The sequence below is a fragment of the Schistocerca cancellata genome, chromosome 10 (genome assembly GCF_023864275.1).
Source record: "Schistocerca cancellata isolate TAMUIC-IGC-003103 chromosome 10, iqSchCanc2.1, whole genome shotgun sequence".
In the NCBI taxonomy this organism is placed as follows: domain Eukaryota; kingdom Metazoa; phylum Arthropoda; class Insecta; order Orthoptera; family Acrididae; genus Schistocerca; species Schistocerca cancellata.
This window is the reverse complement of record NC_064635.1, coordinates 70,018,905-70,138,407: the sequence shown is the minus strand read 5'-3', so window position 1 is coordinate 70,138,407 and position 119,503 is coordinate 70,018,905. Positions and strand designations below refer to the sequence as shown.

At 42.4% G+C, this 119,503-nt stretch overlaps 1 protein-coding gene across 1 annotated transcript; it reads left to right on the top strand.

Annotated features, from left to right (window-relative positions):
- The first annotated feature begins 23,320 nt into the window (after positions 1 to 23,320).
- On the top strand, positions 23,321 to 119,192 carry LOC126106120 (serine protease ami-like). Its single transcript, XM_049912365.1, has 4 exons — positions 23,321 to 23,636; positions 69,487 to 69,694; positions 81,857 to 81,998; positions 118,863 to 119,192. The coding sequence occupies exons 1-4, from the start codon at positions 23,321 to 23,323 to the stop codon at positions 119,190 to 119,192; spliced, it is 996 nt and encodes a 331-aa protein (XP_049768322.1).
- Positions 119,193 to 119,503: the final 311 nt, after the last annotated feature.

The window sequence follows — 119,503 nt, the reverse complement described above, 5'->3', positions numbered from 1 at the left end:
AAACAGTGTGTTAAGAGTATAGCATTTTGGGTACTGCAACTCTCAAAGAATTCTTTGGTATTTTTCTGTTATTGTACACTGAATATCAGTTAACATTCCTCTGTGCAGTAACTATTCAAATAATTTGATGTTTATTTCTTCCTCTTGTTGTAATAGACCAATTCACTGCTCGGTATACAATGATTTGCCCTTGGAATTAACATCTGTCATTATAGTGGATGTTGTTGCATTGAAGGTTGTATTCACTTCACTAAAATATAGTTTTTACTTAGCTAATTGTCTTGAAGTTGGCTCCATTGTCATCTTACAGAGGTAGAACAATGCAGCAGGTCTGCTCTGTACAAAAAACGTATGCTAGGATCTGAAAGTCTGCTGCATCACTATCTACAAAATAAAAAGAAAAAAAAGCTGCACTTTCAGTATTTGTAATTCAACTCTTCAAACATCAGAATAACATAATGTGAAGTTAATTCGCTTCCATGGGCTATTGATCTCAACTACAATGTCTCCTTGCTACTGATCGTACACATGACTGGTCTCGATTACTACACAACTTCCCACCAAGTGTTCATAGAGTAGGAGTACAAATATAACACAGAAAGCAAAGCAAAGAGATTTTCATCATTGTAAAAAATGTTACCTTATAACTATTTAGCAAAATGTGTTAGACCTAAATTTAGAGATTTTTACATTAAGTCTCCTACATGTATTCCGAACATATAAGTTATAAACAGTGGTTTATGAAATAATGAATTTTAGTGAGTGTAGTTTTGTATGAATATTTAGATTTATGAAATGAAATTACTGATTCACAATAAGTAATAATATCCGCGTTCCCCAAGGAAGTCTTATAGGCCTTCTATTGTTCCTGATCTATATTAATAGCATAGGAGACAATCTGAGTATCCATCTTGTAAAGTCATCAGATGACCGAAATGAATTGCAAAATGATTTAGATAAGGTATCTCTATGGTGCTAAAAGTGTCAATTGACCCTGAATGAAGAAATGTGTGGAGTTATTCACATGAGTATTAAAAGAAATCCCCTAATATTTCGATTACATGATGACTTGCACAAATCTTAAGGCTGCAAATTCAACTAGACACTTACGGATTACAGTTTCAAACAACCTAATTTGAAATGATCACATAGATAATGTTGTGGGTAGAGCAAACCAAAGACTGCAATTCATTGGCAGAACACTTAGAAGGTGCAAGAGGTCTACTAAAGAGACTGCTTACACCACACTTGTCTGCCCTATTCCGGAGTATTGCTGTGCGATGTGGGATCCGCATCAGGTGGGACTGATGGATGACATTGAAAAAGTACAAAGAAGGGTAGCTCAGTCGGTATCATCACAAAATAGGGGAGATGGTGCCACAGACATGATACGTGAATTGGAGTGGCAATCATTAAAACAAAGGTGTTTTTCGCTGCCATGGGATCTTCTCATGAAACTCCAATTGAGGAAACATCATGTTGCCACCCACCTACATAGGGAGAAATGATCATCATGATAAGAGAAATCAGGGTTCACACAGATAAAGTTAAGTGCTCGTTTTCCCTGCACGCCATTCGAGAGTGGAATGGAACAGAGACAGCTTGAAGGTGGCACATTGAACCCTTTGCCAGGCATTTTATTGTGAATAGCAGAGTAATCAAATACATGTAGATGTTGGCCAGCCATTTCGTGAATTGCCTGGAGATACCTGGCCAAAATACAATGTGATTGCACATACATTGGGAAATACCCAGCTAAATCGAACTGCATACTGTGATAAGGCAACAATACGAGTTAGGCAGCCCTTTTCTAACATTCAGTGTTAACTGTGCCGTGCACGTGGTATAGTGCATGCAGAATATAGTGGCGGGTAAATGCGCAAACAGCAGGGCACGCTTGGGGAGAGCGGTAATGGTGGGAGCAGCGGGCAGACGCTGGAGGGGAAGTGTCGTTCTGAACTGCAAATATTATGTGGGGCTCCGTTACCCCCATACATATGTGGAGACCATTCAAATGGATCTGTCACCTCTTCTTTGGTTTGTATCTAAAAAGAATTCCACTGAAAATGCAATGGTTTATTTTGCCTGGTTTGTTAACCATTTGTAACTTTCAGAGAAGTTTCATGAGTGGGGAGTTTTGAGAAAAACCTACACATCTCTCTTGTTTTCATGTCGAAATTTGCTTTTGGCCAAAACACAGCAGAGTTTACATAGTCTCACTTCACTATCATGTTGCACAGATGCAATTGCAAGAGAATTCTGAAACAGAGGTTGATTAAGTTTATCAAATGAACAGAGGAAAAGTAAGGCCAGTATCTTATGAAAAAGCACATCCTCGGTACAAAATAAACGTGTAATGACTTCACTTACACTGTTTCAAAACCCATAGCATTTCTCATTTCACAAGCTATTGATGGCCCTTAGAAATTGTATTCCTTGATCGGAAAGGTCTGTAGTTAGTGGAATAACATGGTAGATAATGAAGTTCTGCATAATAACTGTATGGAAAGATCACCTGTTGTGTGTTACCATTTGACAAAATCTCATTTCGATATCTCAAACCGTTTATGAAATATGAAGAATCTTGCGGATATTTCACTCTGGCTTTGTCACTGGTGTGGCGTTATCGCAAATGTGTGTACTACGTCAGATCAATTTTCTCGAGAGTGGTGAAAGATACTCTATTTTTCATTAAAAACTTTTTCGAATTCCGCACAGTGTCTTACTTCCATGTAAATATCACAATAACTACGACCGTTAACGAAACGAAGGGCATGCTGTCATGAACCTGACATATAAAGCTATAAGTAAAGCAAAAATGATGATTTTTTTTTTTTTTTTTAAACTGAATGGTTTCTGTAAAATCATTTGAGAAAGACTGCAGGGCGTGCACGTCGATTCAGACATTGCCGACTGGACGAAAGGTGGCGAACGTTTGTCGGCCTCCTCTTCTGAACAAACATATGAAGTGGTCTAGCGCTTTTTACGAAAATTGGTAACTGTGCATCGCCCATCGTACCCTGTGTGACCTATAGCTGCTGCTTTGTGGAGAAGGGCCTGCCTCTTGCAGTTTGTCTTTCTTCCTGATAAATTGGATTCATTGTGAGTACTGTTACGTTTTCTGGTTTTTCTATTTGCGCATCTTTCAGATGCGATAGGGGAACGTCAGTTAATTATGAAAGCAGATTTTTTATTTATTTATTTATTTTTTTTATTTGCTCCCACTTCGTCCATAAGCTTGTCTTTCATGTGTTACATTTTTTTCTGTGAAAATGGATGAGAAAATAGCTACATTATTTTAAGGTTCATCATAACGAGTTTAATTGAGCTGATTGTTTTCACAGTTGCCATATGGCTCTTTTTGAAAATAATTTCTTCAGATAAATAAATACAAATTAGGTACTGATACCACCTTCCCTAATACCTCGCTCACTTTGTCGACATTTGTGTGCTTCCTCTACTGTAGTCCGTACAAAACACTACCAACAAACATGAGAATATACACATAAACTGAAAAGCTTTTTATTTCTTTCAAACATTGATTAAATATACTATAATAAACACGTTTTTGCAGAGGAACTGTATTAAACATATTTTAAGACGTGGAAACACCTTGCTTTAAACACACAAACCCTGAATAGGCCCTAGTATTCATGTTTATAACTGTCGAATAGATCTGAAAATGGTAGGGCCAAAAACTGAACTTTAACTGATACTAACTAATTCAACTGAACCTTACTATTAATATGAAAGATAACATTATTTGTACTGTCTTTCAAGGCTTCTCATTACGTACATTCTCAATTTCTATATTTATATCATTACTAAGGGAATCATAGTAGTAGATTAGATTAGATTAGTATTTGTTCCATAGACCATGAATACGACACTTAGTAATGATGTGGAACGTGTCAGGTTAATAAAAGATGTCTATACAAGATATTACATTACACAAAATATTAACAAAATATTACATGACACTTTTTTTTTTTTTTTTTTTTTTTTTTTTTTTTTTTTTTTTTTTTTTTTTTGCGTTGGTAAGTTTCCCACTTACTATATGGCTATCTGTCAGACTTTTGATGCTATTAGGTAAGTGACCAAAGACTTTTGTGGCAGTATAATTTACCCCCTTCTGAGCCAAAGTTATAAACCTTGAGTAGTGAAGATCATCATTTCTCCTAGTGTTGTAGCCATGTACACTGTTATTACTTTTGAATTCGTTTGGATTGTTAATAACAAATTTCATAAGTGAATATATATATTGTGAGGCTACAGTGAAGATTTCTAGCTCTTTAAATAAGTGTCTGCAGGATGATCTTGGATGAGCTCCAGCAATTATTCTGATTACACGCTTTTGTGCAATGAACACTCTGAACTTGAGGTTAGCTTCCTTTCACAGAAGATTAACCTCTCTCTGGGACGTTTGTTTCAACTTGTCAGCAGGCCAGTTAACACTCACGTTATAACAAGTTTGGTACAAATTCATTTAACACGTAACATACATTTATGAGCTGCATATTTCCACGACTCTTTCTCACCTGACATGTGTGAATTAAGGTTGGAATTAATCGGAAAATTTAAAGTGATGTAGGCCATTTCCTGACTTATGCAGTTTGAAAGTGTTCAGTCAAATCTGCTTTGCTTCTTCCTTCGGAGTTTGGTCATTCGGTCCCAGCCACTTCATGAACTGGTCGGCTAGATCCCAAAATCAGGAAAAGATCTGACATTGGTTGGCCAATTTAAAGCGACATTAGCCACTTTGTGGCTTGGGCAGCCAATTCTCGCTTTGGTTGATTTTGGGCTTTTACTGTAAAATGTCGACTACAAGAAATGATCGTAGCACTTTGCCCGCTTTTCAGGTTGTTGGCAATGGCACTTAGCTTGGCTTTTCAGGTCTAACTGAAAAAAATGTTTTTGTCTCTTAGCTCATTATTGATTTCCACTCTGCTTTTGCTGGCTAGGCAATATTGCCACTGCCTCCCATGTTCACAATATTGTGGTGCTGCTGGAAGCAACATTGCTATGCAGTGTCATTTTCAGCAGGTGTGTCTGGCAGTTATTGCCTCCAGTAATGCTTGGCTACTGCCGCCACAGAATCGTCAAATGTGGCCTCAAATTGCGTTATTAATCCAGCACATGTATCATTACTTTTTTGAGCTACACAGCTGTGTGTTGGAGTATCTGCTCATGATAGGCAGGGAAATACTAAGCAATATTTTCAACTACCTGGCCACACCACTTTTGCCACATCACTACCGACACCATTATGTACCGGCGCCCGATGAAAGTCCTATCAGATTCTATACCGAATTTGCGGCTGAGTTAGCTCTTTTTCTGACTCTAATCTATCATAGATCTCTCGAACAAAAATCCTCGCCCAGTAGTTGGAAGAAAGCACACGTAACACTCGTCTATAAGAAGAGTACTCAAAGTGATTAATAAAACTACTGTCCAATATATTTGATGTCAATTTGTTATAGAATCTTAGAACATATTCTGAGCTCGAATGTAATTATGTATCTTGAACAAAATGACCTCCTCAGTGCCAACCAGCATGGATTCTGAAAACATCGATCACGTGAAACTCAACTCGCACTTTTCTCATGACACGCTGAAACCTTTGGATCAAGTCAGTCAGACAGATGTTGTACTTCTCGATTTCTGAAAAGCATTTGACTCAGCACCACACCTTTGCTTATTGCCAAATGTACAATCATATGGGATATCAAGTGAAATTTGTGACTGGGTTGAGGAATTTTTGGCAGTGAGAACACAGCATGTTATCTAAGATGGAGAATCATCGTCAGATGTAGAAGTAACTTGTTCTAGAGAAGAATGCTGGGACCATTGCTGTTCATGTTGTATATTAATGACCTTGCAGACAATCTTAATAGTAACCTGTGACTTTTTATTGATGATGCAGTTGGCTGTAATGAAGTACTGTCTGAAGGCAGCTGCATACATGTTCAGTCAGATCTTGACAAGATTTCAAAGTAGTGCAAAGATTGGCAACTTGCTTTAAATGTTCTGAAACGTTAAATTGTGCGCTCCACGAAATGAGAAAAACCTAGTATACTGTGACTACAATATCAGTGAGTCACAGTTCGTATCGACCAACTCATACAAATACCTGGGTGTATCGCTTTTTAGGAATATGAAATGGAATTATCTCATAGGCTCTGTCATGGGCAAAGCAGGTTTATTGTAGAATACTTGGGAAGTGCAATCAGTGAACAAAGGAGGTTGCTTACAAATCACTTGTATGATCCATTCTAGATTATTGCTCAAATCTGTGGGACTCATACCAAACAGGACTAACAGCAGGTATTGAACATATACAGAGAAGAGCAGCATGAATGGTCAGAGGTTTGTCAGTTTACCTTCCATTAGGAACGTCGGTGCACTCAGCGACTGTGATATGACTTTCAAATGATAGAGCAAATCAATCAGTCGTCCTTTTCTTGCACGTTTTATTTGGCAAATCTAGATTTCGGCTATACCTACCTATTACCAATGCATCATTTCATAGACTCAATGCATGTCAGTCCCCTGTTGTTTGGGCTGCTGATAGAATCGGAGTCCTAGGGCTCAGGAGTCCATTGGTCAGTGTGCAAATACTCAAACGCTATTGGACCCCCCAAACACTAGGCCAGTGGGGAGGCAGAGAGGATCGGTCGAGGGGAATTGACAGAGTTGCTTGGACTGTTAGCAACAAATAATTCTGACTAAATAAGGAGCATCATGACAGATAGGGATTAGTGACCACAAAGTTGTTGCAGCTAGACTGAATACTGTAACATCCAAACACGACCGAAAAATGAGCGCAAAATGCATCAAAAAACAAGATAAAAATTCGCCAGACGACTTCCTAAGAGACGGTCTCCACTCCTTCCAATCTGACTATATAAGCGTGGACCAGATGTGATACACAAATTTAATTAATAAGAGATGGTACTGATCCACCCCGTGGTACATAAAACACCTCGGAACACTATATATACACGAAAAAAACATGCCAAATTTTAAAAAACCAAAAATCCCTAAACCTGCCAAAGTTCCACAGAACTTCGAAATTTAGTGCAAACTTGAATGCGAGATGGTTTTAATACTTTCCACAACGAAACTCCATCTCGAAATGTGGCAGAAAACCCAAAGAGATTCTGTAATAAAATGGACCACCTACAGCTGTCCTTATGATATTTATTATATGGCTACCCGTGTGGGTGCTTCAGCTCATAATCTTCAGGCCTTAACAGATGCCGAGGGAGTTAACTCCAATTGCATACATGATTCATCAAAGGCCGACATCTATGAATTGGTTTTCGCAGACTGCCTGCAACAAAGATGTGTCTTCAACCATCAACTACCAACTGACTGACTCAGTCGATAGTTGATGGCTGGAGACACAACCTCTGACTGAATCTAGTCAGTTGGTAGTTGATGGTCGGAGACGCAACATCGTTGTTACAGGTAGTCAGCCAAAATCAGTTCATAGATATTAGCTTCTGATGAATTGTGTATACTATTGGAGTTAACCCCATCAGCGTCCATTAAGGCCCAAAGGTGGTGCACTGAAGCACCGAAACAAGTAGCCATATAATAAATAACATCATAAGGACCATATGCAGCCAAGTCAAAACTATAGAAAACAAAGACAGAGGAATTAAAAAACGACTATACATCAGTCCAAATTGACATAAGAGAAGACTGCTAAAAACAGGCATGCGGAGAAAGGGCTAAAAAAGGTACCATACAGAAATGGAGATCCAAAACTAAAAATTAAATGGCCATCACCATATTACTTTGGCAGATAAAAAGTAAAACGTGGTCGGCAGCCCGCACTTCATTTGCTAAAGTGGCGCATAACTCAGACGGCAAACCCAAGAAGGAGCATAAACGGTTAAAAAATGGACATTGCATTAGGAAGTGGTGGACAGTTAAAACTTGGGCGCAATGTGTACATAGTGGTGGGGTAGCGCAACTTATCAAATGATGAAGGCTAAAAATGCAGTGCCCAATATGCAGCCTAGTTAAAACACCCTCCTCCTGGCCGGAGGGCCGAGAGGAGGTCGTCCGAGCCGCTGGGAGAGGCTTAATAAGCTTGAGCTTATTCCTGTGAAGGGAGGACCATTGGTGATGCCAAAGGGACACCACCTCCTGACAGACGGCAATACAGAGATCATCGGAGGGAATATAAGAACTCACGGGCTGAGTTATGGGGACTGCAGCCTTGGCAGCAGTGTCAGTCGCCTCATTTCCTGGCAGACAGACAAGACCTGGCAAACTGGCTCCACCAAGAGTGAGCAAGTGGCAGTTTTCCTGGACCTGCTGCACCAAGAAATGGGCACTGTACAGAGCACATACACTTTGAAGGGCGCTCAGTGAGTCTGAGCGGAGGACACAATTGAAAAGCCTGTGTTGCCGGATGTTCTCCATGGCCTGATACAGGGCAAAGAGCTCGGCTGTAAACCCTGAGCAGTGTGCCAGAAGAACCAAAAGACACGGGTGCGAATGATGAAGGCACACCAGACCCCACAATCAGTCCGAGAGTCATCAGTGTAGACAAAGGTACTATCGCGAAGTTCCGTACGAACTGAAGGCTATAGATCGAGGCTGGAGTAGTGTCCTTAGGAAGGGAATGGAGGTGAAGGTTAACATGGGCCATTTCATGAAGCCAAGGTAGTGAAATGTTCACACCTACCGGGAAAGTTGCAGGTAGTGTGATGTTAAGCCGCTGTAGCAAGTGCTGAAAGCGGGCTCCAGAAGGTAACAGAGAAGAGGGACGAGACCCATATTGGCGATCAAGGCATAGGATGTAAAGGGAGACAAACGGCATGCATACCTGCTGAGGAGAAAGTCACTGCAGTAGCAGCTTCAGCATACAGACTCTCAACTGGGCTAGTGTCAAAGGTGCATGTGGCCAAATGGATGCCACAATGATTGATAGTGTTGATATGGCGTAAGAAGGATGAAGATACAGACGCATAAACAAAGCACCCATAGTCAAATTTTGAATGGACAAGGGACCAGTATAAACAGAAGAGGGTGATTCGATCGGCACCCCAGGAAATACCATTGACGAAACGTAGGACATTGAGGAACCGTGTACAGTGGGCTGCCAGGTAATACACATGGGAGGACCAAGAGAGTTTCCTATCGAGCATGAGCCCGAGGAATTTCGTAGTTTCAACGAACAGAAGGGCAACAGGCCCAAGATGTAAAGATGGTGGGAGAATCCAATTGCGTCTCCAGAAATTCATACAGGCAGTTTTGCCAGTGGAAAAGTGAAAGGTATTATCGATGCTTCAGGAGTAAAGACGATCAAGACATCGCTGAAGACGACGCTCAGTAAGACAGGTCCGTGGAGAACTGCAATAGATGGCAAAATCGTCAACAAAAAGTGAGCCGGAGATGCCCAGTGGGAGACAGGCCATGATAGGGTTAATGGCGATAGCAAAGAGGACGACGCCTAGGACACAACCCTGAGGCACACTGTTTTCCTGGATAAAGATGTCTGACAAACACCTTTAAAACTCGATCTTCTAAAAATTCCTGGAGGAAACAGGGCAGGTGGCCACAGAATCCCCACACGTATAGAGTACGGAGGATACTAACTCTCCAACAGGTGTCGTAGGCCTTCTCCAAATAGAAAAACACGGCCACAGTCTGGGATTTCCGCAGAAAACCATTCATGACTTGGGTGGACAAAGTAACGAGATGGCCAATTGCAGAACGCCACGCTTGAAATTCACATTGTGCAGTGATTAGTAAATTGCGAGACTCGAGCCACCATATCAGCTAGGCATGAATCATACGTTCCATCACCTTCGAAACATAGCTGGTAACAGAGATGGAGCGGTAGCTAGAAATAAGATTTTTGTCCTTACCAGGCTTAGGTATGGGTATGACGGTGGCTCCACTCCAGCGTCCGGGAAATGTGCCCTCTGCTGAGATGCGGTTATATATGTTAAGCAGAAAGTGTTTGCCCACAATAGAAACGTGAATGTGGATGACGTCTGGCCCTGGGGTGGAGGATCAGGATGAACTGAGAGCATAATCTAGCTCCCTCATAGTAAAGGCGACATTGTAACACTCACGATTCGGAGAAGCGAAGGGTATCATCTGAGTCTCCTCCGCTCGTTTCCAGTGGATGAAGGCAGGGTGATAATGGGAAGAGCTCGAAACTTCCGCAAAATGGCGGCCCAAGGTGTTGGAGACAGCAGTAGGGTTCACGATGACATCGTTTGCTACTGTCAGGCTGGAAATTGGGGAATGGATTTTGGTTCCAGAGAGCAGTCAGAAGTTGACCCACACGATGGAGGAAGGGGTGGAACTGTTAAAAGAACTAGTGATTGAAATCCAGCTAGCTCTTTTGCTATCCTGAAGAACGCGACGACACTTTGCACTCATCTGTTTATAATGAATGCAGTTTTCCATCATAGGATGATGGTTAAAAATGTAGAGAGTGCATCTCGTGTGCAAATTGTGTCGTGGTGTCTCTCCGTCCACCAAGGGACTGGGACACGACGTGGTAAAAGGGAAGTGTGAGGAATGGAGCTTTCTACAGCAGTAAGGATACTTTTGTATTCCACCTGGTCATCATAACTGGGGAAATCTTGTTCTTTGAAGGTCGCTAGGGAGGAGCGAAGCTGCCAGTCAGCCTTAGTAGGCTGCCATTTGGGTGTGCTTGTGGATGGGGTAGGAATCAGCAAAAGGATAGCACACAGGAAATTGCCGCTCAAGTAGGTGTCAGAAAGAATGGACCACTCCAGATGATGGGCAAGCTTTGCAGTGCGGAAGGGTAGGTCCAAATGGTAATAGGTGTGTGGGGAGTTGGAAAGGAAAGTGGGTGCACCAGTGTTAAGGCAAAAGAGGTTAAACTGGTTAAGAAGGTCAGCCAAGAGGGCACCCCTCTGACAGGTCCTGGGAGAAGCCCAAAGGAAATGATGCACATTAAAGTCACCGAATAGCAAAAATTGGGGAGATAGCTGCCCAATAAGCTGTAGGAAGTCTGCACTGGTGACATTGAATGACAGAGGGACTAAATGGTACAGAGAGAAAAAGTCAGGTGGGGAAGGAAAAGGCGAACTGCAACAGCTTGAAGATGGGTAGTCAGGGAGATGGATTGACTTTGAACATCATCCCGTATGAGCAGCATGACACCCCCATGCAATGGAATGCCGACCTGAGGGGGAAGGTCAAACCGAACTGGGAAGAAATGTGAAAGCTCAAAGCGGTCGTGAGTGCGCGACTTCATGTACTGAAGGCAGAGTACAAGGGGACGTTGCAATGCCAAAATCAGTCGTAAATCCTCTGTGAGAGACCAAAGGCAGCAAACGTTCCATTGGAGGAGAGTCGTGATGAGGAAGAGATTTAGGGGTCACCTCGGCGGCTGCCGAGTGACAGTCTGTGAAGAATCGCTATTACAGGGCACAGAAGCAGGAGTATCCTGCTCCATGGGGTCCACAGAAGCATTGGCTTGCTTGTGCGGTCAGTCTTTGGAGTCAAACGCTGATAAACGGTTGGTGGTGCACATTGGCGACATGGAAGAACGCTGGGCTAAGGTAACACATCACGACACCATCGAAGAGGGTCTTCGAGTCAGCAAAGGAGAAGACCATTTGCCTTTGGTGGACTTCTTTGAGCTTTTACGGTTAGAGGAAGATTCGGGTTTTCTTTGGCTTGAGGGACAGAGTAAGTCTTCACAGGAGTACTCCTTCCATCCTTTCTGGCTTACCAGTTGTGTAGCTGGTGGCTTCGCCTCATGAGGCGACAGTTTGACAGCTTGTTGCACATCTGGATGGGGGGTTGGCGATGCTACCTTGACAGTGGGCAATTTCACAACCTCAGAGCTGAATTGGAGGTCGCATGTGTGCGTGTCCATGTCCTTCATGGAACGAGGGGTGACAAGAACAAAACTATATGTGCCTGATGGGAGGACACAGGGTTTGCAACTAACCAGTAACTTGCGAGCGACTGGGTAAGGCACTTTTTCCTTTACCCAGATCTCTTGAACAGCCCACTCATCAAGACACAAGCGACAATTCCGAGAGGAGGCGACATGGCCGCCATTGAAGTTGATACAGCAGGGAGAAGCAGGCGAACAATCGCCCTTCTGCTCATCCCTACCACAGGTTACACTTTTGGCTGGGTGTTGACAAGACGTTCTAGTGTGGTTGAAACAATGACACTGGTAGTAGCACATCAGGTTCAGAATGTACAGTCGGACTGTGATAATTTCATACCCTGCTTTGATCTTGGACAGAAGCACCATTTTTTCAAAGATGAGACAAAAGAGTGCACCTGGGCACCAAGGAGGAATCTATCTCTCTGATTACACAATGGATGGCAATGACACCCTGATCAGAGAGGTAAGACTGAGTCTTGGCCTCAGTTAGACCATCGAGCAGCCGGGTGTAAATGAACCAATGGGAATAGTTCGAAGTTCTATGGGACTCAACATGAGCAAGGTTGCTGTGGAGAAGTGAGGCAGCAATCAGTTGTTATGCTTGAGAATCAGAAGTAGTCACCAAAAGCAAACTGCCATTCCATAAACGAGGGTGGGATTTCACAGGGCTGGCAATTGCATTAACACCTTTCTGAATAATAACTGGATTTACCATAGCGCAGAACTGACAGTCTTCAGTATGTGAGACCACAGGGAACCATGGTGCAGGAAGAAGGGACTTTGAATCATTAGCCTCATTACGTTTACTTTTCGTAGACGTTGATATTGTGGATGATTGATTCGTTGTGAGAAAATCCCCCACGACTGCCAGCATCTCCGATGGTTTGCTCCTTCCAATTGGGGTTCCCTTCACAAGGGGGCGCACCTGCCTTAGGTGATTGTTCTCACCTCTGGTCACACCTCCTAAACACCTGACAGAGGAACCAGTCGGCAATTTGGGAAGGTTGCAGGTCAGGCAGTCACCCCTCCCTGAGCCCGGCCTGTACCAGGGGGTACGGTCAAACCCTACCTGTCGACCTGGAGCTGGAAATTACACATTACCCAGTCACCTGTTATGCATCAGATGTGTGGGCATTCCTTCAGGAGCGCACAGGGAGGAAGAAGGAAAAAGAGGATCATCAAACGCAGGAGCGGAGGAACGAGAGGAGAAGGGAAACATAGAAAGAAGAAGGGAGCGAAAAACAAAGATGACACTGTTCTTAAATCAGCGACACACAATGCAGAACATTCCCTACAGCACCACAGATACGTTCCCCAATGGAGGGGAAAAATAATAGCAAGGGGATAGACATGAAACACAAAAGGCAAAAAAATGCTGCAGAGGATGGGGCCCTGTGGTAGCCTAGCACGAACCCGCTAAAAAGTGGCGAGCCGCCTGGAGGGCTGTAAATCAATGATAATGCGCCTTTGGACGACACAAAATCGTCCCTTTTCCGCATTATGACAACGACTGCGCATTTTTTCGTGTGCTCCAACAAGGTTTATACACCCTCCATTGTTAGTGCTGCCACCTACCGTCTGTGAGTGGTTATTACAATTTGTCGTCGAACATTAATGTGACTGGACCATGTGATAATAAAACCTTAGTGCGATGTAATATATGCGGTTTACAGTAACTGACTTGTAATAGTATCATCTAAAATCATTTAAGACGAGAAATGATTGTCATTTGACGTGTTGATGTTCAAAAGCAACTGATCGAGTATACCTGCATGTTTGCCACTAGCACTCTGATGCTTTGAGCCGATTGTAGTTCGTTTCGCGAATTTCTTTGCGGGTTTCAAACTCATTATAGTACATTCAAAACTAGGCACGAGTATTACATTCATGGGCATTAACCGCTATTTATTCTTATAAAAGAACTTTTGTCCTTTTCATTGATTTTATGCATTGCGTGTACATATCAGGTTTATCTATCCTGCTTGCCAGATATCAAAATGTACAGATCGCATCTGGAGTCTCTTCACCGGCTATTATATTTAGTCCTGCAGCATGTCCACCTGTGACGCTTTCTTATTTATCTGCATATCATAACCTAAAGTCACCACAGGCTCCGTTACATTTAGTACAGAAACCATTTTCTTTCGGCTACTACTGCTGCATCACCAATGAACCGTATTGTGCTAATTTTCAGTTTTTGACAAACAATAACAGTTTTTTTATTTGCTCATTCCATTTTCAAAGAACAAATAACCGTCAGTATTGACAATAAACTTGCCTTACACTTTCCTTTTTTTGACTTTTAATACAAATCTGTCAATGCAGATTATTCTAATTCGCTTTGAAGAAAGAAAGCGGGTTCCCATCTCTCTCTCTGTTAACGATATCACACTGTCTTAAAAACAAATAACATTTTATTATACCCAATAGTATACACTGAAGAGCCAAAGAAACTGGTACACTTGCCTAGTATCATATAGGGCCCCAGCGAGCATGTGCGACATCGCATGGACTCTACTAATATCTGAAGTAGTGCTGGAGGGAACTTCAACACAACGAATTCTGCCGGGCTGCCCATAAATCCGTGAGAGGACGAGGGGGTGGAGTTCTTTTCTGAACATCACGTTACAAGGCATCCCAGATATGCGCAATAATGTTCATGTCTGTGGAGTTTGATGGCCAGCAGAAGTGTTCAAACTCTAGAGGAGTGTTGCTGGACCCACTCTGTAACAATTCTGGACGTGTGGGCTGTCGTATTGTCCTGCTGGAATTGCCCAAGTCCGTTGGAATGCATTATGGACATGAATGGATGCAGGTGATCAGACAGTATGATTATGTACGTGTCACCTGTCAGACTCGGATCTAGGCGTATGAGGGGTCTCATATCACTCCAACTACACATGCTCCACACCATTACATAGCCTCCATCAACTTGGACAGTCCCATGCTGACATGCAGGCTACACATACATTCGCTCGATGCAATTTGAAATGGGACCACATGTTTTCAGTCATCGACAGTCCAATGTCGGTATCGACAGACCAAGGCACGGCTTAAAGCTTTGTGTCGTGCACTCATCAAGGGTACACGAGTGGGCCTTTGTTGAATGGCCTTCTTGAGCGGTTCGCAAGGACACTTGTTGATGGCCCAGCATTGAGATCTGCAGCAATTTACGGAAGGGTTGCACTTGTGCCATGTTAAACGATTCTCTTCAGTCATCGTTGGTCCCGTTCTTGCAGGATCTTTTTCCGGTCGCAGCGGTGTCGGAGATTCAATGGTTTACCGGATTCCTGATATTCACGGTACACTCGTGAAACGGTCGTACATGTCATCTCTACCTCGGAGCTCCTGTGTCGTATCGCCCGTGCGCCGTCTATAACACTACGTTCAAACTCACTTAAATCCTGATAACCTGCCATTGTAGCTGCAGTAACCGATCTAACAACTGCGTCAGACACTTGTCTCATATAGGCGTTGCTGACCGCAGCGCCGTATTCTGCTTGTTTACATAAATCTTTATATTTGAATACGCGTGCCTATACCAGTTTCTTTGGCGCTTCAGTGTAATACGCCTATCTACATTTCTAGCGCCACAATAAGCTACGAAACACGATCTCATTTTCATTTTGAATGTGCTTCTCCACCCCATATTCACATTATACAATCGTTTCGCAGTGTGTTTTTTCTTGCTAGTCGCTTGGCGGTGCTGCAGTGGCGAAGTTGCGCAACAACTGTAAACGCCCCCACAGACGGTCAAACGTGCCTGACAAAATCGCTCTTATCTAGCCACAGAGTTGCCAAGCAAGCTCGTACATGTTCAAACAATGTTTGTCAGTTTAACCTCTCTTTGAAGCAGCTGCTGTTCGTGTTCGTGAGTGGGTATTTCACCAGTAGTGAGAACGGTCACAAATGCAAAGCAGTCCTGCATTGACTTTAGTATTGTGTTTGGAGAGGAAGAAGAAGAAAACGAGAGTTTGGTCTAGGGAATTACTTAAAATGAGAGATTTGCTCATAAAAATCTGCCAAGCGAAATATTACTCACAAACCCGACGATTACATCAACGTTGTTCGAATGGACAATGAAACTTTTTAAAACCTTTTATGACCCTCCTGAAAGAGCAAACTCATCTGTCAAGTTCGCTGTTATCTAGCCAGGGATGTGTCAAACAAGTCCGTACTTGTTCCAAGAAAGCTTATCAATTTAATGTTCCTTTTGAAGCAGACGCTATTCGTGTATGCTTTTTTCTGCACTAGTAGGAATGACTACTGATGCAGATAAGGCATTTCTAGTAGCGTGGACAGCTACATAAATCCAGTCTGTGCACTGAAAGCCACAACAACAACAACAGTGACTCTGGCACTGTGTTAAAATATGAAGCAGGGAATGGTTTAAAATGAGATAGAGAACTATGCAACTGAAAACCTATTAATGGAATTTTACACTCATATTTTGATGATTACATCAGCTTTCTGTTGACGGATAGTGAAACTTTGTTAACTTGTTTACAGTTTAGAAAAAGAAGACACAAGTATGCGAAAATTTATTCTCTTCTACTTGGCCCTCTAACGAAAGTTCGTTAAAATACCACAGCTTGTAAATGTCCGCAGAAGAACCGGAGAACTTCGATTCCTTTTATTTCATTCAACTTCCGCTTGAATGTGACTGTATGCGTAAAATATTGATTTTGTTCATAATCTCTTCATACGTAATATATCGCTGGGAAAGATGCATCAACCCGGTTCCCAGGACTCCTGAAGATAGACGTTGACTGTGGATATTGTATCACAGACACAGTCCCTTTGACTGTTCAGAGTCCAACCATGCATGAGCAGCGCCTTTTAGACGGAAGGGGTCCACAGCCGATCAGTGCCAGTCATTCCACCAGAAAGGAGGTACATGGCTCGTGTTGTCTGTAGTTCAACCATGCTTAGACGGTCAATACCGCGGTTCGATCGCGTCCGCATTGTTACTTTGTGCAAGGAAGGGCTCTCAACAAGGGAAATGTCAAGACGTCTCGGAGTGAAACAAAGCGATGTTGTTCGGACATGGAGGAGATACAGAGAGACAGGAACTGTCGATTACATGCCTCGCTCAGGGCGCCCAAGGGCTACTACTGCAGTGGATGACCGTACCCACGGATTATGGCTCGGAGGAACCTTGACAGCAACGCCACCACGTTAAATAATGCTTTTCGTGCAGCCACAGGACGTTGTGTAACGACTCAAATGGTGCACAATAGGCTGCATGATGCACAACTTCACTCCCGACGTCCATAATGAGGTCCATTTTTCCAACCATGATACTATGCATCGCGGTACAGATAGGCCCAACAACATGCCGAACGGAAAGATTGGCGTCACGTTCTCCTCACCGATGAGTGTCGCATATGCCTTCACCCAGACTATCGTCGGAGATGTGTTTGGAGGCAACCCGATCAGGCTGAACGCCTTAGACACACTGTCCAGCGAGTGCAGCAAGGTGGAGGTTCCCTGCTGTTTTGGGATGGCATTATGTGGGGCCGATGTACGCCGCTGGTGGTCATGGAAGGCGCTGTAACGGCTGTACGATACGTGAATGCCGTCCTCCGACCGATAGTGCAACCATATCGGCAGCATATTGGCGAGGCATTCTTCTTCATGGACGACAATTCGCTCCCCCATCGTGCACGTCTTGTGAATGACTTCCTTCAGGATAACGACATCGCTCGACTAGAGTGGCCAGCGTGTTCTCCAGACATGAACCCTATCGAACATACCTGGGATACATTGAAAAGGGCTGTTTATGGACGACATGACCCACCAACCACTCTGAGGTATCTACGCCGAATCGCCATTGAGGAGTGGCACACTCTGGACCAACAGATCCTTGATGAACTTGTGGATAGCATGCCACGACGAATACAGGCATGCATCAGTGCAAGAGGACGTGCTACTGGGTATTAGAGGTACCAGTGTGTACAGCAATCTGGACCACCACTTGTGAAGGTCTCGCTGTATGGTGGTACAACATGCAATGTGTGGTTTTCATGAGCAATAAAAAGGGCTGAAATAATGTTTATGTTGATCTCTATTCCAATTTTCTGTACAGGTTCTGGAACTCTTGGAACCATGGTGATGCAAAACTGTTTTTGATGTTTGTACAATTAGTGCATACGCACCATCCTGGACTCAGAAGATGATAAAAGGAAGAGCTCTATAGCCAACTGGATCGACTCTTATCAACAGCCTCGATCAGATGAAATTATTCCACTAGGTGATTTCAATGCACGAGTTGGCAGAGACTATGCCCTATGGAAAGGTATCGTTGGTAAGAGGTTATAGGCGACAGCAACTCCAATGGAACCGTTCTTCTGACTAAATGCTCAGAACACGATCTCGTCACTACACACATTCTCTTTCGACAGAAAAATAAGCTTAAAATCATATGGCAACACCACAGATCAAAACACTCGCATCTCACAGATTATGTGATTGTGCGATCTAGAGATCGACGTGATGTGTGGATCACAAGAACTGTAGCTCAGTCTGATGACTGCTGGACAAATCATCAAATAGTCCGTTCAGTAATGGCTCTACAAGTGTCACCCAAACGGTGGAAGCAAAAGAAACAAGTAAAAAATCTGCTAAATATTAAATAACTAAAAGAAATTCCAGAACATTGTGAAGTAAAAGTTACCTGCTGAGTGTCCTGACAACGATGAAGAACACTGGTCGATACTGAAAACCTTCATGCTTTCGGTTTGCCAAGAATCAACTGGATTCATCGAAATAAAACTCGAGACTGGGCTGACGAAAATGATGATAAACTTCAAAGTATGTTATATAAAGGAAATGCCTACAATCCTGGCAAAATGACCCAAAATCAGTCCACAAGTAACGAGCTTATCTCCATGCCATAGCTGATGTTCGAAGGAAATCCAGAGCTCTCAAAAACCAGTGGTGGACTATAAAATCAACCCTAAATGGAAAATTTAGCAGAAACCAACAGCTCCAGAGACTTCGTCACTGCCACAAACGCGATCTATGGCCCCTCCAGAAAAAGCCCTAAACCTCCTTAGGTCTAAAGACGGTACACAACTTTTTAATGACTCGGCATCTATCGGCTCTAACAAGGGAACCTTCCCATCACACCCCCCTCAGATTAGTTATAAGTTGGCACAGTGGATAGGCCTTGAAAAACTGAACACAGATCAATCGAGAAAACAGGAAGAAGTTGTGTGGAACTATGAAAAAATAAGCAAAATATACAAACTGAGTAATCCATGTACAACATAGGCAACATCAAGGATAATGTGAGATCAGGAATGCCGTGGTCCTGTGGTTAGCGTGAGCAGCTGCGGAATGAGTGGTCCTTGGTTCAAGTCTTCTCTTGAGTGAAAAGTATAATTTTTTATTTTCAGTTTATGTTACAGACTCTTATGTTTTCATCACTTTTTTGGGAGTGATTATCACATCCACAAGAAAACCTAAATCGGGCAAGGTAGAAGAATCCTTTTACCCATTCGCGAAGTGTACAAGTTAGGTTGGTCGACAACATATTCCTGTCATGTGACGCACATGCCGTCACCAGTGTCGTATAGAATATATCAGACGTGTTTTCCTGTGAGGAATCGGTTGACCTATGACCTTGCGATCAAATGTTTTCTGTTCCCATTGGAGTGGCACGTCCTTTCGTCTACTAATCGCACGGTTTTTCGGTGCGGTCGCAAAACACAGACACTAAACTTATTACAGTGAACAGAGACGTCAATGAACGAATGGACAGATCATAACTATGCGAAAATAAAGAAAGTAAACTTTTCACTCGAGGGAAGACTTGAACCAAGGACCTCTCGTTCCGCAACTGGTCACGCTAACTACGAGACCACGGCACTCTTGAACTCACATTATCCATTATGTTGCCTGTCATGCACATGGACTACTCAGTTTGTATATTTTGCTTTTTTTCATAGTTTCACACAACTTCTTCCTGTTTTCTCGATTGATCTGTGTTCAGTTTTTCAATGCCTATCCACTGTGCCAACTTATAACTAAATCTGAGGGGGTGCGATGGGGAGGTTCCCTTGTAAGTGGAAGAAGCACTTTGAAGAACTTCTGAACAGAGATTCAGAGGTATACGAGGACGTTTTTACAAAAATACCACAAAAACCCATTCAGTACCATACGAGTAATGCTCCTGCCCTTCAAGAGATTGAAGAAGCTATCCACCAGCTGAGGAATGACAAAGCCCGTGGACTGGATGAAATCTCGTCTGAACTTTTTAAAAATGGCAGTACCGAATTAAGCAAAAACTTTCACATCCTTATTTCCAAGATATGGGACACTGAGACAATACCTGCAGATCTGCGTGACACCACTATTATAACTATATTCAATAAGGGTGGTAAGACCCATTGTGGAAACTACCGCGGAATATCACTACTCCCAACAGCTGGAAAGATCCTTGCTAGGATTCTCTCCAACTGAATAATTCCTCTGGCTGCAAAAACCCTACCTGAAACTCAGGGCGGCATTAGACCTAATCGAGGCACACTGGATATGATTTTCAGTGCAAGGTAAATGCAAGAAAAATGTAGAGAACAGAAACAACCCCTGCACAAGGTACTCATAGACCTTTTTAAAGGCTTTGGCTCTGTTAATCGAGAAGCACTCTGGAAAAATGGATGTCCTGGAAAATTCATCAAAATACTTCAGCTTCTACATGACAACATAAATGCCGCTGTCCTTGCCAGCAATGGACCCGGAGAAACGTTTCAGGTTACACCACCAGTAAGCAGGGATGTGTTATTACACCTAGCCTATTCTCAATGTTTGTTGGAACCATACATCACCTTGTTAAGGAAAACCTACCGTTGGGTGTTGAAATAGCTTATAGGACTGATGGTAAGCTGTTCAACCTCAGCAGCCTCCGAGATGAAAGCAAAAGAACCACAACAGCTGTCATCGAACTTTCCTTTCATATTCTCCTTAGTTGTACACCAACTTCGTTGGGCTCATCATATCATCTGCATGCCAAACTCCCGTCTCCCTAAGCAAATCATGTTCTCCCAATTGAAGAATGGCCAACGCAATCAGGGAGGGCAAACAAAACGATATAAAGATGTCCTCAAGTCAAATACGACAAAATTCTGTGACTCTAGAATTGGACTATTTAGCCACCAAAGAATTCACAGATAGCGCTACCAAAAAACATTTCATTCTTGTCAACGAGTAAATGCCTATGATGATGAATATCGGCGATCGATCCGGCAGACGCCATATTTATATTCGAATATTTAACTGTTTCGTATTATTACTTGCAGTATGCCATTTCATGGCAACAGCGCATTGATAATGTATAACAAACACGTCACCCTTCTTATTAAATGTTAATAAATAACGCCCAACGGAACAGGGTTTCGAGAGATATCATGATAACAAAGACTTAAGACAAATTTCATATAAATAGACTTAAGCTTGTGGGTCATGGAGACAATAAAAGACATAAGTCTGTATCTCACAATGTGCTAATATTTTTGTATCTTAGATCAGTTAACACATTCTGGGGCTTTCTTATGAATTAATACCAATATTTCTGCAATATTCGCCGTTATTTAATGTTTCCGTTTGATTACAGAATGAAAAATGAAATAAATATTTGGCTGTTTGTTTTCTGAATATGCGACGATTTCAGAGAGTGTTGTTAGACAGGAACCTAAGAGAACAGTTTAAACTGCTGTGAGTGACACGAGGAGCAATAACGTGCATCTTCTTCCTTCCGACAGATATATGGCTCTTTATTTCCGAATGTTTGGCGATTTCCTACACTCGTAGCAATAAAATTCACTTCTTCCTTCTGACAAATATCTGACTGTTTAATTTCCAAATATCTGTCAATTTCTGAGTGTGTGGTTTCTTCCTTCTGGCAGAGGAGGTGGAGATGGAGACAATGAATGCATCAATGCAAAATTGCAAATGTAAACAGGAGGATGCTAAGTTCACCGGACTTGGATACGATGTGACGTCATTATGACGTTTACACGCTACATCGAAAACGATAGAAACCGTATATCGACTATTCGACTTTTGTGAACTTTCGAGAGGTTGTGACAGGGTAGCGCTGTGCTCTGCGCCATTCGTTTAAATGCGTTTTGCGTTCAAATCGTGTATTGTACTGTGTGTGTGTGTCCCCTGTGCATTGTTTTTCGTTGCTCGTCTGTAATTATGTGTTCAGCATTCGAGAGACTAATGAGAGAAAAGCTGGAAAGAGTTCAGCATCGATGACGACGGGCAATTGCGTGGTTATTGTGAATCTCAAGCAGAAATTGATGTACTTCTGACCCAGCTGAAGTGCGTCGGTTATTCGTACTCGGTGAGAAGAAGCACTCAGCAGCCAAAATCTTTAGATGCGTCAAGACACTAACCTTTGGTTAAGATTACATTGAGAAATCCACTTCCCCTCGTATTTCATCTCCGGTCGACGATTTTTCTTCAACAATGCCTCATATTTTTCTTTTTAAGTTCGAAATTCAATCATTCTACACACCAGTCATTACTGGACACTAAGGTACCTGTCTCTGCGGTCCGAGTGTAAAATTACTTGGAATTATGGTTGATAAAAGACTATCTTGGGATGGACATATAAATTACTTAGCTAACAAACTTGCAAGAGTTCTCTTTCAGCTATATAAATTAAGAAAAAAAAGTCAGCAAGAGTATGCTGCTACAATCTAATATGCTGACAAGACCAATTCGATGAAACCATACTAAAATATTGATAGTAAATAAATATTATTTTCGGCGTAAGCATTCAATACAACAATCACACAATCTAATCTGGTTGGGACATAAGAAGACTTCACTTTTTTACGTAACGTGTTGTCCGTGGTGTTTTCAAGGCCACGGTCAGGAATATTTCTATTAATATCCAGCTCTTTTACTTTGGCGAAATACATATACGCTGCCACACTGAGCTGTTATCAGAATCGAACATGTCAAAACAAACCACTAGCTGACGACAGTTTAGAATCTCGAACGTTCGTAAAACTCGATAGAAGTGTTAATCGACTAAAGCGCATATACGTCATAATGACGTCACATCATATCCAGGTTGGGTGAACTTAGCATCCTCCATGTAAACACGCCAGAGGCTCTGATAGATGCAGAGAGGCTATTGAGTAGCATCAGAGACGTCACATAACGATCGATAAACAGCTGACAGTATTTAACGCTGTCGCTTTGTTTTGTAAACAAAATTTGGTGTAATGCTGCTGATGACATTATCAGATTTCATACTGTAGTGTGATTCCTATACTGTCAGTAATCGATTGAAATGTACCATACGTTCAGTTCTCCCTGGCTGTTTTCAACGCTCAAATGATAGAAAGGAGGATCCAAGGCGACAATTGCCTGCCGTCCTTGGACTACTGCGTCATGGTGGTGGTGTGCCGCATCGCCGCTTGGGGCGCGCTGATCGCAGCGGCGCGCTGTAGCCTCAACACTGCCGACGAGATCCGGCTAGGGAGGCAGGCTGTGGAATCGTGGCGTCGCACGGCCGACATGAGTGACATGGGCTGGTCGCCACACGTCAGGGTGTTCGGCGGCTTCGTCACCCACGTCGGCCTCTACCCGTTCGCCGCGTACATCTTCATCCTGAAGCAGATCACGACACTGTCGTGCAGCGTCACGATCGTGGCACCCAAGTGGGTGCTGACTGCGGCCCACTGTGTCAGGGGCATGAACTGGCAAGGTAAGTCAACACCTCGAGTGAGTCACACATCAACAACTTTACTCCACAAACGACCTGACGATGAGTAGTGGTGTGTATTTTTGGTGACACTAGCTGATCCACCACACCTGTTCAGTCGCTAATAACTCGTGGGAAGAATGACCATTGATAAAGGTCCCTATTAGCTCTAATTTCCATAGTTTTCGCATTGTGTCATTTCATGAGACCTAATCGAGGCAGGCTAGATATGATTTTCAGTGCATGGTAAATGCAAGAAAAATGTGAAGAACAGAACCAACCCCTGCACAAGGTACTCATAGACCTTTTTAAAGGCTTTGACTCTCTTAATCGAGAAGCTCTCTGGAAATATCAGGCATCAAATGGATGTCCTGGAAAATACATCAAAATACTCCAGCTTCTACACGATAACATGAATGCCGCTGTCCTTGCCAGCAATGGACCTGGAGAAATGTTTCAGGTTATGCCAGCAGAAAGCAGGGATATGTTATTACACATAGCCTATTCTCTATATTTGTGGGAATCTTACTTCATCTTGTTCAGGAAAACTTACTGTTGGGTGTTGAAGTAGCTTATAGAACTGAAGGTAAGCTATTCAACCATAGCAGACTCAGAGCTAAAAGCAACAGAACCACAACAGCTGTCATCAAACTTCAGTAAGCTGATGATAACATTATCTTGGCAAACACAGAGGTAGCTATACAAACTACCCCAAATGCATTCAGTCTGGATGTTGTTGTTGTGGTCTCCAGTCCTGAGACTGGTTTGATGCAGCTCTCCATGCTACTCTATCCTGTGCAAGCCACTTCATCTCCCAGTACCTACTGCAGCCTACATCCTTCTGAATCTGCTTAGTGTATTCATCTCTTGTTCTCCCTCTACGATTTTTACCCTCCATTCTGCTCTCCAGTACTAAATTGGTGATCCCTTGATGCCTCAGAACATGTCCTGTAAACCGATCCCTTCTTCTAGTCAAGTTGTGCCACAAACTCCTCTTCCCCCCAATTATATTCAATACCTCCTCATTAGTTATGTGATCTACCCATCTAATCTTCAGCATTCTTCTGTAGCTCCACATTTCGAAAGTTTCTATTCTCTTCTTGTCCAAACTATTTATCGTCCATGTTTCACTTCCATACATTGCTACACTCCATACAAATACTTTCAGAAGCGACTTCCTGACACTTAAGTCAATACTCGATGTTAACAAATTTCTTTTCTTCAGAAACGCTTTCCTTGCCATTGCCAGTCTACATTTTATATCCTCTCTACTTCGACCATCATCAGTTATTTTGTTTCCCAAATAGCAAAACTCATTTACTACTTTAAGTGTCTCATTTCCTAATCTAATTCCCTGAACATCACCCCACTTAATTGGACTACATTCCATTATCCTCGTTTTGCTTTTGTTGATGTTCATCTTATACCGTCCTTTGAAGACACTATCCATTCCATTTAACTGCTCTTCCAAGTCCTTTGCTGTCTGTGACATAATTACAATGTCATCGGCGAACCTCTTCTCCATGGATTTTAATACCTTCTCCAAACTTTTCTTTCGTTTCCTTTACTGCTTGCTCAATATACAGATTGAATAGCATCGGGGAGAGGCTACAACCCTGTCTCACTCCCTTCCCAACTACTGCTTCCCTTTCATATCCCTCGACTCTTATAACTGCCATTTGCTTTCTGTGCAAATTGTAAATCGCCATTCGCTCCCTGTATTTTACCCCTGCCACCTTTAGAATTTGAAAGAGAGTATTCCAGTCAACATTGTCAAAAGCTTTCTCTAAGTCTACAAATGCTAGAAACGTAGGTTTGCCTTTCCTTATTCTTCCTTCTAAGATAAGTCGTATGGCCAGTATTGCCTCACGTGTTCCATCATTTCTACGGAATCCAAACTGATCTTCCCCGAGGTCAGCTTCTACCAGTTTTTCCATTCGTATGTAAAGAATTCGCGTTAGTATTTTGCTTTTATTTTAATTTTTGCAAATATCTTCGAGATTATTACTTATGTGCAATAGCAAAAAATTTTAAATATTAACTCGGTACTTCACCGAATAGCTTTATTATCCAGTATATGGATTTAATTAATGAGAACCTGTATATGTAATTAATTTACCTAAAAACTATGCTTGTCACAAGTACCAGTAATTACTAACTTCGTTATCATTGTTCATATGTAAATATGTATCTCGTTACTGACCTTCAGATAAAGTAAATAAAAAGTACGTATTAATAAACGAAGTATCTCTTCAGTTAATGTTGGAAATATGCTAACTTTTGGACACATTAAGTCTCAGGGTAATTAGCATTTCTAGTTAAAGCATTGTTATTGAAATATAATGGCGTATTTTGGAAAACCTGTCTATATACTTGAAAGGACAGTCTAATTAGGAAAAGTCTTGATGATTAACTTGCCACTCGAAAACTTTCGGGTCACTTCAGAGATAGGCTACTGCACTCCAACAGTGATGTATGGCATCTATCAAGTGTAGTATGTGGCTAGCTGTTTATCTGAGCATAAATTATAGTGAATGAGACTCAATATGGTCATAAAATGTATCTTGTTCCACAACAAAGTGCAGTTGGACCGAAAACCTGGTATAGACCATATTATTTAAAATAGCTTATTTTAGACAACCAATTTTCAGCTACATTCGACAGAAGTGCAGCTACCAGAGGCATATTTGCACAGGTAAATATGACTGCACTTTACTCTCTCAGAATTTTGATAATAAGCCTCCCCATGATGCACACCTTTCTTGTAACGTCTGCCACTGGAATTTGTTGAGCATCTCCATAACACTCTCGCGCTGATTAAACGATCCAGTGACGAAATGCGCCGCTCTTCTTTGGATCTTTTCTATCTTCTATTAATCCAACCTGGTAATGGGCCTAGATGGAGTAGTAATACTCAAGAATCTGTCGAACAAACGCCTTCTAAGGTACTTCTTTTGTGGATGAATTACAACTCCTTGAGATTATTCTTGTGAATCTCCATCTGGCACCTACTTTTCGTGTTGTTTGTTTTATGTGGTCATTCCACTTAATGTCGCTCTGCAGAGGTACTCCTAGGCATATCATGGATGTTACTGTGCCTGGCAATTTGCCATCAATAGTGTAGTTGTGCAGTAGTGGATTTCGTTTCCTACATATGCGCAGTATGTTTCGTTTATTTACATTCATGGTCAACTGCCGGTCATCAGACCTCACTCTGAAAATAGTTACTCTCTTTTAGTGTTGCTACTGTCTTTTGGGCAACTGCATCATCTGCAAACAGTCTTAAAGACCTTCCAACACATTCAACTAGATCATTAACATACATTGTAAACAGTAACGGTTCTGTCACATCCTTGGGGCCCTGTTGAAATTACGTTTACATCTATCGTTTTCGGTCCTTTAAGAGCGACGTGTTGAGTTCTGACACCAAGGAAGTCTTGAATCCAGTCGCCAACCTGATCCGATATCGCTAAGTTGGTATGTTTTTAACTAAAGGACAATGTGGGACAGTACCACACGCTTCCCCAAGTCAAGATACACGTCATCAACTTGAGCGCCGATGTCTATAGCACTGTGGATCTCATGGAGGAATGGAGCGAGCTTTCACCAAATTTCAGTGCGTCTCGTCTTATTTTAACACAGGAGATTTTCATTCTTCAAAAACGTCATAATGGGTGACCTTAAAACATGTTCAATAACTCTACAACAGATTGACATCAACGATGTAACTCCATAATGTTGTGCATCTTCCCTATGATCTTTCTTGTACCTTTAGTTGCTGCAGCGACTTACGATAAACTGCTGCTGGAAAGGGAGCAAGTTCATTCTCATAATCTCTGTAGAAGCTTACGGGTATCTCAGCTGGTCCAGATACCTTCCCACTAACGTGTGAGTGTAGTTGTATTTCTCTTCTGCGACCACTTATCTCAGTATTAGACATTTTGGCGTTGGTGACTGAAATGAGGGTTTCTATTACGGTCTTCCATTGCGAAACAGTATCAGGATACAAACGATCGGTAAAACTAGGGCTAATCATCAGTGGTGATCCGAAAGACAGAAAAGTTAGCAGCCATGAACAAAGGATGTAGCACGACTTCTTCCTGATAATACACACACACAGGTCGTTGAGGATTCATTCCGTCGTATGGACGAAACATTTGTACAGCTGTCGCTGAAGAATCAACATGAAAAAAAAGAAAGAAAAACAAGTAGACCTGACGAACTTGCAGCATGCTGCACATGAAAAATAGGTTCTCAACTTGTTTTATAATTGAAATAAATGGTTTTAGCTTCCTCGTAAGATGCACTGAGAAGTCTATTTTTTCATTTCTTGATGATGATTAGTTTAGGACACCTGTGTCCATTTCGGAACCATCTGTGTTGTAAGTGTGACAAACACAGGCGATAGCCTATGTACAAAAACTGCAGCTGCAGCGATGATCAAAGTGGCACTATGGCCGACTTAACAACAGTAAATAGCAACAACAGCAAATGTCCAGTCTATGTGGTCTATTTACTGTTGTTAAGTCAGCCGATAGTACCCCTTCAATCATCGCTGCAGGGGCAATTTTTGTACATAGGCTTTCGCCTGTATTTGTCACACTTACCACACAGATGGTTTCAAACTGGACACAACTGTCTGAAACTAGTCACCAACAAGAAATAAAAAGGATAGGTCTACTTCTCAATGCAACTAATGACAGAGTTACAACCATTTATTTCATGTAGACCTGAATATGAACAACATATAGCAAAGATTTGATGATGCAAGCTGTAGTTTGCCGCCAAACAAAGGAACAGGCAATGTTACAGACATCACAAAACCTTCACTTCTTATGCAACGGTCCCAAGTTGTCCAAGGCTGTATTTGAAGTTTGAGAGGACATTCAGTATTGGAAAGTAAACAAAAACTGTGTGTGACTTTAAAAAAACCATCATAAGGATGGTACTCACGACGGACAGTCTCTCTCCCTTCCACGCACACATTGCAGACACAATAGCGCAACTGTGCTAGAAGTTAACTAGTGTGTATGACCAGAACCACGTGACCGGGAGTGCCGCCATCTTGGATCTTTAGGGTACAAAAGAAGGCCTGAGAGCCGCAACTGATCAGTCCTCCGTGATAGTTGAAAGTGTCAACATGGATTCCTCCAATGTGCTAAACATCCCCCAGCAGGAGCAAGATAAGACCAACAGACGAACGCTTCTGTTTGTGATTACTACAGCAGAACCTGGATAATCTGGTTACTGCCATTGGCAACATACATTATACAGAAAATGGTATACTACTTAGCAAGAAGAATGTAAATGTGCTTATACCTACTACAGAGCCGTTTTGCGATAATATATTCATAGTTAAAATCTGTGATCAAGTGGACTGTCAAGAACAATTAGGAAGAGGACGTTCTAAAATTTCAAAGAAGGTAATGTGTGGTCCATTTAACTATTATCTATGTAGTAGATTCTCCAATATCGTCACTGCGAGACATGGCGCCAAGGCGAAGCTGCCTTTTCTCTTACACGGGAAGGACAGTGTGATGGCAAGAGGGGTACGTGAAAAAATCGGCAAGGAAGCACTGGAAACTATTTCGAGGAAATATAAAAATCCTGTGGTTATACCAAATGAAGTAGAATTATCTGATGTTGAAATAGATGTTCTAATGAAAGAGGTGCCTGGAATATTGGAGCAGGTACAGGTAGACAACTGTTATCTTTTGGATTTGGACATAACACAAGACTTTGCCGGAATTTTTAACAAAATGTAAATGTACGACTATTTAATATCAATCCTAGACTTCTGCATGGAAAGAGATCGCCAGGTAAATACCAATGTTGTTCTGGAAAACGATATGACAGTTGGAATAGACTATCTAACGCGATTAAGTTCCAACTGTAGAGTAAAGATATATAACAAATTTATATGTCAAATCACAAGTCTGGGAGTGAACAAAGATATTAATAACCACATTTTATAAAGTGTCCAAACATGCGACTATGAGAAACTTTTAGGCCTTCCTTGGCTAAGCAGCATGGCATTACCAGGTTGGAGGCTACAATATGCAACTACAGAATGGATCGTGTATTCGACCTTATGCAAGAGTGCTTACGTGTACTAGATGTTAACAAACAGTATTTACAATATGCTCCACTTTACTCTCTTTCACTTGCTTCCATGTGGCGTCAGTTAACGGATAACGTACAGAATGACTGGTGTGGTGTCTTTAATAACGTTCTTCGGTTTGTGTACTGGGGTAATCAGATCACCCGAAAATTCACAGATGTACAGGTAAGTCTTCCAGATACTGCAGATCGAGAAAAGCTCATCAGCTATGTTCTGTCTGCATAGAGTTTTAACTATCTACCTATAAACTAAGTGGAGATCCTTAACTCTGACCCCAATAAAGATGATGTAACTATTATACACAAGTGTTACGTTAAAGCAGGAGGAACTTATTTTTCTCTGTCAGGAACGCTGTTCTCCACAATACCGTCCGATATAGATATTGTAAAATCAGGGTTGGCTGTCACAGATAACGTCATATCGTAAAACCTAATAAAAAGAACCAATGGGTCAAACAGACTGAAACCATTCCCTATTAAAGAAAGTGCACCTTTAAGTGCAGTTAATGTGTTATGTGAACAGAAAAGGAGTCTGGAAATGGAGAACATCAAAGTAGAGACAACTACTGTAAAGGAAGAATATAAGATGCAGATGGAAAAGGAAGAACCTACTGTGTATGTGCAGTCCAGGTTTACATATGGCTTTAAACAACTTATGGAGAAATCTAGCTACAACTGGGGAATACTGTAAAGACCAGTGGTAAGTGGCCATATGTTGCAGCACTGGCCGAAAACGGCGGATTGGAGCACGTTTACTATGTTGAAGGGCACACGAAAAATCTAGTTATCAAACTTCATTCTTCCTTGGATCTGCTTGAAAAGGATAGTTACATTATATCGAAATGTGGTGGGCTTGATGTCATATTCTTAGCAACAGAACAACCGTTTGCAGAGTTTAAAACCGGCGGAGTAACAAACTTTAATGGCAGTTTGTTTGCAAAAGTTGTAAACGTAAAGTTCTACACCGAAATTCCACAAGAATGTGCAGCAGAAGAACCGCAGCCTACACACAGGAAACTGAAAAGTGTTATAACAACAGCATTATGTAGGAAATAACAGGAAAAATAAAAATACCGAATGCTCTCGTCTAGAAGAACTGCTGGAAGAAACAGAACTAATTATTAAAGCCATAAAAGAGATTACAGGATAAAAATTAGATACATACTGGAATTCGAGAACATACCTTCTCTGTATTTGTCAAATTACTGGTTGGAGAAAAAAAATAGATGATTCACATGTGGATTTAAATTTTAAGTTAAAAATTAAATTGGACATTATTAAAACTAGACCTAACAAAAATAAGGAAAGAGTTGTTTTCTGTATGTAAATATATTCGTAAAAGTTAATAATGATTTTGTACTAGAATATTTACTTGCCTTATTCGCTACTCTACCAAAACTCCTAAGGTATTTCATATATCATTGATCCATGTACAAGTATTTCGGATAGTGAAAGTGTGGACTCATGTAAACTTGAAAACTAGTTGAAACTAGGTAGTTGAATGTATAGTAACCCCCTTTCCTTACCTATATGATTTGCATAATGTTTGTGTGTGATACTCAAACGTTGAAAATATGTTTTATTATGAGGAAGGATCACGTTAAGGTGGAAGTGAGTGTTTTAAATAATCTGTTTGACTCCTGTAAATCGTTAAACAATTAATTTTGAAGGGTAGTGCAAATGGATTATTTCACTCTATTTTTAATATCGAAATTGAGTCAGCTTTACCTTTGTCATCAGCATTAGCCAATAAGAACATAGTATTCTGAGGAGAGGTGAAAATCTCCAACTTCGTGTTTGGAGATGTTGGTTCACGCAGACACGCATGGAGTGGCCTCTTGAGAGCGACAGAGACAGGAAGCGAGCCTGGGATTTGCTGATCAACAGGATGCCACCACTTGATGCTTTGTTTGGGGGCAGTGAGATCAAAGGAGGCCAATATCCAGTCCGAGGCCAGTGGTATTTAGTAACATGATCTGTAATTAGACCTTCGGCTGTTTTAACCTTAGTGGTGGCGCCCTGACGATAGACACACGTGAGAGACCTCAAACAGTGGCTACTATACAGCACTTCATTCCATTCCCTGGTGATTACATGTATTATGTCATGGGAAGCAAGATTGTGGGGGGGGGGGGCAGTCATAATGTCTACCCAAGTGGGGGAAACCTGTCTCCTGCATACTAATTAAATAAGGAATATGTATCAATATATTATTGGCTGATTTTAATTTCGTGTCATGAGATCCTTTCTCTCCAGCATAGAGCGAGTCTTTTGATAACCATTTTTTTCTGGATTGGGTGGGGTGGGAGGGGGCGAGGGGTAGGGGGATGAGACGTGCGCTAGTGGTGGGACTGCACCCTGGCTCAGTCGATCCCTGCATGTCAAGGTGAGCGCACACAAGAAAATTTTCCAGTAAAATGATGCCTCCAATCTGCAGCAGTGTAATTATATAATTAGGACATGTAGTTGCTAGATGTGTGTTTTTCCCACCAAATAAAAGTGAGGTCCAGGCCCTGGGAACTGAATTTTATAAATAAATGATATATTGTATGCTATATAATTGAATTTCCTGTGATCCTTCCTCTCCAGCATAGATGGCAGCATACAGCCTATGGTGGAATCAACTCTTAGTCAGCCAGTTGCCTTGTAAGGAGTTCCATGTGCATCAGTATTGTGCAGGAGTTTACCTGGCAAAGACAGCTTTCTTTGCAGTTTGGTCCGACCACGACTGACATTACATGCAGATCCAGCAGTGGTACGCTACAGCACCAAAGAGTGAGGGGAGAGAGAGAGAGAGAGAGCGAGAGAGAGAGAGAGAGAGAGAGAGAGAGCATGTGTTTCGACAGGAATTTCTCAGCTGACTCTGGTCTGTCAGTCCCAAGGCCTGTGCAGACACCTCTTGCACACTGGTGCATGGCGCAGCCACTGACAGACACATCACTTTGCGAGATCCCAAGCGACATGCACATAGTGTGGTGTGAGCTGGCACTGGGTGCAGGACAGTGGACGGTACATGCTTCGCAATAGAAAGATTTTTAACAGTGTAATTATGTGTGATGGGTGTTTCATGATGGTATTCCTTGTGCAATTGGAATGAAAAAGCATCGCAATTGTTTCAATATTCCATTTATCAACTCTAACCCATAAATTGTTTAAATGAACAATATCCTACACATTGTCCAAATTGTTTAAACAATATTCCATACACCGCAATCGATTTCCCGCCAACCACCAAATTCTTTACATAAATAAATAAACTATATTTCATACATGCTCTTGTATCCAAATAATGTTTAAATAAACAATATTCCACATATTGTCTAAATTGTTTAAACAATATTTCCTACACTGCAATCTATTTCTCTCCAAATGGCTCATCAACTGAGTCTTTTTTCCGGTAATTTCCGGGAGTGGGAGGTCTAGGGGGTTCCCAGAGGGTGGATTTAATTAATTGATCGATTTAATTAATTACTTAATCAAACTGATATCAAAAGTGTGTTTGTATCAAGGATGGGGAAGGAGAAAGTGGAAGAGGACAAGAAGGAAAAGGAGGTGTGGGGAAACATTAGGTTAAGGACCTGGCAATGAAAAGCAAGGATTATTCCCAGGGGGGTCATAACCTGTCAATCAAAGGAATCGATTATCCCCAGGGGCTCTTAATCCTCTTAGCAGAACAATAGGTTAAGGAACTGTCAATCAAGAGAGAACAATATGTTTGCCACTGAATGTAGGCAACCAGCAATAAATAATTGTGCTGACACCACTACTATCAGTGACCACGAGGCAGCTGAAGCAACAGTGATAACCAAAGTACAAACTGTAAATAAAACGAATACAAGGATTTATGTTATAAGTAAACTAGATGAAGTTGTAATGTCATATCTCAGTACGAAATTCAAAACTTTTAGCTGTGGATAGGAGCATGTAGAAGAACTTTGGCACTGGTTTAAAGGAATATTGATCGTGAACTTGACAGATGTATGCCTAGTGGAATGGTTCATGGTGGGAGAAACCCTCTGTGGTATACAGTCACTGTAAAGAAACTTGTTAAGTAACAGAGACTACTGTGTGATAGGTGGAAAACAAAGCATAGGGCTAGAGGTGGGGGGATTCTGTATGAAACACCTTTGGCTGTCGAGAGAGGAATGCATGCAGAGGAATATTGTCCAAGGACCTCTCACAAAACTCAAAGAAATTCTCGTCATATGTAGAGACTGTTAGTGGCACCAAAATAGTGTCCAGCGACTCAAGGAAGCAATGGTGACTGAAATTGAGGGTAGCAAAGCAAAAACAGAAATTCTCAAATCCATTTTCAAATGTTGCTTTATACAGCAAAACCCAGGAGAACTGCTCCAACTTAATCCTCACATGTCTACAAAGATGAATCAATTAGAACTAGTGTCAGTAAAACAGCATTGACAAACAGCAGAAATCGCTAAAATTGAACAAAGTCTCAATGCCTGATGAAATTCCAGTCAGATTCTAGCTGAATTTGAGGCTAAGTTAGTCCAAGTGTTAACTATAATATATCGTAGATATCTAGAACATAAAACCCAGTCCAGCAGTTGGAAGAAAGCACAGATCGCACCTGTCTACAAGAAGGGTAGTAGATGTGATCTACGAAAATACCGTTGAATATCCTTGATATCAGTTTGATGTAGATTCTTAGACATATTCTGAGCTCAAACGTGATGAGATTCTTGAAAAGAATGACCCCCTCCATGCTGACCAGCGTGGATTCTGAAAACACAGAGCATGTGAAAACCAACTCGCACTCTTCCCACACGATCTTCTGAACGCCGTGGATCAAGGCATTCGGGTGATCATTTCGCTTCCGAAAAGCATTTGACTCAATACCACATTTACGTTTATTATCAAAAGTATGATCGCGTGGGGGGGGGGGGGGGGGCGTGAAGCGATATTTATGACTGGATTAAGGATTTCTTGGTAAGGATTACACAGTGGAGAGCCATTGACAGATGTAGAACTAACTTTGTGTGTGCCCCAGGGAAGTGTGTTGTGACCCTTCCATTTCATACTGTATATTAATGACATTGCAGACAATATTAATAGGAGCCCCAGATTTTCGTAAATGGCGAAGTTATCTATGACGGAATACTGTCAGAAAAAGCTATACAAATGTTCAATTAGATCTTGACAAGATTTTGAAGTGGTGCAAAAATTGGCTGCTTGCTTTAAATGTTTAGACATTTAAATTTGTGCACTTCAGAGCAGTAAAAAACGTCGTATATTATAACTGTAATGACAGTGGGTCACCGCTCGAATCTGTAAATACATAGGAAACTCTGGGCATAACACTTTGTGGGGACAGGAAATGAAACGATCATATGGCATTAGTCAAAGGTGAAACAGAGAGCACATTTCGGTTTTGTTGGTAGAGTAATAGAGAAATGCAATCACCCTACAATGGAGACTGCTTGCAAATCACACATATGATCCATCCTAGAATATTACTCAAGTGTGTGGGACCTGTACCAAATAGGACTAGCAGGGGATAGTGAATGTTTACAGAGATGGCAGCACGATTTGTCACATGTCTGTTTGACCCATGAGAGAGTGACACAGAGATGTTGAAAGAACTGATCTGCCACTCTTGAAGACACAGTGAAACTATTTCGAGAAAGTCTGCTAACAAAGCTTCAAGTACCGGATTTAAATGACTAGCAATATACTACAATCCCCTACATATCAGTCCCATAAGTTAATGCGGGCAAGTTTGGATTATTTGCAGTGCGAACAGAAACGTTTAAACAGCCATTCTTTCCCCACTCCATACATGAATTGGAAGGAAATAAGTCCTAATAATGGGTACAGTGGGATGTACCCTCTACCATGCATTTCACATTGGTTTGCAGAGTGCAGATGTATGTAATTTTTGGTTCTGTAATTATGTCTTCATTTATTCTTATCATGCAACAACACCAAATTAATCCATATTCCTTTTGTCATCGTATCATCTCACATAATCCGTACTATCACTGATAACTTGAATCAACTGAGTAGAATAAGAATTAAAGAAAATTAGTTGGGCAGTACTCTCTGTCAAATTTGTTCATGGAAGTTATCTCCCACAAAACCTATTACATCAATGCGAATAACAGGTGGTTCTAATCTATGTATATAAATAAAAATCTGTTGCCACATGTATAAAAGATCATAACCTGAGAACGGCTTGACGTATCTGGTTAATTTTTTTTGCTCTGTTAGTTATTGTCAAGACTAGGTTTTTATAAAAGAAAATTTTTGGAAAATCGAGCGAAAAAATGTGAAATACCATCAATTAGGAACGTCTCGAGAGATTTGGTTGATTTTTGAATTTGCTGTGTTCATAATTATCAGGACAAGCGTTGAGTAAAGAAAATTTTTGAGAAATCCACTGGAAAAGTCCGAAATTGAAATCAGTTATGAAGATCATCACTTGAGAACGGCTGGACCGACTTGGTTTGATTTTTTTGTGTTGTGTTCATAATTGTGGATGGTAATGGCAGTTTGGGTATGGAAGAAAATAAAATCAATGCGTTCAGTTTGATAGTTCTGCTGTCACACGTTTCCATACAAACAAAATCTGTTTGACAGTTATATATATTTTGAAGTAAACAATTGTTCATTTATAATGAAAATCGTTTCAAGTATTAGGTTATGAGACGAAAATAAAGTGATGAAATGTGGTGAACAATACTTGACACAAATTACAGATTTCTTATTAATTACTAAATAACCTTTTTTACTAAAATAAATTGGAGAACTTTACAGAGTGTGGAATAAGACACAAGCTTCACATTTTATATACAAAAGGTTTGTTTTGTCAGAATCTGTTTATATCGAAATTTCTAGAAGGTGCAGTTACAAAATTACATTTTGAGTCTGGCATCTTTAGTAACATGTTTCCATAAGGTCTTATGTTAGTTCAATTTCATTTCATCTCATGAAACATTTAGAATTTTTAATTTGCTTTACATGTAATAATAGAATTTTAGTGCTAAATTTGTAATTTATTGGAACTGGATGGTAATATTATTATGACATCGTAACTTATTGTTTCTGATAATTACGTAATTAGTTTCCCCATAACCGTTATCAAACTGTTGATTCCGAAATAATGCTTTACTACTAATTACAGATTCTGTATAATTAGCCTACTTTTGTCTTGTAGGCTGGTAAGCTAATTAGTTATACTACATCGTGTACAATGTACATAATGTATGCTTTGGCATCTAATCATAAATTATGGAGCAATACTTTGTTCTGAGTAATGTGGATCAGGTGGTATACCGAAAAGCTATCTTGGGCACTATCGAGCAGTTCATGTGTCCCTCACTAAATCCTGATTTGCGGACAGGATGCAGCATTCAATACCTGTACTAACAAGGAGAAGGCCTCAGTCTTGGGCAAATGATATTTGGAAGGTCGCTTGTATCCAACCTAATACGAAAGACTATGATGTTTTGGGTGTGTTTGAGAAAACTATCCCTAACGGTCATGACGCTCAGTCGACTCGGAATTGACGGGATCGATAGATAATTGAAAAATGAGCATTTTTCATCATCATGTACAAAGTCCGCAAACGCACATTTTCTAAAGATCGAGGTAAGAAAATTGTTTGACTTTGCTGATGTACCCATAAACTAACGCTCTTGAACTGGTGTAGCGACCAAGACATATGGCTGCGGAGTGGAGACCTTGTGTTCTGTTCCCAGTTGTATTCTGTAAGTCTTCGTTTTTTTTCTGTTCCGAAGTTGGTAGGCGTAAGAGCTTTAACCCTGCTAGACCTAGTATGGTATGTAAAGGATATGATGATTATAAAGGTTAAAAATTTTATAATTTTATATTTAGGTTCATTTGTTACAAAACAAACAAAATTATACTATATTACATGCCAACAATCTCAACAATGATGTAAGTTCTGGCCCTCAATGAGATGTTGCACAATGTTGTTGTTGTGGTCTTCAGTCCTGGGACTGGTTTGATGCAGCTCTCCATGCTACTCTATCCTGTGCAAGCTTCTTCATTTCCTGATGACGACGTCCTCTTGAGTAGTCCCCGCCCGGAGATCCGAATGGGGGACTATTTTACCTCCGGAATATTTTTACCCAAGAGGGACGCCATCATCATTTATCCATACAGTAAAGCTGCATGCCCTCGGGAAAAATTACGGCCGTAGTTTCCCCTTGCTTTCAACCGTTCATAGTATCAGCACAGCAAGGCCGTTTTGGTTAATGTTGCAAGGCCAGGTCAGTCAATCATCCAGACTGTTGCCCTGCAACTACTGAAAAGGCTGCTGCCCCTCTTCAGGAACCACACGTTTGTCTGGCCTCTCAACAGATACCCCTCCATTGTGGGTTGCACCTATGGTACGACTATCTATATCACTGAGGCACGCAAGCCTCCCCATTCAATGGCAAGGTCCATGGTTCATGGGGAAGATGCTGCACAATAGAGTTTTACTTACCGTATAAACTGACGGACCATGGGAAAATTAGAAGTTTACTCAGGAATTCCACAGTTTGGGCAATGTTTTTACAATTTGAACATGTCATTGGTGTCTGGGTGTCACTACTTGATGGGCAGAATTTTGCATTTTTGCAGTTTGGTCGCCACCACTGGATCTTGGTGCGATGGATTCCCTCTTTGTAGTCTTCTAACAGTGGCAGGCTGACTGTTCATTTTGGTGGCCGTGTAAGGCGTAACTAGGAGTCTTCCCAATTCATCGGCAAATATTCTTCTTTCGTAAAGAACACACCATGTATTTATTTCTCCCCAGAACAAAATCACCTGACGGCACAAGTATGAATAATATTGTAGAAGATGATCATTGGCCAGTAGTTTGTCTTCCTCTTGTGTGTATAGGTAAGAATTGAGCTGATCCAATGTGTCACCTACTCGCTTACTTGCATTGTAAACCAATACATTTTTTGGTTTATTGTCTTCTCTGTTGCTTATTTGCCCACTGTTGTCCATTGAGTCATCAGGACAACCTGTGGTTCTTCCTTGGAACATAAGCTACGACTGTGTAATCCCTAGTAAAAAGAACTTTGAAATGTGAAACTCGTCCTTGCTTGACATATCATCAGGGAGATCAGATTTATTTTTTCTCACCTTCCCAGCATTGTATGATGTTCTTTCCGAAAAGCCCTTGGCCTAATACTCATGGTGTGAAGGAATGCCCCATGAGACATTTTGTCCTTTTAGCTCATGTGTCAGATCTGTGATAACACTCATACTTCGATTTTTTTGGGTGCTTGTCCAGGTAATTTTCCTGTATGGATATGTATCTTCAAAAAGTGTTCACACAATGTCCATATAGCGTATCTTTTTGCACTAGGAGTCATTTTTCTAATGCTCTTACAGTTTGTGGGAAAGATTCTAAGTTCCATGTGATTCTTTTTTTTTTGTGTGTGTGTGTTTAGACTAAACCAGATGAAGATCTTGCACATTGTCATTTGAGGTATCAATATTTGAAATGTTTTCTAAATCAGATGAAGGGTGAATGTTGTACTGACTGATGTGATTTTCTTCTTCAAAAATATTCTCTTCGCTGTCAGATGCGTTTGCTAATGCTTCCAATTTCTCATCGGAAATGATAGCCACACAGAAATTACTGCCATAGATACATGAATGCGCTTTAATAATTTGAAAACGATCAGCGACTTGCATTGCTGTATAACTTTCACACAATTCGACAATAAACAATCAGATATTTACTCCACAAGCAGAAATAAAATTTGACTGTGACATTTGCACATTCTGTTAATTTTTAAAAAGTGTAACAATGGGGAAAAAGTAATTTTAATAACTTGAATATTCAGTATCAATGTTTCTCAATTATTTGTCTAATAGTTCGACATGAACTGACTTTTTGCTTCATAAGCCCTCCTCTGATAACTTAATACTTTTAACCTTCACACATCACACTTTGTTTGCACCTCAAAGAAGGGTTAACTGGATGCCAGTAAAATATTATCATACATCAAGTATTATAAGCTAATTGATATGGCCAATGGACTTTCTTATGTATATGGGAAGCTGTACAAAATGTGCATAGTATTATTTATAAATAATGTTTTGTATTTTTTTAATGTTCAGCTTTCTTGCATTTGAATGTATATAATGTAGTAGAATGCCTCCCTTGACTTTGTTTATTTATTATAATGAGTAACATAGGATGTTTACGAATGTAATACATGTCACAGTTCAACACCATAATGAAAATTAGTTTTTATATTTGTTTTATTACATGTATACAGGGTGGTCCATTGATAGCCACTGGACCAAATATCTCACGATATATGCATCAAACGAAAGAACAACAAAGAACGAAACTCGTCTAGCTTGAAGGGGGAAACCAGATGGCGCTATGGTTGGCCCGCTAGATGGCGCTGCCATAGGTCAAACGGATATCAACTGAATTTTTTTTTAATAGGAAAACCCATTTTTTATTACTATTCGTGTAGTACGTAAAGAAATATGAATGTTTTAGTTGGACCACTTTTTCGCTTGTGATAGATGGCGCTGTAATAATCACAAACGTATAAGTATGTAGTATCACGTGACACTCCGCCAGTGCGGACGGTATTTGCTTCGTGATACATTATCTGTGCTAAAATGGACCGTTTACCAATTGCGGGAAAGGTCGATATCGTGTTGATGTATGGCTATTGCGATCGAAATGCCCAACGAGCGTGTGCTTTGTACGCTGCTCAGTATCCTGCACGACATCATCCGAGTGTCCGGACAATTCGCCGGAAACTTAAGTTATTTAAGGAAACAAGAAGTGTTCAGCCACATATGTGAAACGTCAACCACGACCTGCAACAAACGCTGATGCCGAAGTAGGTGTTTTACCTGCTGTCGCGGCTAATCCTCATATCAGTAGCAGACAAATTGCGCGAGAATCGGGAATCTCAAAAACGTCGGTGTTGAGAATGCTACATCAATATCGATTTCACCATTACCATATTTCTGTGCACCAGGAATTGCATGGCGATGACTTTCAACGTCGTGTACAGTTCTGCCACTTGGCACAAGAGAAATTACAGGACGATGACAGATTTTTTGCACACGTTCTATTTAGCGACGAAGCGTCATTCACCAACAGCGGTAACAAAAACCGGCATAATATGCACTATTGGGCAACGGAAAATCCACGATGGCTGCGACAAGTGGAACATCAGCGACCTTGGCGGTTTAATACACTCCTGGAAATGGAAAAAAGAACACATTGACACCGGTGTGTCAGACCCACCATACTTGCTCCGGACACTGCGAGAGGGCTGTACAAGCAATGATCACACGCACGGCACAGCGGACACACCAGGAACCGCGGTGTTGGCCGTCGAATGGCGCTAGCTGCGCAGCATTTGTGCACCGCCGCCGTCAGTGTCAGCCAGTTTGCCGTGGCATACGGAGCTCCATCGCAGTCTTTAACACTGGTAGCATGCCGCGACAACGTGGACGTGAACCGTATGTAAAGTTGACGGACTTTGAGCGAGGGCGTATAGTGGGCATGCGGGAGGCCGGGTGGATGTACCGCCGAATTGCTCAACACGTGGGGCGTGAGGTCTCCACAGTACATCGATGTTGTCGCCAGTGGTCGGCGGAAGGTGCACGTGCCCGTCGATCTGGGACCGGACCGCAGCGACGAACGGATGCACGCCAAGACCGTAGGATCCTACGCAGTGCCGTAGGGGACCGCACCGCCACTTCCCAGCAAATTAGGGACACTGTTGCTCCTGGGGTATCGGCGAGGACCATTCGCAACCGTCTCCATGAAGCTGGGCTACGGTCCCGCACACCGTTAGGCCGTCTTCCGCTCACGCCCCAACATCGTGCAGCCCGCCTCCAGTGGTGTCGCGACAGGCGTGAATGGAGGGACGAATGGAGACGTGTCGTCTTCAGCGATATGAGAGTCGCTTCTGCCTTGGTGCCAATGATGGTCGTATGCGTGTTTGGCGCCGTGCAGGTGAGCGCCACAATCAGGACTGCATACGACCGAGGCACACAGGGCCAACACCCGGCATCATGGTGTGGGGAGCGATCTCCTACACTGGCCGTACACCACTGGTGATCGTCGAGGGGACACTGAATAGTGCACGGTACATCCAAAGCGTTATCGAACCTATCGTTCTACCATTCCTAGACCGGCAAGGGAACTTGCTGTTCCAACAGGACAATGCACGTCCGCATGTATCCCATGCCACCCAACGTGCTCTAGAAGGTGTAAGTCAACTACCCTGGCCAGCAAGATCTCCGGATCTGTCCCCCATTGAGCATGTTTGGGACTGGCTGAAGCGTCGTCTCACGCGGTCTGCACGTCCAGCACGAACGCTGGTCCAACTGAGGCGCCAGGTGGAAATGGCATGGCAAGCCGTTCCACAGGACTACATCCAGCATCTCTACGATCGTCTCCATGGGAGAATAGCAGCCTGCATTGCTGCGAAAGGTGGATATACACTGTACTAGTGCCGACATTGTGCATGCTCTGTTGCCTGTGTCTATGTGCCTGTGGTTCTGTCAGTGTGATCATGTGATGTATCTGACCCCAGGAATGTGTCAATAAAGTGTCCCCTTCCTGGGACAATGAATTCACGGTGTTCTTATTTCAATTTCCAGGAGTGTTTATGTGCAGCATTATGGGAGGAAGGATAATTGGCCCCCATTTTATCGATGGCAATCTCAATGGTGCAATGTATGCTGATTTCCTATCTAATGTTCTACTGATGTTACTACAAGATGTTTCACTGTATGACAGAATGGCGATGTACTTCCAACATGATGGATGTCCGGCACATAGCTCGCATTTGGTTGAAGCAGTATTGAATAGCATATTTCATGACAGGTGGATTGGTCGTCGAAGCACCATACCATGGCCCGCACGTTCACCCATTCAGACGTCCCCGGATTTATTTCTGTGGGGAAAGCAGAAGGATATTTGCTATCGTGATCCACCGACAACGCCTGACAACATGCGTCAGGGCATTGTCAATGCATGTGCGAACATTACGGAAGGCGAACAATGTCGTTACACGTATTGCCAAATGCATTGAGGTTGAGGGACATCATTTTGAGCATTTATTCTATTAATGTGGTATTTACAGGTAATTACGCTGTAACAACATGCGTTCTCAGAAATGATAAGTTCACAAAGGTACATGTATCACATTGGAACAACCCAAATAAAATGTTCAAACGTACTTACGTTCTGTGTTTTAATTTAACTAACGTACCTGTTACTAACTGTTCGTCTAAATTGTGAGCCATATGCTTGTGACTATTACAGCGCCATCTATCACAAAGGGAAAAAAGTGATCCAACTAAAACATACATATTTCTTTACGTACTACACGAATAAATAATAAAAAATGGGGGTTCCTATTTAAAAAAAAAACGCAATTGATGTCCGTTTGACCTATGGCAGCGCCATCTAGCGGGCCAACCATAGCGCCATCTGGTTTCCTCTTTCAAGATAGACAAGTTTCGTTCTTTGTAGTTTTTTCGTTTGACGCTTATTTCGTGAGATATTTGGCCTGGTCACGATCAATGGACCTGTATACTCGACATGTATCTGAACTCGAATGTATAAAGTAATATAACGTAATTATTATTATTATTATTATTATTATTATTATTATTATTATTATTATTTTCGATTATTCCCATTTAAGAGAGCGTTTGAACTATAATTCCTTTATGATGATTGTTTATGTTTTTTCTGAGCCCAATTTTCTTCATGTGTTCACTGTGTTGTTTCTTTCGCTCTGCTGTCCATTTGCGTTCTGGTTTCTTCTGTGTTGTGGTGTCAAATTTATGTTTTTTGATGATGTTCCTGAATTCAGTTCTATTTTCTGCATCGTTTTCTGTTATGTGTGCTTGTCTGAGGTCCTCTTCTACTTCTTTTATCCATTTTGTTTTTCCCCTGCCTTATTTGATGACTTTAAGAATTCGCTTTGAAATTCTGTTTTCATTCATCCTGTGGATATGTCCGTAGAACTGCATTCTTCTTTTCCTTACTGTATCCGTAATCTTGTCTGTGTATTTATATAATTCTGATGTTGGTCTCTTCTTCCAGATTCCTTGCTCTTGTATCAGGCCAAAAATTTTCCTGGGAATTTTCCTTTCTTGTTTCTCTATTTCTTTGATTTTAGTTTGCCCACCTATTTGTGTTGTTTCAGATGCATACAGTGCCTCCAGAAGTACAACAGTGTTGTAGTGCCTCAATTTTGCGTTAGTGGATATGGATTTTTTGTTATAATAGTTCCACGTGAGTTTATATGCTTTCTGTAGTTTTTTTATTCTTTCCACATTATCCCTTAGGTTGATCCCTGATGGCTGGATTATTTCTCCCAGGTACTTAAAATGTGGTACTTGTACGATTTTCCCATGGGTTGTCACAATAGGCAATTTGTCTTGTGGCACTCTTTCTATGTACTGGGTTTTCTCATATGAGATTTGCAGGCCGGTTCTTTATGCAATTTCGTGTAACTTCTCTATGGCGTTAGTGGCTTCTTTTCTATTATTTGTGAGGATTGCAAAGTCATCCGCAAAAGCTAAACACTTCACATTGAATCTATTGTCTTTTCTAATGCCAATTTGGATTCCTTTGACTTCTTTTTCCCATGTCCTGATAATTTTTTCAAGAATGATATTAAAGAGTAATGGTGAAAGTCCGTCACCCTGTCGAACTCCAGTTTGGATTTCAAATGATTCCGAGATATCCCCCATAAATTTAACCTTGGAGACTGTGTCAGTTAATGTTTCCCGAATGATTGCTCTTGTCTTTCTGTCAATGCTGAATTCTTCCAGCGTCTTGCAGAGCGCTACTCTGTGTATTGAGTCGTAGGCCTTTTTAAAATCTACAAAAGTGACCACTGTGTTTCGGGTGTTTCTCATCTGGAGAATCATTTTCAGATTCCAGATCTGCTCTATGCATGATCGTTCCTTGCGAAAACCAGCCTGGTATTCTCCTATTTGTGGGTCAGCTTGTTCTTCTAATCTATTCATGAGAACTTTTGATAGGATTTTATTTGTGACCAGTACGAGAGAGATACCCCTGTAATTATTTGGTTTAGTTTTATCCCCTTTTTTGTGGAGTAATATAACGTAATATAATATGATGGATTTTTTTATTTTTACAGGATGTTTTTACATGTGGTGTTTACAAAATTAGTTACTATTATGGTTTATTTGTGCAAAAATGCGTAAAAAAAGATGAAGCCAATGTATACTAGAATGAAGTGAAAATCTGTGATTACTATCAGTCGCTATTTGTATAGGCAATGAGCAGACTTGGTATAACTAGTCCTTGGTGTTCATCACAGATCGCTCTTTTACAATGCTGGCAACACATTTTTCTTTTTCTTTTTCTTGAACATCTCACTTTGCGTACGAACATAGTGAACATCTCACTTTCTTGAACTTAGTGAACCTCTCACTTTGTTAGAGCTTCTGGTCTGTCTGTAACGACAGTGTGTATTATTTCTTCTAGAGTTGTCTTCAAATTCCTTTGTAGTATAGGTGTGTTCAGTCTAACCCTCAGGTATAGCACAACTTAGTTCTATACCAGTTAGTGAAGAAATTTTCTTCATGGGCTGTTTACTTTGGTATTGGAAAGGGTAAACAGAACCAAGGCGTTTATCCCACATTGATCCAAACAGCCATAAAAAAACCCATAGGATATCTTCTCGCTGCACATACATTGGTGTAAGTTGATCAAAAGTATCAATACCACTTTTTGTTTTCGTGTATGAAATTATCATTTCACTTTTTCCTGTTTCATCGATGTCGTTTGAATAGTGCACGGTAGACAACAAGAATACAACGTTATTCCTCTTTGGGGCATATGACAGTGGCGCCTTACTCACATCAACAGCAAATCGTGTTTTCCCGACATTCGAGAACTTGAAAATGACTGTGGTATTTCAGGCATATTTTCTCTTACAGTTCCCAACATTGTCAAACCTAAGCTCTCAATCATTGTCTGATAAAGAGGAGCTGACGAAAGGCAGCTGTCAAAAGTCGGGTTCCTATTAGTAGTAAAAATGTGTTCTGATTAATTTCTTACAAAATGAGGAGTGAGTGTTCATTTTTTCTCTGTTACTACCTTGCCAGTATTTGGAATAGCGTTTAGCTAGTAATAAGTCTTGGAATCATTCAACATCAAAATCTCAGTTACATATTTGTCCAGCTTTGAAAACAAAAATATTCTGAGAGGGCAGTTGCCACAGAAAGCCATTAACTGCTCGTCTGTTGTACAGCATTCGAAACGAGTGTGTAGGGATATCCAGTTATCAATAAATTAGTCCAGACGCCCCGAGTGAGTGCAAATCGGTCTTCTCGGTTTCTTTGCATGTGGTAGACAACTAGTCAAGAACTCAAATCGCCTCTGTGACATTGTACGTGAAACAGAGCACTGGCAAATTTAGGAGCCGAAAGTTCTTTTAAATTTGTTTGAAAACCTTATTTACTCTACAGAGATACAAGAGACCAATGACAACTCTTGTTTTTACAGTATTTGTAGGACTCAAGTAACTCAGCAGGTTTCTGACTGAAGAACATTCGGGAGTAATTTCTTCGTTCGTGTCAGTGACAATCATGTCAAGTATTGCCATGCTTCAACTGAACAAGAAATAGGCCTCGCTTGTCCTTTTGGCCTTGGAGGTGAGAAATTAAATTTGTGGATTTAGTTCTTCCCCTCTTAGATAGTATTGTTGAAGACCACGTATAGCCATTCTTACCTAGAAGGATATTTGAGATCGAAGGACTACCATGACACTCGTCATCATCTTCTCCACTCTCTTCCACACCTGATGGTTTCTGTATTTCGACAAAATCAGAACACGGACTTGCAAGTGAATCGTCTTCCTGGTCCATCTCGTCCATAAGTGCATTACATATATTTTCATCTGTTCTGATTCTTTTACTCATTGTAGCTGAAAAATAAAATGAAATATATGGGGCTACATCGAGAAGAAACAGTTATAATTTACAAGCAATATATATTCCAATATTATATACTTACCAAATAATAAATTTTCCAATCTGCACAAATCAGCAATATGGACTTCACATTGGGCTACGACACTAAAGCACGTTTTATCAGAAAAATATAGTTTACAACAGAGTTATTACGCATAAATTAGAAAGAAATAGCACGTCATGTAATGCAATGTATCTAATGCACAAAGTGTGTATGTATTCCATTGTTGCTCTTCTTAGTAAATTATACATTTTCAGTCTGCATAAATGAGCTACATGGAACTGACAATGGGAATCTCAAGACCCTTAAGACGTTCGACAATCTTTATGACTTGACACTACCACAACACGATACAAATGTTTGAGGTAACATAGCATATATGTAAGCACTATCAGTAATATAATATAGACTAAGTTTCAATAAATTCTAGTGGTTGTAATACACAATAAAAAGTACGTCAGGTTTACTAGGACCTCGGTGTGAGGTGCGAGGATTAAGTTATCTGGTGATGGCCTAAGCAGCCGAAAGCTGGTTCATAAGGGACTATTAAATAATTAATTATGGAGAATTAATTCTGAGTATTCAAAATGCCTGTGTTTCTCCAAGAACTGACGAAATATTCCATAAATGCTATCAAAAGTATTTTCTTTTTTAATTTGAGCTCTATGCTATTTAGAATGTTTAGAAAGACAAAATCATCAAGTTTGGAGCAATACCAATTAAATATTAAAAATGTTAAGGAAGAACTATGGGAGCACAAATTCCTTTTTGGGTCATATTGACCTGAAGATAACAGAATGGTTAATAAGGTAACTAAATAAACAGGAAATAACAGGAAGGTAGGCAAATAAATTTCTGGAGCGACTTGGATTAGTAAAGAATTAAAAATTTAGTCCTGGTCGGTTTACAATGTCTCTTTCTCTCACTCTGTTACATGACCTCAATTTCCTTCGAACATCTAGATGAATGGAACTTGTTATATCAATACTCGAGGCAAATATACTTACGACATCGAGAACATCTAACGAATGCAATCTTCGCACTACTATTAAGTTGGTGCATAAGTTCGTTGCGTTTCGATTTGCATGTTGGTATTCCGGTTGCTATGGGTTTATTTATCGATCAACATTTTGTTATTTGTAGTTCACTGTTGGTATTTGAGTTTACATATACTCATTTTGTCATTTGGAGATAGTGCGTGTAGCTGTGAACGCAGGATAATGCAGTGCCAAATTGAGAAATCGAAACATTTTTGACGTACTTTTCTGTTTGAGTTCAAAAGAGCGGTGACGGCAGGGGAGGCCGCCAAAAACATTTGCGCCGTGTATGGGGATAATGCCGTTGGACGGGGCATGGCAAGAAAATGGTTTTCTCGTATTAAGGAGCATCGTTTTGACATTAGTGAACCTCCACATTCAGGAAGAGCTTCAGGGCTTGAAAAAGATCGTTTAAACATATTAATCATCCATGATCCATCTCAGTGTACTCGAGAACTGGCAAATATTATGAACTGTGATCACTCAACCAGCGTGTGACATTTGAACCCAACGTGGAAGTTTCAAAAATAGGGTGTATGGGGACCTCATGCTCCAAGCCAAAATCATAAAAATTATCATGAGCATCTCTGCTTGCTCGCCATCAGCTGCCTCATGAACAACACTGACAATTCCTATCCTGTATGGTTACTGGTGACGAGAAATGGTGTCTTTATGCTAACATAAAAGCAAAAGAAATGAATGATTGAGCCCAAACAAAGTAGCAATCCCCCATGCAAAGGCACCCACCCATCCACAAGAGATAATGTTATGCATCTGGTGGAACAGCGACGGTGTGGTATACTACGAAATTCTTCCCTGAGGTGAAACCATCACAGCTGACATTTATTGGAAAGAACTGAGACGTCTTGCAGATGCAGTCCAAGACCAACGACCAGGAAAACTGCGTGAAGTGATGCTACTTCATGATAAAGCCCGCCTGCATTCTGTTAGACTGACAGAACGTGATATACAGGGGTTGGGCTGGGAAGTCATTCTGCACCCACTTTACTCGCCTGATCTTGCACCCTCAAATTTTCACCTTTTCCGTTCTCTGTCGCACAACCATCAGGAACTTCCTATCCGGATGAAAATGCGCTCCAAACGTAGCTCGATGGGTTCTTCGTCTCAAAACCACATGGTTTCTACAACGTGAAATGGAAAGATTACCCCAGCATTGCAGATTCTTGAAAACAGAGAAGGAGAATATACACTCCTGGAAATTGAAATAAGAACACCGTGAATTCATTGTCCCAGGAAGGGGACACTTTATTGACACATTCCTGGGGTCAGATACATCACATGATCACACTGACAGAACCACAGGCACATAGACACAGGCAACAGAGCATGCACAATGTCGGCACTAGTACAGTGTATATCCACCTTTCGCAGCAATGCAGGCTGCTATTCTCCCATGGAGACGATCGTAGAGATGCTGGATGTAGTCCTGTGGAACGGCTTGCCATGCCATTTCCACCTGGCGCCTCAGTTGGACCAGCGTTCGTGCTGGACGTGCAGACCGCGTGAGACGACGCTTCAGCCAGTCCCAAACATGCTCAATGGGGGACAGATCCGGAGATCTTGCTGGCCAGGGTAGTTGGCTTACACCTTCTAGAGCACGTTGGGTGGCACGGGATACATGCGGACGTGCATTGTCCTGCTGGAACAGCAAGTTCCCTTGCCGGTCTAGGAATGGTAGAACGATGGGTTCGATGACGGTTTGGATGTACCGTGCACTATTCAGTGTCCCCTCGACGATCACCAGTGGTGTACGGCCAGTGTAGGAGATCGCTCCCCACACCATGATGCCGGGTGTTGGCCCTGTGTGCCTCGGTGGTATGCAGTCCTGATTGTGGCGCTCACCTGCACGGCGCCAAACACGCATACGACCATCATTGGCACCAAGGCAGAAGCGACTCTCATCGCTGAAGACGACACGTCTCCATTCGTCCCTCCATTCACGCCTGTCGCGACACCACTGGAGGCGGGCTGCACGATGTTGGGGCGTGAGCGGAAGACGGCCTAACGGTGTGCGGGACTGTAGCCCAGCTTCATGGAGACGGTTGCGAATGTTCCTCGCCGATACCCCAGGAGCAACAGTGTCCCTAATTTGCTGGGAAGTGGCGGTGCGGTCCCCTACGGCACTGCGTAGGATCCTACGGTCTTGGCGTGCATCCGTGCGTCGCTGCGGTCCGGTCCCAGGTCGACGGGCACGTGCACCTTCCGCCGACCACTGGCGACAACATCGATGTACTGTGGAGACCTCACGCCCCACGTGTTGAGCAATTCGGCGGTACGTCCACCCGGCCTCCCGCATGCCCACTATACGCCCTCGCTCAAAGTCCGTCAACTTTACATACGGTTCACGTCCACGCTGTCGCGGCATGCTACCAGTGTTAAAGACTGCGATGGAGCTCCGTATGCCACGGCAAACTGGCTGACACTGACGGCGGCGGTGCACAAATGCTGCGCAGCTAGCGCCATTCGATGGCCAACACCGCGGTTCCTGGTGTGTCCGCTGTGCCGTGCGTGTGATCATTGCTTGTACAGCCCTCTCGCAGTGTCCGGAGCATGTATGGTGGGTCTGACACACCGGTGTCAATGTGTTCTTTTTTCCATTTCCAGGAGTGTATTATTGATGATGACTAGAGAGTCTGATACGTGCATCTCTTGCGTATATTAGCAGCATTCCGACTTCAGGCCACAAGTGCCCCATCGGGACCATCCGACCGCCGCGTCATCCTCAGATGAGGATGCAGATAGGAGGGGTGTGTGGTCAGCACACCGCTCTCCTGGTCGTTATGATGGTTTTCTGTGACCGAAGCCGCTATTATTCGGCCGAGTAGCTCCTCGATTGGCATCAAGAGGCTGAGTGCACCCCGAAAAATGGCAACACCGCATGGCGGCCCGGATGGTCACCCATCCAAGTGCCGGCCACGTCCGACAGCGCTTAACTTCAGTGATCTGAATCCACTGCGGCAAGGCCGTTGCCCTTGCGTATGTAAGACTTATGGAAAACCACTAAGAACTTACTCATCAACGCAGTACATCATTCCTCCCCAAGATTCGGATAAAACAGACACGGTTTACACTTAACTAAATTTCCGTGAAATAAAGAACATCTGCCTTCATTCACTCAATTCACTTTAGAGACTCAGGGCGGTTGCTTATTTTACGAAAGTAATGCTGTGGCGGCAGAAGCACCTTTAACCTAGTAAAAATATTTCTTTTTTAGGACTAATCCTGATGCATACCACACATACGACAAAACTGTCTGAAAAATGTGTGCTGAAAGTTGATTGTGAATTATACTGCGAATCGTTGTTGGGTTCGATCGGTTGTGCAATTGCATCTGTGTTTCCAGAAGCAGACTGTAATTTTAAAGCCATGAAATAAGGTTTTTAACTTGGTGATAAGATTAAACCTCAAGTGGCTGGCACACAGGAGTGAATTTTGGCGGTAAAAATGGATATGCTGTGTGGCTAGGGCCGCCCGTCGGGTAGACCGTTCGTTTGCTGCAAGTCTTTCGAGTTGACGCCATTTCGGCGATATGCGTGTCGATGGAGATGAAATGTTGATGATAAGAACAACACAACACCCAGTCCCTGAGCGGAGAAAATCTCCGACCCAACTGGGAATCGAACCCGGGCCGTTAGGTATGACATTCCGTCGCACTGACTGCTCAGGTACCAGAGGTGGACATTTTGGTGGTATTACTTTTGAAGTGCAAGTCGATTGTCCCTCGTCATCTAAGAACATGCTACGGCACATGACGGTGTTTGTCCGCCCAGGAATGCAATATCAGTTAAAACCTGTTATTAGCAACATGTGGTATTAAAATACTCTCAAGATATGTTTTGTAAGGTGAATTCTTCTATTTCTCGGATTGGGAGCAAGTGAAGTAAACATTTTTAACGAGCTGGTTAAGCCATTGAGCTCTTCCGTACCCCAAGCATCAAGTTAATCAGTAGTTTCTTATAAGCATGTGTACAATTTAGGCAACAATTTACAGACACTGATGGCGTATTGCGCCATGTACGAATACGTTATTTTGTCAGGCTTGTAAAGCATGACTCGCGACACATTCGCCTCCAACGAATGTTTCCCCTTCAACTTGACTCGTAGCAAAACTTCGATTTTTATTTCTCTCATATTCTTGTACTTTCATTAATGGGATATTAAAAGATTTATTATATTCGTAAGTTTCGTCACATTATGGACACCGTTCTGTCAGTTCTCATACATAGTTAAACTACTAATTCAGTTTTTTTTCTTTATTGTCATTTTGAAACCTGTATACAGGCAGGCCTGCAGCAGCATACTACGCCGCTCTTTGGCCGCAGAGAAACACAAAGATACAATGAAGACAATTAGAGAAAAAAGATGGTGGACATATAAACGGAGACAAACACTTTTTAAAATACAAGGTGCCGTTCACGGGCGTAGAGTCCAAGATAAAATTGTTCAGACACTTGGACACAGACAGAAACGAAAATTGTCACACGTGAACGTAGGTGCACAAAACGAATAACACTGAACCACTTAAGCACAAAACGACGGCACACACAGAACTCAAGGCGTTGATCTCCAGCGCGCGAATGTTCACTAACCGTGTACGAGTCCGGGAACCTGCCAAGAGAGAAGGAGGGGGGGGGAGAGGGAGAGGGGAGAGCAGATGCCATGGGCAGGGGAGACAAGGGGAAGGGAGGAAGGGGGAGGGGAAGCCCGGGGGAAGAGGGGTGGAGGGAGGGGACGGGGGAGAAGGAAAAGGAAGGGAGGGAGGGTGCCTAAAGGAAAGGACACAGGGAGTGGGGGGGAGGATCAAAGTTGATAGGAGGGGTAGATGGAGGGGAGGAGGACATCGTCAGGGAGGGGGAGCTGGTGGAAGCCAACTTGGGAGAGAGTAAGGAGGGTGAAGAGATGGAAACCGGGTGGGACGTGGGAATACAGGCGTGGCAGTGGGCGGGGGTGGGAGAGGATGGGTGAGACAAGCAGGTGAGGAGGATCGAGTTTGCGGGAGGTGTACAGGATCCGTATCCTTTCAAGGAAAAGAAGGAGGTGGGGGAAGGGGATGAGATCGTACAGGATCCGCGTGGGGGATGGGAGACGGATGCGATAGGCGAGGCGGAGAGCATGGCGTTCAAGGATTTGGAGGGATTTATAAAAGGTAGGGGGGGCGGAGATGCAGGCCGGATGGGCGTAACAAAGGATAGGGCGGATGAGGGATTTATAGGTGTGGAGGATGGTGGAGGGGGTCCAGATCCCACGTACGGCTGGAAAGGAGCTTGAGGAGATGGAGTCGGGAGCGTGCCTTGGCTTGGATTGTCCGGAGATGGGGAGTCCAGGAGAGGCGACGGTCGAAGGTGACGCCAAGGTACTTAAGGGTGGGAGTGAGGGCGATAGGACGGCCATAGATGGTGAGATAGAAATCAAGGAGGCGGAAGGAAGGGGTGGTTTTGCCTACAATGATCACCTGGGTTTTGGAGGGATTGACCTTGAGCAACCACTGGTTGCACCAAGTGGTGAACCGGTCAAGATGGGATTGGAGAAGGTGTTGGGAGCGCTGCAGGGTGGGGGCAAGGGCAAGGAAGGCAGTGTCATCGGCAAACTGGAGAAGGTGGACGGGGGTGACTGCGGCGGCGTGTCCACCGTGTACAAAAGGTACAGAAGGGGGGAGAGGACGGAGCCTTGGGGCACACCAGCGGAGGGGAAAAAGGTGTAGGAATCTGTGTTATGGATGGTGACGTAGGAAGGACGGTGGGAGAGAAAGGAGCCGATCAGACGGACGTAGTTATTGGGAAGGGCGAAGGTTTGGAGCTTGAAGAGGAGACCGGAATGCCATACACGGTCATAAGCTCTTTCGAAGTCCAGGGAGAGGAAGATTGCGGAGCGACGGGAACTAAGCTGGTCGGAAAGGATATGAGTGAGGTGAAGGAGAAGGTCGTCGGAAGAGAAGGACGGCCGAAAGCCACACTGGGTAACGGGAAGGAGGCGATGCTGGCGGAGATGCTGGTGGATACGTCGGATGAGGATAGATTCCAGGACCTTGCTGAAGACCGAGGTAAGGCTGATGGGACGGTAGGAGGAGACGGCAGACGGCGGTTTGCCAGGTTTAAGGAACATCGGGATACGGGAGGTTTTCCACAGGTCGGGGTAGTAACCAGTGGACAGGACGACATTGTAGAGCCTGGCCAGAGTGGAGAGGAAAGAGACAGAATCTTCACGAAAGAGACGGTAGGTGACACGATCGTGACCAGGAGCGGTGTTGCGTTTAGTGCGGAGTGTAGCAATGAGATCCTGTGTAGTGATAGGGACATTGAGTTCTGTGTGTGCATTGTTGTCCAAGTACTGGAAACCAGGTGCGAGGGGAGGGACAGAGGTGTCAGTTCGATCGCGGACATCCGGGAAGAGGGAGTAATCGAACTGGGGATCATCGAGGATGGAAAACACATCGGGGAGATACGATGCAAAGTGATTGGCCTTACTAAGGGTGTCAGGGAAGGGATGATCATCATGGAGAAGCGGATAGTAGGGGGAGGGTTTAGTTCCGGTAAGGTGATGGAAGGCTGACCAGAACTTGGACGAGTTAATAGGTAGGGTAACATTTAAACGGGTGCATGTCTGTCACCAGTCCCGGCGTTTCTTAGCCGCGAGCAAAATACGAATGTGTCGCTGGAGTTACTGGTGGCGTCGTAGTGTGTCCGGGTCACGCGTGTGGAGGAAGGCACGGTAGAGATGGCGGGATTCACGGAGGAGGAGGACGACCCGTGGGGGTAAGGTAGGACGGTGGGGGTGGATGGCGACAGTAGGGACGTGGACCTCCACGGCCTCAGACAAGGTCTGCTGGAGAAAGGAGGCGGCATGGGTTACATCGTCAGGGTGGTGGTAGGTGAAGGGATGGCTATAGACCAGGGTGGAGAGGGTATTCCGGTAGGCATTCCAGTTGGCTCGGGAATAGTCATGGACGTACTTTGGGGGAGGGTCATTATGAGGGTCGGGGCGGGGGCGACGACTGTCTGAAACGGTGAGGAGGACTGGACTAGGGCAGAGCGGGTCCCTATATACGAAACCGGAGGGAGCGGCTATTGGCCGTTGTCTGCACGTGGCTTAGTGGTGGCGCCCTCGCTGCGCGAGAGCCGCTGCGCGGAATAGCCGCCGCGGAGGTGGAGCCCTCTGTGGGCTGACCACGTCCATTTGTTCTGCCGCGTGTTCGACTTCCGTGGCGGGAGGTACTAGAGAAAACATAATAGTTTGTCACATAAGCTGCAACAAATGAACGCAACAGTCATAATCACACGGTTTCTCTGTGCTCTGTCTAAACATATTTTCAACGTTTTTGAAGCAGAGTTCAAATGTTCAAATGTTTGTGAAATCTTATGGGACTAAACAGCTAAGGTCATCAGTCCCTAAGCGTACACACTACTTAACCTAAACTATCCTAAGGACAAACACACACACCCATGCCCAAGTGAGAACTCGAACCTCCGCCGGGACCAGCCGCACTATCCATGACTGGAAGCAGAGCTCGGCTTTGGAAGTTTCGACTCTTTAATTCCTATGTTGTAACGTAGTTCACGCCCGTTTATTTGTTGCTTTCGTTTCTGTGAGGCGTCTTTGTAGTGCAGTGGTCGTCAAACTGCGGCCCAAATCAAGATTCTCAGCCGTATTTTATAACAATATGCCTCTGACAACTAACAGCCGAATACAATACGCCAACTAACGTGAAGAGCTTTAGTTTTCCTGCTTAGTAACATAAAAATACTTACACAGCGAGTTACGAGTTTAAGATATGCTTAATTTTAATCGATGTTCGTCCATGGACTACGTAAAGTTGGCCGCTTACCTCAGAGGTACAGGGATCAAGTAGCGCGGCCACTGTTGAGTTACAGCGGGAAACGTTTATTGTTTTGTCTTCCAGTACCGATAATAACTCACGTGTGCGAGCGTCTCTTAGCGATCAGCCGCTACGGTATGAATTTTGAGACGGAAGTAACATGGATTTGTGAATGCGTGTTACAGAGACAGTCATCTTCAAATGTGATACTTACTTGCAGCGAGGAACGTTACATCAAAGATCTTATAATCCAGTGCAATGAGTAGAAGAAAACTGACATTCAAATCATATGCCATAGTTCCTCATACTGAATAATGCTTTGAAACATAACTACAGTTACTTTTATTAATAAATAAACCATCCGTTCATACAGACAACACAAGACTTAGGTAGGCAAAGCTGCGCTACGACTTTGGGGTCGATGAGGGTGCAACAATCTGAAATGGAGAACAGCTGACAGGAAGTGGTCTGAATGGTGCCGATTTTTAACGATCACTATACGGGGGCCAGCTGCCAACTTATTGCGCCCTCACCACAACTAGTCTACTCGACGCTTGCAACATACCAATTTATATATACTCCTGGAAATTGAAATAAGAACACCGTGAATTCATTGTCTCAGGAAGGGGAAACTTTATTGACACATTTCTGGGGTCAGATACATCACATGATCACACTGACAGAACCACAGACACATAGACACAGGCAACAGAGCATGCACAATGTCGGCACTAGTACAGTGTATATCCACCTTTCGCAGCAATGCAGGCTGCTATTCTCCCATGGAGACGATCGTAGAGATGCTGGATGTAGTCCTGTGGAACGGCTTGCCATGCCATTTCCACCTGGCGCCTCAGGTGGACCAGCGTTCGTGCTGGACGTGCAGACCGCGTGAGACGACGCTTCATCCAGTCCCAAACATGCTCAATGGGGGACAGATCCGGAGATCTTGCTGGCCAGGGTAGTTGCCTTACACATTCTAGAGCACGTTGGGTGGCACGGGATACATGCGGACGTGCATTGTCCTGTTGGAACAGCAAGTTCCCTTGCCGGTCTAGGAATGGTAGAACGTTGGGTTCGATGACGGTTTGGATGTACCGTGCACTATTCAGTGTCCCCTCGACGATCACCAGTGGTGTACGGCCAGTGTAGGAGATCGCTCCCCACACCATGATGCCGGGTGTTGGCCCTGTGTGCCTCGGTCGTATGCAGTCCCGATTGTGGCGCTCACCTGCACGGCGCCAAACACGCATACGACCATCATTGGCACCAAGGCAGAAGCGACTCTCATCGCTGAAGACACGTCTCCATTCGTCCCTCCATTCACGCCTGTCGCGACACCACTGGAGGCGGGCTGCACGATGTTGGGGCGTGAGCGGAAGACGGCCTAACGGTGTGCGGGACCGTAGCCCAGCTTCATGGAGACGGTCGCGAATGGTCCTCGCCGATACCCCAGGAGCAACAGTGTCCCTAATTTGCTGGGAAGTGGCGGTGCGGTCCCCTACGGCACTGCGTAGGATCCTACGGTCTTGGCGTGCATCCGTGCGTCGCTGCGGTCCGGTCCCAGGTCGACGGGCACGTGCACCTTCCGCCGACCACTGGCGACAACATCGATGTACTGTGGAGACCTCACGCCCCACGTGATGAGCAATTCGGCGGTACGTCCACCCGGCCTCCCGCATGCCCACTATACGCCCTCGCTCAAAGTCCGTCAACTGCACATACGGTTCACGTCCACGCTGTCGCAGCATTCTACCAGTGTTAAAGACTGCGATGGAGCTCCGTATGCCACGGCAAACTGGCTGACACTGACGGCGGCGGTGCACAAATGCTGCGCAGCTAGCGCCATTCGACGGCCAACACCGCGGTTCCTGGTGTGTCCGCTGTGCCGTGCGTGTGATCATTGCTTGTACAGCCCTCTCGCAGTGTCCGGAGCAAGTATGGTGGGTCTGACACACCGGTGTCAATGTGTTCTTTTTTCCATTTCCAGGAGTGTATCTTACCAGTTAGGAGGGTCAATCCAAAAGAAATGAACACTATTTTTGTAAAAATACAGTTTTCATTCTGCATGTGTGAAAGTTTTACAGTGTGAAGATACATCCTTCCCGCTTGTTTTCAAACTTAGTTCAACCTCTTCCCGTGAGTGGCGTCGTCACAGCATGTCTTCAAGGTGGCTGCTACACTTGACGTTCGTCAGAAGCAACGTGCTGTCATAGAATTCCTGTCCTGTGAAAACGAGACAGTGGGAAACATCCACAAGAGGTTGAAAAAGGTGTATGGAGATGCTGCTGTCAATCGCAGTACAGTTAGTCAGTGGGCAAGCAGGTTACATGATGAAAGGGGGCACGGCAGTATTGAGGATTGTTCTCGCATTGGCAGGCCTCGTACTACACACACTCCAGACAATGTGCAGAGAGTTAACGAATTGGTGACTGCTGACAGACCCATCACAGTGAACGAATTGCCCCGCTACATTGGGATAGAGGAAGGAAGTGTTTGCAGAATACTCAAAGTGTTGGCGTTAAAAAAGGTTTGTGCCAGGTGGGTACCCCCGATGTTGACAGTGGCTCACAAAGAAACAAGAAAAACGGTATGCAGCGAACTTTTGGAACAGTACGAGAATGGTGGAGATGAATTTCTTGGAAGACTTGTGACAGGTGATGAAACATGACCCCATCATTTTTCACCAGAGACGAAGAAGTAATCAATGGAGTGACATCATGCAAATTCACCCAAGAAAAAAAAAATTCAAAACCACACCATCTGCTGAAAAGTTATGGCTACGGTGTTTTTCGATTCTGAAGGACTCTTGCATCGTGCCAAGTGGAACCACCATAAATTCTGATGCATATGCGACGACGCTGAAGAAACTTCAAGCTCGACTGAGTCGTGTTTGACCACATCGGTAAAAGCAGGATGTTTTGCTGTTGCACGACAATGCACGGCCACATGTCAGTCAAAAAACCATGGAAGCGATCACAAAACTCGGATGGACAACACTGAAACACCCACCTTACAGTCTTGACCTTGCTCCATATGGCTACCATCTCCTTGGGAAACTGAAAGACTCTCTTAGTGGAACAAGATTTGAAGATGATGACTCCCTTGTGCACGCTGCCAAACAGTGGTTCCAACAGGTTGGTCCAGAATTTTACCGTGTGGGTATACAGACGCTGGTTCCAAGATGGCGTAAGGCAGTTGAGAGGGATGGAAATTATGTGAAGAAATGAAAATATTGTTTCTAAAGAATGTATCTACACACTGTAAAACTTTAAAACATGTAGAATAAAAGATGAATGTAAAAAAATAGTGTGCATTTATTTTGGAGTGACCCTCGTAATAATAAGATGCGGCTCCAGGTGTCGTCCCTGAATGTTAATACTGGCTCTGGAGCAAAAAGCTTTGACGATCACTGATGTAGTGTCTCGCCTGCTCTTACCATTCATCACATTTACCTGCAATGGTAACGTATTCTTACAGCATGACTCGTTTTGTGTAATCAGTTATAGTATGACAAATGCCAAGACTACAGAAAGAGAACAAACATTTAAATTACCAAACGGATAGTTCATAATATTGTGAAAAAAAAATTAAATGGCAGAAGGGAGTTTAGAACACGTCTCGTCCACCTGCTGTGCAATCCAACACCATGACCACTTACTCATCTTACGGTGTCTCTTCCAGTTCGCTTGATTTCCACTTGTTGCGGTTAGACCGTCCACGGGTTCTATTTTGTTTTTCACAGTTCAGTACACCTTCCTGTTTTCACACTTGATCCATGTCCAGCTTTTAACGGGCTGTCCATTGGACCGTCTTACCAAAAAATCTGAGGGGAGTGGGAAAGGAAGTTTCCCTTGTGAGTAAAGGAATTAAATTGAATAACTCTTCATATACTGGTGCGGCAAAAGTTGCCCATGATTAGACGAACAAAAAACAGTAGTTGACTAATACCTGTTCCATCAGCACCCTCGTCCACACACAAGGAATATTACTGACAGTTTGCCACTAAATTGTTTAGTTCTTTGTTATGCTATGTTCCACACCAAGAACTCGATTTTTTTACTGCATTGCATGACAAAGCAATTGTTTTAAAGCGCTCAGCAGCATCATGGTAATCAAATTGTAAGGGTGCGGGGGTTTGTTTTTGCTTTTTATTCTCGAATTGATAACAACTGTTTAGCACTCGCTGGACGAAAATGCGTCACTCTTTTGTTCATATCACGTTAGAATTCCGAAACGCAGTTTTCGAAAGCTGCTTCTCTGCTCTTGAGCAGATTCCCCTGCTACAGGCAGTCCTCCAGCTTGAATCACCTGGTCCATGGTCGCTGTCCTCCTTCCTGCCACCCCTTTAAGTGGTTTCCAGCGTAACGCCTGCAGTGAGGCTTCGCTACGCCATTGTGGAGCAGGCTTTTCAAAACGAAAAACGACTTGACTCGCGTTCCCTGTTCTACCTTCCGCTCAAAGACATGCATTGTATAGGAATGGTGTGTTAATTACCATCGATTGACTGTCATCCCTTTTTGAATTACATATTGAGAGGCAAATGTTGTCATAACTGTCGATTTACGTTCGGTGTCATCTTCACCTTCTCATTGCGATTTGTAAAGGTCTCATGTAAGGTGCGAATCTGACCATTTATTCTGCCACCTTACAAAATGGTTTTGCCATTTCTTCTCCACATACTTTCACGACTACGCCATCGGTAAAGCATTTTTGAGCTACATTATTAAACGTACCACATACGATGCACTTGAACTCTTTTCTTTAAGACTTGATCATTCAGGCAACTCTTGTAGGGTTGGTATCTTTCTTTAACTTCATCATTCGTCATGATAATAACATTTGTATGTTGTCATGGAGCGAAAAAAATTGTCAAGTAAGATTACAACCTTTGTTTTGACTTTAACATTTTCCACATATTAAACTCTGGGGTTTTTCGTCGGAATTGCGTGCAAAGAAGTACTTAATCTCCCACTACACATCAAAAGTATGGTTCTGAGTACTGTTAGGGTTCGACATTCCTGAGAACTCAAATGGAAGAATAGCCACAGTAATAACCACAACCAACCCCAGGGTAATGCCCGTTTTACACGATGAACGAACTTGGTAATCGATTGACAACCAGTTGCGTGAATGGCGGCCGTGTAGTGTGTGAACGGGCTCACTATTATGATCACATTAGTAGCAACGTGCGGTAATTTTAGGGATAAAGGAATAGGGCTAGTTCTAAATTTGTTAGTAGTGGCTGCACTATGCATGCACGAACTAGCAGCTGTTTGGTGTGATCACGTCTCAGCTGAGCGCCGAGTCTGCCATATTGCTTTCTGGTGCACTTACCGAATGTAGAGTTTGGAAAATGGAAATTTGTGGTGAGGACTATGGGACCAAACTGCTAAGGTCATCGGTCCCTAGGCTTACACACTAAGTAAACTAACTTAAGCTAACTTATGCTACAGACAACACAGACACACACGCCTGAGGGAGGACTCGAACTTCCGATGGGGGGGGGGGGGGGGGGGAGCCGCAAGAACCGAGGTAAGACACCCTAGACCACACGGCTACCCCGCGCGGCTATGTTGAGTTTTGTTTCTGTTTGTGGTCGTTTCGTTATCACAAGGAACTTTCTGAGCAAGTGAGTATAGTGTGCTTTCTGTAAATACGTTCGCAGACGTTTTTAAATCTTTGGAAATTTCAAAAATAATTAACAATACGCTAATGTGAAATCACGACTTTGGCACTTTTATCCTAGTAGCAGTTAGCTGTGTTTATGTTTGTCATTTAAATATGTTGTGGCAAGATCTTGTACGAGTTTGTAGTTCAAGCCTAGTACGCTTGGAGCGCTGCAGTAGACTATAATCTTTCTGGAACAGTTTCGTTAATCGTCTAAAAAGGGCTTAAGGGGACTTTGTGCATGAAATTCGTTGAAATTTGATATTTTCTGTTTTCTACTCCATAATGTACTTTGGACTTTCCTGAACATTTTGGTGTATAATACATTAAAATCAGACAATTGTGAGACCTTCAAATAATATTTTGACCGTTGAAGTGTGACTGTCAAATTTCGCAGCTACACATACACTGCGACAGTTGAACAGTCATATCTTAGGAACTACACAGTCTACAAGGCTGTGAATTGCTTTGTTTTGTGCCTACTGCTACGTCTCAGAAGTTGGCATTGCGAATAAACACATCAGTCCTTCGTTTCTGATACTGGTTTTCGTTGAAAGTAGTGTGATTATCAACTATTTTTGTAGTAATCAAACTTCTATTGCTTTTTATACGTAAATAAAATTATGGGAAGGCCATAGAGATAACTGTGACAATTTAGAGAAGATGAAAAGAGCTGTGTGGAGCACTTTCTTTTATCGAATATCAACCAATGAAAAGCCATGTCACGCTTTGTGTCCACTTCCACCAAATGCTTGGTTTAAATACAGGCAAGCTGAATTTTCTGGCACCCTGCATGAATTTACACATAAACATTCCCTTCCCTTTGCAGTAATGGAGACAATGAAACGTTTTTACAGAGATTTGGCAAATCCTGGACTACTAAAGAAGTGTCTACATGGGAAGACCCAGTCATTCATTGACATTGTGTGCTGCTGTGTGCCTAAAAATGTATTTCTTGGCCTTATGACTCTAAAGTTAGCAGTGTCTGATGCTGTAATAACTTTTAATGGTGGGAACTATGAAAGACTTAAGGTTCAAGAGAAGTTTGGGGTAAGATTTGGAGAGAACACAGCTAAAGGACTGTGAGAATTGGATGAGCTCTGTGCACATGAAGCAGAGTTAGCTGCTCAGCAAATGACAAAAGAAGCAAGAAGGAAAAGGAGGAGGCAAGCACTAGGCTGTTGTGACACTGAAGAAGACACAGACTATGGGCCAGGGCGATTCTAGTGCATAAAAGACGCAGAAATGTAAGTCAGTATAAGAATTTGTGATAAAAAAATTTTGAACCTCAATATCTCTGAACTACATTTTTTGCAATAAATGACATGTCTTCTAAAAAACTACTGATGGTAGAGACATCAAATTTTCGCAGCATGCCAAGTGTAAGATTCAACACATATGGAACTAGAATAATTAAAATATCCTGCGTTGTTTTGTTTTTATGTTCATTTATATAAAAAATTGAGTGTTTCAAAAAAAGATAACATTCCCCAAAATACAATTTAGTAATAATTCTAGTTCAGTGTATCTAGTAAGGTCCTTTCAATAATTGTAGAAAATTGTAATTTGGTGTCTTAAAAAGTTTCCAAGCTAATGGAACACAAAATTCAATAATTTAACAATGGCAGCATAGGACATACAATGTCCCCTTAAGAGAGGCTGCCGCACACGACTGCTGATTGATGAGCAAATCGTAGGTTGCGGTAAGAGAGGCCCACGAGAAAGAAAGGCCGTAGCGCGTACATCATAACATGACACTGCAGATCTTATGAGTGCCAGCTGCCATCTCCGGCGGGAAGCGAGTAACTATTTCGGATGAGCTTAATAATTCTCGACTGCTCGTTTAAATGTGTGTAAGCTCTTGATAGCACACAAGAAATTTAGGACCTTTAGTAGGTACCTTCTCAATTATGTATTGATTTCCCATTGGCCCTGCACAGAACCGAGCGTTCGCCAAGTGTGACGGACAAGCCGACTAGTGTGATGTCACAAGTTCGTTGCAGGGCCTGTATATCTCATTTTCCCCAGTGGCGAGACCGTGACGTCACTGCATCGCACAGCTGGAGCGAGAAGAATTCGCTGGAGGGAATGGCTCTCGAGCTACACTTTGCCAGGACTGTCTTATGCGCTCTACCAACTGCGACAAGGATTAGTTTTCTCCGTTACGCTATAACGTGCATCGAATGCTCACTTTCGCAGCTGTCTTACCCAGAATTGTGTCCACACAACAAGATTTAAAGTTTCAATTCTTTGCTGATCCAAGTCGTTTGATAAATTTGTTTTCCCACTTTGTTATTATTCCTTACTGATTTGCTTGCCTTATTAATCCTCCTATTCCTACCATTTTCGATGCAGAAAAAGGTACAAATAAAAATAACTGCGGAAGGCAATTAGGAATCGGTAACAGGTTCTCTGCTTTCCAGGCGAATGTTTCGGTTGCTACGCCCGCGGTGCCTTGGCACAACAGCACATAACTTCTTGGTTGTTAGGAGGCAGTCAAAAAAGTTTCTTTCCACAATTTCTATGAAAACAGGCGTTTGCCGACCCCATACATGTTGATGAAAGTACTCTGTTTTCAATTGTCTATCGATCCCGTCAATTCTGAGCCGATTCCACGTCATAAACTTTATCGGTTGTTTTCTCAAAAAACTTCTTTGAGCCGAAATTAAGAGTCTTCCAGTTTACCTTGTAAACAAGCGATCTGCCGGATATGAGCCGAATCGGTTGGCTGTGCCTGAGGCCTTCCCCTTGTACTTAGTTTTGAGAGAAATTACTTAGTATTACGTAAATTAATGGCAGAGGATGGAGAAGGGAAAAGAAAGGAAAGGAAGTTATAATGCTAGCTGCATCAGGACTTTATTTGGAGGCAGTCGCTCTGAGTGAAAACGTGTGCCCGACCAGGAACTTACCCGGGATCACCTGCTTACTAAGGTAGTTGTGTTAACAACTGAGGTAATCGGACACAGTGTTGATGTCTCCGCACATTTCCACCTAGTGCCACCTATCTGCAGTCCCCATCCGTGTCTCAATGCACGGTGCTTTGAGATTCCTGCACAAAGTCGAACGCGATTGTGAATTCACACTGAATGTGGTGGATTCATAGGCCATCAAGGCTACTCTGTTACATGAATCTCTGGTGTCACATCAACAGCATCGGGACTTTATGCAGAGTCAGCGGCGCCAAGTGAAAATATACATCTACATAGATACTCTGCAAATCACATTTAAGTGCCTGGCAGAGGGTTCATCCAACCACCTTCACAATTCTCTCGTATTCGAATCTCGTATAGCGCGTGGAAAGAATGAACACCTATGTCTTTCAGCACGAGCTCTTATTTCCCTATTTTATCGTGGTGATCGTTCCTCCCTACGTAGGTCGGTGTCAACAAAATATTTTCGCATTCGGAGGAGAAAGTTGGTGATTGGAATTTCGTGGGAAGATTCCGTCGCAACGAAAAACCGCTTTCCTTTAATGATCTCCAGCCCAAATCCTGTATCATTTCATTGCCACTCTCTCCCACATTTCGCGATAATACACAACGTGCTGCCTTTCTTTGAACTTTTTCGATGCACTCCGTCAGTCCTATCTGGTAAGGATCCCACACCGCGCAGCAGTATTCTAAAAGAGGACGGACAAGCGTAGTGTAGGCAGTCTCCTTAGTAGATCTGTTACATTTTCTAAGTGTCCTGCCAATAAAACGCAGTCTTTGGTTAGTCTTCCCCACAACATTTTCTGTGTGTTCCTTAGAATTTAAGTTGTTGGTAATTGTGATACCTAGGTATTTAGTTGAATTTATGGCTTTTAGATTAGACTGATTTATCGTGTAACCGAAATTTAACGAGTTTCTTTTAGCACTCATGTGGATGACTTCACACTTTTCGTTATTTAGAGTCAACTGCCACTTTTCGCACCATTCAGATATCTTTTCTAAATCGTTTTGAAGTTTGTTTTGATCTTCTGATGACTTTATTAGTCGATAAACGACTACGTCATCTGCAAACAACCGAAGACTGCTGCTCAGATTGTCTCCCATATCGTTTATATAGATAAGGAACAGCAAATGGCCTATATAGCTACCTTGGGGAACGCCAGAAATCACTCTGTTTTACTCGACGACTTTCCGTCAATTACTACGAACTGTGAACTCTCTGACAGGAAATCACAAAAAATCACGAATATGTGACATTACGAGTTCCTTCCCTTTCCTTTTCTTTCTCCAGCTTCCACCTTGAGTTTACATAACATGTATCACAGCTGCGATTTCCACATGGTATCTGTTCTTTCAGACATGTCCAAAAGAACAGCCACCATGCATTCGTATAATTGAGTAACAGCGATGGGCTATGAATGCACCACTTTCAGTGTGAATGCACAACCACGCTCGACTTTCTGTGGGAATCTCAGAGTAGCAAGCATGGATGACATGGACAGACACTTCAGATAAGTAGCGCTATGTGGAAATGTGAGTCAGCCGATGGCCATGTCAAGATAGTCTACACAATTGCAGTAAATGCTGTATGTGTGAGGTACAGTGGTTAATGCAACTGTCTCGTAAGTAGGAGATCCCAGGTTCGAAACCTGCACCAGCACATATTTTCACTTGGGGACGATAACTCCGCATAAATTACAGATGTAGCTGACATTATGAATTCATCCCTTTCTCCACCCTCCACCTTCAGTTTACATAATATGTGTCACAGCTGTTATTCCATGTGATGTTGTTGTTGTGGTCTTCAGTCCTGAGACTGGTTTGATGCAGCTCTCCACGCTACTCTATCCTGTGCAAGCTTCTTCATCTCCCAGTACCTACTGCAACCTACATCCTTCTGAATCTGCTTAGTGTATTCATCTCTGGGTCTCCCCCTACGATTTTTACCCTCCACGCTGCCCTCCAATACTAAATTGGTGATCCCTTGATGCCTCAGAACATGTCCTACCAACCGATCCCTTCTTCTGGTCAAGTTGTGCCACAAACTTCTCTTCTCCCCAATCCTATTCAATACTTCGTCATTAGTTATGTGATTTACCCATCTAATCTTCAGCATTCTTCTGTAGCACCACATTTCGAATTCTTCTATTCTCTTCTTGTCCAAACTATTTACCGTCCATGTTTCACTTCCATACATGGCTACACTCCATACAAATACTTTCAGAAATGACTTCCTGACACTTAAATCTATACTCGATGTTAACAAATTTCTCTTCTTCAGAAACGCTTTCCTTGCCATTGCCAGTCTACATTTTATATCCTCTGTACTTCGACCATCATCAGTTATTTTGCTCCCCAAATAGCAAAACTCCTTTACTACTTTAAGTGTCTCATTTCCTAATCTAATTCCCTCAGCATCACCCGAGTTAGCTCGACTACATTCCATTATCCTCGTTTTGCTTTTGTTGATGTTCATCTTATATCCTCCTTTCAAGACACTGTCCATTCCGTTCAACTGCTCTTCCAGGTCCTTTGCTGTCTCTGACAGAATTACAATGTCATCGGCAAACCTCAAGGTTTTTATTTCTTCTCCATGGATTTTAATACCTACTCCGAATTTTTCTTTTGTTTCCTTTACTGCTTGCTCAATATACAGATTGAATAACATCGGGGAGAGGCTACAACCCTGTCTCACTCCCTTCCCAACCACTGCTTCCCTTTCATGTCCCTCGACTCTTATAACTGCCATCTGGTTTCTTTCCATGTGATGTCTGTTTATTTTATGTGTTTGAAAGAACAGACATCATGCATTCATATAACTGAGATGCATCAGTGCACTATGAATCCTCCGCGTTCAGTGCGAATGCACAGTCACATTCGATCTCCTTTGGCAATCTCAAAGTAATGAGCACGGAGGACACGGACGAGGACTGTGGATGGGAAGCTCTAGGTGGGGAATGTCAATCTGCCGAGGGACATACCAAGATTGTCCACACAACTGCGATTAACACTGTGACCGGGTGATGCAGTGGTTAACACAACTGCGTAGACAGTGGGAGACCTCAGCTATGAATGCCAGTCCGGCACACATTTTGACTCGGGGTCCCTGACTCCGCAAAAAGTCCCAGTGCAGTTGACATCAAGAGTTTCTTCCCTTTCCTTTCCTTTCCTTTTGTCCATCGTCCAACTTCAGTTTATACAGGGTGGACCACTGATCGTGACCCGGCCAAATATCTCACGAAATAAGCGTCAAACGAAAAAACTACAAAGAACAAAACTTGTCTAGCTTGAAGGGGGAAACCAGATGGCGCTATGGTTGGCCCGCTAGATGGCGTTGCCATAGGTCAAACGGATATCAACTGCGTTTTTTAAAATAGGAACCCCATTTTTTATTACATATTCGTGTAGTACGTAAAGAAATATGAATGTTTTATTTGGACAACTTTTTTCGCTTTGTGACAGATGGCGCTGTAATAGTCACAAACATATGGCTCACAATTTTAGACGGACAGTTGGTAACAGGTAGGCTTTTTAAATTAAAATACAGAACGTAGGTACGTTGGAACATTTTATTTCGCTTGTTCCAATGTGATACATGTACCTTTGTGAACTTATCATTTCTGAGAACGCATGCTGTTGCAGCGTCATTACCTGTAAATACTACATTAATGCAATAAATGCTCAAAATGATGTCCGTCTACCTCAATGCATTTGGCAATACGTGTAACGACATTCCTCTCAACAGCGAGTAGTTCGCCTTCCGTCATGTTCCCACATGCATTGACAATGCGCTGACGCATGTTGTCAGCCGTTGTCGGTGGATCACGATGGCAAATATCTTTCAACTTTCCCCACAGAAAGAAATCCGGGGACTTCAGATCCGGTGAACGTGAGGGCCATGGTACGGTGCTTCGACGACCAATCCACCTGTCATGAAATATGTTATTCCATACCGCTTCAACCGCACTCGAGCTATGTGCCGGACATCCATCATGTTGGAAGTACGTCGCCATTCTGTCATGCAGTGAAACATCTTGTAGTAACATCGGTAGAACATTAGGTAGGAAATCAGCATACATTGCACCATTGAGATTGCCATCGATAAAATGGGGGCCAATTATCCTTCCTCCCATAATGCCGCACCGTACATTAACCCGCCAATTTCGCTGACGTTCCACTTGTAGCAGCCATCGTGGATTTTCCGTTGCCCAATAGTGCATATTATACCGGTTTGCGTTACCGCTGTTGGTGAATGACGCTTCGTCGCTAAATAGAATGCATGCAAAAAGTCTGTCATTGTCCAGTAATTTCTTTTGTGCCCAGTGGCAGAACTGTACACGACGTTCAAAGTCGTCGCCATGCAATTCCTGGTGCATAGAAATATGGTACGAGTGCAATCGCTGTTGATGTAGCATTCTCAACACCGACTGTTTTGAGATTCCCGATTCTCGCGCAATTTGTCTGCTACTGATATGAGGATTAGCCGCGACAGCAGGTAAAACACCTACTTGGGCATCATCATTTGTTGCAGGTCGTGGTTGACGTTTCACACATGTGGCTGAACACTTCTTGTTTCCTTAAATAACTTAAGTATCCGGCGAACGGTCCGGACACTTGGATGATGTCGTCCAGGATACTGAGCAGCATACATAGCACACGCCAGTTGGGCTTTTTGATCACAATAGCCATACATCAACACGATATCGACCTTTTCCGCAATTGTTAAACGGTCCATTTTAGCACGGGTAATGTATCACGAAGCAAATACCGTCCGCACTGGCGGAATGTCACGTGATACTACGTACTTATACGTTCGTGATTATTACAGCGCCATCTATCACAAGCGAAAAAATGGTCCAACTAAAACATTCATATTTCTTTACATATTACACGAATATGTAATAAAAAATGGGTGTTCCTATTTAAAAAACTCAGTTGATATCCGTTTGACCTATGGCAGCGCCATCTAGCGGGCCAACCATAGCGCCATCTGGTTTCCCCCTTCAAGCTAGTCAAGTTTCGTTCTTTGTAGTTTTTTTGTTTGATGCTTATTTCGCGAGATATTTGGCCCGGTCACGATCAAAGGACCACCCTGTACAATATGTATGACAGAGTGGATTCTGCATTGTGTACATTGTTTCGACCATGTCCAAAAGAACAGACACCACGCATTCATATACTTAGCATTGTTTTGCTGGCACTCTAGCGGCGCTGCAGGTGTCCCAGTCGACTGTTGTGTGGAGAACTCAGCGCCCCTCTCTCTCTTCAGGTATAATATTCGCTGGCGATGTGGATTTCACGACCGACAGACTCTTCACAAAATACAACATCCAGATACGAATCGTCAGAGAAACGTTCGACTACACTCCACCAAAGCCCGACGAACTGGTTCACGACATCGTGGTGGTCGAACTTTGGAGGGAACTCAGCATTGAAACGGGTTATGTCACTGCCATTCCCCTGACGGAAAACACAAGGTGAGTACCATTTCGAGCAATCCACGAACACCACGGTAAGATGCGGTGGCAAAATCTTTCTCGATTAGTTTTTGGTGGCATGTCTTCATGTAGACACACAACTGTTACACATCGGATTTGAATATGAGAACTCCTACAACGTTTTTGATTACCATATATATCATAAGCAATGAGCAGGATTTAGGGTGAGTTGCCTGCCATCAGTAGATGAGCCCCTCCCCTCCCCAAGCCCTGCACGTGTGCCACACATAGGACTTCAACTCTGGGTGTTAGTTACTTAGTTTCATGTTGCAGGTATCATTTGTACATTACTCGTAATGAATTAGAATGACTCATTTCACATTCATATTATCGATTCCTATGTAGGCATGGCTACATATTCACGATCTGCAAGGTTTTTTTCACAGACATAAAGGAGTAATTCCTGCCCACCATCTTTTACATCCGACGAAAAGCATACTGGACCAAATTCAATGACACATTCTTTACAAACTGCAGCACACAAAATGCCTTCTGATGAGCGAGCGCCATCTGACGCCAGACTAAGATGATGCGTTGACTGACATCTAACAGCGACGTTCTGAAACACCAGGCCACACCCATTCAAACAAAACACATTTCCCCAGTGTTACATTTACACTTTACATCTTTGCAGTATCTGTTTATCTTAGTATACAGTGAAGTTGCCTGCTTATAAACATAAATAGTAACAAACCTCTCGATAATATTCGCTGCATCCATAAATATAAAAGTCCAGCTAGTCTTTGACGCTGTTTAAAGTACATTTTAGTAGGTACATATACAGCTTTGTACGTGAAATTAATACATGACCAACTCTAAGTAATTTTGCCTCAGTTCAGAATTAATACAATACAGTGCAATTACTTATTCTACTCACTCATTAATTAACCAGTGAGGCTTGAAGTGATATTTATGATGTATGTAACATTAGGCATGTAAATCCTGTTATATGTGTTGGAACATTACTTAGGAGTAAGTGCAAATAACACAGGTATGTGAAACATGTCATGTACATAAAAGCATTTAAGCAAAAAAAAAAGAATCAAAAGATTTCATGTTAAACAGCAAATTTAAATTTAACATAATATAAAGAGTAGGCATACCTAGTATTTGTTAATGGTTGATGAGATACAATTACAAACGTGAGTGCACCGTGGTATTGATACATATGGCTGTAATCTTGGTTCTATAAATCTTATTTACATGTTATAGTAGTGACATCTTATTTATATGTTGTAAAGATGACATAGTAATGTTAACAACTTAATCAGCTATCACATATGAAAGCTCCAAGTTGGTTAATTCCTATTCCTTAACAACAAAGATAAATATAACATTACCGATCATAGATTACTTCTTAGAGACGTAACAAACAACTGAGAAGAAATACAAGTCTAGAATACTATGAATCATTCATTGAAGTCTATAGGCATGTAGAATGTAAGTGTAAGAGAGGGGTGTAGAAGGATGCATTGGGGGGGGGGGGGGTTAACCTCACTGGTTAATTAATGAGTGAGTAGAATAAGTAACTGCACTGTAGTGTATTAATTCTGAATTAAAGCTGTGAGGACGGGGCGTGAGTCGTGCTTGGATAGCTCAAATGGTAGAGCACTTGTCCGCCAAAGGCAAAGGTCCCAAGTTCGAGTCTCGCTCCGGCTCACAGTTTTAATCTGCCAGAAAGTTTCGTATCAGCGCACACTCCGCTGCAGAGTGTAAATTTCATTCTGGAAACATCCCCCAGGCTGTGGCTAAGCCATGTCTCTGCAGTATCCCTTCTTTCAGGAGTGCTAGTTCTGCAAGGCTCGCAGGAGAGCTCCTGTAAAGTTTGGAAGGTAGGAGATGAGGTACTGGCAGAAGTGAAGCTGTGAGGACGGGGCGTGAGTTGTGCTTGGGTAGCTCAGATGGTAGAGCACTTGCCCACGAAAGGCAAAGGTCCTGAGTTCGAGTCTCGGTCCGACACACAGTTTTAATGTGCCAGAAAGTTTCAAAATTGAACGACTTAGAGTTGGCCATGTATTAATTTCACGTACAAAGGTGTATATTTACCTACTACAATGTACTTTAAACAACGTCAATAACTAGCTGGACTTTTATATTTATGGATGCAGCAAATATTATCGAGAGGTTTGTTACTGTTTATGAGTAGGCAACTTCAATGTATACTGAGATAAACAGATACTGCAAAGATGTAAAGTGTTGGGTGACCAGACGTTCCGATTAATCCGGACATGTCCTCCTTTTTAGCTCTTTGTCCGGAGTCCGGGCAGATTTGTACAGTGTCCGGCTTTTTCAAGTTGAGCGTAATACAGTTAAATTTACAATTCGTCCCGTTCCTATACTCTTTTCTTAAAGTATCATCATTGTTAAGGAATGTATGTATGTTAGGTCTATAAATAATAAACTCATTTATTAAAATTGAACGTATGTTTGATGGGGAATACTGCAGATGAGGATACCACCCGTCAGCTTTGGATAAGTCACACGAAAGCAGCCAATCAGGAGTGACGTTTAGGCAGCCGTCTTGGTTAAATCTTAAAACTACGCGTAAATATAAAAACAATTGATGCCACACTGTCACCACAATCAATGTTTTTAATTTAAAATAAAAATATATTGCTCTGGGAACCACCACCTGACCACCAGTAACAATTAACTGCTAGTTTTACTGGTAATTCCGGGCAGTAACGTGACTTGTCCAAAGCTGACGGGTGGTATCCTCATCTGCAGCTGACCCGTTTGATGTGTCCTCTTTTTTCTTCCTTTGTCCTCCTTTTTGAAGCTGTTTGTCCTCCTTTTTAAACAATTGCATCTTGTCACCCTAGTAAAGTGTAAATGTAACACTGCAAATGAACAACATTCTAATGGCGGTACTGACTTTAAAGAAATATTTAATGACTGGTGCCCCGCATTATGAAAAAATTATCCAGTGCCTGGACGCTGCTAAACACAGCGGTTTCGTTCCGCGGTCGGAGCGCCTGACGCGGAGAGGACGGAAAACGGAGCGCCCAGCACCGTCCAGACATAAACACTGGACCCGATCCTCTCAAAGACCAGTCTCTGGGGGCTCCTGAAGAACACAGCGACTATCTCGATCGAAAAATCGTGCGCAGACGACGCGAACAACCGCCAGAAGACCTGATTATTCAACGCGTCAACATATAGTCAGAAAAGCCTGAAGAATTATATCAGAACGTATCTTGCTTGAAGAGCAAACTATTTTTCCTTTACAAATAACACCTTCGTCCTTGGAAAATAATAAAAAAATCATAGAAACATTCAGAGCGAAACTCATATCCTGTTTGAGATCATACAAAATATGTGTATACAGGTTGGTCCACTGATCGTGACCGGGCCAAATATCTCACGAAATAAGCGTCAAACGAAAACGCTACAAAGAACGAAGCGTGTCTAGCTTGAAGGGGGAACCAGATGGCGCTATGGTTGACCCACTAGATGGCGCTGCCATAGGTCAGCCCGCAGCTCGTGAGGTAGCGTTCTCGCTTCCTACGCCCGGGTTCCCGGGTTCGATTCCCGGCAGGGTCAGGGATTTTCTCTGCCTCGTGATGGCTGGGTGTTGTGTGATGTCCTTAGGTTAGTTTGGTTTAAGTAGTTCTAAGTTCTAGGGGACTGATGACCATAGATGTTAAGTCGCATAGTGCTCAGAGCCATTTGAACCATTTTTTTGCCATAGGTCAAACGGATATCAATTGCGTTTTTTTTAACAGGAACCCCTATTTTTTATTACATATTCGTGTAGTACGTAAAGAAATATGAATGTTTTAGTTGGACCACTTTTTTCGCTTTGTGACAGATGGCGCTGTAATAGTCACAAACATATGGCTCACAATTTTAGACGAACAGTTGGTAACAGGTAGGTTTTTTAAATTGAAATACAAAACGTAGGTACGTTTGAACATTTTATTTCGGTTGTTCCAATGTGATACATGTACCTTTGTGAACTTATCATTTCTGAGAATGCATGCTGTTACAGCGTGATTACCTGTAAATACAACAGTTATGCAATAAATGCTTAAAATGATGTCCGTCTACCTCAGTGCATTTGGCAATACGTGTAACGACATTCCTCTCAACAGCGAGTAGTTCGCCTTCCTTAATGTTAGCACATGCACTGACAATGCGCTGACGCATGATGTCAGGCGTTGTCGGTGGATCACGATAGCATATATCCTTCAACTTTCCCCACAGAAAGAAATCCGGGGACGTCAGATCCGGTGAACGTGCGGGCCATCGTATGATGCTTCCACGACCAATCCACCTGTCATGAAATATGCTATTCAATACCGCTTCAACCGCACGCAAGCTATGTGCCGGACATCCATCGTGTTCGAAGTACATCGCCATTCTCTCATGCAGTGAAACATCTTCTAATTACATCGGTAGAACATTACGTAGGAAATCAGCACACATTGCACCATTTAGATTGACATCGATAAAATGGGGGCCAATTATCCTTCCTCCCATAATGCCGCACCATACATCAACCCGCCAAGGTCGCTGATGTTCCACTTGTCACAGCCATCGTGGATTTTCCGTTGCCCAGTAGTGCATATTATACCGGTTTGCGTTACCGCTGTTGGTGAATGCTTCGTCGCTAAATAGAATGCGTGCAAAAAGTCTGTCATTATCCAGTAATTTCTTTTGTGCCCAGTGGCAGAACTGTACACGACGTTCAAAGTCATCGCCATGCAATTCCTGGTGCATAGAAATATGGTACGGGTGCAATCACTGTTGATGTAGCATTCTCAACACAGACTGTTTTGAGATTCCCGATTCTCGCGCAATTTGTCTGCCACTGATATGAGGATTAGCCGCGACAGCAGGTAAAACACCTACTTGGGCATCATCATTTGTTGCAGGTCGTGGTTGACGTTTCACACATGTGGCTGAACACTTCTTGTTTCCTTAAATAACTTAAGTATCCGGCGAACGGTCCGGACACTTGGATGATGTCGTCCAGGATACTGAGCAGTATACATAGCACACGCCCGTTGGGCATTTTGATCACAATAGCCATACATCAACACGATATCGACCTTTTCCGCAATTGTTAAACGATCGATTTTAGCAAGGGTAATGTATCACGAAGCAAATACCGTCCGCACTGGCGGAATGTTACGTAATACCACGTACTTATACGATTGTGACTATTACAGCTTCATCTATCACAAAGCGAAAAAAGTGGTCCAACTAGAACATTCATAATTCTTTACGTACTACACGAATATGTCATAAAAATGGGAGTTCCTATTTAAAAAAACGCAGTTGATATCTGCTTGCCCTGTGCCAGCTCCATCTAATGTACAAACCATAGCGCTGTCTGGTTTCCCCGTTCAAGCTAGACCAGTTTCGTTCTTTGTAGTTTTTTCGTTTGATGCTTATTTCGCGAGATATTTGGACCGGTCATTGTCAATGGACCACCCTGTAGAGTGAAACTTCCTGGCAGATTAAAACTGTGTACCGGACCGAGGCTAGAACTCGGGACCTTTACCTTTCGCAGGCAAGTGCTCTACCAACTGAGGTACCCAGGCACGACTCACGACCCGCCCTCACAGCTTCACTTCCGCCAGTACCTCGTCTCTTACCTAGAGTAGTTACAAGTAGAGGCCGTGCGAGATAATGTGACCCCTGCGCAGAAACACATTCTCGTCCTGGCCGTCAGATGAGTACATTCCTTTGTTCTGAAGGGGGCTCGCCTCAATCCCTTGCAGCCTCCTGAGCCCTGCGCTTCGCCCGCTCCAGCAGCAGCTGCCTCAGTTGTCAGTGGTATGTCGCCTGCCAATCCGTACACTGTGAACTTTCTCGTTGCTGTATCTGTTCTGCAAAGCATAGAATCCACACACCTCAGGTGCAAGGGAAGGGCTTTGTACCATGCAACCAATATTGTGTCCAGTCTCATGAAATGTTATGTCAGAAGAGGTGGATGAGGGAGTAAAAATTCCTTTAGAAACTGTGGTAGAGGGGCAGCCAACGAACATTTCCCACCCCTAAAGATGATAGAAGATGAGGGTAAAAATGTAGCTACAAGTACTTCCGTGGCATCTCTAATCCACGGACAATGTGGAAGAAGAAGAAGAAGAAGAAAATATACATGTAGATAACTTTGATGAGCAAGTTGTCGGATGACTAAGAGTAACTTTTGTGGTCTTCAGTCCAGAGACTGGTTTGATGCAGCTCTCCATGCGACTCTATCCTGTGTAAGTACCTACTGCAACCTACATCCTTCTGGATCTGTTTAGTGTATTCATTTCTTGGTCTCCCTCTACGATTTTTACCCTCCACGCTGCCCTCCAATACTAAATTCGTGATCCCTTGATGAATCAAAATATGTCCTACCAATCGATCCCTTCTTCTAGTCAAATTGTGCCACAAATTTCTCTTCTCTCCAATTCTATTCAACACCTCCTCATTAGTTATGTGATCTACCCATCTAATCTTCAGCATTCTTCTGTAGCACCACATTTCAAAAGCTTCTATTCTCTTCTTGTCTAAACTATTTATCGTCCACGTTTCACTTCCATACATGGCTATACTCCATACAAATACTTTCAGAAACGACTTCCTGACACTTAAATGTATACTCGATGTTAACAAATTTCTCTTCTTCAGAAACGCTTTCCTTGCCATTGCCAGTCTACATTTTATATCCTCTCTACTTCGACCATCATCAGTTGTTTTCCTCCCCAAATAGCAAAACTCATTTACTACTTTAAGTGTCTCATTTCCTAATTTAATCCCTCAGCATCACCCAAGTTAGCTCGACTACATTCCATTATCCTCGTTTTGCTTTTGTTGATGTCCATCTCATATCCTCCTTTCAAGACACTGTCCATTCCGTTCAGCTGCTCTTCCAGGTCCTTTGCTGTCTCTAACAGAATTACAATGTCATCGGCGAACCTCAAAGTTTTCATTTCTTCTCCATGAATTTTAATGCCTACTCTGAATTTTTCTTTTGTTTCCTTTACTGCTTGCTCAATATACAGATTGAATTACATCGGGGATAGGCTCCAACCCTGTCTCACTCCCTTCCCAACCACTGCTTCCCTTTCATGCCCCTCGACTCTTACAGCTGCCATCTGATTTCTGTACAAATTGTAAATAGCCTTCCGCTCCCTGTATTTTACCCCTACCACCTTCAGAATGTGAAAGAGAGTATTCCAGTCAACATTGTCAAAATGTTTCTGTAAGTCTACAAATGCTAGAAACGTAGGTTTGCCTTTTATTAATCTATTTTCTAAGATAAGTGGTAGGGTCAGTATTGCCTAATGTGTTCCATAATTTCTACGGAATCCAAACTGATCTTCCCCGAGGTCGGCTTCTACTAGTTTTTCCATTCGTCTGTAAAGAATTCGTGTTAGTGTGTTGCAGCCGTGGCTTATTAAACTGATAGTTCGGTATTTTTCACATCTGTCAACACCCGCTTTCTTTGGGATTGGAATTATTATATTCTTCTTGAAGTCTGAGGTTATTTCGCCTGCCTCATACATCTTGCTCACTAGATGGTGTTTTGTTAGGCCTGGCTTTCCCAAAGCTGTCAGTAGTTCTAATGGAATGTTGTCTACTCGCGGGGCCTTGTTTCGACTTCGGTCTAAGAGTAAGAGTAAGAACACAAAAAAATTCCAGAAGTCTGTGTAGCGACCCACCGTGTTTTCCAGTGCATCTATACAAGCCTGTGGGTACACACAAGGAACGTTGCTTAGCCTGTCAGTAAAGGTGCAGCAGTCCCATTACGAGTAGAACGTCATGTGCGCTCTGTGAGCAGAAACTATTCATTACAAAAAATTGATTTCTGTGATACATTTAGCTTTATATGTCAGCTTCATTGCAAAGCACCCATAACTACCATAATAGTCATACTTATTGCGATATTCTCATTTAAGGAAGACGCTGGACAAAATTTCAAAAGTTTACGTTCTAAATATTAGTCGCTATGATTTTGCGTTTGGTGCATATTTCACCATGTTGTTCCTGCGATTGAAATTTAACCAAGAGATTGAATTTTTCTTTAGACTTCAGAGGAGGTCTCAATCCATCTCCAGTCTCGAGAAATTGGATTTTGTGTAGCACTCACTTCGAGTTGTATGTGAGTGAGAACGAAATATTCATAACTCACCTCATATCTCCTCACCCATTCGAAATGCCAGAACGAGATTTTGGCAAATGATATGGAAGGTATTTCGCCATTTGGTCGACGTACAGAACTTTTTTATCTACATAGATGTAGTCAAAGCTGTAGTTTTTATTTAATCTTTCTTTTTTTAAATCCAGTACTGTAACTTTTAGATTCATTGATAGCTAGTAAAAAGGCAATTTTATAGTATGAAACTAAATGTGAAATTTCTTCTATTACATACTGCAATCTGTAACAGTGAGATTTTTCTTAAGGTACTGACCTCTTTGGTAGCCAATTGCTTGTTTGATAAGACACACTGTTTCAATATTCTGCCACTGGAAAGTGACTTGTGCCAGTTATACTGTGTTTTGGCAAAATAAATGTGTGAAATCTTATGGGACTTATCTGCTAAGGTTATCAGTCCCTAAGCTTACACACTACTTAACCTAAACTATCCTAAGGACAAACACACACACCCATGCCCGAGGGAGGACTCGAACCTCCGCCGGGACCAGCCGCACAGTCCGTGACTGCAGCGTCCCTAGAGCGCTCGGCTAATCCCGTGCGGCTTTGGCAAAATAAGAAAAATTAAACCTGTCATTAAGAGAAATGGAGTTATTACTCACAACTGATGATGCCTCTTCAAATGAGAAAAGATTAAAATTCAAACAGAAATAAATCGCCAATTGTGTTGCAATTTTGGCAGAATCCTGTAGCCTATTGTATTTTTAATAGAGAACGACTGGAATGGAAACTTACCAAACGATTTTCTCCCTTTTCTTTATCTCAGAAATATGAAAATATTTGTCAGCAAATAGTGTACCATATTTTTGTTTCTATCTTCATTCAGGGTGATGTGGTAAACTTTCTTACCTTAATTATCGTTTGATGTGTTAAAGATTGATTATACATATTTCCAATCAATTTTAACTTTAATGTAATCTCAAGCAGTTCGTAAAGCAATTGCTATCATGTTTTTGTAACCACATTACCCACAGTAAAACAGGCATCAAATTTGTAATTTCTAACAGAACCATGCAGCATTTTTGCTGCAGATTAGATTTCATAGCGCTGAAATTATGAACACACTGACCACTTGCAGAACCTTTCCAACTATTCGCCAAAGTCAATATCATTTTTTTAATTAAAAGATATTTAGAGTAAAAATATTCACTCGCTCACTCTCTATATGGATAGAAATGGAAAGACAGTACGTTTCTGATGTACTTTTTCATATGTTGAAGATAACTGGAGTGTACAAATAAAATCCTTTAGTCAGTCCCACCTGTTCATTGGTAAAGATACACTGGGTTGCAGGATTCTACTGGACTTATAACGAAATTGGCAATTTATTCTCATCTGAGTTGTTAAACTTTGTTTTTTCAAGCCGGCCGGAGTGGCCGTGCGGTTCTGGGCGCTTCAGTCTGGAGCCGAGCGACCGCAACGCTCGCAGGTTCGAATCCTGCCTCGGGCATGGATGTGTGTGATGTCCTTAGTTTAGTTAGGTTTAATTAGTTCTAAGTTCTAGGCGACTGATGACCTTAGAAGTTAAGTCGCATAGTGCTCAGAGCCATTTGAACCATTTTTTGTTTTTTCAAAGTATCATCAACGCCACCAATACCACTGTCCCCGCCCCTAACGAGCCATCTGCACAGATTGGGACCATGTTATTATGCGCAATCTCTACCAGTGAGACACTTAAGGCCAGGTTCTTATTCAAATGAGCAAAAAATACGCAAAGTTTCGACTTTTTATTGAGTCAATGGAAAGACATACAAAGGATCTGCTTGAGGATTATGATGTATTATACTTTGAACTTTATTTCACATGTTCAATAAAAAAAACAAAGTGGCGCCCACAATTATGGTTTGATCAAGCGCCTGTGAGTTTGAAATACGCAGACTGCGTGCAATGTAGCCCTCAGGAGTCATCTGAAATCAAAAGTGGATAACTTCAGTCGATGGTATCCTGAATTTATGGGAGCTTATACCTAAAAACAACGAAATAACCTTAAATGCAACGATATGATGCTAACTCTAACTTTACTTCGATTTTTCACTCTTTATGCCTTTACATAAAATGTAGACTGGCAATGGCAGGGAAAGCGTTTCTGAAGAAGAGAAATCTGTTAAAATCGAGTATAGATTTAAGTGTCAGGAAGTCATTTCTGAAAGTATTTGTATGGAGTGTAGCCATGTATGGAAGTGAAACATGGACGGTAAATAGTTTGGACAAGAAGAGAATAGAAGCTTTCGAAATGTGGTGCTACAGAAGAATGCTGAAGATTAGATGGGTAGATCACATAACTAATGAGGAAGTATTGAATAGGATTGGGGAGAAGAGAAGTTTGTGGCACAACTTGACCAGAAGAAGGGATCGGTTGGTAGGACATGTTCTGAGGCATCAAGGGATCACCAATTTAGTATTGGAGGGCAGCGTGGAGGGTAAAAATCGTAGGGGGAGACCAAGAGATGAATACACTAAGCAGATTCAGAAGGATGTAGGTTGCAGTAGGTACTGGGAGATGAAGAAGCTTGCACAGGATAGAGTAGCATGGAGAGCTGCATCAAACCAGTCTCATGACTGGCGACCACAACAACAACAACATGCCTTTACAAAAATAGTTAATATTAACAAAGTTCATATATTATAAGCTCCCAAGAAAAGTGTTTACTTTTTGGGGGTCGAAGGTAGATGTTAATAGGTGGACCGTTTTTATTTTATGCAGCATACAGTTTTGAAAAATCGTTTCTCGAGAAGAACCAGTCTAAAGTTGAGAGAAAACTTTTATATGTATTATTAGTTAAGTTTCCATAAAAAGTCCACGTTATTATATATTTATGTGTTACTGAACACAAATCTGAAGGTAGAATTTCAAATTTCAAATTGGCTACTTCACTATGGCTGACTAAAAATTATCTAGAATGAGATTTTCACTCTGCAGCGGAGTGTGCGCTGATATGAAACTTCCTGGCAGATTAAAACTGTGTGCCCGACCGAGACTCGAACTCGGGACCTTTGCCTTTCGCGGGCAAGTGCTCTACCAACAGAGCTACCGAAGCACGACTCACGCCCGCTACTCACAGTCTTACTTCTGCCAGTACCTCGTCTCCTACCTTCCAAACTTTACAGAAGCTCTCCTGCGAAACTTGCAGAACTAGCACTCCTGAAAGAAAGGATATTGCGGAGACATGGCTTAGCCACAGCCTTGGGGATGTTTCCAGAATGAGATTTTCACTCTGCAGCGGAGTGTGCGCTGATATGAAACTTCCTGGCAGATTAAAACTGTGTGCCCGACCGAGACTCGAACTCGGGACCTTTGGCTGTGGCTAAGCCATGTCTCCGCAATATCCTTTCTTTCAGGAGTGCTAGTTCTGCAAGTTTCGCAGGAGAGCTTCTGTAAAGTTTGGAAGGTAGGAGACGAGGTACTGGCAGAAGTAAGACTGTGAGTACCGGGCGTGAGTCGTGCTTCGGTAGCTCTGTTGGTAGAGCACTTGCCCGCGAAAGGCAAAGGTCCCGAGTTCGAGTCTCGGTCGGGCACACAGTTTTAATCTGCCAGGAAGTTTTAAAAATTATCTTTTCACCAATTTTGACAAAACTTTGGCCAAAAAACGTGTTTTCGTTACTTACGTTTTGTGTGCAATTCCACGACCGTATATTAAACCTTCTTCTAACCCTACTTGTTCCTGGAGAGCAATTCCTTCGTTCTTCCCGACGAGAGAAGCCGACCTGTCCTGTGAACGTGCGTCACGGACGGCACGACAAGTTTTCTACCTGGGCCGACCATCTCCGTCTTAGAGCGTCCCACGACGGCCGTGACACTGCTTCGAACAATGGTCTGTAGAAACTTTTGTAACGCACGGGTTAAAAAACCTTTTCGTCCCAGCATTCAGGACACGTATAGCTTTAAAAAAATGCATAAAAAATTGAATTTTCCACCATGTTGAATGAGAACCTGGCCTTAAAAATTAGGCCTTATAGATCTCTTAAAATACGACACCTTCTTCCAGGCTACCACCAAATTTCAAGGAAACATGCACCATAGTGGGCTACGGACAGCGTGGAACAAACCTGAAGCCGAATACGGGTCTCCAGCGAGCCGCCAGCTTCCTTACCGAACCAGGACCCACGTGTGGCCGGACTGATGTCAAAGTGAGTACCACAACACGCAACTTCTAGAACATAGCAAATCCGTGTCCCGTATCTGTACTGTGCCTCAAAAACGCCTGCTGAAATGTTCAGCACGGCGCTCGACTATTTTCCAAAGGTTCTACATTATTTTCGAACAACTGACACAAAGTTGAACAGAAGTCGCCTAAAACACTGCATGAAAATAATATCTGTACAATGTAAGTCGCAATGCCTACAGTATACGTTTTAGAGACCATTTTCTTCATTCTGTGCAGTACATTCCTTGAACAATATCTTTTTGTGGATACGATGGCCAAAAGGCATAAGTTCTGTCTGCAGTAGGCTAGATTCTCCTACTGACAGGAAAAAACGTCAGGACATCCACATCACAACGGTTTTTCCGTGCTATTGGTCAATGGAATATGTAACTAACTAACTGACATTGCTGTGGTGGTTGGGCTTACGTAACTAACAGTATCACACCTGTACACCCATACACACTGAGTAGTACTGTTCGTTTAACATGAAACATGCAGCTTAAGCATTGTTGTATGATTCATTTGTCATTTTTAGTCGACCACTATTAAATTATGATGCTTACAGCGCCATCTGTTGCTACATTTTGTAACTACTATTTTTCTTCTGCCGTGCGTTTTCTCCCTTCTCTGACAATATTCTGTTGCAATTTGGCGTCATTCTGATCAGTGGTGTTATTTCTACAGCGGTTTGAAAGTTTAACTTTAATTATAATCACTCTGTATATGGCGGTAGTATCTCGAAAAAAAGGTAAAAAATGGCAGTGCACTGGCGAACTGCCATTTGCAGACAGTTGATTCATGAGAAAAAGTTTCCAAAGTGATTATCGCTGTACGACAGGCATCAAGAGATTTTGAACGTGAAATGCTACCACAAATTATTTTATATTCTCGGCAATCGCAGCTGTTGAAAGGCATGTTGTTAAGAAGAACTCCGTTAACGGCTGGTAAAACTGTTTATTAAAACAACCGGTTTCACGACCTTAAGCCGTTTCATCAGGTGCAACCAACGTTACAAGACCGTAGGCGTATCCACAGCCCTAGTCAAAATTTACTATTCAGACGATATTCGCTGAACAGCAAATTTTGACTGGGAGCGATGGTGATGATGATGATGATGATGATGATGATGATGATGATGATGATGATAGGTTTGTGGGGCGCTCAACTGCGCGATCGTCAGCGCCCAGGGAGGCTATGATCTTATAAAGCTGTTGCAGCTGATGATACGGCTTTAGGCCATGAAACATATTAAGTTTTAATAAACAACTATTTTATCAGCTGTCAGTGCAACGGTAATTGGAGCTAGACGCAAGTGACATTCCATTTCGGAAATCGTTGGGAACCCAATATTGCGAGATCTATAGTGTCAAGAGTGTGCCGAGAATACCAAATTAAAGGCGTTGCCTCCTACCGCAGACAACGCAGTGGCCGACAGCCTTCACTTAACGACCGAGAGCAGCGACATTTGCATAGAGTTGTCAGCGCTAACACACAAGCAACACTGCCTGAAATAGCCCCAGAGTTCCATATCGGACGTGCGACTAACGTATGCGTTTGGACAGTGCGGCGAAATCGGAGTTAATGGGCAGCAGACGACCGAAGTGAGTGCCTTTGCTAAAAGTAAGCCATAGCTTGCTGCGCTTCTCCTAGATTTGTGACCTTACTGGTTGGACCATAGACCACTAGAAAACCGTGACCTGGTCGCTTGAGTCCAGATTTGAGTTCGTAAGAGCTGATAGTAGGGTTTGAGTGTGGTGCAGACCCCACGAAGCCATGCACCCAAATTGTCAACAAGGCACTGTGCAAGCTGGTGAGGCTACATAATAGTGTGGGCTGTGTTCACATGAAATGGACTGGGTCGTCCGGTTATGTTAGGCAACTTGGAGACGATTTGCAGCCATTCGTGAATTTAATGTTCGCAAACAACGATGTAATTTTTACGGATAAGAAGCGCCACAATTGTTCATGGTTGGTTTGAAGAGCATTCAGGACAATTCCAGCAAACAGTGTGGACCACCCAGATCACATGAATCCTGTCGAACAAAATAGAGAGGTTAGTTCCTGCACAACATCCGGCACAGCAACATTTTCCCAGTTATGGATGACTATAGAGGCAGTGTGGCTCAACATTTATGCATGGGTTCCAAAGACTTCTTGAGTCGATGCCACGTCGAGCTTCTGCACTACGCCCAGCAAAAGGAGGACCAACACGATATTAGGAGGTGTCCCATGACTTTTGTCGCCTCAGCACATACTGACACCGCCAATCAGTCATGGCTATTCTCTCAGTAAAATTATACCTTGTATTCTGCTGAAATTGCTGGCCTGTTGAACATTTTGGGTCATGGTCAATTTCTGAAGGAACTGGTGTTCCTCTCATTAGGCTGTACGAAAATTTGTGTTTTGCAAACTAACAAATTTTGCTCAATTGGGTGTGACTCAGACACAGCCATTTTGCTTAGTAATAGCTCCTCTAAATTTATCTTGTTAGTTTTTCTGTTGCTCAGCTTTGCCCATTTGGGATAAAGAAACATTTTAACGAAAACTTGTAATGTCTATGTGGATATGATTGAGACTGCTCTCTGGAGTTAGTGGACTTAAATCCTTTTAAAGGAAAGAGCAGTTGTTTTGAATTTGCTTGAGACAAGAAATTTAATGCAAATACAGATTTCACTGAAACTGTTTGTATTTCCTAGCATAAGAACTTTAACAGTAACAATTTTCTGGAATTAATAGTGTTTATGGCTTTTCTTTTGGGAAGGAAATTGACTTACGAAATACATAATCTAACATCAAACCTTTTCGTGGCACGACAATGCATTTCACCTCATTCAAGAGAAAAAAAAATACACCTGATGATGGACCCACAGGGTCCGAAATGTATCGTGTACTTAATAAACACGAAAAATTGCGACTGAAGGCGTTTTTATTCATACCTCCATTTTACTGAATAGTCACGTTTGAAGCCGCGAAATATGGATAAAATTAAGGTATCTAGTGTTTGCCTTGATGTTAAAATAAATTTTGAGAAGAGCTCAGTGGCTTATCACTCAGGGACCATGGGGTCCAAGCGAACCAGCTCCATCGTTAAGTGCCACCCATTCCCTGCCCCTTGGATGCGTCTCAAAAACGAGAAGTACAGATGCCAATAATTTGCAGTATTTATGGGGTAGCTAAGCTGAGGAGACCAGGTCAGTGCCCCACGGCTCCGATCAACAAAAGGCCTCGTAGCAATGAAAAGAAAGAACCGGAAAATGGAAACTGACAAGTGCAAAAACATAGACACTACACTCATCGACGTATGCATCCATAGCATGTCGGTCAACAGCTGTTTCCCAGGATGAGTTAATTCCACGAATCCGTCAGAAATAAAGACATGTGGATCATTTACTTCGCGTACCCAAGACGAACATCAGTCTGCAGGGGTTAGCGAAGTCAGTGATGGAGGATTCATCTTGAGTGGAGAATACAGCTGAGTACAAGCAATAATCAAGAACTCAAAATCACCATGAAATTTTTACTTGTCGCACTGTTGAAAGCCACAATTCAAATTTAGTCTTTAAAGATGCTTTAGAGACTTACCAAGAAAGTGTTTTTAAACAGTTGATAACATCTACAAGTTGATGACCACAACTGCTGAGGTGGTCAGATTTAAAAATTTGTCCAGTGAGTATCTTCAATGTAATTCTTAGGTCACTAAATCTTAGGTTACGGTCTGTGACATACGACACCACCTGTACAGTTGAAAAATGAGTCGTTGGCGTTCTTAAAGATCTGGAAAAAATTATTTTTTGAAGTAATAAATATAATGAACGCAGTGTAACATCATTCGTAATAAGAATTTCGAAACCTGAGGCTTTCTTACAATTTTAGTAATTCAGTAATAAAAATATCAGTAAAGAATCAAAGTTTTTTTTAAATCTGAGATTATAGATGCAGCAAATGCATATAACCTCTTAGAATCGGCGCCGTAAAAAAAAAGGATCATTAACAATCTGTTGACAAACTTTCAATATTGGTGAAAGGTGGACATTGTGTGTAACTTCCCTAACAAACGAATAAAAACGTATAAAACGTAAACGTATAAAAAAGTATAAAAATAGTGAAAAAGCACTTTGACGAACTTTTCTAGAAGGAGAGGCGGTCAGTAACTAGAGTCAAAGTGACTCTTTTTACTCAATAACTGACACCATTTATTCACATCTTAAAACGCCATTTCAGATAAAGATTTAAGTAATGCCGCATGAGGTTTGGAGTTACATACAAAAGGTGGATCTACCTGTTTTAGATGCATGCTATTGCTAAAGATGGACGAGTAAGTTTAAAGATGTTGAGGCGGGAACATCTGACACACTTCACGTGCCACCACAGCAGAACTTCAGAGACTGAATCTCACCACCGTTCGGAACCCTCTATACACTCCAAATTTAGCACCGTCTGACTTCCATCTGTTCCCGATAATGAAAGACGATATGCGGAGACATCATTATGCTTCTGATGAAGACATTAAGATAACTGTGAGACTGTGATTTCGGAAACAGAGTGTCGACTTCTTCCGTGACGGTTTCAGAAAACTTGTTCATCGTTGGCAGAAATTTATCCAATTGGCTGGTGATTATGTGGAAAAGAGAATATTGGTAATTAAAGATCACATTCTAAGGATTATTTCTGTGTTTGATTTATTAAAATATTCCCATCCAAACCCAATTAACGTAGGTGGAGGCATTACTTTTCATTCAACCCTTGTACTACAAAAGGTGCATAAACATTGGACTGAGGATCTTAGACTATATAATGCAAATTATTGTATCAAAATACACGTCTTAGTTCTACTTGAAATGATATCAAGGTCATTGATATATTATGACAACCCCTTCATGTATTATAACGTTCTTCCATTTACAATGAACAGCCATAGAACCTGGTACACACGCCTAATGTCGTGTAGGACCCCCGAGAGCATGGTCTCGAGGACGTGGCATGGTCTCGACTAATGTCTGAGGTAGTGCTGGAGGGAACTGACACCATGAATCCTGCAGGTCTCTCCATAAATCCGTAAGAGTACAAGCGGGTGGAGATCTCTTCTGGACAGCACGTTGCAAGGCATCTCAAATACGCTCAATAACGTTCACGTCTTGGGATATTGGTGGCCAGCGGAAGTGTTTCAACTCAGAAGAGTGTGTCCTGAGGCACTCTGTAGCAATTCTGGGCGTGTGGGGTGTCACACTGTCCTGCTGGAATTGCTCAAGGCCGTCGGAATGCACAATCAACATGAATGGATGCAGTTGATCAGACAGGATGCTTATGTACGTGTCACCTGCCAGAGTCGTATCAGGGGTACCATATCACTCCATCTGCACACGCCCCACGCCATTACAGAGCGTCCACCAGCATGACTAGTCCTCTGCTGAAGTTGCAGGGTCCATGGATTCATGAAGTTATTCCTGTACCCCTACACGTCCATCCGCTCAATACAATTTGAAACGAGACTCGTCCGACCAGGCAACATGTTTACAGTCATCGACAGTCCAATGTTGGTGTTCACGGGCCCAGGCGAGGCGTAAGGTTTTGTGTCGTGCAGTTGTCAAGGATACACGAGTGGGCCTTCGGCTCCGAAAGCCCATATCGATGATGTTTCGTTGCATGGTTCGCACGCTGACACTTGTTCATGGCCCAGCATTGAAACATGCAGCAATTTGCGGAAGGATTGCATTTCTGTCACGTTTAACGATTCTCTTCAGTCGTCGTTGGCCCCGTTCTTGCAAGACCTTTTTCCGGCCGCAGGGATGTCGGTGATTTGATGTTTTACCGGTTGCGTGATATTCATGCTTCACTCGTGAAATGGTCGTACGGAAAAATCCCGATTTCATCGTTACCTCGGAGATGCTGTGTCCCATCTCTCGTGCCCCGACTATAACACCAATTTCAAACTCTCTTAAATCTTGATAATCTGCCATTGCAGCAGCAGTAACCGATCTATCGAGTGCACCAGGCACTTGATTCTTATGTAGGCGTTGTCGACTGCAGCGCAGTATTCTACCTGTTTACATATCTCTGTATTTGAATACGCATGCCTATACGAGTTTCTTTGGAGCTTGAGTGTGTAAGTGTTATATTTTTACCTGCAGGCGTCCATGTTGTGGAAGACAGGAGTTTTGATGAATTGTTCGGTAATGACAGCCTGTAATACTCTTTATTATACTTGAAAAAAGACAATCAGGATCTATAATAGTTTGTAAGACTGTGCGCCATATGATTACCGACTTAATGTGGAAATCGATTACACGAAAACATTGATACTGGCTATTGTTTGGTAGCCGATACAATGGTGGAACTGAGAGTTTCTCCGCCGGATGACAATTTATCTTGTCTGCCCGCATTACTTCATGTAGAACCGAGACAAGGAAACTAGTTTTGCTAACGCACTTGCAGATATGGCTGGCAAAACAATTGTCTTTTCATATGTGTCACGGTTCAACTAAACAGTGCTAATATTAGTATAGAATTGTAAATAAATACCTACGATTGGTCTTTGAACCAATAATTAGTTATCACATACATATCATGTTAAGGATGTTTGCGGCATGTTAAAACAAAATAGGAGATTTGATCAACAGTCTGAGACACTTACCAGGTTGGCTTAATGGATGTAGACTATAATTATCGCAAAAAAGTACATCCATAGAATCCTACATTGCAAACAAGCCAGTGCGTACAAACGTGTAATTCTGAACAAATATGGTCATAGATTTATTATGTTTTTTTAAATGCTTATCTGAACTCTAGGTCTCTTCTTGCTTATAAGAGCATCACACAAATATGTCGTCTCTCTTCCCAATACACACACACAAACACACTTTATGCCACTCACAAAAATCAGTGCTAGAGAGAAAAATGTCTATCAATCCCTAATTTCTATGCAAAATGTATGTTGACTGCAAATGTCACTTATGAATAATGTATTTCGTGAGAAGAGTATAGTCCGTTTTTAGATCGCATAATACTAGTGTACTGGTATCAAGTCCAACATTAAGACATTGCTTTCTCAGGGAAAGGTCTTCTCGTTAGTAAGTTCTGTGTTGCAGCTACAAAAGAGTCACTGCTACGAAGTGTGGCCAGCGAGCTCATAAACTCACATTACAGGATCTGAGAATCATACTAGGTTGGCTTACTAAGTGACGAATATGATAATCACGCACCTTATCGTTAACGTATGATCCCTAAACAAAACATTCAGCAGAGTCCTATAAGAGGACTACATTACATGCAAAGATTATGAGCATTTCTCTTTCCCAGCTAGATGTTGCATTTATCGTGTTAGAAGAGAACGATAAAAATATTTAATAATATCCTTTCTAAGACGTTCTTCTCTCAAAAGCATCAGACAGTGGTTGCCACAAGTTTCCCCAAATGAAATTCCCTGATATTTCCCTGATTTCCAGATACGTTTAAGCATTTCTCCCTGACAAATTTAGAGATCTCAAGAGATTAAGTTGACAATCTGTCTTTGTAGCTATGGTACAAGAAACAATATTGCAAACGAGGAAACATAAAAAAAAGAAACTTGCAAGCCGATGGCGTTTCCTGATGTGAGCAAAAATCTTAAATACTTACATCGACATCTTTAAATTGTAATGAACTGTTTTAGATGGAGAAAGCAACCCAAATGGTACATGTGTTTCATTAACACCACTGATGCCTTTTTGTTTCAATGAAACGAAACACATTTGGTGACAAAAATATGCATTTCCTTGGAGTCGCAGAACAGATTTAAAATACCTTCACTGATTTCAGAAATAGCCTCAGAAAAAAGTAGGCCTCTAGAAAGAAGTGTATAAGGCGGGAAATTGTCTAAAACAATACTACAGGTGACCGCCTATAAAATGTTGGTTCTACTATGTTCGATATTGTCACTTATTACCTTCTGTCTTATATCTATTATTTTACAGGTATTTTGGAATTTTTCGTTCGAGAAATATATGAGTACACAGCGTACAAACCGCCAGCGACTGACACAATGTCTTCTTCTTATCGTCCATACTTTATAACATATAAACTACTTTTGAAGTGCCAGAATGTACTAGACCAAACACTACAATGTACAACGTACTTGCGGCGAGAAATCCATCGCCCATGACCTCTGGCCTGCTGAGGGGCGCCACAGTCCTGGGTCCGTGGATAAACCACGAAACTCCGCTGTACAGGGTGTCCCAAAAAGAATGACCCGATTTTAACTTGTAATAATATTGAGACAAATGTCACTAGGTAACTGAAACAGCGCTAGATGTAGTGGGTGTGGTCTAGAGTTTCAGAAAAAATCCGCTAGATGTCGCTACGAGAGCTGACTTGGAGCGTGCATCCAGTCTCGCACAATATGGCGTCCGTCCAACAGAAGGGGTATTGTGTTATTGAATTCAGTCGTACTCAATCAGTGATCGCAGTTCAGTGGGCGTTTCATATTCGATTTCGTGCTAAGCGTTCCTCCCTTACCTCATGACATTGATGAACTAAAAACCAGAATATCAGCTGCTGTAGCCTCAGTGACAGAAGACACCTTACACTCAGTTTGGGATGAATTCGTCTATCGGCTAGATGTCGTCCACGCAGCCAATGGAGGACATATTGAACATCTATGATGGATTTTTATAAACTTCTGTATTTTCTGAATAATTTAGTATGTAATTTGTTGGTGTTAAGCCCTTCTTCCTAATAAATAATTCTATTTAAAATCGGGTAATTCTTTTTGGGACACCCTGTATTACGCTGCGCACAAACAGACCTGGCCTGTGGGCAGGTCCGTGAGACTAGATCCGACGGGCAGGACCTGCACATTAGTGGGAACCGAATGGCTTCAGATCGGCAAGCTTGATCTATTACAGATACCCGCAGAAATGGCGTCTGGTTTTGGCCCATCGTGGAAATCCACTCGTGTGGCTAGCTATTCACAAGCCACAGACAGCATATTGAGGAAATGAGACCACGGTGATCAATCCATGCAACAGATAACGTTTTTAAATACTCTGAGAATCAATACTAATGAGGATAGGTGACAACTCACCATGAAGACGAACTCTGGGCTGCAGACAGACATGTAGATGAGACAATCACACTCTCATGACTAACTTTTAAGCCACAACTTTTGTCAGAAAACGAGAGCACACACACATTCACCCAATCACTCAGACATAACTTATGCACACATGACTGTCGTCTCCGGCCGGTGCGTCTACAGTCTCTGACAATCAGATCCAAACAGACCACACCTCATGTTCCCTGCCTCTCGTCGGCAGCTGCTAGGTTAGTGGCAAGAAGTGGTGGCAGCACTGGGACACCTCAGTAAACAAACCATTTCATCTACTGACACAAAAATGAGAATTTTCCAGTGTTTTTTTTTCAAATTTACCTGACATGTTTGAAATTCCCTGTTATTCCCTGATTTTCAGAACCTGTGGCAACCCTGGAGACTGAACTTGATTCCGACATTACCTAATTTCCAACTTTTCATCGACAACAATGTCGTAGAGTTCTAACAACACCAATTCTGTTCAGAAAATTCTGGTACAGTCGTAATTTCGGGCCAATGGTGTGTTGGAGCGAAATGCAGTTGGCATCCCTACATACGCTCGTGTTTGATGTGTAACTGCCGGAAGTTTCATTGTTGTATGTCTTGTTCCTTATTGTTCACTGGTATATTGAGTAGAATGTCGTGCTGCACAGTTTGCGAATTTCGAGATGGCAGGGTTCGAGGAGCAATGCACCTGCATTAAATTTTGCGTGAAACTCAAGAAAACTTTTATAGAGACACACCAAATAATGCAGGAAGCCTATGGCGATGGGTGCTTAATTCGTATTTGATGTTATGAATGGTTCACACGGTTTGAAAACGGTCTGTCGGAAGTTGAAGATGACCCTCGTTCAGGATTCCATTCGACGTCTACCGACGACACTCAGGAACGTCAACGAAATCGTGCGTGCCAAACGAAGGCTGACTGTACGGGAGAGTGCAGAAGAATGTAACATTTCAGTTGGATTATGTCACGCTGGCCGGGGTGGCCGAGCGATTCTAGGCGCTACAGTCTCGAACCGCGAGCCTGCTACGGTCGCAGATTCGAATCCTGCCTCGGGCATGGATGTGTGCGATGTCCTTAGGTTAGTTAGGTTTAAGTAGTTCTAAGTTCTAGGGGACCGATGACCTCAGAAGTTAAGTCCCATAATGCTCAGAGCCATTTGAACCATTTTTTGAATTATGTCACGAAATACTGACATAGAATCTTGAAATGCATACAGTTGCCGCCAAGTTTGCCCCACAGCTCATGAGTCAAGACCAGAAAGACCTCCTCTTCGCAGTCTGTGAAGAGCTTTCGGATCGTGTAAATGAGAAGGAGATGTTCCTTCAGAGAATCATAACTGGTGATGAGACGTGGATCTACAGTTATGATGTTGAGACCAAGGTTCAGTCTTCGTCGGGAAAGGTTCTCCAAGACCAAAAAACGCTTGTCAGCTCAGGTCGAATGTCAAAGCCAAGCTGATAGCTTTCTTTGACTTGGAGGATTAGTTCATCACGAATTCGTGCCACAGGGACAAACTGTTAATCGATGCTACTATTGGGACGTGTTGTGGCGCCTGCGAAAAAATGTGAGAAGAAAACGGCCTGAAATGTGGTGAGACAATTCATGGCTCTTGCATCACGAATAACGATCTCGCAAGTTCATCCCTGTTGGTGCGTGAGTACTGCACAAAAAAAAAAAAAAAAAAAAAAAAAAAAAAAAAAAAAAAAATTTGTATGGTGCCTCATCCTCTACGCTCTTCAAAATTGGGCCCTGTGGACGGTTTTTACTTCCAAAGTTGAAAACCCCGTTGAAAAGATGAAGACTTGAAACGATAGACGAGATAAAAGAAAATTCGCAGACGGCGCTTCGCGCAATCCAGCAAGGTGCGTACTGTGTGTAATTAGTATGTAATTTAGGGGCGACTAGACACTTCAACAAGAACAACAAACAACAGGATTAGCGTTGCCACAACTTAACAAATAGCCTCTAGTCCCCTAATGTTACATCAATGCCCGTTCCCAACTGGCCATGGTTGATTGGCAAATGGAGATGGGTGCCTTCAATAACTGCTTACACAACATTACTGATTTAGGTAATTTATTAATAACAGTTCACTGAGAAACAAGTCTTAAAACACTTCATAGAAAGGCTGGTTAAATAACTGTTCCTTTGATTAATCAGGTAATAAATTCTCAACCAATAACAGTAGCAAACAACATCACTTCCAAATAAAAACTTACAGAATCGTAATGGTAGAAAGGTACCATACAAACTTCAACAGTCACTTTCATTTAACATGCCGGTATCAAAACATATCCAAAACTCACAGTTAAGCATATTTGTCAAATTTCAGTGTTTATAACCCGCTGAACTAAGTGCAGAGCTGACAGTTTCAAATCTGTCCTGTGAGTAATCCTGATAACAGAAAATTATGTTCACAAATAAGAAACATAATAAGTTTATGGCAACGCCCATCCGAAACTGGCCACACTTTTACACAATCGTAAATTCCGTTGAAAAGTGACAGTTACTGCTCAGTCTCCACACAGTTAAGTAAACTAACACCGCAGAAGTCACTGTAGGTTAATACACTTCCCGTATTCCACTGCTTTCTTCTCCAGTATCATGACACCCTTACTGTGGGCGAACATGCTACAGCACAGCGTGTTCAGGTTGGCCCCACGCTGTTTTGTTTATCTGCTGTGGCAAAACACCCATAAACGACATTGGCCACAGCTCGCCATAAATTGCGTCCATACAATTGCAGAGCCCATGACTTATCGTTCCACAGCAGCGTTGAATTCCCAAGCGTCTCGGTTTCACCATCAGTTCATTACCAGAGTGCCAAAATTGTTAATGCACAATTCGGACCATCCGGACCCCAACACTTTGCCGTTCTTTCCTTCTCGCTCGGTGCTCTCTAACTCTCCTCTCCTCGTCGCCAGAGGGCCACCACAGTCTAACATAACAGTCACTCACTCACTAAAAACTTTGGCTACATATGCCAGGTGTGGTGGCAGTTTATGGTTCAAATGGCTCTGAGCAATATGGGACTCAACTGCTGAGGTCATTAGTCCCCTAGAACTTAGACTAGTTAAACCTACCTAACCTAAGGACATCACACACATCCATGGCCGAGGCAGGATTCGAACCTGCGACCGTAGTGGTCTCGCGGTTCCAGACTGCAGCGCCAGAACCGCGCGGCCACTTCGGCCGGCGTGGCAGTTTAAGCAGCGGAGCTGCTGTTCCTGCGGTGACCTCCTTGGGGTGCAGTGGGACCTAACAGGTTGAGCTGTCCTCACTGGGCGTCGTTCATAGTGACGCCCTTTGCTTCGACGTCGGGCTGCAAACGATGAAACATAACAGTCGCGACACTCACTGCTGTAAAAGTTGCCGTTTGACAGATGGAGCGACACTAGCGCTCAGAGTGGCAGGTAAGGTGACATGTCGTAAGCATAATGTTTGTTTGCATCCATTTCCTACGTAATTTCCGAATTATTCGAGTTAGTTTCTTGCCTCCAAGAGTTTGTGTAGTATCAGAAGGCATATATGTTTCTAAAATTGATTCTAAAATAAGCGCAAGTATGGACAAAAACCATGAATAGAGTGGCAAGCTACAACACAATCGTGAAGAAACACTTGTGACATTGGACAGAATTGCAGCTTACCATGTTGATATCAAAAGTATATAAACACACAGATTCACATGTAAGAAGCACAAACATGTACCTCTACATGCAAAAGCGATGGACAGCTCGTTTATCGTTCTGTAGGTCTACTGTGTTTGTCATTGTCACTTGTTTCCACGACCTTCATCTTTATATTATTCTAAGTGGGACAAGCAATTGACAAATAGTGGGAGAAATATGCTGAAAACATAATGAGCTGATTACATTACATTTCACGAAAAACCAAATATTTGAATAATTTTCAAACAATCTGTCTGTAGCACATTCCTTGTCCCATAATAGTTTCGTTCGAAGTCTAGCGATCTGAACATTCTGACACTTCACACGCTTTTGTAAGACACGAACAGGTGCACTTAATCTAATCACTTCATCGTCAAAGCAGGTCTTGTGTTGATGATTCTCACGAATCTGGCACTAATAAATGGAGAGTTGAACTAGCTGCTTCTGTGTCATAGGACTGTTTTACAGCTTTAGATTGACTGTCGAATCTTTGTGGCAGATTCTTCTTTATCGTCAGTTGAGGTGGCTTATTTGGAATGTCAAACAGTGTGGATACTGCATTCCACACGAGTTTGCTATTGTCTGCGTTCATGACCTGGTTTTGTTCGAAATGTAGCGAACAAAACCTAATATTATTATACAGGTAAACCGGGTCTTTCTTCATAAGGTCTTCTCGTCTGCTATTAACTAGCCATTTTTTTGCTCCTAAAACGAAACATTCATGATTTATACACATACATTTGCAAACGAATCCCGACGATACAGTTTAGTAACATGATGGTATATACCTCGCAGGAGCCTTAGGAAACCTAAAAAAGACAGCTGTGGTGTCTTCTTCCTATTGCTGCTACAATTTATTGCGCTACAAACGCTCCCGATGGTAAAAACCATTGTATAAATCAAAATAAACAATCACTATCCGCTTTCACGATCGCGCCGAACTCACAGTTCAACCTACCGGCCGCTTGGAGCACTGCTGGCGCTGAAGCCAACAAAATCGAGGCGAAGTGACGCGACTGTTATGTTAGACTGTGGGGCCACTCGCCACCAACTCGGCGGCCCAGTAACTCTGGCGAGGCCAATATCGACCTTAACACTCGCGGCCGAAACAATCGTGCTGAAAATCGGCACAGTACCAAGACTGATTTCGTAAGTGGAAACTGCGTTGGGAGTGGGTTATCGATTGTGGAGGAGAGTATTTCGAAGGAGACCATGCACAATAGGTAAAAAGTAAGTGTATAAAAATTTTGTGAACAAAGTACCGGAAATTTTGAACAGATCTCGTACATAGGAACCAGGAGAGAGGCGGATTCGTTGTCAAACCTTAACGTCCAGAACTATACATCTGATGATATTATTGTAACCAATAAGAGCAGGGTGTGCTTTTGTTGCCAACTATTGCTTTTTTTAAATAAAACTGTATGGGTAAATCCATCAGCTCACAGACAAGTAATTAAAATTTTAGAACGTCTCTCCAGATGCTTGGTGTTTCGACAGGTTGAAAGGTGGCTACACTGAGTCACAGCGCCAGAGATTGCGCCAAAGAGTATTATTCAGCCGGCTCCACTTGCAGTGCTTGTTGAGAAGTCGTCATGGAGAGTGCTTGTTGAGAAGTTGCAGTGGGCAGTAGTAGTTCTGAACTTGCCACGAATAGTTGTGAGCATGTCGTGTGCAGTTGTTCTGATGGGCTAGACAGCCGATGCTGTTCGAATGGGGATGTTGTAATGATCAGAGTGTATTTTTCGTCAATATATATGAAGGTAAAAAAATCATTTTTTTATTTCAAATTTCCTAACTAACAATGTCTCTTGGTCACAGGTTCAGTCAACAAAGCATCTGGTTTGTGTTCATGTATTAGAGTGTAATTCTGGTTTCTATGTGCAATTATAGTATTTCTGTTTTTTTTAATTACTTCAGTGTAAATGGTGCTTAAAATACCTTGTCTTATTGAGGAAGAACTGTGCCAGATGTGTACGTTGAATCACTCGTCCACACACAGAACAGTTACACTTGTGCTTTGTTGTTTCGTAGTTTTTGTTTCGTAGCTTTTATAGTTGCTGGGGACTTAATTAATTAGTTGTGTTAACGGAAGTTTTCTTTCATTCTTTGTTGTTATTCTATGCAGTCAGATTGCGGAGTAATATTAGTCAGGGCCAACCGGTTACGACACTTCGTAACCAGACAGACAGCGACTAAAATTAAAATTATTTGCATGTTATTTAATTAAGCCCCTATGCAAGGTGATAGTGATAGCATTATCAAAACGGCTTCTGCCAATTACAGACGCCGTCACTAGTGTGTGGGCACCGCTCAGACATCGTTTCTTATGGCTACAGTGTAGCCTCAGTCTTCTGGACGCCGCAACAATAGATGGAGTTGGTAACTTTCTGACCATTAACGGGACCGATCGACAGGTCGGTAATTCCCCATTTTATCAGTTAACGTGGGATGATTTTCCCACGGTAACTTGAAGCTACTAGGATGCCTCTTCCCCTGCCCTAATGGAGTGTTACTGTCGGCTCGTATTCCAGGTCTGACTTCCGCAGGAGTCACTACCGTGTCAGTAGAGTCGGCAGAGACGTACTGCATCTCGTCAAAAATATGGCGATGATTGTCCTGTTATCATATATGTATAGCCTGTTTAACCAGTGATTGTTCGTATGCTGTTCGCAATTTGAATAATGTTGGTGGTAGATTAATTGTGAGTGAGTTTTTGCAGAATCAGTATGACAAATGATGCGCGTGAACTTTGCAGCTATGTTGAATCCCCCTTTTACCAGTTTTCTTAGGCCTTTTTCCCTGCATTTTGAGGCTGTGGACTTCAGGACTAGACGTTCTATTTATGCTGAGAGTAATAGTTCGACTCCAGCTCTCAGCTGCCTGCAGCCTTTTTGGATCACGTAAATTGGGAAGAAATGGTGATGGTTTTGCTGTTATCAAGCATGAGCAGCCCGTTTTTTCCAGTAGCCATTGTGTGTTTATTGTTCGTAGTTTGAATCGCGTTGGTGATAGGTTAATTGGACTATGGAGAATATGCTTATCGACAGACAGTGCTCAATCTTTAAGGTCTCTTTTTATAGCGAGAGACATGACGTGACCTCTGTGATACGTTGACTTTGTATGTAGAAAGAGTTTATTTTTGCTGCCCTGTGACCATTGCAAAGTCTAGTTTGTGTGTAGTGAGGTCGTATATAATTCAGATTACTTCCGCATCTGTTTACGAGTCTTAAAGTCGCGTGCCACATTAATATCCCATGAGTTACATGTCTCACATGTCTCTTTACCTGCTTGGGAGTCCTGGAAGAGCTCGTCAACAGCCAGTGTTCTTGCTGGGTAGTGTTTACGAGTCCTATAGCGTCGCCACAAACTAACAATATTGCAGGGTTTATTTTGTTTACATATCGTTACATGTCTTCATTCCACCTGGGAGTGATGCCTGGCTGAAAATGGGGTCGCCAACGCAAGTTTAAAAGAGCATAGTAGTTGCGGGAGGAAGGGAATCTTGTTTCTGATTGGTCCAGAGACAAAGGGTGGAAGGGAGGAAAGTACTTATCGCTTAAACTGGTAGTAACGTTCAACGTATTCCTCTAGGGTGTATGCACTGATGATCCAAACCATTATGACCACCTGCTTAATAGCTTGTCAGCCTGTTTTTGGAAAACATTACGAATTCTGCATATCAGGGATTCGACAGTTCTTTGGTAAGTTTGTGGGGGGTATGTGGCATTAGATGTCTACGCACAGATCATGTAATTCGCGTAAATAACGGGCCACTGATCTGCGTACGAGATGATGGCTCCCGATAGCGATCCTGTTGAGTTCCATGGGATTCACATCAGCCGAATTTGGACGCCGAGACATCAACGTGACTTCACTATAATGCTCCTCAAACCACTGTAGCACGGTTCTGGCTCCGAAACATGAACAATTATACTGCTGAATCAAGCATGAAGGGATGCATGTGGTTTGCATCTGTCGGCATGTCTTTGATTACTACCTCAGGTCGCATGTAGGCATAGGAGAATGTCTCCCATAGCATAATATTGTTCCAACCAGCCTGCGTCCATGGCATGCTGCACGTTTCGAGACGTTGTTCACCTCAATGACGACGTTTGTGGAGACGGCCATAGACCTAGTGTACCAAAAATGTGATACAATTAAAGAGTCGACACGTTTCCTTTGAGCTATTGTTGAATCCCCATGGTCCCACACCCACTGATGTTATAACTGACGATGTCGTTGGGTCAACATGTGAACACGTAGGGGTGATATGCTGTAGAACACCATGTTCAACAATGGACGATGAAAGTGCTTCAAAACATATCTTCTGGTAAACTTTCCGGGATGTAAGGTCGTGGTCCATGAAACTCTTCAGCTCCTAACGTTTCGTCCAGAGCTGCGCTGGACATCTCCAGAGGGGTGTTTCTCCTCTGGTGAGTCTTGCCGACTCGGCAAGACTCACCGGAGGAGGACCACCCTTTTGAAGATGTCCAGCGCAGCTCTGGACGAAACGTTAGGAGCTGAAGAGTTTCATGGACCACGACCTTACATCCCGGAAGGTTTACCAGAAGATATGTCATCCGGTCGTGAAAGCCTTCATACTATGCTTCAAAACACTTGTAGGTGCACCAGCATTGTGCTCCTTCGACATAGATGTCACAGGTCACCATGTATCCTACGTTACGGGACAGACAAGCCTCCGAACCTCTCGTTCTGCGAAGAGTCGTGGGCGTCCAATCATTTAGCGCTTAGTGGCAGTTTCACTGTCCTACCTCTTTCCAAAGATGCTCACGACAGTACTATGTGAACATTCGACCAGCTTCGCCGTTTTAGAGATACTCATTCACAAGCCCTGTGTAGTAATAATCTGGCCTTTGTCAAAGTCGCTTATCTGAGTGGATTTTCCCATTTGCAGCCCATATCTTTGCAGGGGTGATCCCCCGTCTGTGTCTGCTCATATACTTCTGTTACCATGTTACTTGCCTGTAATGCCTCCAGACGGCATCTAATGTCACGGTGGCCAGTGGTCTCAATGTTTCGGCTATCAGGGTAAAGGTGTCCGTGAATTACGACTGGCTTGCCTAGGTAGTATGCCGCCTTTCTGAATGATTGTCTTTTCTGCCAACCACCAGTTTGGAGACTATTTTACACACTTTCTGCAAATTTCTCTATAAGGCCTGGATAGATGGTCAGATTAGTGATGGGCTGGCATCTCGCTTGGTTTGCTCAACCTGCAAATGCTAGGGTGAGTTCTTCCTAATCTAGGCGAACTGTAGCAGTCTTTGATATTTCCACTGACGTCTTGGGCTCTATTCGAAGTAAATATAGCAGGCGTGATATCTCTTGGCCAGAATTGATGTAGCAGCACTGCTAACCTCCAGGCAACTTTCTAAGCTATTGGTGTTTTGGAAGAGGGAGGGAGGCAGTGTGTGAGTCTGAGGGAAGGGCTAACCTGCAGGTGATAGGGCTGTTGCAGATACCGCTCGCCTCTCTAGAGGCGTAGTTTGTAGAGCTGTGCTACAAATACAGTACCTTTGGTTGGAAGCACCAGAATTTTACTATGACATCACACGCTCTATTAATATAGTGGCTGTTTATCTATTGCGGTGTGGTATTTCTTATACATACAGTATCTTTTGTTAGAAGTCGGTAGTCGTTACAGAATTTGCTATGACATTTATTTGGTGTGACATCATTGTTTCTACCAATGTGTTACTTTCTAACACATACAATATGACGTCACACATACGCTAGTAATGGAGTGGTGCTTAGCAATGAGAAATAAATCGGTCTATGTTGCATTATTGCTGACTGAGCATCATGGCGTCGAACCAATGCGATGCAATGCTGATTTGACGTCGTGACATGATGTGACACGACATCGTAACATTGTGGCGCGACACAACGCGATGTTGACATGACGTTGACACATAGCTCAAGTAATTGAATAAACTGTATAAAATTTTGGAAAACATGGAAAAGTATAAAAAACTGTGGAAGAATGAGATTACTTACGTATCTCCCTGGGTGTAGTGTCTGCTGGTATCTCAAATTACGAAATATTAAATTGCCGCTATTTTTTTGAAAATGGACACCTTCAGAACCTGGCTGTAATACAATAAGGTTTATAATTGAAACAGCAACCAGGCACAAGATTTTTCAGATCAAATCATGACCGGTTTCGAATTTTTTACAAAACCATTTTCAGTTAGTTGTTACACGTTTCGTTTCGTTTTCTTCCTGGGGCCTCCTTTTATTTCCGTGATTGGTTCGCTGCAATGGGGTACTTTTTTTGTTGTTTTTCGCTATATGATAAAGTTCATGATAGATCTATTTCTTCTTACCTCTATCAAGGCATTTATGAAAAGGTTTAAAGTTATTAAAATGTGAGATGTGGTGAAAACTTACTTACTGTATGCTTCTGGGTGAGTAACTCGCCTAGTGTTTTTGTTGAGAATTAGGTTGGAAATTCACAAAACTTAGACCCACTTTCATCTACACCTCCATATCTGCTCTGCAAATCACACTTAAATGCCTGCCAGAGGGTTCTTCGAACCACCTTCAAAATAATTCGCTATTATTCCACTCTCGAACAAGGCGCGGAAAAAGTGAACACCCGTATCCTTCCGTGCGAATTCAGATTTCCTTTATTTCATTATAATGATTGTTTCTCCCTATGTATGTGGCGTCGACAGAATATTTTCGCATTCAGAAGACAAAGTTGGTGATTGAAATTTCGTGAGAAGATCCCGCCGTAACGACAAATACCTTTGTTTTAATTATGTCCACCATAAATCCTGCATCATTACCGTGACGCTCTCTCCCCTATTTCTCGATAATACGAAACGTGGTGTCCTTCTTTGAACTTTCTCGATGTGTTCCGTTATACCTATCTGGTAAGAATCCCACACCGTGCGGCAGCACTCCAAAAGAGGGTGGACAACCGTAGTGTAAGCAGCCTCTCTAGTAGATCTGTTACATCTTCTACACGTTCTGCCAATAAAACGCTGTCTTTGCTTTGCCTTCCCTATAGCATTTTCTATGTGTTCTTTTCCATTTAATTTGTTCGTAATTGTAGTTGAATATACGAGCTTTAAAGTTGATTAATTTATTGCTTAGCCGAAGTTCAACGGATCTTTTTAGCAGTCAAGTGGATGAATTACACTTTTCATTATTCAGGGTCAACTGCCAATTTTCACACCACACAGGTATCTTTTCTAAATCATTTTGCAATTTGTTTTGATCTTGTGATGATTTTACTAGACGATAAACGTCTGTATCATCTACGAACAACCTAAGGCGGCTGCTCAGATTGTCTGTAAATTGTTTATATAGGTAAGAAGCAGCAGAGGGCCTATAACGCTACCTTGGGGAACGCCAGAAATCACTTCTGTTTTACACAGTGACTATCAGTAAGTTACTACGAACTGTGACCTCTCTGACAGGAAGAAACAGACGCGTAACTGAGACGATATGCCATAAACATGAAATCTGATTACAAGCTGCTTGAGTGCAATGTTGTCAAAAGCGTTCTCGAAATCTAGAAATAGAGTATCAATATGAAATCCTTTGTCGATAGCACTGAAATCTTCGTGTGAGCTAAAGAGCTAGTTGTGTTTCACAAGAACGATATTTTCTAAATCATATAATGTTTCCAGCCTATTCAAAAAGAAGAATGTTACAGTTACCTTTTACACAAATAATAAACTTCAACAGAGAGTTATAAACTCACTCCCACACATTAGTGTCCCCAAAAAAGATCAGGAAATATGAACTAAACTGCAGTAACTGTCTCAAATTCTGCATTGCCCAAACACGTAGAACATTTGAAACAAGCTTTAAGGATCACAGCTGAACATCTTGTAGAGAACAATCACAAAAAAGGCAATATAGAAAACAGCACCCATATCTTACTACTTAAGAGATAAGAGTGCACAATGAGTCTTACAGAGGAAGCTGATATTCATATACATAAGGACGCTTTTCCTGATCTCATTCTGAATAAAAAAGTCATCCAACACCTCATTCCTAAATAATTTCCGAAAGGTCTTCTCATCCTTTAAAGCAATGTAATATTCCCATAGTTCTCATAGTGCTTTAAAAGTTTACCTTTACTGTTAAATTCACATCTATATGATATGCGAAGTATGAGGTATTGAAGGATTACTATTTATAATGTAAAATGCAACCATAGATTCAGTGTTCAAACTTAACTTTATCACTATAATAGAAAACGTGTCTTATTGTGCTTATGTACTGTACACTTTGTTTGGTATTTCTAAGTATAACCTTTGTGTGTGTAATGCTATCCATTTACCATATTAGAAACCGTTCTAAATAATTTTACTTTACTTTTTGGTTTCCTAAATTAATTCCACTGCACTACGAAACATATTTTACTAATTCCACACACTCCCACAGATTCTGTAACCTACCATCTTTACGACTGCAAAATATTTTAAGACATTGTCTGTGTTACCCATGTGAAGATGGGTCACACTGTAAACGTTTATCGTGTATGCTGCCACTAAACAAGAATCGTGTGGTATACAGTGTTTTTCAAGGAACTGAACAGTACTCGTATAGTGCATGATCACAAATGTCTTAAGTTCAAAATTCACAACAAAAACGCTGGACGATTTCGTCTCCCAGAAGCACGCAGCACGTAAGTTTACACCACACTTCACGTTTTAATAACTTTAAAACCTTGACCTAAATGCCGTGATAGAGGTCATAGGAATTAAATCTATCATAAACTGTACTGAATTGTTGTTGTGGTCTTCAGTCCTGAGACTGGTTTGGTGCAGCTCTCCATGCTACTCTATCCTGTGCAAACTTCTTCGTCTCCCAGTACCTACTGCGACTTACATCCTTCTGAATCCGCTTAGTGTATTCATCTCTTGGTCTCCCTCTACTATTTTTACCCTCCACGCTGCCCTCCAATACTAAATTGTTGATCCTTTGATGCCTCAGAATATGCCTACCAACCGATCCCTTCTTCTAGTCAAGTTATGCCACAAATTTCTCTTCACTCCAATTCTATTCAATACCTCCTCTTTAGTTATGTGATCTACCCATCTAATCTTCAGCATTCTTCTCTAGCACCACATTTCGAGAGCTTCATTTCTCTTCTTCTCTAAACTATTTATCGTCCACGTTTCACTTCCATACATGGCTATACTCCATACAAATACTTTCAGAAACGACTTCTTGGCACTTAAATCTATACTCGATGTTAACAAATTTCTCTTCTTCAGAAACGCTTTCCTTGCCATTGCCAGTCTACATTTTATATCCTCCCTACTTCGACCATCATCAGTTATTTTGCTCCCCAAATAGCAAAACTCCTTTCAAGACACTGTCCATTCCGTTCAACAACTCTTCCAAGTCCTTTGCCGTCTCTGACAGAATTACAATGTCATCGGCGAACCCCAAAGTTTTTATTTCTTCTCCATGGATTTTAATTCCTACTCCGAATTTTTCTTTTGTTTCCTTTACTGCTTGCTCAATATACAGATTGAATAGCATCGGGGATAAGCTACAGCACTGTCTCACTCCCTTCCCAACCACTGCTTTCCTTTCATGCCCCTCGACTCTTATAACCGCCATCTGCTTTCTGTACAAATTGTAAATATCCTTTCGCTCCCTGTATTTTACCCCTGTCACCTTCAGAATTTGAAAGAGAATATTCCAGTCAACATTGTCAAAAGCTTTCTCTAAGTCTACAAATGCTAGAAACATAGGTTTGCCTTTCCTTAATCTAGCTTCTAAGATAAGTCGTAGGGTCAGAATTGCCTCACGTGTTCCAATATTTCTACGGATTCCAAACTGATCTTCCCCGAGGTCTGCTTCTACTAGTTTTTCCGTTCGTCTGTAAAGAATTCGCGTTAGTATATTGCAGCCGTGACTTATTAAACTGATAGTTCGGTAATTGTCACATCTGTCAATAGCTGCTTTCTTTGGGATTGGAATTATTATATTCTTCTTGAAGTCTGAGGTTATTTCGCCTGTCTCATACATCTTGCTCACCAGATGGTAGAGTTTTGCCAGGACTGGCTCTCCCAAGTCCGTCAGTAGTTCTAATGGAATGTTGTCTTCTCCTGGGGCCTTGTTTCGACGTAGGTCTTTCAGTGCTCTGTCAAACTCTTCACGCAGTATCATATCTCCCATTTCATCTTCATCAACCTCCTCTTCCATTTCCATAATATTGTCCTCAAGAACATCGTCCCTGTATATACCCTCTATATACTCCTTCCACCTTTCTGCTTTCCCTTCTTTGCTTAGAACTGTGTTCCCATCTGAGCTCTTGATATTCATACAAGTGGTTCTCTTACCTCCAAAGGTCTCTTTAATTTTCCTGTAGGCAGTATCTATCTTACCCCTAGTGAGATAAGCCTCTACATCCAGAATAGTGAACAGAAAACTTTCAGTCTGTGACAGTGCAGCAGACCCATGATGGATAAAAAACGAGGTCCCAGCAAGAAAACGAAACGAAATGTGAGACAAGCATCTGAAGACGGATTTGTAAATGATCAGAAACCAGTCATGATTTGATCCAAATAAACTTTGTGAAACCATACTTGCAGCTGGTTGCTGTTTCAAGAATAAACTTTATGTTAAATTATTATTAACAGATAGTGCCTGAGTGATCTAATTTAATTTGCTATTAACAAATAGACACAAATTATGACCCTTCCCTATGCTGCCCAACTCCAGAAGTGCCCCAGTTATAAAAGATGGCATTTGGGAGGTGTGCTTCAGTATCAACGATGACTAATACGAGCACGTATTTGATTACGATTGCCGTCGACGCGATGTCGAGAACAGTGGGATGGATGTTGCGTTATTGGAGTAAATACGTAAAACTGTGGAAAATCCAGAAAAATGCGAAAATTTGTGAAAAACACCTAAAATTGAGGAAAGTACGGTAAATATTGAAAAATACATATAATTGCGCGGAATTGATATACCTGCCTGGGGTGGTCTCTGCCGATGCCTCGAATGGTGTAATATTTAACTGGTATTAAGAAATAGAACTAAAGTGACATTACTTAATGTAATATGTTATTAAGAAAGAGATGCAACCTAAGACCTCTCCCTATGCTGCTCAGTGCCTGAGTGAAATTCACCCACTCAAGCAACCTAGTTCTAAAAGATAAAGCTGTGGAGGGAGTGCCTGCTCCTGAGCTGGTCGAAAGGGGGGAGGGGGGGGGGGAGTGGGAGGATGTAGGGACTATGGATTCCCCTGGGTGATCTTGATCAGTGTCTAGGAGAGAGGAAGCAGTGGCACCAAGGAGCACAATGTGTAACCTGTGTACCATTACCTCCTTTCTGCTTAATTGTTGTGATGTATAATTAATTTTGTTATTTTGTATAAGTCTGTGCCGATTGCTACGTGTGGTTTGAAATACGCGCGCAGGAGTCAGCCACAACCTACAGCGATGTTAATGTAACGTAGCAGTTTAAATTCTTATTATTGTTTTTGGAACGCCACGTATATTTTGAGAGCGGATAAACGCGTCTTAAATACACGTAAGGTGACTTACTCGCAACCCGCAGACAAAAAGTTATTTATTATTCATGGCAATGTTGCGCTCTCTTTCAATGAATGACAACATAACATAACCCTCAACTGAACAAGCGATAATATAGAGCATGAAATGATTTCTTTTCCCAGAAAATTAATCTAATGTTACACAGAAAGAAAGACTGGTATAAACACCTGCGTATTATTGAAATAATTGCAAAGAATTTTTTTACCTTTATCTCTTTAAGAACTAAGTTAACTTTTAATACTTTGAATTAACTGAAAATATTTTAAACCAGAGGTTAAGCCTTACCTAAGCCTTGCGGTGTTAAAGTCTGAATAAGTTTCGTAATCAAAAATATTAACTAACTTTAATATTGAAAATTGGCTGTCAAAATTCATAAAAACACTTAGAATTATTTTCCTTTTCGAGTGAAGCTCGCAAACACTGAAATATTCTTTAGTACACCTAATGGCGGCTCAGCACCACCGAAACAGTCGAAGTCAGATGGAGAATCGACAGCAATATTATTATTATCTTTAAATAAATTTCACGTGGAGGGTGTTTTTGAAAGGAAACATAATATACTTTCAACTAACAATATATTGTAAGCTTAAAGCTCAGACAGACAGCTAGTTATACATACATCGATCCTTAGGAGAGAGAGAACAAACAGATGAAAAACAGAGAACAAACTGGGGCGAGCAAGATAGCTCTTGTGTATATTTATTTCACTTGCAGTTTCATGCTTTCATGGAACGTGTTGAACTGCCGTATTCTTTATATTTGCGATTAATGGAAAATATTTACAATATTTGTCACAAAATATCATCAGACTCGACAAAATGACTCATAATATTACAGACGTTACTGTCTTATTTTGCATTACATTCATATCGGATGAAAAAATCGTGTCATACATTAGATAGGCTTAGAGGTGACGCCAGACCTGACACTGGATGTGTAACATGATGTCGGGTGTAATAACATCGTTTTCTCTCCCAGACCTCTCCTTACAGTCCTACTCGTAAATGTTCCAAAATCCTACAGCAAATTAACATCAGTGACGTGCTTCACCTCTTAGATATTTGTGTCACGTGTGCAGCTTTCCAGTCTTCAGGTAAGGATCTTTTGTCAAGTAAGCAGCTATATATGATTGCTAAGTATGGAGATATTATATCAGGATACTCTGAAAGGTAAGTAATTGGTATACTATCTCGACTGGAATGTTTGCCTTTATCGAGTGATTTAAGGTGCTTCACTACACTGAGAAAATTTGCTTTTAAGTTACTCATTTTAGGAACTATTCTTGATTTGAATTCTGGAATATTTACTTCATCTTCTTTGATGAAGTAAATTTGGGAAACTGTAAACTCTGCGTTAGTATGCACTAGCCCTTTTCCATAAATTTTTTGTGTGTTTCTTGTATGTTTGTGCAAAGGAAGATACAAATTGATATATCGACTGAGGACCAAGGAGTCCATATGACAATATTTATATAGTCTGTGCTAATTAATGAGGGTGCAGCCTTCAATTTATTTTCTTTGAGAAGATACCTGACTGTTCACTTTTATCTTTTACCATGCTGATCTTGTCATGTAAGTATTGCTGTCTGTAGCTCTAAATAATTTCTAATATATTAAGCTAATTTTCATTCAAAATTTGCTCAAATACTTTATTATAATACCAGTCCACATATTTATGTGAATAATCATTATTCAAATAGTTGGATTTTCCGCTTTTTTGTGGGAGAGACGCAATACTTCGACGTGAGGTCAATCCGCCATTGGCGTGACTTCATTACTAATTTTCAATATCTCTTTTCTTATTGTACAACTTGAACGTGAACCTGCAGTCATTCGAGGAAGTCCGAGAACTTTAACTAATCACACAGCACAGGGCAGTTATCAGTTAGCGATATGTAATTCGCATTTTCAAATATTTCGTCAGTCCACATCTTTAATTGTGCTGCTACCAAAGCCAATATGGGGCAATTACAACATGCGTTCTTAAACTACTTTGGAATTGATTTAGTGAGCAGAGATGGAAGCCAACAGACACTGGCGATCGCATCATTATTAAATAATGTCTGCTGAATGAAATTGTAATTGTTTTGATTGTCTTTCTTTCATGGTCGAGTGATTGCTCGAAACATTTTTGTGTGGACATACAAAGTAACTTGAAACTAAAACTGGGTGAAAAGAATTAATACGAAATAAAATAAGCAAAGAGATCTGGAATGGAAAAATTAACAACCGAAGCTCCATGAAAATATTTAAAGACAGAATTCATTATTGCCCTTTCCTGCCTGAAGTAGTGAGTTCTAGGCTGCTATCTTATGTTTGTTATTTGAATATCGCAGCATTACATTACTTTTGTTTCTTAGTTAGTTACAAGCTTTCATACAGTACAGCACAGTTAACAGTAACAAACATTCCAATACGCAGTTTCGATGGTCAAAGATGGACAATCTTGTCACATCTCACACGTAATGGAGCGCTCCATTATCATAGTAAATGCAATGAGTATTGTGGTCATTTAGCAACAACGTTAATATTTTCCGTTATCAGTTAATGTTATATATTGTAAAAAACACCTTTTCGTGATTTACTGATCTTTCAGTATTACTGAAGAAATTGGTAAGAAACAAAAAATAGCAAAAACAAATCCAGGTGACGTACCTTCAGAAGAAGAAAGTGACAATGTAGAAATTAATTCAAACGTGGAGAATATTGATGCTGCTGTGTGTGAAACAAATACGCAATCTGAAAGTGACTCCTTTCTGTCAGAAATTTAATCAACTATAAGTGATGAACAGATTACAAACGCAGTGGTTCGACCTTCAGGCGACCTTGCGTTCCCGCCGCCCGCGCAAGCTTCTTGTTAACTCGACACACAACAAATGTTTCAAAAGTCATTAGCTAATATGATCACTGAAGATAAAATGACCAGGTTTAAAAATGAAACGCAACAATGATACACGAAATGACTCCAAAGTTCGATGAAGCAACGAAAAATATCACAACACAAATTTCAGAGCTTTCATATGATTTGCAGTCAAAGTTTAGTATCATTTCTCTAGATGTAGGGCAAATTCCACAAGAGAATAGAAATTTGAAGCAACAACAAGAAACGTCTAATTGCAGTGTAACAAAATTATATAATTTCTTTCAGGCTTTGTATACAAATACAGATAAGCTCACTAGTGAAAATATCACACTTGGTGACATGTTTCATACCTTTCAGTCTGAAGTAGAACATTTCACTTCTGAACAGGCAAACAATTTAAAGTTTCAATTCGATGACCAGGGTGCACACCTTCAGCGGTAATTATTCTGAATGGATAGGTAACCAAGATAAGCATATTTATAACTGTACTAGTAAAGAACGCCGGCAAACAGTGCAACGGTGGGTGAACAAATATTTTGCGAGCAATGAGATTTCAAAATATGAACATATTTATGAATTTAAACAACTTAAATTTTTGACAAACGTCTGCTGGTTTCCCAACAAAATGTGCCTTCACAGTTGTCTAATTTGCAAATGGAACTATGACAAGTACAGGGAAGTGTTAACATATTGTTCACCCACGGTTGCATCCAAGACTGATGGCATGATGGAAATGTTTCATGAATCCCGGAGCTTTGGCACTGCTGCATGTATGCAAGTGGATTCTGCACTGAGAAGCCACAAGACAGCACAGTGTACCCAGGCCATGGAGCGTATTGAGGGGAATTATGCGGGGCGGCCTGCTGCCGCCCGGGTGTCGTCATGTGACTTGCGTCTGACCTCAGTCTTCCACTGGACTCGTGACCTGCACTGCGTCGCGTACACAAATTAACAAGTGTCTGAACGCTGTTCTCACCCTTAGAACAATAATGTTGCTCACAGCGCATACCGATGCGAATGACCCACATGAGGTTTACCCTATCGCTTTCCTCTTGTCTCCTAAGGGCTTCATGGCATTAGTTAAATCTTTGATTTCGTTGTAGGGGCTGATAGAGATTTCAGCATTTCTTGGCTGTCTGAAAACCCAGATAACGGATATTTTCGCATGGAATACCATGGCCAGCTTCCAGAGAGAGACTGCTTTCTCTAGAGTAGGTTGTACACGCTGGCTCCAACACCTTCTACCCGCCAGTAAACTGGACGTAATGAGGTTCGTTCTTCCACTGTTCCCTTCTTCCAATTGTTACACTGAAAGATTTGTTCAAACAAGTGGAAGTTATTGTCAGCTGCCATTCCCCGACCATTCTGATATTTACCACTTTCAGTATATTGGTTTGAGATTCTGTATATCCTAAAGGAATCGAGTTTTGCAGTTTTTAACCTACATGCTCTTATCAAAAAAATGATTCAAATGGCTCTGAGCACTATGGGACTAAATATCTGCGGTCATCAGTCCATTAGACTTAGAACTACTTAAAGCTAACCTAAGGGCATCACACACGTCCATGCCCGAGGCAGGATTAGAACATGCGACTGCAGCAGCAGTGCGGTTTCGGACTGAAACGCCTAGAATTGCTCGGCCACAATGGCCGGCTCATGCTCTTATCGCTGCCTCCATTGGAGTCCATGGGGGAGATGGGGGCATATCAAGCATGCTCACCATTCCAGCAGTGACTATGGTGCTAATTATCATAGATCTTATTGCAGAGGTGTATTCCAATACATGCTTCTGGGACTTAAATTTTTGTCACAGGCCGTTTTATTGGACTTGACGGCACTTTTTGCCTTGCAAATTATGTTCCTTAAGTGAGGGATCAAAGTTCGTTTCGCATCCAGTATACCCCAAGCTACTTCACTACCTCCTGGTACAATTTCGTCAAAGAGCTTAACATTCCACTACGAGTCCAGGATGTGCTTCCTCGTGAACGGTAATACAACAGTTTTCCTGGAACTGGCCCCTCAGATCCTGTCTTCTACACCAGTTGTGCACGATGTTCAGAGCGCTATATGCCGTTGTTCTAATATTACTTGCAAATTTGCCGAATATTAGTGTGACTAAATCGTCTGCATTCCCTTGGGAAAAGTTACACCTAGTATTTAACCCATTGATGAGCTCGTTCACCACTGGGTTCTACAGTAATGGGATCAAAATCCCTTCTTGTGGACATCCACTAGTGGTGCTGATCAATATTTTCTCATCTATCACGGTGGCCTCTACCTTAAACCTGGTCAACGGTCGTGTCCAGGTACGCTGTCATTCGGTGAATGGTTGCTCGAAACTTGCAGTGTGCCACAGACGTAGGCCAGTGGGATCAGTATTATGTTATGGGGGATATTCACCTGGACTTCCATGGGACCTGCGGTAGTAATGGAAGGCACCATGACAGCTGTGGACTATGTGAATATTATTAGGAACCACCTGCAACCTCTTACGCTTGATGTCCACCTGAAAAGTGGTGGCATCTTCCAGCAGGAAAATCGTCCGTGTCGCAAGGTCAGAATCTTGTGGCATGATGGTGAACTCACGATGGTGTCTTGGCCATCGAATTCAGCTTATCTGAATCCAATGAGACCCAACTGGGACTTCATCGGGCGTCGGCTCTGCGCCCCCCGTAAATTGCGGTAAGCGTGTAACTTATGCATAGGCTTCTGGTGCCACAAACGTCTGGAAACCTGCCAAGTAGAATCACTGCTGAATTGCGTTGCAGGAGTGGACCAACACATAAATATAGGTGGTCATAATGCATTGGTTCATCAGTGTATAGGTTTGTAGGCTTCCATCTCCAGTGTCACTTTGAATTAGATCACTTTAGGTATTAAGCCACGTCATTATAATGTACAAAAACAACTAAATTGTCGACCTTTTGACCAACTTCGCAGCTGTCCTTATAAGGGCGACTAACTCAAGTTAGTCTAATACCCAGACTGATTTTATTCAACAAAGAGTTTTCTGTCGGAAACCATTTTTCTTTTCTCATCGCAATAACACATTTGTTTGACAGCACCTTATTTTTCACTGGAAACGTAGGTTTAAAATATTAAATTCACAGATTCATGTAAAGTTTGACACATTAAACTTCTTTCCATGCTGGTGTACAACGCAAATGTATAAGAACCACTAAAAGGTAATATTTTTAAACAGTACTAATTTTATTGCTTCTCTGCATGGAGTTATACACTGAGCAAATGGTAGGCATGATTCTGAAAGAAATTAGACAATTTTTTCTCTTACAAGTTCTCACACATACTTTCTCACTTTAAAACTACTGCCGAGTGTCTTCACAATACAGGGCAGTTAAGAGTACAGTGTGGCGCCAAAAGAATGCTAAATAACTTGCCAGAGTCCCTCTACATACATCTTATCTCTTTGGTTCCCACTACTCCCACCTTGCAGTTTTAGGTTGTGAGTATGTGTGACTCGGATAGGTAAAGTGGTTATAGAAAATAGTAAGATGCAAAAGATGTATAAGCTCACATATTTCACCTAGACGTACTAACTTGTTGTTAATTAAGCTATTTTCAATTATGTCTACAGTTTCTTTTATGGGAATATTTGTATAGAGGTTAGTAATATCCAAAGAACATACTGTACTCTGCTGTGGTATTAGTAATTCCTGTTGTACTAGTATTTTTGATTTGGTCGATTAATTCTCATGTACTCTTTATCGTGTATTTCTTCTGATAAGAATAGTACTTGTTGAGTACGTAATTGAGGTGTTTGTACGAAATATGTGTTGGCTGTCGATAGTATTAACAATAGTTCGAATAGGCATGTCTATTTTATGAATTTTTGGTTGTGCACATAACATTATGGCTCTCATTGTCTTACTTCTGTTCAGTGTAGAGGAATTACGTTTTTAAGGGCTTTCCTGATTTGTGCATTACGTTTGTCATAGGATCATCTTGTAGCTTAGTTACATTGTTCTTTCTAAAAAAAATCCCTTCGAAGTATTATCGGCTGTACCTGACGAGATGAAAAGTGAAAATGCTGAAGGAATCTATTTTCATAAATTCGTTGAACTTCATTTTGTTTTATTTTCCAGCAACTCATAGAAACGATATACACTGACTTAAATACTACAATTGGTAAATATCATTTTGGAAGCTAAAGTGGAAATTATGGGCACATTGCTTTCAAAAACACCCACTAGCAAATCAAAAAATTAGTTCAAGTGAATAAGGACTTCTTGTGTCAAGTTTAATGTACTTGTATAATTGTGAACTACTGTTCATGAACTCTGAACGGCATACACAAAAAACTAGAAGTTGGGAGAAAGGTTTCAAATTGAACAAGACTGGGCAGATGCAATGAACGAAAGGAACTACAACTAAACCAACTATTGTAGAATGAAAAGTGTGATCGACTGAACGAGACTGAGGCGACAACGAGGCCGACCTGAAGAGAAGTGAGAATGACAGTTCTTGAAAAATTGCGCTTTTTCAGTTGTGTCTAATTTAATGAACACTTCCCTTGGACTGTTCCTTTGCGAACGACCCACTTCTACCAGAGACCTGTCTTCATTAATTCAAATCAGTATCTAATATTTGACTCCAGTTATAACAGACCTAGGTTCACAGTGCAACTACACAGGATTAGTATTTCAGCATAACAAAAGTAAACAAGCCACAAGAAAAGGTAAAAGTCATTTTCGTTGTTAAGCACCACAGTTACCAAGAGACAAAAAATTGATGCTGGGATTGGATTGTTTGGGGGAAGAGACCAAACAGCGAGGTCATCGGTCTCATTGGATTAGGGAAGGATGGGGAAGGAAGTCGGCCATGCCCTTTCAAAGGAACCATCCCGGCATTTGCCTGGACCGATTTAGGGAAATCACGGAAAACCTAAATCAGGATGGCCAGACGCGGGATTGAACCGTCGTCCGCCCGAATGCGAGTCCAGTATGCTAATCACTGCGCCACCTCGCTCGGTTAATTGAGGCTGGGTAGAGAGGCAAAGTACAAATTTTGTTGACCTTGAGATATATGCAGTTTGCACGTCAATCGCCTGCACTTTGAGTCAACCAGCTTTGGCTGCATCCGTCACATTTTCTGACTTCGGGAACTTATTCTGGAGGCTCATGATGGTGCCCTGATTAGGTGCATCCATAGTATGCTTCAGTGTGAAGCCATTCTGACTCTTAGCATAACTGTTATATCAGATGTACAGTGTGAAAATTAACGCTTTGTGCTGTAGTAGGAGAAATCAGGCTATAATAACATACCCAGGTAAAATGACACAGCAAGACTTTGGACGAAACAATCTGAGTTTTAAAAAAAAGTATAAGTCACCTTGTAAAGCATACCCTTAGCTATGTTATGAGAGGTAGATGACTCCGATACAGCACCCAGTAGTTGAACGTTTCTCAAATGAATCAAAGAAGGCGTTTCAGGCTACAGTGACATCCTATGTGTCAGGATAAAATGACACACTACGTCAGTTTACCCCAATGTGGACTTTAATTCTATTCTGTGTGATCTTTGATGTTAATTAATCTATTTATTTCGCGTATCCGTTTAAATTTAACAACAATAGCAGTAGGTCACTCTATAATAAATCAAATAAAACGAAACTTCAAACAAATGTGTAATAATACACAAATGCAATGAATTTACGTGGGCCAAATACAAGTATATGTATTTCCCCTTTCAGATGGCTGGCAATAATGTAAGGAAATCGTCAAGACAGTTATGGGATGCGGTGCAGATGAAGCATGCTATAGATGCTATCACCAGAGGCGGGATGGGCTGGCTGAGGGGATTGAAAGCTTTCGGAGTTTCCCAGGCTACGCTTAGGAGACGAACTAGGAATACAAACAAAATCTTCAGTGGTGTTCAGAAAGGACTAGGTAGATTCGAGCCAACTTTCAACGCTGCTTTGAATCGTGAACTGGTACAACACCTGAGACATTGGAGCACACATGTTTGGTATGACTATGAAGGAGGTGAGACAACTTGCGTTCCAAATAGCTGAGAAAAGCTAAGAGGGAACTTAGTTGTGGAAAAGAAATATTGCACGAAAACGCCTTTTTGGCGACGACAGTGATGCTTCAGAAGATTGTTACTGTTTGTACTACTTGGGGCTATATTCGCATTCAGACCCTGGAGAACACTGGTTTAGGTGTCAGCATTGTAATTTGCGGGCACACACTCAAGTGCTGGAGTAAGACACAGAACAAAAAACTTTATTTGTGATGTCTGCGAATGAATAGGGTCGGTGAGAAATGTTTTTCATAAACGGAACTAATTTTGTTGTTTCACGAATTAACATTCGTAATTCTACTTCCAGTCTTCACTTTTTGTACTATTGAACTGAGAAACCTTAACTGATGCTGTTGAAGAATTGCTTCAGGAATAGTCTTTTATTTGTTCTTAAGTACAAATCTATTAAATACACTCCTGGAAATTGAAATAAGAACACCGTGAATTCATTGTCCCAGGAAGGGGAAACTATATTGACACATTCCTGGGGTCAGATACATCACATGATCACACTGACAGAACCACAGGCACATAGACACAGGCAACAGAGCATGCACAATGTCGGCACTAGTACAGTGTATATCCACCTTTCGCAGCAATGCAGGCTGCTATTCGCCCATGGAGACGATCGTAGAGATGCTGGATGTAGTCCTGTGGAACGGCTTGCCATGCCATTTCCACCTGGCGCCTCAGTTGGACCAGCGTTCGTGCTGGACGTGCAGACCGCGTGAGACGACGCTTCATCCAGTCCCAAACATGCTCAATGGGGGACAGATCCGGAGATCTTGCTGGCCAGGGTAGTTGACTTACACCTTCTAGAGCACGTTGGGTGGCACGGGATACATGCGGACGTGCATTGTCCTGTTGGAACAGCAAGTTCCCTTGCCGGTCTAGGAATGGTAGAACGATGGGTTCGATGACGGTTTGGATGTACCGTGCACTATTCAGTGTCCCCTCGACGATCACCAGTGGTGTACGGCCAGTGTAGGAGATCGCTCCCCACACCATGATGCCGGGTGTTGGCCCTGTGTGCCTCGGTCGTATGCAGTCCTGATTGTGGCGCTCACCTGCACGGCGCCAAACACGCATACGACCATCATTGGCACCAAGGCAGAAGCGACTCTCGTCGCTGAAGACGACACGTCTCCATTCGTCCCTCCATTCACGCCTGTCGCGACACCACTGGAGGCGGGCAGCACGATGTTGGGGCGTGAGCGGAAGACGGCCTAACGGTGTGCGGGACTGTAGCTCAGCTTCATGGAGACGGTTGCGAATGGTCCTCGCCGATACCCCAGGAGCAACAGTGTCCCTAATTTGCTGGGAAGTGGCGGTGCGGTCCCCTACGGCACTGCGTAGGATCCTACGGTCTTGGCGTGCATCCGTGCGTCTCTGCGGTCCGGTCCCAGGTCGACGGGCACGTGCACCTTCCGCCGACCATTGGCGACAACATCGATGTACTGTGGAGACCTCACGCCCCACGTGTTGAGCAGTTCGGCGGTACGTCCACCCGGCTCCCGCATGCCCACTATACGCCCTCGCTCAAAGTCCGTCAACTGCACATACGGTTCACGTCCACGCTGTCGCGGCATGCTACCAGTGTTAAAGACTGCGATGGAGCTCCGTATGCCATGGCAAACTGGCTGACACTGACGGCGGCGGTGCACAAATGCTGCGCAGCTAGCGCCATTCGACGGCCAACACCGCGGTTCCTGGTGTGTCCGCTGTGCCGTGCGTGTGATCATTGCTTGTACAGCCCTCTCGCAGTGTCCGGAGCAAGTATGGTGGGTCTGACACACCGGTGTCAATGTGTTCTTTTTTCCATTTCCAGGAGTGTATATCAAATGCCTAATGTTTATCTGCATTTCTTATGTTTTCTTGCTCCTGACATCCTTCTAAAATGACATATTTTCCAATTTTTACGAGAGTGTCAAAAACGTATGGTCTAAATTAATTTAGAAACACGGCACCAAGATAGCGAAACTTACAAGTGAATGAGGCATGGTCCTGATACAAATTTTATTTAACATCATGCTTTATGAAGCAATAATGACCTAAAAACAAAATAGTATGTTATTTTAACCAGACTTGTCCTGTGTAACATGTCAACTCAATAAAACAAGAATCATATGTACACTACTGGCCATTAAAATTGCTACACCAAGAAGAAATGCGGATGATAAACGGGTATTCATTGGACAAATATATTATACTAGAACTGACATGTGATTACATTTTCACGCAATTTGGGTGCATAGATTCTGAGAAATCAGTACCCAGAACAACCACCTCTGGCCGTAATAACGGCCTTGATACGACTGGGCATTGTGTCAAACAGAGCTTGGATGGCCTGTATAGGTACAGCTACCGATGCAGCTTCAGCACGATACCACAGTTCATCAAGAGTAGTGACTGGGGTTGTGACGAGCCAGTTGCTCGTCCACCATTGACCAGACTTTTTCAATTGGTGAGAGATCTGGAGAATGTGCTGGCCAGGGCAGCAGTCGAACACTTTCTGTATCCAGAAAACGCACGTACAGGACCTGCCACATGGGGTCGTGCATTATCCTGTTGAAATGTAAGGTTTCGCAGGGATCGAATGAAGGGTAGAGCCATGGGTCGTAACACATCAGAAATGTAACGTCCACTGTTCAAAGTGCCGTCACTGCGAACAAGAGGTGACCGAGACGTGTAAGCAGTGGCACCCCATACAGTCACACCAGGTGATACGCCAGTATGGCGATGACGAATACTCGCTTCCAATGTGTGTTCACCATGATGTCGCCAAACACGGATGCAATCTTCATGATGCTGTAAACAGAACCTGGATTCATCCGAAAAAATGACGTTTTGCGATTCGTGCACCCAGGTTCATTGTCGAGTACACCATCACAGGCGCTCCTGTCTGTGATGCAGCGTCAAGGTTAACCGCAGCCATGGTCTCCGAGCTGGTAGTCCATGCTGCTGCATATGTCGTCGAACTGTTCGTGCAGATGGTTGTTGTCTTGCAAACGTCCCCATCTGTTGACTCAGGGATAGAGACATGGCTGCACTATCCGTTACAGCCATTCGGATAAGATGCCTGTCATCTCTACCGCTAGTGGTACGAGGCCATTTGGGTCGAGCACGGCGTTCCGTATTACCCTGCTGAACCCATCGCTTCCATATTCTGCTAACAGTCATTGGATCTCAACCAACGCGAGCAGGAATGTCGCGATACGATAAACCGCAATTGCGATAGGCTACAATCCGACCTTATCAAAGTCAGAAACGTGATGGTATGCATTTCTCTTCCTTACACGAGGCATCACAACAACGTTTCACCAGGCAACGCCAGTCAACTGCTATTTGTGTATGAGGAATCGGTTGGAAGTTTTACTCATGTCAGCACGTTGTAGGTGTCGCCACCGACGCCAACCTTGTGTGAATGCCATGAAAAGCTAATCATTTGCATATCACAGCACCTTCTTCCTGTCGGTTAGATGTCGCGTCTGTAGCACGTCATCTTCGTGGTGTAGCAATTTTAATGGCCAGTAGTGTAATTTCAACAACACAGAAAAGTTCTGCTTGTCAAAGCCTGCACAGTTGACAGTGTCGTGGCGGCATCCACGTGCAGCTGCTGCTCTCACGCTGTGTTTCTGTGGCTTGTCACCAGGAGAACGGGCTGTGCACTCTGGACGTCGAGAAGAAGTCCTCGTGCAAGGGCGACTCTGGGGGTCCCGTCTTCTGCTCGGGCCGCCACGTGCTGATGGGCATCATCACGGGCGGCCGCTTCAAGAACTGCAGCATGCAGTATTGCGGCGCGCCGATGTTGCACAACTACCACATGTTCGTGGGCTACTACCGCAACTGGATACTGCGCATCATCCAGCCGCACCTGAGTGGTGGGGAACAGCGATGGTCTGGCTCCGTCCCACTGCCACAGGCCAGCGCCTCACTGCTGCTTGTGCTCAGCTGCGCAATAAACACGTGTCCAGTGTTTTGATTTCCTGTATTTATTCATTTTGTACAAACACTCCCATTAGACACAGTTACTAAACACCCAAGTCAAAACAAATCCTCTGGAGTAGATTACATTCCTTCAAAATTATTGAGAACTTTGGAATAAGCACGCATGATAGAACTATGGTACCTGTGGAGCTGAAATACCATTTGAACTCCAGAGGAATATAGTAACACCATTTCCAAAAAAGGCAGGTGCTGACAAAGGTGCATATTACTGCATTATCAGTTCACTAACTCATGGTTACAAATATTGATGCATTATTTACAGAAGTATGGAAGGAGTGGTACAGC

Bases quoted from the DNA above. Each gene is read 5' to 3' on its own strand.
- LOC126106120 (XM_049912365.1), top strand. From the start codon at position 23,321: ATGGTGGTGGTGTGCCGCATCGCCGCTTGGGGCGCGCTGATCGCAGCG. The intron at 23,637-69,486 runs GTAAGTCAACAC...CTCTCTCTTCAG, and splicing joins CAGGGGCATGAACTGGCAAG to GTATAATATTCGCTGGCGAT. The intron at 81,999-118,862 runs GTGAGTACCACA...GCTTGTCACCAG, and splicing joins GTGGCCGGACTGATGTCAAA to GAGAACGGGCTGTGCACTCT.